The following is a 144,179-nucleotide window of genomic DNA, read 5'->3' as shown; positions in this document are numbered from 1 at the left end:
TTTAAAGAAAAAATGGCCTTTTTCATGAAAACGTCGGCCGATTTTTTCAATAGCTTCCAGGTCTTTGGACCGATTGACTCGAAATTTCTCCCAGACGTGGTCCTATACTGGCTGAACGAGACACAGCAGTCCCCATTGGATTCGGGTGAAATTTGTATTTTTGGCGAATATTTTAGTGAGAGGGACAATGTTTCATGAGGCTGGCTTAAGGCTGAGGCTAGGGTTAGGGTTAGGGTTAGGGTTATGGGGCTAGGGTTAGGGTTACGGTCGTCTTTTGACCGATTGACTCGAAATTGCACACGCATGTCCTCCTCACTGGTGGAATGAGGCTTGCCTGTTTTGGTTGGATTCCGGTGGAATTTGTATTTTTGGTGAATATTTTAAAGAAAAAAATGGCCTTTTTCATGAAAACGTCGGCCGATTTTTTCAATAGCTTCCAGGTCTTTGGACCGATTGACTCGAAATTTCTCCCAGACGTGGTCCTATACTGGCTGAACGAGACACAGCAGTCCCCATTGGATTCGGGTGAAATTTGTATTTTTGGCGAATATTTTAAAGAAAAAATGGCCTTTTTCATGAAAACGTCGGCCGATTTTTTCAATAGCTTCCAGGTCTTTGGACCGATTGACTCGAAATTTCTCCCAGACGTGGTCCTATACTGGCTGAACGAGACACAGCAGTCCCCATTGGATTCGGGTGAAATTTGTATTTTTGGCGAATATTTTAGTGAGAGGGACAATGTTTCATGAGGCTGGCTTAAGGCTGAGGCTAGGGTTAGGGTTAGGGTTAGGGTTATGGGGCTAGGGTTAGGGTTACGGTCGTCTTTTGACCGATTGACTCGAAATTGCACACGCATGTCCTCCTCACTGGTGGAATGAGGCTTGCCGGTTTTGGTTGGATTCCGGTGGAATTTGTATTTTTGGTGAATATTTTAAAGAAAAAAATGACCTTTTTCATGAAAACGTCGGCCGATTTTTTCAATAGCTTCCAGGTCTTTGGACCGATTGACTCGAAATTTCTCCCAGACGTGGTCCTATACTGGCTGAACGAGACACAGCAGTCCCCATTGGATTCGGGTGAAATTTGTATTTTTGGCGAATATTTTAAAGAAAAAATGGCCTTTTTCATGAAAACGTCGGCCGATTTTTTCAATAGCTTCCAGGTCTTTGGACCGATTGACTCGAAATTTCTCCCAGACGTGGTCCTATACTGGCTGAACGAGACACAGCAGTCCCCATTGGATTCGGGTGAAATTTGTATTTTTGGGGAATATTTTAGTGAGAGGGACAATGTTTCATGAGGCTGGCTTAAGGCTGAGGCTAGGGTTAGGGTTAGGGTTAGGGTTATGGGGCTAGGGTTAGGGTTACGGTCGTCTTTTGACCGATTGACTCGAAGTTGCACACGCATGTCCTCCTCACTGGTGGAATGAGGCTTGCCGGTTTTGGTTGGATTCCGGTGGAATTTGTATTTTTGGTGAATATTTTAAAGAAAAAAATGGCCTTTTTCATGAAAACGTCGGCCGATTTTTTCAATAGCTTCCAGGTCTTTGGACCGATTGACTCGAAATTTCTCCCAGACGTGGTCCTATACTGGCTGAACGAGACACAGCAGTCCCCATTGGATTCGGGTGAAATTTGTATTTTTGGCGAATATTTTAAAGAAAAAATGGCCTTTTTCATGAAAACGTCGGCCGATTTTTTCAATAGCTTCCAGGTCTTTGGACCGATTGACTCGAAATTTCTCCCAGACGTGGTCCTATACTGGCTGAACGAGACACAGCAGTCCCCATTGGATTCGGGTGAAATTTGTATTTTTGGCGAATATTTTAGTGAGAGGGACAATGTTTCATGAGGCTGGCTTAAGGCTGAGGCTAGGGTTAGGGTTAGGGTTAGGGTTATGGGGCTAGGGTTAGGGTTATGGGGCTAGGGTTAGGGTTACGGTCGTCTTTTGACCGATTGACTCGAAATTGCACACGCATGTCCTCCTCACTGGTGGAATGAGGCTCGCCGGTTTTGGTTGGATTCCGGTGGAATTTGTATTTTTGGTGAATATTTTAAAGAAAAAAATGGCCTTTTTCATGAAAACGTCGGCCGATTTTTTCAATAGCTTCCAGGTCTTTGGACCGATTGACTCGAAATTTCTCCCAGACGTGGTCCTATACTGGCTGAACGAGACACAGCAGTCCCCATTGGATTCGGGTGAAATTTGTATTTTTGGCGAATATTTTAAAGAAAAAATGGCCTTTTTCATGAAAACGTCGGCCGATTTTTTCAATAGCTTCCAGGTCTTTGGACCGATTGACTCGAAATTTCTCCCAGACGTGGTCCTATACTGGCTGAACGAGACACAGCAGTCCCCATTGGATTCGGGTGAAATTTGTATTTTTGGCGAATATTTTAGTGAGAGGGACAATGTTTCATGAGGCTGGCTTAAGGCTGAGGCTAGGGTTAGGGTTAGGGTTAGGGTTATGGGGCTAGGGTTAGGGTTACGGTCGTCTTTTGACCGATTGACTCGAAATTGCACACGCATGTCCTCCTCACTGGTGGAATGAGGCTTGCCGGTTTTGGTTGGATTCCGGTGGAATTTGTATTTTTGGTGAATATTTTAAAGAAAAAAATGGCCTTTTTCATGAAAACGTCGGCCGATTTTTTCAATAGCTTCCAGGTCTTTGGACCGATTGACTCGAAATTTCTCCCAGACGTGGTCCTATACTGGCTGAACGAGACACAGCAGTCCCCATTGGATTCGGGTGAAATTTGTATTTTTGGCGAATATTTTAAAGAAAAAATGGCCTTTTTCATGAAAACGTCGGCCGATTTTTTCAATAGCTTCCAGGTCTTTGGACCGATTGACTCGAAATTTCTCCCAGACGTGGTCCTATACTGGCTGAACGAGACACAGCAGTCCCCATTGGATTCGGGTGAAATTTGTATTTTTGGCGAATATTTTAGTGAGAGGGACAATGTTTCATGAGGCTGGCTTAAGGCTGAGGCTAGGGTTAGGGTTAGGGTTAGGGTTATGGGGCTAGGGTTAGGGTTACGGTCGTCTTTTGACCGATTGACTCGAAATTGCACACGCATGTCCTCCTCACTGGTGGAATGAGGCTTGCCTGTTTTGGTTGGATTCCGGTGGAATTTGTATTTTTGGTGAATATTTTAAAGAAAAAAATGGCCTTTTTCATGAAAACGTCGGCCGATTTTTTCAATAGCTTCCAGGTCTTTGGACCGATTGACTCGAAATTTCTCCCAGACGTGGTCCTATACTGGCTGAACGAGACACAGCAGTCCCCATTGGATTCGGGTGAAATTTGTATTTTTGGCGAATATTTTAAAGAAAAAATGGCCTTTTTCATGAAAACGTCGGCCGATTTTTTCAATAGCTTCCAGGTCTTTGGACCGATTGACTCGAAATTTCTCCCAGACGTGGTCCTATACTGGCTGAACGAGACACAGCAGTCCCCATTGGATTCGGGTGAAATTTGTATTTTTGGCGAATATTTTAGTGAGAGGGACAATGTTTCATGAGGCTGGCTTAAGGCTGAGGCTAGGGTTAGGGTTAGGGTTAGGGTTATGGGGCTAGGGTTAGGGTTACGGTCGTCTTTTGACCGATTGACTCGAAATTGCACACGCATGTCCTCCTCACTGGTGGAATGAGGCTTGCCGGTTTTGGTTGGATTCCGGTGGAATTTGTATTTTTGGTGAATATTTTAAAGAAAAAAATGGCCTTTTTCATGAAAACGTCGGCCGATTTTTTCAATAGCTTCCAGGTCTTTGGACCGATTGACTCGAAATTTCTCCCAGACGTGGTCCTATACTGGCTGAACGAGACACAGCAGTCCCCATTGGATTCGGGTGAAATTTGTATTTTTGGCGAATATTTTAAAGAAAAAATGGCCTTTTTCATGAAAACGTCGGCCGATTTTTTCAATAGCTTCCAGGTCTTTGGACCGATTGACTCGAAATTTCTCCCAGACGTGGTCCTATACTGGCTGAACGAGACACAGCAGTCCCCATTGGATTCGGGTGAAATTTGTATTTTTGGGGAATATTTTAGTGAGAGGGACAATGTTTCATGAGGCTGGCTTAAGGCTGAGGCTAGGGTTAGGGTTAGGGTTAGGGTTATGGGGCTAGGGTTAGGGTTACGGTCGTCTTTTGACCGATTGACTCGAAGTTGCACACGCATGTCCTCCTCACTGGTGGAATGAGGCTTGCCGGTTTTGGTTGGATTCCGGTGGAATTTGTATTTTTGGTGAATATTTTAAAGAAAAAAATGGCCTTTTTCATGAAAACGTCGGCCGATTTTTTCAATAGCTTCCAGGTCTTTGGACCGATTGACTCGAAATTTCTCCCAGACGTGGTCCTATACTGGCTGAACGAGACACAGCAGTCCCCATTGGATTCGGGTGAAATTTGTATTTTTGGCGAATATTTTAAAGAAAAAATGGCCTTTTTCATGAAAACGTCGGCCGATTTTTTCAATAGCTTCCAGGTCTTTGGACCGATTGACTCGAAATTTCTCCCAGACGTGGTCCTATACTGGCTGAACGAGACACAGCAGTCCCCATTGGATTCGGGTGAAATTTGTATTTTTGGCGAATATTTTAGTGAGAGGGACAATGTTTCATGAGGCTGGCTTAAGGCTGAGGCTAGGGTTAGGGTTAGGGTTAGGGTTATGGGGCTAGGGTTAGGGTTATGGGGCTAGGGTTAGGGTTACGGTCGTCTTTTGACCGATTGACTCGAAATTGCACACGCATGTCCTCCTCACTGGTGGAATGAGGCTCGCCGGTTTTGGTTGGATTCCGGTGGAATTTGTATTTTTGGTGAATATTTTAAAGAAAAAAATGGCCTTTTTCATGAAAACGTCGGCCGATTTTTTCAATAGCTTCCAGGTCTTTGGACCGATTGACTCGAAATTTCTCCCAGACGTGGTCCTATACTGGCTGAACGAGACACAGCAGTCCCCATTGGATTCGGGTGAAATTTGTATTTTTGGCGAATATTTTAAAGAAAAAATGGCCTTTTTCATGAAAACGTCGGCCGATTTTTTCAATAGCTTCCAGGTCTTTGGACCGATTGACTCGAAATTTCTCCCAGACGTGGTCCTATACTGGCTGAACGAGACACAGCAGTCCCCATTGGATTCGGGTGAAATTTGTATTTTTGGCGAATATTTTAGTGAGAGGGACAATGTTTCATGAGGCTGGCTTAAGGCTGAGGCTAGGGTTAGGGTTAGGGTTAGGGTTATGGGGCTAGGGTTAGGGTTACGGTCGTCTTTTGACCGATTGACTCGAAATTGCACACGCATGTCCTCCTCACTGGTGGAATGAGGCTTGCCGGTTTTGGTTGGATTCCGGTGGAATTTGTATTTTTGGTGAATATTTTAAAGAAAAAAATGGCCTTTTTCATGAAAACGTCGGCCGATTTTTTCAATAGCTTCCAGGTCTTTGGACCGATTGACTCGAAATTTCTCCCAGACGTGGTCCTATACTGGCTGAACGAGACACAGCAGTCCCCATTGGATTCGGGTGAAATTTGTATTTTTGGCGAATATTTTAGTGAGAGGGACAATGTTTCATGAGGCTGGCTTAAGGCTGAGGCTAGGGTTAGGGTTAGGGTTAGGGTTATGGGGCTAGGGTTAGGGTTACGGTCGTCTTTTGACCGATTGAATCGAAATTGCACACGCATGTCCTCCTCACTGGTGGAATGAGGCTCGCCGGTTTTGGTTGGATTCCGGTGGAATTTGTATTTTTGGTGAATATTTTAAAGAAAAAAATTGCCTTTTTCATGAAAACGTCGGCCGATTTTTTCAATAGCTTCCAGGTCTTGGGACCGATTGACTCGAAATTTCTCCCAGACGTGGTCCTATACTGGCTGAACGAGACACAGCAGTCCCCATTGGATTCGGGTGAAATTTGTATTTTTGGCGAATATTTTAAAGAAAAAATGGCCTTTTTCATGAAAACGTCGGCCGATTTTTTCAATAGCTTCCAGGTCTTTGGACCGATTGACTCGAAATTTCTCCCAGACGTGGTCCTATACTGGCTGAACGAGACACAGCAGTCCCCATTGGATTCGGGTGAAATTTGTATTTTTGGCGAATATTTTAGTGAGAGGGACAATGTTTCATGAGGCTGGCTTAAGGCTGAGGCTAGGGTTAGGGTTAGGGTTAGGGTTATGGGGCTAGGGTTAGGGTTACGGTCGTCTTTTGACCGATTGACTCGAAATTGCACACGCATGTCCTCCTCACTGGTGGAATGAGGCTTGCCGGTTTTGGTTGGATTCCGGTGGAATTTGTATTTTTGGTGAATATTTTAAAGAAAAAAATGGCCTTTTTCATGAAAACGTCGGCCGATTTTTTCAATAGCTTCCAGGTCTTTGGACCGATTGACTCGAAATTTCTCCCAGACGTGGTCCTATACTGGCTGAACGAGACACAGCAGTCCCCATTGGATTCGGGTGAAATTTGTATTTTTGGCGAATATTTTAAAGAAAAAATGGCCTTTTTCATGAAAACGTCGGCCGATTTTTTCAATAGCTTCCAGGTCTTTGGACCGATTGACTCGAAATTTCTCCCAGACGTGGTCCTATACTGGCTGAACGAGACACAGCAGTCCCCATTGGATTCGGGTGAAATTTGTATTTTTGGGGAATATTTTAGTGAGAGGGACAATGTTTCATGAGGCTGGCTTAAGGCTGAGGCTAGGGTTAGGGTTAGGGTTAGGGTTATGGGGCTAGGGTTAGGGTTACGGTCGTCTTTTGACCGATTGACTCGAAGTTGCACACGCATGTCCTCCTCACTGGTGGAATGAGGCTTGCCGGTTTTGGTTGGATTCCGGTGGAATTTGTATTTTTGGTGAATATTTTAAAGAAAAAAATGGCCTTTTTCATGAAAACGTCGGCCGATTTTTTCAATAGCTTCCAGGTCTTTGGACCGATTGACTCGAAATTTCTCCCAGACGTGGTCCTATACTGGCTGAACGAGACACAGCAGTCCCCATTGGATTCGGGTGAAATTTGTATTTTTGGCGAATATTTTAAAGAAAAAATGGCCTTTTTCATGAAAACGTCGGCCGATTTTTTCGATAGCTTCCAGGTCTTTGGACCGATTGACTCGAAATTTCTCCCAGACGTGGTCCTATACTGGCTGAACGAGACACAGCAGTCCCCATTGGATTCGGGTGAAATTTGTATTTTTGGCGAATATTTTAGTGAGAGGGACAATGTTTCATGAGGCTGGCTTAAGGCTGAGGCTAGGGTTAGGGTTAGGGTTAGGGTTATGGGGCTAGGGTTAGGGTTATGGGGCTAGGGTTAGGGTTACGGTCGTCTTTTGACCGATTGACTCGAAATTGCACACGCATGTCCTCCTCACTGGTGGAATGAGGCTCGCCGGTTTTGGTTGGATTCCGGTGGAATTTGTATTTTTGGTGAATATTTTAAAGAAAAAAATGGCCTTTTTCATGAAAACGTCGGCCGATTTTTTCAATAGCTTCCAGGTCTTTGGACCGATTGACTCGAAATTTCTCCCAGACGTGGTCCTATACTGGCTGAACGAGACACAGCAGTCCCCATTGGATTCGGGTGAAATTTGTATTTTTGGCGAATATTTTAAAGAAAAAATGGCCTTTTTCATGAAAACGTCGGCCGATTTTTTCAATAGCTTCCAGGTCTTTGGACCGATTGACTCGAAATTTCTCCCAGACGTGGTCCTATACTGGCTGAACGAGACACAGCAGTCCCCATTGGATTCGGGTGAAATTTGTATTTTTGGCGAATATTTTAGTGAGAGGGACAATGTTTCATGAGGCTGGCTTAAGGCTGAGGCTAGGGTTAGGGTTAGGGTTAGGGTTATGGGGCTAGGGTTAGGGTTACGGTCGTCTTTTGACCGATTGACTCGAAATTGCACACGCATGTCCTCCTCACTGGTGGAATGAGGCTTGCCGGTTTTGGTTGGATTCCGGTGGAATTTGTATTTTTGGTGAATATTTTAAAGAAAAAAATGGCCTTTTTCATGAAAACGTCGGCCGATTTTTTCAATAGCTTCCAGGTCTTTGGACCGATTGACTCGAAATTTCTCCCAGACGTGGTCCTATACTGGCTGAACGAGACACAGCAGTCCCCATTGGATTCGGGTGAAATTTGTATTTTTGGCGAATATTTTAGTGAGAGGGACAATGTTTCATGAGGCTGGCTTAAGGCTGAGGCTAGGGTTAGGGTTAGGGTTAGGGTTATGGGGCTAGGGTTAGGGTTACGGTCGTCTTTTGACCGATTGAATCGAAATTGCACACGCATGTCCTCCTCACTGGTGGAATGAGGCTCGCCGGTTTTGGTTGGATTCCGGTGGAATTTGTATTTTTGGTGAATATTTTAAAGAAAAAAATTGCCTTTTTCATGAAAACGTCGGCCGATTTTTTCAATAGCTTCCAGGTCTTGGGACCGATTGACTCGAAATTTCTCCCAGACGTGGTCCTATACTGGCTGAACGAGACACAGCAGTCCCCATTGGATTCGGGTGAAATTTGTATTTTTGGCGAATATTTTAAAGAAAAAATGGCCTTTTTCATGAAAACGTCGGCCGATTTTTTCAATAGCTTCCAGGTCTTTGGACCGATTGACTCGAAATTTCTCCCAGACGTGGTCCTATACTGGCTGAACGAGACACAGCAGTCCCCATTGGATTCGGGTGAAATTTGTATTTTTGGCGAATATTTTAGTGAGAGGGACAATGTTTCATGAGGCTGGCTTAAGGCTGAGGCTAGGGTTAGGGTTAGGGTTAGGGTTATGGGGCTAGGGTTAGGGTTACGGTCGTCTTTTGACCGATTGACTCGAAATTGCACACGCATGTCCTCCTCACTGGTGGAATGAGGCTCGCCGGTTTTGGTTGGATTCCGGTGGAATTTGTATTTTTGGTGAATATTTTAAAGAAAAAAAATGGCCTTTTTCATGAAAACGTCGGCCGATTTTTTCAATAGCTTCCAGGTCTTTGGACCGATTGACTCGAAATTTCTCCCAGACGTGGTCCTATACTGGCTGAACGAGACACAGCAGTCCCCATTGGATTCGGGTGAAATTTGTATTTTTGGCGAATATTTTAGTGAGAGGGACAATGTTTCATGAGGCTGGCTTAAGGCTGAGGCTAGGGTTAGGGTTAGGGTTAGGGTTATGGGGCTAGGGTTAGGGTTACGGTCGTCTTTTGACCGATTGACTCGAAATTGCACACGCATGTCCTCCTCACTGGTGGAATGAGGCTTGCCGGTTTTGGTTGGATTCCGGTGGAATTTGTATTTTTGGTGAATATTTTAAAGAAAAAAATGGCCTTTTTCATGAAAACGTCGGCCGATTTTTTCAATAGCTTCCAGGTCTTTGGACCGATTGACTCGAAATTTCTCCCAGACGTGGTCCTATACTGGCTGAACGAGACACAGCAGTCCCCATTGGATTCGGGTGAAATTTGTATTTTTGGCGAATATTTTAGTGAGAGGGACAATGTTTCATGAGGCTGGCTTAAGGCTGAGGCTAGGGTTAGGGTTAGGGTTATGGGGCTAGGGTTAGGGTTACGGTCGTCTTTTGACCGATTGACTCGAAATTGCACACGCATGTCCTCCTCACTGGTGGAATGAGGCTCGCCGGTTTTGGTTGGATTCCGGTGGAATTTGTATTTTTGGTGAATATTTTAAAGAAAAAAATGGCCTTTTTCATGAAAACGTCGGCCGATTTTTTCAATAGCTTCCAGGTCTTTGGACCGATTGACTTGAAATTTCTCCCAGACGTGGTCCTATACTGGCTGAACGAGACACAGCAGTCCCCATTGGATTCGGGTGAAATTTGTATTTTTGGCGAATATTTTAAAGAAAAAATGGCCTTTTTCATGAAAACGTCGGCCGATTTTTTCAATAGCTTCCAGGTCTTTGGACCGATTGACTCGAAATTTCTCCCAGACGTGGTCCTATACTGGCTGAACGAGACACAGCAGTCCCCATTGGATTCGGGTGAAATTTGTATTTTTGGCGAATATTTTAGTGAGAGGGACAATGTTTCATGAGGCTGGCTTAAGGCTGAGGCTAGGGTTAGGGTTAGGGTTATGGGGCTAGGGTTAGGGTTATGGGGCTAGGGTTAGGGTTACGGTCGTCTTTTGACCGATTGACTCGAAATTGCACACGCATGTCCTCCTCACTGGTGGAATGAGGCTCGCCGGTTTTGGTTGGATTCCGGTGGAATTTGTATTTTTGGTGAATATTTTAAAGAAAAAAATGGCCTTTTTCATGAAAACGTCGGCCGATCTTTTCAATAGCTTCCAGGTCTTTGGACCGATTGACTCGAAATTTCTCCCAGACGTGGTCCTATACTGGCTGAACGAGACACAGCAGTCCCCATTGGATTCAGGTGAAATTTGTATTTTTGGCGAATATTTTAAAGAAAAAATGGCCTTTTTCATGAAAACGTCGGCCGATTTTTTCAATAGCTTCCAGGTCTTTGGACCGATTGACTCGAAATTTCTCCCAGACGTGGTCCTATACTGGCTGAACGAGACACAGCAGTCCCCATTGGATTCGGGTGAAATTTGTATTTTTGGCGAATATTTTAGTGAGAGGGACAATGTTTCATGAGGCTGGCTTAAGGCTGAGGCTAGGGTTAGGGTTAGGGTTAGGGTTATGGGGCTAGGGTTAGGGTTACGGTCGTCTTTTGACCGATTGACTCGAAATTGCACACGCATGTCCTCCTCACTGGTGGAATGAGGCTTGCCGGTTTTGGTTGGATTCCGGTGGAATTTGTATTTTTGGTGAATATTTTAAAGAAAAAAATGGCCTTTTTCATGAAAACGTCGGCCGATTTTTTCAATAGCTTCCAGGTCTTTGGACCGATTGACTTGAAATTTCTCCCAGACGTGGTCCTATACTGGCTGAACGAGACACAGCAGTCCCCATTGGATTCGGGTGAAATTTGTATTTTTGGCGAATATTTTAAAGAAAAAATGGCCTTTTTCATGAAAACGTCGGCCGATTTTTTCAATAGCTTCCAGGTCTTTGGACCGATTGACTCGAAATTTCTCCCAGACGTGGTCCTATACTGGCTGAACGAGACACAGCAGTCCCCATTGGATTCGGGTGAAATTTGTATTTTTGGCGAATATTTTAGTGAGAGGGACAATGTTTCATGAGGCTGGCTTAAGGCTGAGGCTAGGGTTAGGGTTAGGGTTAGGGTTATGGGGCTAGGGTTAGGGTTACGGTCGTCTTTTGACCGATTGACTCGAAATTGCACACGCATGTCCTCCTCACTGGTGGAATGAGGCTTGCCGGTTTTGGTTGGATTCCGGTGGAATTTGTATTTTTGGTGAATATTTTAAAGAAAAAAATGGCCTTTTTCATGAAAACGTCGGCCGATTTTTTCAATAGCTTCCAGGTCTTTGGACCGATTGACTCGAAATTTCTCCCAGACGTGGTCCTATACTGGCTGAACGAGACACAGCAGTCCCCATTGGATTCGGGTGAAATTTGTATTTTTGGTGAATATTTTAAAGAAAAAATGGCCTTTTTCATGAAAACGTCGGCCGATTTTTTCAATAGCTTCCAGGTCTTTGGACCGATTGACTCGAAATTTCTCCCAGACGTGGTCCTATACTGGCTGAACGAGACACAGCAGTCCCCATTGGATTCGGGTGAAATTTGTATTTTTGGCGAATATTTTAGTGAGAGGGACAATGTTTCATGAGGCTGGCTTAAGGCTGAGGCTAGGGTTAGGGTTAGGGTTAGGGTTATGGGGCTAGGGTTAGGGTTACGGTCGTCTTTTGACCGATTGACTCGAAATTGCACACGCATGTCCTCCTCACTGGTGGAATGAGGCTTGCCGGTTTTGGTTGGATTCCGGTGGAATTTGTATTTTTGGTGAATATTTTAAAGAAAAAAATGGCCTTTTTCATGAAAACGTCGGCCGATTTTTTCAATAGCTTCCAGGTCTTTGGACCGATTGACTCGAAATTTCTCCCAGACGTGGTCCTATACTGGCTGAACGAGACACAGCAGTCCCCATTGGATTCGGGTGAAATTTGTATTTTTGGTGAATATTTTAAAGAAAAAATGGCCTTTTTCATGAAAACGTCGGCCGATTTTTTCAATAGCTTCCAGGTCTTTGGACCGATTGACTCGAAATTTCTCCCAGACGTGGTCCTATACTGGCTGAACGAGACACAGCAGTCCCCATTGGATTCGGGTGAAATTTGTATTTTTGGCGAATATTTTAAAGAAAAAATGGCCTTTTTCATTAAAACGTCGGCCGATTTTTTCAATAGCTTCCAGGTCTTTGGACCGATTGACTCGAAATTTCTCCCAGACGTGGTCCTATACTGGCTGAACGAGACACAGCAGTCCCCATTGGATTCGGGTGAAATTTGTATTTTTGGCGAATATTTTAGTGAGAGGGACAATGTTTCATGAGGCTGGCTTAAGGCTGAGGCTAGGGTTAGGGTTAGGGTTAGGGTTATGGGGCTAGGGTTAGGGTTACGGTCGTCTTTTGACCGATTGACTCGAAATTGCACACGCATGTCCTCCTCACTGGTGGAATGAGGCTTGCCGGTTTTGGTTGGATTCCGGTGGAATTTGTATTTTTGGTGAATATTTTAAAGAAAAAAATGGCCTTTTTCATGAAAACGTCGGCCGATTTTTTCAATAGCTTCCAGGTCTTTGGACCGATTGACTCGAAATTTCTCCCAGACGTGGTCCTATACTGGCTGAACGAGACACAGCAGTCCCCATTGGATTCGGGTGAAATTTGTATTTTTGGCGAATATTTTAGTGAGAGGGACAATGTTTCATGAGGCTGGCTTAAGGCTGAGGCTAGGGTTAGGGTTAGGGTTAGGGTTATGGGGCTAGGGTTAGGGTTACGGTCGTCTTTTGACCGATTGAATCGAAATTGCACACGCATGTCCTCCTCACTGGTGGAATGAGGCTCGCCGGTTTTGGTTGGATTCCGGTGGAATTTGTATTTTTGGTGAATATTTTAAAGAAAAAAATTGCCTTTTTCATGAAAACGTCGGCCGATTTTTTCAATAGCTTCCAGGTCTTGGGACCGATTGACTCGAAATTTCTCCCAGACGTGGTCCTATACTGGCTGAACGAGACACAGCAGTCCCCATTGGATTCGGGTGAAATTTGTATTTTTGGCGAATATTTTAAAGAAAAAATGGCCTTTTTCATGAAAACGTCGGCCGATTTTTTCAATAGCTTCCAGGTCTTTGGACCGATTGACTCGAAATTTCTCCCAGACGTGGTCCTATACTGGCTGAACGAGACACAGCAGTCCCCATTGGATTCGGGTGAAATTTGTATTTTTGGCGAATATTTTAGTGAGAGGGACAATGTTTCATGAGGCTGGCTTAAGGCTGAGGCTAGGGTTAGGGTTAGGGTTAGGGTTATGGGGCTAGGGTTAGGGTTACGGTCGTCTTTTGACCGATTGACTCGAAATTGCACACGCATGTCCTCCTCACTGGTGGAATGAGGCTTGCCGGTTTTGGTTGGATTCCGGTGGAATTTGTATTTTTGGTGAATATTTTAAAGAAAAAAATGGCCTTTTTCATGAAAACGTCGGCCGATTTTTTCAATAGCTTCCAGGTCTTTGGACCGATTGACTCGAAATTTCTCCCAGACGTGGTCCTATACTGGCTGAACGAGACACAGCAGTCCCCATTGGATTCGGGTGAAATTTGTATTTTTGGCGAATATTTTAGTGAGAGGGACAATGTTTCATGAGGCTGGCTTAAGGCTGAGGCTAGGGTTAGGGTTAGGGTTATGGGGCTAGGGTTAGGGTTACGGTCGTCTTTTGACCGATTGACTCGAAATTGCACACGCATGTCCTCCTCACTGGTGGAATGAGGCTCGCCGGTTTTGGTTGGATTCCGGTGGAATTTGTATTTTTGGTGAATATTTTAAAGAAAAAAATGGCCTTTTTCATGAAAACGTCGGCCGATTTTTTCAATAGCTTCCAGGTCTTTGGACCGATTGACTTGAAATTTCTCCCAGACGTGGTCCTATACTGGCTGAACGAGACACAGCAGTCCCCATTGGATTCGGGTGAAATTTGTATTTTTGGCGAATATTTTAAAGAAAAAATGGCCTTTTTCATGAAAACGTCGGCCGATTTTTTCAATAGCTTCCAGGTCTTTGGACCGATTGACTCGAAATTTCTCCCAGACGTGGTCCTATACTGGCTGAACGAGACACAGCAGTCCCCATTGGATTCGGGTGAAATTTGTATTTTTGGCGAATATTTTAGTGAGAGGGACAATGTTTCATGAGGCTGGCTTAAGGCTGAGGCTAGGGTTAGGGTTAGGGTTATGGGGCTAGGGTTAGGGTTATGGGGCTAGGGTTAGGGTTACGGTCGTCTTTTGACCGATTGACTCGAAATTGCACACGCATGTCCTCCTCACTGGTGGAATGAGGCTCGCCGGTTTTGGTTGGATTCCGGTGGAATTTGTATTTTTGGTGAATATTTTAAAGAAAAAAATGGCCTTTTTCATGAAAACGTCGGCCGATCTTTTCAATAGCTTCCAGGTCTTTGGACCGATTGACTCGAAATTTCTCCCAGACGTGGTCCTATACTGGCTGAACGAGACACAGCAGTCCCCATTGGATTCAGGTGAAATTTGTATTTTTGGCGAATATTTTAAAGAAAAAATGGCCTTTTTCATGAAAACGTCGGCCGATTTTTTCAATAGCTTCCAGGTCTTTGGACCGATTGACTCGAAATTTCTCCCAGACGTGGTCCTATACTGGCTGAACGAGACACAGCAGTCCCCATTGGATTCGGGTGAAATTTGTATTTTTGGCGAATATTTTAGTGAGAGGGACAATGTTTCATGAGGCTGGCTTAAGGCTGAGGCTAGGGTTAGGGTTAGGGTTAGGGTTATGGGGCTAGGGTTAGGGTTACGGTCGTCTTTTGACCGATTGACTCGAAATTGCACACGCATGTCCTCCTCACTGGTGGAATGAGGCTTGCCGGTTTTGGTTGGATTCCGGTGGAATTTGTATTTTTGGTGAATATTTTAAAGAAAAAAATGGCCTTTTTCATGAAAACGTCGGCCGATTTTTTCAATAGCTTCCAGGTCTTTGGACCGATTGACTTGAAATTTCTCCCAGACGTGGTCCTATACTGGCTGAACGAGACACAGCAGTCCCCATTGGATTCGGGTGAAATTTGTATTTTTGGCGAATATTTTAAAGAAAAAATGGCCTTTTTCATGAAAACGTCGGCCGATTTTTTCAATAGCTTCCAGGTCTTTGGACCGATTGACTCGAAATTTCTCCCAGACGTGGTCCTATACTGGCTGAACGAGACACAGCAGTCCCCATTGGATTCGGGTGAAATTTGTATTTTTGGCGAATATTTTAGTGAGAGGGACAATGTTTCATGAGGCTGGCTTAAGGCTGAGGCTAGGGTTAGGGTTAGGGTTAGGGTTATGGGGCTAGGGTTAGGGTTACGGTCGTCTTTTGACCGATTGACTCGAAATTGCACACGCATGTCCTCCTCACTGGTGGAATGAGGCTTGCCGGTTTTGGTTGGATTCCGGTGGAATTTGTATTTTTGGTGAATATTTTAAAGAAAAAAATGGCCTTTTTCATGAAAACGTCGGCCGATTTTTTCAATAGCTTCCAGGTCTTTGGACCGATTGACTCGAAATTTCTCCCAGACGTGGTCCTATACTGGCTGAACGAGACACAGCAGTCCCCATTGGATTCGGGTGAAATTTGTATTTTTGGTGAATATTTTAAAGAAAAAATGGCCTTTTTCATGAAAACGTCGGCCGATTTTTTCAATAGCTTCCAGGTCTTTGGACCGATTGACTCGAAATTTCTCCCAGACGTGGTCCTATACTGGCTGAACGAGACACAGCAGTCCCCATTGGATTCGGGTGAAATTTGTATTTTTGGCGAATATTTTAAAGAAAAAATGGCCTTTTTCATTAAAACGTCGGCCGATTTTTTCAATAGCTTCCAGGTCTTTGGACCGATTGACTCGAAATTTCTCCCAGACGTGGTCCTATACTGGCTGAACGAGACACAGCAGTCCCCATTGGATTCGGGTGAAATTTGTATTTTTGGCGAATATTTTAGTGAGAGGGACAATGTTTCATGAGGCTGGCTTAAGGCTGAGGCTAGGGTTAGGGTTAGGGTTAGGGTTATGGGGCTAGGGTTAGGGTTACGGTCGTCTTTTGACCGATTGAATCGAAATTGCACACGCATGTCCTCCTCACTGGTGGAATGAGGCTCGCCGGTTTTGGTTGGATTCCGGTGGAATTTGTATTTTTGGTGAATATTTTAAAGAAAAAAATTGCCTTTTTCATGAAAACGTCGGCCGATTTTTTCAATAGCTTCCAGGTCTTGGGACCGATTGACTCGAAATTTCTCCCAGACGTGGTCCTATACTGGCTGAACGAGACACAGCAGTCCCCATTGGATTCGGGTGAAATTTGTATTTTTGGCGAATATTTTAAAGAAAAAATGGCCTTTTTCATGAAAACGTCGGCCGATTTTTTCAATAGCTTCCAGGTCTTTGGACCGATTGACTCGAAATTTCTCCCAGACGTGGTCCTATACTGGCTGAACGAGACACAGCAGTCCCCATTGGATTCGGGTGAAATTTGTATTTTTGGCGAATATTTTAGTGAGAGGGACAATGTTTCATGAGGCTGGCTTAAGGCTGAGGCTAGGGTTAGGGTTAGGGTTATGGGGCTAGGGTTAGGGTTACGGTCGTCTTTTGACCGATTGACTCGAAATTGCACACGCATGTCCTCCTCACTGGTGGAATGAGGCTCGCCGGTTTTGGTTGGATTCCGGTGGAATTTGTATTTTTGGTGAATATTTTAAAGAAAAAAATGGCCTTTTTCATGAAAACGTCGGCCGATTTTTTCAATAGCTTCCAGGTCTTTGGACCGATTGACTTGAAATTTCTCCCAGACGTGGTCCTATACTGGCTGAACGAGACACAGCAGTCCCCATTGGATTCGGGTGAAATTTGTATTTTTGGCGAATATTTTAAAGAAAAAATGGCCTTTTTCATGAAAACGTCGGCCGATTTTTTCAATAGCTTCCAGGTCTTTGGACCGATTGACTCGAAATTTCTCCCAGACGTGGTCCTATACTGGCTGAACGAGACACAGCAGTCCCCATTGGATTCGGGTGAAATTTGTATTTTTGGCGAATATTTTAGTGAGAGGGACAATGTTTCATGAGGCTGGCTTAAGGCTGAGGCTAGGGTTAGGGTTAGGGTTATGGGGCTAGGGTTAGGGTTATGGGGCTAGGGTTAGGGTTACGGTCGTCTTTTGACCGATTGACTCGAAATTGCACACGCATGTCCTCCTCACTGGTGGAATGAGGCTCGCCGGTTTTGGTTGGATTCCGGTGGAATTTGTATTTTTGGTGAATATTTTAAAGAAAAAAATGGCCTTTTTCATGAAAACGTCGGCCGATCTTTTCAATAGCTTCCAGGTCTTTGGACCGATTGACTCGAAATTTCTCCCAGACGTGGTCCGCTGAACGAGACACAGCAGTCCCCATTGGATTCGGGTGAAATTTGTATTTTTGGCGAATATTTTAGTGAGAGGGACAATGTTTCATGAGGCTGGCTTAAGGCTGAGGCTAGGGTTAGGGTTAGGGTTATGGGGCTAGGGTTAGGGTTACGGTCGTCTTTTGACCGATTGACTCGAAATTGCACACGCATGTCCTCCTCACTGGTGGAATGAGGCTCGCCGGTTTTGGTTGGATTCCGGTGGAATTTGTATTTTTGGTGAATATTTTAAAGAAAAAAATGGCCTTTTTCATGAAAACGTCGGCCGATCTTTTCAATAGCTTCCAGGTCTTTGGACCGATTGACTTGAAATTTCTCCCAGACGTGGTCCTATACTGGCTGAACGAGACACAGCAGTCCCCATTGGATTCGGGTGAAATTTGTATTTTTGGCGAATATTTTAAAGAAAAAATGGCCTTTTTCATGAAAACGTCGGCCGATTTTTTCAATAGCTTCCAGGTCTTTGGACCGATTGACTCGAAATTTCTCCCAGACGTGGTCCTATACTGGCTGAACGAGACACAGCAGTCCCCATTGGATTCGGGTGAAATTTGTATTTTTGGCGAATATTTTAGTGAGAGGGACAATGTTTCATGAGGCTGGCTTAAGGCTGAGGCTAGGGTTAGGGTTAGGGTTATGGGGCTAGGGTTAGGGTTACGGTCGTCTTTTGACCGATTGACTCGAAATTGCACATGCATGTCCTCCTCACTGGTGGAATGAGGCTCGCCGGTTTTGGTTGGATTCCGGTGGAATTTGTATTTTTGGTGAATATTTTAAAGAAAAAAATGGCCTTTTTCATGAAAACGTCGGCCGATCTTTTCAATAGCTTCCAGGTCTTTGGACCGATTGACTCGAAATTTCTCCCAGACGTGGTCCTATACTGGCTGAACGAGACACAGCAGTCCCCATTGGATTCAGGTGAAATTTGTATTTTTGGCGAATATTTTAAAGAAAAAATGGCCTTTTTCATGAAAACGTCGGCCGATTTTTTCAATAGCTTCCAGGTCTTTGGACCGATTGACTCGAAATTTCTCCCAGACGTGGTCCTATACTGGCTGAACGAGACACAGCAGTCCCCATTGGATTCGGGTGAAATTTGTATTTTTGGCGAATATTTTAGTGAGAGGGACAATGTTTCATGAGGCTGGCTTAAGGCTGAGGCTAGGGTTAGGGTTAGGGTTATGGGGCTAGGGTTAGGGTTACGGTCGTCTTTTGACCGATTGACTCGAAATTGCACACGCATGTCCTCCTCACTGGTGGAATGAGGCTCGCCGGTTTTGGTTGGATTCCGGTGGAATTTGTATTTTTGGTGAATATTTTAAAGAAAAAAATGGCCTTTTTCATGAAAACGTCGGCCGATCTTTTCAATAGCTTCCAGGTCTTTGGACCGATTGACTTGAAATTTCTCCCAGACGTGGTCCTATACTGGCTGAACGAGACACAGCAGTCCCCATTGGATTCGGGTGAAATTTGTATTTTTGGCGAATATTTTAAAGAAAAAATGGCCTTTTTCATGAAAACGTCGGCCGATTTTTTCAATAGCTTCCAGGTCTTTGGACCGATTGACTCGAAATTTCTCCCAGACGTGGTCCTATACTGGCTGAACGAGACACAGCAGTCCCCATTGGATTCGGGTGAAATTTGTATTTTTGGCGAATATTTTAGTGAGAGGGACAATGTTTCATGAGGCTGGCTTAAGGCTGAGGCTAGGGTTAGGGTTAGGGTTATGGGGCTAGGGTTAGGGTTACGGTCGTCTTTTGACCGATTGACTCGAAATTGCACATGCATGTCCTCCTCACTGGTGGAATGAGGCTCGCCGGTTTTGGTTGGATTCCGGTGGAATTTGTATTTTTGGTGAATATTTTAAAGAAAAAAATGGCCTTTTTCATGAAAACGTCGGCCGATCTTTTCAATAGCTTCCAGGTCTTTGGACCGATTGACTCGAAATTTCTCCCAGACGTGGTCCTATACTGGCTGAACGAGACACAGCAGTCCCCATTGGATTCAGGTGAAATTTGTATTTTTGGCGAATATTTTAAAGAAAAAATGGCCTTTTTCATGAAAACGTCGGCCGATTTTTTCAATAGCTTCCAGGTCTTTGGACCGATTGACTCGAAATTTCTCCCAGACGTGGTCCTATACTGGCTGAACGAGACACAGCAGTCCCCATTGGATTCGGGTGAAATTTGTATTTTTGGCGAATATTTTAGTGAGAGGGACAATGTTTCATGAGGCTGGCTTAAGGCTGAGGCTAGGGTTAGGGTTAGGGTTAGGGTTATGGGGCTAGGGTTAGGGTTACGGTCGTCTTTTGACCGATTGACTCGAAATTGCACACGCATGTCCTCCTCACTGGTGGAATGAGGCTTGCCGGTTTTGGTTGGATTCCGGTGGAATTTGTATTTTTGGTGAATATTTTAAAGAAAAAAATGGCCTTTTTCATGAAAACGTCGGCCGATTTTTTCAATAGCTTCCAGGTCTTTGGACCGATTGACTTGAAATTTCTCCCAGACGTGGTCCTATACTGGCTGAACGAGACACAGCAGTCCCCATTGGATTCGGGTGAAATTTGTATTTTTGGCGAATATTTTAAAGAAAAAATGGCCTTTTTCATGAAAACGTCGGCCGATTTTTTCAATAGCTTCCAGGTCTTTGGACCGATTGACTCGAAATTTCTCCCAGACGTGGTCCTATACTGGCTGAACGAGACACAGCAGTCCCCATTGGATTCGGGTGAAATTTGTATTTTTGGCGAATATTTTAGTGAGAGGTACAATGTTTCATGAGGCTGGCTTAAGGCTGAGGCTAGGGTTAGGGTTAGGGTTATGGGGCTAGGGTTAGGGTTACGGTCGTCTTTTGACCGATTGACTCGAAATTGCACACGCATGTCCTCCTCACTGGTGGAATGAGGCTCGCCGGTTTTGGTTGGATTCCGGTGGAATTTGTATTTTTGGTGAATATTTTAAAGAAAAAAATGGCCTTTTTCATGAAAACGTCGGCCGATTTTTTCAATAGCTTCCAGGTCTTTGGACCGATTGACTCGAAATTTCTCCCAGACGTGGTCCTATACTGGCTGAACGAGACACAGCAGTCCCCATTGGATTCGGGTGAAATTTGTATTTTTGGCGAATATTTTAGTGAGAGGGACAATGTTTCATGAGGCTGGCTTAAGGCTGAGGCTAGGGTTAGGGTTAGGGTTAGGGTTATGGGGCTAGGGTTAGGGTTACGGTCGTCTTTTGACCGATTGACTCGAAATTGCACACGCATGTCCTCCTCACTGGTGGAATGAGGCTTGCCGGTTTTGGTTGGATTCCGGTGGAATTTGTATTTTTGGTGAATATTTTAAAGAAAAAAATGGCCTTTTTCATGAAAACGTCGGCCGATTTTTTCAATAGCTTCCAGGTCTTTGGACCGATTGACTCGAAATTTCTCCCAGACGTGGTCCTATACTGGCTGAACGAGACACAGCAGTCCCCATTGGATTCGGGTGAAATTTGTATTTTTGGCGAATATTTTAGTGAGAGGGACAATGTTTCATGAGGCTGGCTTAAGGCTGAGGCTAGGGTTAGGGTTAGGGTTATGGGGCTAGGGTTAGGGTTACGGTCGTCTTTTGACCGATTGACTCGAAATTGCACACGCATGTCCTCCTCACTGGTGGAATGAGGCTCGCCGGTTTTGGTTGGATTCCGGTGGAATTTGTATTTTTGGTGAATATTTTAAAGAAAAAAATGGCCTTTTTCATGAAAACGTCGGCCGATTTTTTCAATAGCTTCCAGGTCTTTGGACCGATTGACTTGAAATTTCTCCCAGACGTGGTCCTATACTGGCTGAACGAGACACAGCAGTCCCCATTGGATTCGGGTGAAATTTGTATTTTTGGCGAATATTTTAAAGAAAAAATGGCCTTTTTCATGAAAACGTCGGCCGATTTTTTCAATAGCTTCCAGGTCTTTGGACCGATTGACTCGAAATTTCTCCCAGACGTGGTCCTATACTGGCTGAACGAGACACAGCAGTCCCCATTGGATTCGGGTGAAATTTGTATTTTTGGCGAATATTTTAGTGAGAGGGACAATGTTTCATGAGGCTGGCTTAAGGCTGAGGCTAGGGTTAGGGTTAGGGTTATGGGGCTAGGGTTAGGGTTACGGTCGTCTTTTGACCGATTGACTCGAAATTGCACACGCATGTCCTCCTCACTGGTGGAATGAGGCTCGCCGGTTTTGGTTGGATTCCGGTGGAATTTGTATTTTTGGTGAATATTTTAAAGAAAAAAATGGCCTTTTTCATGAAAACGTCGGCCGATTTTTTCAATAGCTTCCAGGTCTTTGGACCGATTGACTTGAAATTTCTCCCAGACGTGGTCCTATACTGGCTGAACGAGACACAGCAGTCCCCATTGGATTCGGGTGAAATTTGTATTTTTGGCGAATATTTTAAAGAAAAAATGGCCTTTTTCATGAAAACGTCGGCCGATTTTTTCAATAGCTTCCAGGTCTTTGGACCGATTGACTCGAAATTTCTCCCAGACGTGGTCCTATACTGGCTGAACGAGACACAGCAGTCCCCATTGGATTCGGGTGAAATTTGTATTTTTGGCGAATATTTTAGTGAGAGGGACAATGTTTCATGAGGCTGGCTTAAGGCTGAGGCTAGGGTTAGGGTTAGGGTTATGGGGCTAGGGTTAGGGTTACGGTCGTCTTTTGACCGATTGACTCGAAATTGCACATGCATGTCCTCCTCACTGGTGGAATGAGGCTCGCCGGTTTTGGTTGGATTCCGGTGGAATTTGTATTTTTGGTGAATATTTTAAAGAAAAAAATGGCCTTTTTCATGAAAACGTCGGCCGATCTTTTCAATAGCTTCCAGGTCTTTGGACCGATTGACTCGAAATTTCTCCCAGACGTGGTCCTATACTGGCTGAACGAGACACAGCAGTCCCCATTGGATTCAGGTGAAATTTGTATTTTTGGCGAATATTTTAAAGAAAAAATGGCCTTTTTCATGAAAACGTCGGCCGATTTTTTCAATAGCTTCCAGGTCTTTGGACCGATTGACTCGAAATTTCTCCCAGACGTGGTCCTATACTGGCTGAACGAGACACAGCAGTCCCCATTGGATTCGGGTGAAATTTGTATTTTTGGCGAATATTTTAGTGAGAGGGACAATGTTTCATGAGGCTGGCTTAAGGCTGAGGCTAGGGTTAGGGTTAGGGTTAGGGTTATGGGGCTAGGGTTAGGGTTACGGTCGTCTTTTGACCGATTGACTCGAAATTGCACACGCATGTCCTCCTCACTGGTGGAATGAGGCTTGCCGGTTTTGGTTGGATCCCGGTGGAATTTGTATTTTTGGTGAATATTTTAAAGAAAAAAATGGCCTTTTTCATGAAAACGTCGGCCGATTTTTTCAATAGCTTCCAGGTCTTTGGACCGATTGACTTGAAATTTCTCCCAGACGTGGTCCTATACTGGCTGAACGAGACACAGCAGTCCCCATTGGATTCGGGTGAAATTTGTATTTTTGGCGAATATTTTAAAGAAAAAATGGCCTTTTTCATGAAAACGTCGGCCGATTTTTTCAATAGCTTCCAGGTCTTTGGACCGATTGACTCGAAATTTCTCCCAGACGTGGTCCTATACTGGCTGAACGAGACACAGCAGTCCCCATTGGATTCGGGTGAAATTTGTATTTTTGGCGAATATTTTAGTGAGAGGTACAATGTTTCATGAGGCTGGCTTAAGGCTGAGGCTAGGGTTAGGGTTAGGGTTATGGGGCTAGGGTTAGGGTTACGGTCGTCTTTTGACCGATTGACTCGAAATTGCACACGCATGTCCTCCTCACTGGTGGAATGAGGCTCGCCGGTTTTGGTTGGATTCCGGTGGAATTTGTATTTTTGGTGAATATTTTAAAGAAAAAAAATGGCCTTTTTCATGAAAACGTCGGCCGATTTTTTCAATAGCTTCCAGGTCTTTGGACCGATTGACTCGAAATTTCTCCCAGACGTGGTCCTATACTGGCTGAACGAGACACAGCAGTCCCCATTGGATTCGGGTGAAATTTGTATTTTTGGCGAATATTTTAGTGAGAGGGACAATGTTTCATGAGGCTGGCTTAAGGCTGAGGCTAGGGTTAGGGTTAGGGTTAGGGTTATGGGGCTAGGGTTAGGGTTACGGTCGTCTTTTGACCGATTGACTCGAAATTGCACACGCATGTCCTCCTCACTGGTGGAATGAGGCTTGCCGGTTTTGGTTGGATTCCGGTGGAATTTGTATTTTTGGTGAATATTTTAAAGAAAAAAATGGCCTTTTTCATGAAAACGTCGGCCGATTTTTTCAATAGCTTCCAGGTCTTTGGACCGATTGACTCGAAATTTCTCCCAGACGTGGTCCTATACTGGCTGAACGAGACACAGCAGTCCCCATTGGATTCGGGTGAAATTTGTATTTTTGGCGAATATTTTAGTGAGAGGGACAATGTTTCATGAGGCTGGCTTAAGGCTGAGGCTAGGGTTAGGGTTAGGGTTATGGGGCTAGGGTTAGGGTTACGGTCGTCTTTTGACCGATTGACTCGAAATTGCACACGCATGTCCTCCTCACTGGTGGAATGAGGCTCGCCGGTTTTGGTTGGATTCCGGTGGAATTTGTATTTTTGGTGAATATTTTAAAGAAAAAAATGGCCTTTTTCATGAAAACGTCGGCCGATTTTTTCAATAGCTTCCAGGTCTTTGGACCGATTGACTTGAAATTTCTCCCAGACGTGGTCCTATACTGGCTGAACGAGACACAGCAGTCCCCATTGGATTCGGGTGAAATTTGTATTTTTGGCGAATATTTTAAAGAAAAAATGGCCTTTTTCATGAAAACGTCGGCCGATTTTTTCAATAGCTTCCAGGTCTTTGGACCGATTGACTCGAAATTTCTCCCAGACGTGGTCCTATACTGGCTGAACGAGACACAGCAGTCCCCATTGGATTCGGGTGAAATTTGTATTTTTGGCGAATATTTTAGTGAGAGGGACAATGTTTCATGAGGCTGGCTTAAGGCTGAGGCTAGGGTTAGGGTTAGGGTTATGGGGCTAGGGTTAGGGTTACGGTCGTCTTTTGACCGATTGACTCGAAATTGCACATGCATGTCCTCCTCACTGGTGGAATGAGGCTCGCCGGTTTTGGTTGGATTCCGGTGGAATTTGTATTTTTGGTGAATATTTTAAAGAAAAAAATGGCCTTTTTCATGAAAACGTCGGCCGATCTTTTCAATAGCTTCCAGGTCTTTGGACCGATTGACTCGAAATTTCTCCCAGACGTGGTCCTATACTGGCTGAACGAGACACAGCAGTCCCCATTGGATTCAGGTGAAATTTGTATTTTTGGCGAATATTTTAAAGAAAAAATGGCCTTTTTCATGAAAACGTCGGCCGATTTTTTCAATAGCTTCCAGGTCTTTGGACCGATTGACTCGAAATTTCTCCCAGACGTGGTCCTATACTGGCTGAACGAGACACAGCAGTCCCCATTGGATTCGGGTGAAATTTGTATTTTTGGCGAATATTTTAGTGAGAGGGACAATGTTTCATGAGGCTGGCTTAAGGCTGAGGCTAGGGTTAGGGTTAGGGTTAGGGTTATGGGGCTAGGGTTAGGGTTACGGTCGTCTTTTGACCGATTGACTCGAAATTGCACACGCATGTCCTCCTCACTGGTGGAATGAGGCTTGCCGGTTTTGGTTGGATCCCGGTGGAATTTGTATTTTTGGTGAATATTTTAAAGAAAAAAATGGCCTTTTTCATGAAAACGTCGGCCGATTTTTTCAATAGCTTCCAGGTCTTTGGACCGATTGACTTGAAATTTCTCCCAGACGTGGTCCTATACTGGCTGAACGAGACACAGCAGTCCCCATTGGATTCGGGTGAAATTTGTATTTTTGGCGAATATTTTAAAGAAAAAATGGCCTTTTTCATGAAAACGTCGGCCGATTTTTTCAATAGCTTCCAGGTCTTTGGACCGATTGACTCGAAATTTCTCCCAGACGTGGTCCTATACTGGCTGAACGAGACACAGCAGTCCCCATTGGATTCGGGTGAAATTTGTATTTTTGGCGAATATTTTAGTGAGAGGTACAATGTTTCATGAGGCTGGCTTAAGGCTGAGGCTAGGGTTAGGGTTAGGGTTATGGGGCTAGGGTTAGGGTTACGGTCGTCTTTTGACCGATTGACTCGAAATTGCACACGCATGTCCTCCTCACTGGTGGAATGAGGCTCGCCGGTTTTGGTTGGATTCCGGTGGAATTTGTATTTTTGGTGAATATTTTAAAGAAAAAAAATGGCCTTTTTCATGAAAACGTCGGCCGATTTTTTCAATAGCTTCCAGGTCTTTGGACCGATTGACTCGAAATTTCTCCCAGACGTGGTCCTATACTGGCTGAACGAGACACAGCAGTCCCCATTGGATTCGGGTGAAATTTGTATTTTTGGCGAATATTTTAGTGAGAGGGACAATGTTTCATGAGGCTGGCTTAAGGCTGAGGCTAGGGTTAGGGTTAGGGTTAGGGTTATGGGGCTAGGGTTAGGGTTACGGTCGTCTTTTGACCGATTGACTCGAAATTGCACACGCATGTCCTCCTCACTGGTGGAATGAGGCTTGCCGGTTTTGGTTGGATTCCGGTGGAATTTGTATTTTTGGTGAATATTTTAAAGAAAAAAATGGCCTTTTTCATGAAAACGTCGGCCGATTTTTTCAATAGCTTCCAGGTCTTTGGACCGATTGACTCGAAATTTCTCCCAGACGTGGTCCTATACTGGCTGAACGAGACACAGCAGTCCCCATTGGATTCGGGTGAAATTTGTATTTTTGGCGAATATTTTAGTGAGAGGGACAATGTTTCATGAGGCTGGCTTAAGGCTGAGGCTAGGGTTAGGGTTAGGGTTAGGGTTATGGGGCTAGGGTTAGGGTTACGGTCGTCTTTTGACCGATTGACTCGAAATTGCACACGCATGTCCTCCTCACTGGTGGAATGAGGCTCGCCGGTTTTGGTTGGATTCCGGTGGAATTTGTATTTTTGGTGAATATTTTAAAGAAAAAAATGGCCTTTTTCATGAAAACGTCGGCCGATTTTTTCAATAGCTTCCAGGTCTTTGGACCGATTGACTTGAAATTTCTCCCAGACGTGGTCCTATACTGGCTGAACGAGACACAGCAGTCCCCATTGGATTCGGGTGAAATTTGTATTTTTGGCGAATATTTTAGTGAGAGGGACAATGTTTCATGAGGCTGGCTTAAGGCTGAGGCTAGGGTTAGGGTTAGGGTTATGGGGCTAGGGTTAGGGTTACGGTCGTCTTTTGACCGATTGACTCGAAATTGCACATGCATGTCCTCCTCACTGGTGGAATGAGGCTCGCCGGTTTTGGTTGGATTCCGGTGGAATTTGTATTTTTGGTGAATATTTTAAAGAAAAAAATGGCCTTTTTCATGAAAACGTCGGCCGATCTTTTCAATAGCTTCCAGGTCTTTGGACCGATTGACTCGAAATTTCTCCCAGACGTGGTCCTATACTGGCTGAACGAGACACAGCAGTCCCCATTGGATTCAGGTGAAATTTGTATTTTTGGCGAATATTTTAAAGAAAAAATGGCCTTTTTCATGAAAACGTCGGCCGATTTTTTCAATAGCTTCCAGGTCTTTGGACCGATTGACTCGAAATTTCTCCCAGACGTGGTCCTATACTGGCTGAACGAGACACAGCAGTCCCCATTGGATTCGGGTGAAATTTGTATTTTTGGCGAATATTTTAGTGAGAGGGACAATGTTTCATGAGGCTGGCTTAAGGCTGAGGCTAGGGTTAGGGTTAGGGTTAGGGTTATGGGGCTAGGGTTAGGGTTACGGTCGTCTTTTGACCGATTGACTCGAAATTGCACACGCATGTCCTCCTCACTGGTGGAATGAGGCTCGCCGGTTTTGGTTGGATTCCGGTGGAATTTGTATTTTTGGTGAATATTTTAAAGAAAAAAAATGGCCTTTTTCATGAAAACGTCGGCCGATTTTTTCAATAGCTTCCAGGTCTTTGGACCGATTGACTCGAAATTTCTCCCAGACGTGGTCCTATACTGGCTGAACGAGACACAGCAGTTCCCATTGGATTCGGGTGAAATTTGTATTTTTGGCGAATATTTTAGTGAGAGGTACAATGTTTCATGAGGCTGGCTTAAGGCTGAGGCTAGGGTTAGGGTTAGGGTTAGGGTTATGGGGCTAGGGTTAGGGTTACGGTCGTCTTTTGACCGATTGACTCGAAATTGCACACGCATGTCCTCCTCACTGGTGGAATGAGGCTCGCCGGTTTTGGTTGGATTCCGGTGGAATTTGTATTTTTGGTGAATATTTTAAAGAAAAAAAATTGCCTTTTTCATGAAAACGTCGGCCGATTTTTTCAATAGCTTCCAGGTCTTTGGACCGATTGACTCGAAATTTCTCCCAGACGTGGTCCTATACTGGCTGAACGAGACACAGCAGTCCCCATTGGATTCGGGTGAAATTTGTATTTTTGGCGAATATTTTAGTGAGAGGGACAATGTTTCATGAGGCTGGCTTAAGGCTGAGGCTAGGGTTAGGGTTAGGGTTAGGGTTATGGGGCTAGGGTTAGGGTTACGGTCGTCTTTTGACCGATTGACTCGAAATTGCACACGCATGTCCTCCTCACTGGTGGAATGAGGCTTGCCGGTTTTGGTTGGATTCCGGTGGAATTTGTATTTTTGGTGAATATTTTAAAGAAAAAAATGGCCTTTTTCATGAAAACGTCGGCCGATTTTTTCAATAGCTTCCAGGTCTTTGGACCGATTGACTTGAAATTTCTCCCAGACGTGGTCCTACACTGGCTGAACGAGACACAGCAGTCCCCATTGGATTCGGGTGAAATTTGTATTTTTGGCGAATATTTTAAAGAAAAAATGGCCTTTTTCATGAAAACGTCGGCCGATTTTTTCAATAGCTTCCAGGTCTTTGGACCGATTGACTTGAAATTTCTCCCAGACGTGGTCCTATACTGGCTGAACGAGACACAGCAGTCCCCATTGGATTCGGGTGAAATTTGTATTTTTGGCGAATATTTTAGTGAGAGGTACAAGGTTTCATGAGGCTGGCTTAAGGCTGAGGCTAGGGTTAGGGTTAGGGTTAGGGTTATGGGGCTAGGGTTAGGGTTACGGTCGTCTTTTGACCGATTGACTCGAAATTGCACACGCATGTCCTCCTCACTGGTGGAATGAGGCTCGCCGGTTTTGGTTGGATTCCGGTGGAATTTGTATTTTTGGTGAATATTTTAAAGAAAAAAAATGGCCTTTTTCATGAAAACGTCGGCCGATTTTTTCAATAGCTTCCAGGTCTTTGGACCGATTGACTCGAAATTTCTCCCAGACGTGGTCCTATACTGGCTGAACGAGACACAGCAGTCCCCATTGGATTCGGGTGAAATTTGTATTTTTGGCGAATATTTTAAAGAAAAAATGGCCTTTTTCATGAAAACGTCGGCCGATTTTTTCAATAGCTTCCAGGTCTTTGGACCGATTGACTCGAAATTTCTCCCAGACGTGGTCCTATACTGGCTGAACGAGACACAGCAGTCCCCATTGGATTCGGGTGAAATTTGTATTTTTGGCGAATATTTTAGTGAGAGGGACAATGTTTCATGAGGCTGGCTTAAGGCTGAGGCTAGGGTTAGGGTTAGGGTTAGGGTTATGGGGCTAGGGTTAGGGTTACGGTCGTCTTTTGACCGATTGACTCGAAATTGCACACGCATGTCCTCCTCACTGGTGGAATGAGGCTCGCCTGTTTTGGTTGGATTCCGGTGGAATTTGTATTTTTGGTGAATATTTTAAAGAAAAAAAATGGCCTTTTTCATGAAAACGTCGGCCGATTTTTTCAATAGCTTCCAGGTCTTTGGACCGATTGACTCGAAATTTCTCCCAGACGTGGTCCTATACTGGCTGAACGAGACACAGCAGTCCCCATTGGATTCGGGTGAAATTTGTATTTTTGGCGAATATTTTAAAGAAAAAATGGCCTTTTTCATGAAAACGTCGGCCGATTTTTTCAATAGCTTCCAGGTCTTTGGACCGATTGACTCGAAATTTCTCCCAGACGTGGTCCTATACTGGCTGAACGAGACACAGCAGTCCCCATTGGATTCGGGTGAAATTTGTATTTTTGGCGAATATTTTAGTGAGAGGGACAATGTTTCATGAGGCTGGCTTAAGGCTGAGGTTAGGGTTAGGGTTAGGGTTAGGGTTATGGGGCTAGGGTTAGGGTTACGGTCGTCTTTTGACCGATTGACTCGAAATTGCACACGCATGTCCTCCTCACTGGTGGAATGAGGCTTGCCGGTTTTGGTTGGATTCCGGTGGAATTTGTATTTTTGGTGAATATTTTAAAGAAAAAAATGGCCTTTTTCATGAAAACGTCGGCCGATTTTTTCAATAGCTTCCAGGTCTTTGGACCGATTGACTCGAAATTTCTCCCAGACGTGGTCCTATACTGGCTGAACGAGACACAGCAGTCCCCATTGGATTCGGGTGAAATTTGTATTTTTGGCGAATATTTTAAAGAAAAAATGGCCTTTTTCATGAAAACGTCGGCCGATTTTTTCAATAGCTTCCAGGTCTTTGGACCGATTGACTCGAAATTTCTCCCAGACGTGGTCCTATACTGGCTGAACGAGACACAGCAGTCCCCATTGGATTCGGGTGAAATTTGTGTTTTTGGCGAATATTTTAGTGAGAGGGACAATGTTTCATGAGGCTGGCTTAAGGCTGAGGCTAGGGTTAGGGTTAGGGTTAGGGTTATGGGGCTAGGGTTAGGGTTACGGTCGTCTTTTGACCGATTGACTCGAAATTGCACACGCATGTCCTCCTCACTGGTGGAATGAGGCTCGCCGGTTTTGGTTGGATTCCGGTGGAATTTGTATTTTTGGTGAATATTTTAAAGAAAAAAAATGGCCTTTTTCATGAAAACGTCGGCCGATTTTTTCAATAGCTTCCAGGTCTTTGGACCGATTGACTCGAAATTTCTCCCAGACGTGGTCCTATACTGGCTGAACGAGACACAGCAGTCCCCATTGGATTCGGGTGAAATTTGTATTTTTGGCGAATATTTTAGTGAGAGGTACAAGGTTTCATGAGGCTGGCTTAAGGCTGAGGCTAGGGTTAGGGTTAGGGTTAGGGTTATGGGGCTAGGGTTAGGGTTACGGTCGTCTTTTGACCGATTGACTCGAAATTGCACACGCATGTCCTCCTCACTGGTGGAATGAGGCTCGCCGGTTTTGGTTGGATTCCGGTGGAATTTGTATTTTTGGTGAATATTTTAAAGAAAAAAAATGGCCTTTTTCATGAAAACGTCGGCCGATTTTTTCAATAGCTTCCAGGTCTTTGGACCGATTGACTCGAAATTTCTCCCAGACGTGGTCCTATACTGGCTGAACGAGACACAGCAGTCCCCATTGGATTCGGGTGAAATTTGTATTTTTGGCGAATATTTTAAAGAAAAAATGGCCTTTTTCATGAAAACGTCGGCCGATTTTTTCAATAGCTTCCAGGTCTTTGGACCGATTGACTCGAAATTTCTCCCAGACGTGGTCCTATACTGGCTGAACGAGACACAGCAGTCCCCATTGGATTCGGGTGAAATTTGTATTTTTGGCGAATATTTTAGTGAGAGGGACAATGTTTCATGAGGCTGGCTTAAGGCTGAGGCTAGGGTTAGGGTTAGGGTTAGGGTTATGGGGCTAGGGTTAGGGTTACGGTCGTCTTTTGACCGATTGACTCGAAATTGCACACGCATGTCCTCCTCACTGGTGGAATGAGGCTTGCCGGTTTTGGTTGGATTCCGGTGGAATTTGTATTTTTGGTGAATATTTTAAAGAAAAAAATGGCCTTTTTCATGAAAACGTCGGCCGATTTTTTCAATAGCTTCCAGGTCTTTGGACCGATTGACTTGAAATTTCTCCCAGACGTGGTCCTATACTGGCTGAACGAGACACAGCAGTCCCCATTGGATTCGGGTGAAATTTGTATTTTTGGCGAATATTTTAAAGAAAAAATGGCCTTTTTCATGAAAACGTCGGCCGATTTTTTCAATAGCTTCCAGGTCTTTGGACCGATTGACTCGAAATTTCTCCCAGACGTGGTCCTATACTGGCTGAACGAGACACAGCAGTCCCCATTGGATTCGGGTGAAATTTGTATTTTTGGCGAATATTTTAGTGAGAGGTACAATGTTTCATGAGGCTGGCTTAAGGCTGAGGCTAGGGTTAGGGTTAGGGTTAGGGTTATGGGGCTAGGGTTAGGGTTACGGTCGTCTTTTGACCGATTGACTCGAAATTGCACACGCATGTCCTCCTCACTGGTGGAATGAGGCTCGCCGGTTTTGGTTGGATTCCGGTGGAATTTGTATTTTTGGTGAATATTTTAAAGAAAAAAAATGGCCTTTTTCATGAAAACGTCGGCCGATTTTTTCAATAGCTTCCAGGTCTTTGGACCGATTGACTCGAAATTTCTCCCAGACGTGGTCCTATACTGGTTGAACGAGACACAGCAGTCCCCATTGGATTCGGGTGAAATTTGTATTTTTGGCGAATATTTTAGTGAGAGGGACAATGTTTCATGAGGCTGGCTTAAGGCTGAGGATAGGGTTAGGGTTAGGGTTAGCGTTATGGGGCTAGGGTTAGGGTTATGGGGCTAGGGTTAGGGTTACGGTCGTCTTTTGACCGATTGACTCGAAATTGCACACGCATGTCCTCCTCACTGGTGGAATGAGGCTTGCCGGTTTTGGTTGGATTCCGGTGGAATTTGTATTTTTGGTGAATATTTTAAAGAAAACAATGGCCTTTTTCATGAAAACGTCGGCCGATTTTTTCAATAGCTTCCAGGTCTTTGGACCGATTGACTCGAAATTTCTCCCAGACGTGGTCCTATACTGGCTGAACGAGACACAGCAGTCCCCATTGGATTCGGGTGAAATTTGTATTTTTGGCGAATATTTTAAAGAAAAAATGGCCTTTTTCATGAAAACGTCGGCCGATTTTTTCAATAGCTTCCAGGTCTTTGGACCGATTGACTCGAAATTTCTCCCAGACGTGGTCCTATACTGGCTGAACGAGACACAGCAGTCCCCATTGGATTCGGGTGAAATTTGTGTTTTTGGCGAATATTTTAGTGAGAGGGACAATGTTTCATGAGGCTGGCTTAAGGCTGAGGCTAGGGTTAGGGTTAGGGTTAGGGTTATGGGGCTAGGGTTAGGGTTACGGTCGTCTTTTGACCGATTGACTCGAAATTGCACACGCATGTCCTCCTCACTGGTGGAATGAGGCTCGCCGGTTTTGGTTGGATTCCGGTGGAATTTGTATTTTTGGTGAATATTTTAAAGAAAAAAAATGGCCTTTTTCATGAAAACGTCGGCCGATTTTTTCAATAGCTTCCAGGTCTTTGGACCGATTGACTCGAAATTTCTCCCAGACGTGGTCCTATACTGGCTGAACGAGACACAGCAGTCCCCATTGGATTCGGGTGAAATTTGTATTTTTGGCGAATATTTTAGTGAGAGGTACAAGGTTTCATGAGGCTGGCTTAAGGCTGAGGCTAGGGTTAGGGTTAGGGTTAGGGTTATGGGGCTAGGGTTAGGGTTACGGTCGTCTTTTGACCGATTGACTCGAAATTGCACACGCATGTCCTCCTCACTGGTGGAATGAGGCTCGCCGGTTTTGGTTGGATTCCGGTGGAATTTGTATTTTTGGTGAATATTTTAAAGAAAAAAAATGGCCTTTTTCATGAAAACGTCGGCCGATTTTTTCAATAGCTTCCAGGTCTTTGGACCGATTGACTCGAAATTTCTCCCAGACGTGGTCCTATACTGGCTGAACGAGACACAGCAGTCCCCATTGGATTCGGGTGAAATTTGTATTTTTGGCGAATATTTTAAAGAAAAAATGGCCTTTTTCATGAAAACGTCGGCCGATTTTTTCAATAGCTTCCAGGTCTTTGGACCGATTGACTCGAAATTTCTCCCAGACGTGGTCCTATACTGGCTGAACGAGACACAGCAGTCCCCATTGGATTCGGGTGAAATTTGTATTTTTGGCGAATATTTTAGTGAGAGGGACAATGTTTCATGAGGCTGGCTTAAGGCTGAGGCTAGGGTTAGGGTTAGGGTTAGGGTTATGGGGCTAGGGTTAGGGTTACGGTCGTCTTTTGACCGATTGACTCGAAATTGCACACGCATGTCCTCCTCACTGGTGGAATGAGGCTTGCCGGTTTTGGTTGGATTCCGGTGGAATTTGTATTTTTGGTGAATATTTTAAAGAAAAAAATGGCCTTTTTCATGAAAACGTCGGCCGATTTTTTCAATAGCTTCCAGGTCTTTGGACCGATTGACTTGAAATTTCTCCCAGACGTGGTCCTATACTGGCTGAACGAGACACAGCAGTCCCCATTGGATTCGGGTGAAATTTGTATTTTTGGCGAATATTTTAAAGAAAAAATGGCCTTTTTCATGAAAACGTCGGCCGATTTTTTCAATAGCTTCCAGGTCTTTGGACCGATTGACTCGAAATTTCTCCCAGACGTGGTCCTATACTGGCTGAACGAGACACAGCAGTCCCCATTGGATTCGGGTGAAATTTGTATTTTTGGCGAATATTTTAGTGAGAGGTACAAGGTTTCATGAGGCTGGCTTAAGGCTGAGGCTAGGGTTAGGGTTAGGGTTAGGGTTATGGGGCTAGGGTTAGGGTTACGGTCGTCTTTTGACCGATTGACTCGAAATTGCACACGCATGTCCTCCTCACTGGTGGAATGAGGCTCGCCGGTTTTGGTTGGATTCCGGTGGAATTTGTATTTTTGGTGAATATTTTAAAGAAAAAAAATGGCCTTTTTCATGAAAACGTCGGCCGATTTTTTCAATAGCTTCCAGGTCTTTGGACCGATTGACTCGAAATTTCTCCCAGACGTGGTCCTATACTGGCTGAACGAGACACAGCAGTTCCCATTGGATTCGGGTGAAATTTGTATTTTTGGCGAATATTTTAGTGAGAGGTACAATGTTTCATGAGGCTGGCTTAAGGCTGAGGCTAGGGTTAGGGTTAGGGTTAGGGTTATGGGGCTAGGGTTAGGGTTACGGTCGTCTTTTGACCGATTGACTCGAAATTGCACACGCATGTCCTCCTCACTGGTGGAATGAGGCTCGCCGGTTTTGGTTGGATTCCGGTGGAATTTGTATTTTTGGTGAATATTTTAAAGAAAAAAAATGGCCTTTTTCATGAAAACGTCGGCCGATTTTTTCAATAGCTTCCAGGTCTTTGGACCGATTGACTCGAAATTTCTCCCAGACGTGGTCCTATACTGGCTGAACGAGACACAGCAGTCCCCATTGGATTCGGGTGAAATTTGTATTTTTGGCGAATATTTTAAAGAAAAAATGGCCTTTTTCATGAAAACGTCGGCCGATTTTTTCAATAGCTTCCAGGTCTTTGGACCGATTGACTCGAAATTTCTCCCAGACGTGGTCCTATACTGGCTGAACGAGACACAGCAGTCCCCATTGGATTCGGGTGAAATTTGTATTTTTGGCGAATATTTTAAAGAAAAAATGGCCTTTTTCATGAAAACGTCGGCCGATTTTTTCAATAGCTTCCAGGTCTTTGGACCGATTGACTCGAAATTTCTCCCAGACGTGGTCCTATACTGGCTGAACGAGACACAGCAGTCCCCATTGGATTCGGGTGAAATTTGTATTTTTGGCGAATATTTTAGTGAGAGGGACAATGTTTCATGAGGCTGGCTTAAGGCTGAGGTTAGGGTTAGGGTTAGGGTTAGGGTTATGGGGCTAGGGTTAGGGTTACGGTCGTCTTTTGACCGATTGACTCGAAATTGCACACGCATGTCCTCCTCACTGGTGGAATGAGGCTTGCCGGTTTTGGTTGGATTCCGGTGGAATTTGTATTTTTGGTGAATATTTTAAAGAAAAAAATGGCCTTTTTCATGAAAACGTCGGCCGATTTTTTCAATAGCTTCCAGGTCTTTGGACCGATTGACTCGAAATTTCTCCCAGACGTGGTCCTATACTGGCTGAACGAGACACAGCAGTCCCCATTGGATTCGGGTGAAATTTGTATTTTTGGCGAATATTTTAAAGAAAAAATGGCCTTTTTCATGAAAACGTCGGCCGATTTTTTCAATAGCTTCCAGGTCTTTGGACCGATTGACTCGAAATTTCTCCCAGACGTGGTCCTATACTGGCTGAACGAGACACAGCAGTCCCCATTGGATTCGGGTGAAATTTGTGTTTTTGGCGAATATTTTAGTGAGAGGGACAATGTTTCATGAGGCTGGCTTAAGGCTGAGGCTAGGGTTAGGGTTAGGGTTAGGGTTATGGGGCTAGGGTTAGGGTTACGGTCGTCTTTTGACCGATTGACTCGAAATTGCACACGCATGTCCTCCTCACTGGTGGAATGAGGCTCGCCGGTTTTGGTTGGATTCCGGTGGAATTTGTATTTTTGGTGAATATTTTAAAGAAAAAAAATGGCCTTTTTCATGAAAACGTCGGCCGATTTTTTCAATAGCTTCCAGGTCTTTGGACCGATTGACTCGAAATTTCTCCCAGACGTGGTCCTATACTGGCTGAACGAGACACAGCAGTCCCCATTGGATTCGGGTGAAATTTGTATTTTTGGCGAATATTTTAGTGAGAGGGACAATGTTTCATGAGGCTGGCTTAAGGCTGAGGCTAGGGTTAGGGTTAGGGTTAGGGTTATGGGGCTAGGGTTAGGGTTACGGTCGTCTTTTGACCGATTGACTCGAAATTGCACACGCATGTCCTCCTCACTGGTGGAATGAGGCTTGCCGGTTTTGGTTGGATTCCGGTGGAATTTGTATTTTTGGTGAATATTTTAAAGAAAAAAAATGGCCTTTTTCATGAAAACGTCGGCCGATTTTTTCAATAGCTTCCAGGTCTTTGGACGGATTGACTCGAAATTTCTCCCAGACGTGGTCCTATACTGGCTGAACGAGACACAGCAGTCCCCATTGGATTCGGGTGAAATTTGTATTTTTGGCGAATATTTTAGTGAGAGGGACAATGTTTCATGAGGCTGGCTTAAGGCTGAGGCTAGGGTTAGGGTTAGGGTTAGGGTTATGGGGCTAGGGTTAGGGTTACGGTCGTCTTTTGACCGATTGACTCGAAATTGCACACGCATGTCCTCCTCACTGGTGGAATGAGGCTTGCCGGTTTTGGTTGGATTCCGGTGGAATTTGTATTTTTGGTGAATATTTTAAAGAAAAAAATGGCCTTTTTCATGAAAACGTCGGCCGATTTTTTCAATAGCTTCCAGGTCTTTGGACCGATTGACTTGAAATTTCTCCCAGACGTGGTCCTACACTGGCTGAACGAGACACAGCAGTCCCCATTGGATTCGGGTGAAATTTGTATTTTTGGCGAATATTTTAAAGAAAAAATGGCCTTTTTCATGAAAACGTCGGCCGATTTTTTCAATAGCTTCCAGGTCTTTGGACCGATTGACTCGAAATTTCTCCCAGACGTGGTCCTATACTGGCTGAACGAGACACAGCAGTCCCCATTGGATTCGGGTGAAATTTGTATTTTTGGCGAATATTTTAGTGAGAGGTACAAGGTTTCATGAGGCTGGCTTAAGGCTGAGGCTAGGGTTAGGGTTAGGGTTAGGGTTATGGGGCTAGGGTTAGGGTTACGGTCGTCTTTTGACCGATTGACTCGAAATTGCACACGCATGTCCTCCTCACTGGTGGAATGAGGCTCGCCGGTTTTGGTTGGATTCCGGTGGAATTTGTATTTTTGGTGAATATTTTAAAGAAAAAAAATGGCCTTTTTCATGAAAACGTCGGCCGATTTTTTCAATAGCTTCCAGGTCTTTGGACCGATTGACTCGAAATTTCTCCCAGACGTGGTCCTATACTGGCTGAACGAGACACAGCAGTCCCCATTGGATTCGGGTGAAATTTGTATTTTTGGCGAATATTTTAAAGAAAAAATGGCCTTTTTCATGAAAACGTCGGCCGATTTTTTCAATAGCTTCCAGGTCTTTGGACCGATTGACTCGAAATTTCTCCCAGACGTGGTCCTATACTGGCTGAACGAGACACAGCAGTCCCCATTGGATTCGGGTGAAATTTGTATTTTTGGCGAATATTTTAAAGAAAAAATGGCCTTTTTCATGAAAACGTCGGCCGATTTTTTCAATAGCTTCCAGGTCTTTGGACCGATTGACTCGAAATTTCTCCCAGACGTGGTCCTATACTGGCTGAACGAGACACAGCAGTCCCCATTGGATTCGGGTGAAATTTGTATTTTTGGCGAATATTTTAGTGAGAGGGACAATGTTTCATGAGGCTGGCTTAAGGCTGAGGCTAGGGTTAGGGTTAGGGTTAGGGTTATGGGGCTAGGGTTAGGGTTACGGTCGTCTTTTGACCGATTGACTCGAAATTGCACACGCATGTCCTCCTCACTGGTGGAATGAGGCTCGCCGGTTTTGGTTGGATTCCGGTGGAATTTGTATTTTTGGTGAATATTTTAAAGAAAAAAAATGGCCTTTTTCATGAAAACGTCGGCCGATTTTTTCAATAGCTTCCAGGTCTTTGGACCGATTGACTCGAAATTTCTCCCAGACGTGGTCCTATACTGGCTGAACGAGACACAGCAGTCCCCATTGGATTCGGGTGAAATTTGTATTTTTGGCGAATATTTTAGTGAGAGGGACAATGTTTCATGAGGCTGGCTTAAGGCTGAGGCTAGGGTTAGGGTTAGGGTTAGGGTTATGGGGCTAGGGTTAGGGTTACGGTCGTCTTTTGACCGATTGACTCGAAATTGCACACGCATGTCCTCCTCACTGGTGGAATGAGGCTTGCCGGTTTTGGTTGGATTCCGGTGGAATTTGTATTTTTGGTGAATATTTTAAAGAAAAAAAATGGCCTTTTTCATGAAAACGTCGGCCGATTTTTTCAATAGCTTCCAGGTCTTTGGACCGATTGACTCGAAATTTCTCCCAGACGTGGTCCTATACTGGCTGAACGAGACACAGCAGTCCCCATTGGATTCGGGTGAAATTTGTATTTTTGGCGAATATTTTAGTGAGAGGGACAATGTTTCATGAGGCTGGCTTAAGGCTGAGGCTAGGGTTAGGGTTAGGGTTAGGGTTATGGGGCTAGGGTTAGGGTTACGGTCGTCTTTTGACCGATTGACTCGAAATTGCACACGCATGTCCTCCTCACTGGTGGAATGAGGCTTGCCGGTTTTGGTTGGATTCCGGTGGAATTTGTATTTTTGGTGAATATTTTAAAGAAAAAAATGGCCTTTTTCATGAAAACGTCGGCCGATTTTTTCAATAGCTTCCAGGTCTTTGGACCGATTGACTCGAAATTTCTCCCAGACGTGGTCCTATACTGGCTGAACGAGACACAGCAGTCCCCATTGGATTCGGGTGAAATTTGTATTTTTGGCGAATATTTTAAAGAAAAAATGGCCTTTTTCATGAAAACGTCGGCCGATTTTTTCAATAGCTTCCAGGTCTTTGGACCGATTGACTCGAAATTTCTCCCAGACGTGGTCCTATACTGGCTGAACGAGACACAGCAGTCCCCATTGGATTCGGGTGAAATTTGTATTTTTGGCGAATATTTTAAAGAAAAAATGGCCTTTTTCATGAAAACGTCGGCCGATTTTTTCAATAGCTTCCAGGTCTTTGGACCGATTGACTCGAAATTTCTCCCAGACGTGGTCCTATACTGGCTGAACGAGACACAGCAGTCCCCATTGGATTCGGGTGAAATTTGTATTTTTGGCGAATATTTTAGTGAGAGGGACAATGTTTCATGAGGCTGGCTTAAGGCTGAGGTTAGGGTTAGGGCTAGGGTTAGGGTTATGGGGCTAGGGTTAGGGTTACGGTCGTCTTTTGACCGATTGACTCGAAATTGCACACGCATGTCCTCCTCACTGGTGGAATGAGGCTTGCCGGTTTTGGTTGGATTCCGGTGGAATTTGTATTTTTGGTGAATATTTTAAAGAAAAAAATGGCCTTTTTCATGAAAACGTCGGCCGATTTTTTCAATAGCTTCCAGGTCTTTGGACCGATTGACTCGAAATTTCTCCCAGACGTGGTCCTATACTGGCTGAACGAGACACAGCAGTCCCCATTGGATTCGGGTGAAATTTGTATTTTTGGCGAATATTTTAAAGAAAAAATGGCCTTTTTCATGAAAACGTCGGCCGATTTTTTCAATAGCTTCCAGGTCTTTGGACCGATTGACTCGAAATTTCTCCCAGACGTGGTCCTATACTGGCTGAACGAGACACAGCAGTCCCCATTGGATTCGGGTGAAATTTGTATTTTTGGCGAATATTTTAAAGAAAAAATGGCCTTTTTCATGAAAACGTCGGCCGATTTTTTCAATAGCTTCCAGGTCTTTGGACCGATTGACTCGAAATTTCTCCCAGACGTGGTCCTATACTGGCTGAACGAGACACAGCAGTCCCCATTGGATTCGGGTGAAATTTGTATTTTTGGCGAATATTTTAGTGAGAGGGACAATGTTTCATGAGGCTGGCTTAAGGCTGAGGTTAGGGTTAGGGTTAGGGTTAGGGTTATGGGGCTAGGGTTAGGGTTACGGTCGTCTTTTGACCGATTGACTCGAAATTGGACACGCATGTCCTCCTAACTGGTGGAATGAGGCTCGCCGGTTTTGGTTGGATTCCGGTGGAATTTGTATTTTTGGTGAATATTTTAAAGAAAAAATGGCCTTTTTCACGAAAACGTCGGCCGATTTTTTCAATAGCTTCCAGGTCTTTGGACCGATTGACTCGAAATTTCTCCCAGACGTGGTCCTATACTGGCTGAACGAGACACAGCAGTCCCCATTGGATTCGGGTGAAATTTGTATTTTTGGCGAATATTTTAAAGAAAAAATGGCCTTTTTCATGAAAACGTCGGCCGATTTTTTCAATAGCTTCCAGGTCTTTGGACCGATTGACTCGAAATTTCTCCCAGACGTGGTCCTATACTGGCTGAACGAGACACAGCAGTCCCCATTGGATTCGGGTGAAATTTGTATTTTTGGCGAATATTTTAGTGAGAGGGACAATGTTTCATGAGGCTGGCTTAAGGCTGAGGTTAGGGTTAGGGTTAGGGTTAGGGTTATGGGGCTAGGGTTAGGGTTACGGTCGTCTTTTGACCGATTGACTCGAAATTGCACACGCATGTCCTCCTCACTGGTGGAATGAGGCTTGCCGGTTTTGGTTGGATTCCGGTGGAATTTGTATTTTTGGTGAATATTTTAAAGAAAAAAATGGCCTTTTTCATGAAAACGTCGGCCGATTTTTTCAATAGCTTCCAGGTCTTTGGACCGATTGACTCGAAATTTCTCCCAGACGTGGTCCTATACTGGCTGAACGAGACACAGCAGTCCCCATTGGATTCGGGTGAAATTTGTATTTTTGGCGAATATTTTAAAGAAAAAATGGCCTTTTTCATGAAAACGTCGGCCGATTTTTTCAATAGCTTCCAGGTCTTTGGACCGATTGACTCGAAATTTCTCCCAGACGTGGTCCTATACTGGCTGAACGAGACACAGCAGTCCCCATTGGATTCGGGTGAAATTTGTATTTTTGGCGAATATTTTAGTGAGAGGGACAATGTTTCATGAGGCTGGCTTAAGGCTGAGGTTAGGGTTAGGGTTATGGGGCTAGGGTTAGGGTTACGGTCGTCTTTTGACCGATTGACTCGAAATTGCACACGCATGTCCTCCTCACTGGTGGAATGAGGCTTGCCGGTTTTGGTTGGATTCCGGTGGAATTTGTATTTTTGGTGAATATTTTAAAGAAAAAAATGGCCTTTTTCATGAAAACGTCGGCCGATTTTTTCAATAGCTTCCAGGTCTTTGGACCGATTGACTCGAAATTTCTCCCAGACGTGGTCCTATACTGGCTGAACGAGACACAGCAGTCCCCATTGGATTCGGGTGAAATTTGTATTTTTGGCGAATATTTTAAAGAAAAAATGGCCTTTTTCATGAAAACGTCGGCCGATTTTTTCAATAGCTTCCAGGTCTTTGGACCGATTGACTCGAAATTTCTCCCAGACGTGGTCCTATACTGGCTGAACGAGACACAGCAGTCCCCATTGGATTCGGGTGAAATTTGTATTTTTGGCGAATATTTTAGTGAGAGGGACAATGTTTCATGAGGCTGGCTTAAGGCTGAGGCTAGGGTTAGGGTTAGGGTTAGGGTTATGGGGCTAGGGTTAGGGTTACGGTCGTCTTTTGACCGATTGACTCGAAATTGCACACGCATGTCCTCCTCACTGGTGGAATGAGGCTTGCCGGTTTTGGTTGGATTCCGGTGGAATTTGTATTTTTGGTGAATATTTTAAAGAAAAAATGGCCTTTTTCATGAAAACGTCGGCCGATTTTTTCAATAGCTTCCAGGTCTTTGGACCGATTGACTCGAAATTTCTCCCAGACGTGGTCCTATACTGGCTGAACGAGACACAGCAGTCCCCATTGGATTCGGGTGAAATTTGTATTTTTGGCGAATATTTTAAAGAAAAAATGGCCTTTTTCATGAAAACGTCGGCCAATTTTTTCAATAGCTTCCAGGTCTTTGGACGGATTGACTCGAAATTTCTCCCAGACGTGGTCCTATACTGGCTGAACGAGACACAGCAGTCCCCATTGGATTCGGGTGAAATTTGTATTTTTGGCGAATATTTTAGTGAGAGGGACAATGTTTCATGAGGCTGGCTTAAGGCTGAGGCTAGGGTTAGGGTTAGGGTTAGGGTTATGGGGCTAGGGTTAGGGTTACGGTCGTCTTTTGACCGATTGACTCGAAATTGCACACGCATGTCCTCCTCACTGGTGGAATGAGGCTCGCCGGTTTTGGTTGGATTCCGGTGGAATTTGTATTTTTGGTGAATATTTTAAAGAAAAAAATGGCCTTTTTCATGAAAACGTCGGCCGATTTTTTCAATAGCTTCCAGGTCTTTGGACCGATTGACTTGAAATTTCTCCCAGACGTGGTCCTATACTGGCTGAACGAGACACAGCAGTCCCCATTGGATTCGGGTGAAATTTGTATTTTTGGCGAATATTTTAAAGAAAAAATGGCCTTTTTCATGAAAACGTCGGCCGATTTTTTCAATAGCTTCCAGGTCTTTGGACCGATTGACTCGAAATTTCTCCCAGACGTGGTCCTATACTGGCTGAACGAGACACAGCAGTCCCCATTGGATTCGGGTGAAATTTGTATTTTTGGCGAATATTTTAGTGAGAGGGACAATGTTTCATGAGGCTGGCTTAAGGCTGAGGCTAGGGTTAGGGTTAGGGTTATGGGGCTAGGGTTAGGGTTACGGTCGTCTTTTGACCGATTGACTCGAAATTGCACATGCATGTCCTCCTCACTGGTGGAATGAGGCTCGCCGGTTTTGGTTGGATTCCGGTGGAATTTGTATTTTTGGTGAATATTTTAAAGAAAAAAATGGCCTTTTTCATGAAAACGTCGGCCGATCTTTTCAATAGCTTCCAGGTCTTTGGACCGATTGACTCGAAATTTCTCCCAGACGTGGTCCTATACTGGCTGAACGAGACACAGCAGTCCCCATTGGATTCAGGTGAAATTTGTATTTTTGGCGAATATTTTAAAGAAAAAATGGCCTTTTTCATGAAAACGTCGGCCGATTTTTTCAATAGCTTCCAGGTCTTTGGACCGATTGACTCGAAATTTCTCCCAGACGTGGTCCTATACTGGCTGAACGAGACACAGCAGTCCCCATTGGATTCGGGTGAAATTTGTATTTTTGGCGAATATTTTAGTGAGAGGGACAATGTTTCATGAGGCTGGCTTAAGGCTGAGGCTAGGGTTAGGGTTAGGGTTAGGGTTATGGGGCTAGGGTTAGGGTTACGGTCGTCTTTTGACCGATTGACTCGAAATTGCACACGCATGTCCTCCTCACTGGTGGAATGAGGCTTGCCGGTTTTGGTTGGATCCCGGTGGAATTTGTATTTTTGGTGAATATTTTAAAGAAAAAAATGGCCTTTTTCATGAAAACGTCGGCCGATTTTTTCAATAGCTTCCAGGTCTTTGGACCGATTGACTTGAAATTTCTCCCAGACGTGGTCCTATACTGGCTGAACGAGACACAGCAGTCCCCATTGGATTCGGGTGAAATTTGTATTTTTGGCGAATATTTTAAAGAAAAAATGGCCTTTTTCATGAAAACGTCGGCCGATTTTTTCAATAGCTTCCAGGTCTTTGGACCGATTGACTCGAAATTTCTCCCAGACGTGGTCCTATACTGGCTGAACGAGACACAGCAGTCCCCATTGGATTCGGGTGAAATTTGTATTTTTGGCGAATATTTTAGTGAGAGGTACAATGTTTCATGAGGCTGGCTTAAGGCTGAGGCTAGGGTTAGGGTTAGGGTTATGGGGCTAGGGTTAGGGTTACGGTCGTCTTTTGACCGATTGACTCGAAATTGCACACGCATGTCCTCCTCACTGGTGGAATGAGGCTCGCCGGTTTTGGTTGGATTCCGGTGGAATTTGTATTTTTGGTGAATATTTTAAAGAAAAAAAATGGCCTTTTTCATGAAAACGTCGGCCGATTTTTTCAATAGCTTCCAGGTCTTTGGACCGATTGACTCGAAATTTCTCCCAGACGTGGTCCTATACTGGCTGAACGAGACACAGCAGTCCCCATTGGATTCGGGTGAAATTTGTATTTTTGGCGAATATTTTAGTGAGAGGGACAATGTTTCATGAGGCTGGCTTAAGGCTGAGGCTAGGGTTAGGGTTAGGGTTAGGGTTATGGGGCTAGGGTTAGGGTTACGGTCGTCTTTTGACCGATTGACTCGAAATTGCACACGCATGTCCTCCTCACTGGTGGAATGAGGCTTGCCGGTTTTGGTTGGATTCCGGTGGAATTTGTATTTTTGGTGAATATTTTAAAGAAAAAAATGGCCTTTTTCATGAAAACGTCGGCCGATTTTTTCAATAGCTTCCAGGTCTTTGGACCGATTGACTCGAAATTTCTCCCAGACGTGGTCCTATACTGGCTGAACGAGACACAGCAGTCCCCATTGGATTCGGGTGAAATTTGTATTTTTGGCGAATATTTTAGTGAGAGGGACAATGTTTCATGAGGCTGGCTTAAGGCTGAGGCTAGGGTTAGGGTTAGGGTTAGGGTTATGGGGCTAGGGTTAGGGTTACGGTCGTCTTTTGACCGATTGACTCGAAATTGCACACGCATGTCCTCCTCACTGGTGGAATGAGGCTCGCCGGTTTTGGTTGGATTCCGGTGGAATTTGTATTTTTGGTGAATATTTTAAAGAAAAAAATGGCCTTTTTCATGAAAACGTCGGCCGATTTTTTCAATAGCTTCCAGGTCTTTGGACCGATTGACTTGAAATTTCTCCCAGACGTGGTCCTATACTGGCTGAACGAGACACAGCAGTCCCCATTGGATTCGGGTGAAATTTGTATTTTTGGCGAATATTTTAGTGAGAGGGACAATGTTTCATGAGGCTGGCTTAAGGCTGAGGCTAGGGTTAGGGTTAGGGTTATGGGGCTAGGGTTAGGGTTACGGTCGTCTTTTGACCGATTGACTCGAAATTGCACATGCATGTCCTCCTCACTGGTGGAATGAGGCTCGCCGGTTTTGGTTGGATTCCGGTGGAATTTGTATTTTTGGTGAATATTTTAAAGAAAAAAATGGCCTTTTTCATGAAAACGTCGGCCGATCTTTTCAATAGCTTCCAGGTCTTTGGACCGATTGACTCGAAATTTCTCCCAGACGTGGTCCTATACTGGCTGAACGAGACACAGCAGTCCCCATTGGATTCAGGTGAAATTTGTATTTTTGGCGAATATTTTAAAGAAAAAATGGCCTTTTTCATGAAAACGTCGGCCGATTTTTTCAATAGCTTCCAGGTCTTTGGACCGATTGACTCGAAATTTCTCCCAGACGTGGTCCTATACTGGCTGAACGAGACACAGCAGTCCCCATTGGATTCGGGTGAAATTTGTATTTTTGGCGAATATTTTAGTGAGAGGGACAATGTTTCATGAGGCTGGCTTAAGGCTGAGGCTAGGGTTAGGGTTAGGGTTATGGGGCTAGGGTTAGGGTTACGGTCGTCTTTTGACCGATTGACTCGAAATTGCACACGCATGTCCTCCTCACTGGTGGAATGAGGCTTGCCGGTTTTGGTTGGATTCCGGTGGAATTTGTATTTTTGGTGAATATTTTAAAGAAAAAAATGGCCTTTTTCATGAAAACGTCGGCCGATTTTTTCAATAGCTTCCAGGTCTTTGGACCGATTGACTTGAAATTTCTCCCAGACGTGGTCCTATACTGGCTGAACGAGACACAGCAGTCCCCATTGGATTCGGGTGAAATTTGTATTTTTGGCGAATATTTTAAAGAAAAAATGGCCTTTTTCATGAAAACGTCGGCCGATTTTTTCAATAGCTTCCAGGTCTTTGGACCGATTGACTCGAAATTTCTCCCAGACGTGGTCCTATACTGGCTGAACGAGACACAGCAGTCCCCATTGGATTCGGGTGAAATTTGTATTTTTGGCGAATATTTTAGTGAGAGGTACAATGTTTCATGAGGCTGGCTTAAGGCTGAGGCTAGGGTTAGGGTTAGGGTTAGGGTTATGGGGCTAGGGTTAGGGTTACGGTCGTCTTTTGACCGATTGACTCGAAATTGCACACGCATGTCCTCCTCACTGGTGGAATGAGGCTCGCCGGTTTTGGTTGGATTCCGGTGGAATTTGTATTTTTGGTGAATATTTTAAAGAAAAAAAATGGCCTTTTTCATGAAAACGTCGGCCGATTTTTTCAATAGCTTCCAGGTCTTTGGACCGATTGACTCGAAATTTCTCCCAGACGTGGTCCTATACTGGCTGAACGAGACACAGCAGTTCCCATTGGATTCGGGTGAAATTTGTATTTTTGGCGAATATTTTAGTGAGAGGTACAATGTTTCATGAGGCTGGCTTAAGGCTGAGGCTAGGGTTAGGGTTAGGGTTAGGGTTATGGGGCTAGGGTTAGGGTTACGGTCGTCTTTTGACCGATTGACTCGAAATTGCACACGCATGTCCTCCTCACTGGTGGAATGAGGCTCGCCGGTTTTGGTTGGATTCCGGTGGAATTTGTATTTTTGGTGAATATTTTAAAGAAAAAAAATTGCCTTTTTCATGAAAACGTCGGCCGATTTTTTCAATAGCTTCCAGGTCTTTGGACCGATTGACTCGAAATTTCTCCCAGACGTGGTCCTATACTGGCTGAACGAGACACAGCAGTCCCCATTGGATTCGGGTGAAATTTGTATTTTTGGCGAATATTTTAGTGAGAGGGACAATGTTTCATGAGGCTGGCTTAAGGCTGAGGCTAGGGTTAGGGTTAGGGTTAGGGTTATGGGGCTAGGGTTAGGGTTACGGTCGTCTTTTGACCGATTGACTCGAAATTGCACACGCATGTCCTCCTCACTGGTGGAATGAGGCTTGCCGGTTTTGGTTGGATTCCGGTGGAATTTGTATTTTTGGTGAATATTTTAAAGAAAAAAATGGCCTTTTTCATGAAAACGTCGGCCGATTTTTTCAATAGCTTCCAGGTCTTTGGACCGATTGACTTGAAATTTCTCCCAGACGTGGTCCTACACTGGCTGAACGAGACACAGCAGTCCCCATTGGATTCGGGTGAAATTTGTATTTTTGGCGAATATTTTAAAGAAAAAATGGCCTTTTTCATGAAAACGTCGGCCGATTTTTTCAATAGCTTCCAGGTCTTTGGACCGATTGACTCGAAATTTCTCCCAGACGTGGTCCTATACTGGCTGAACGAGACACAGCAGTCCCCATTGGATTCGGGTGAAATTTGTATTTTTGGCGAATATTTTAGTGAGAGGTACAAGGTTTCATGAGGCTGGCTTAAGGCTGAGGCTAGGGTTAGGGTTAGGGTTAGGGTTATGGGGCTAGGGTTAGGGTTACGGTCGTCTTTTGACCGATTGACTCGAAATTGCACACGCATGTCCTCCTCACTGGTGGAATGAGGCTCGCCGGTTTTGGTTGGATTCCGGTGGAATTTGTATTTTTGGTGAATATTTTAAAGAAAAAAAATGGCCTTTTTCATGAAAACGTCGGCCGATTTTTTCAATAGCTTCCAGGTCTTTGGACCGATTGACTCGAAATTTCTCCCAGACGTGGTCCTATACTGGCTGAACGAGACACAGCAGTCCCCATTGGATTCGGGTGAAATTTGTATTTTTGGCGAATATTTTAAAGAAAAAATGGCCTTTTTCATGAAAACGTCGGCCGATTTTTTCAATAGCTTCCAGGTCTTTGGACCGATTGACTCGAAATTTCTCCCAGACGTGGTCCTATACTGGCTGAACGAGACACAGCAGTCCCCATTGGATTCGGGTGAAATTTGTATTTTTGGCGAATATTTTAGTGAGAGGGACAATGTTTCATGAGGCTGGCTTAAGGCTGAGGCTAGGGTTAGGGTTAGGGTTAGGGTTATGGGGCTAGGGTTAGGGTTACGGTCGTCTTTTGACCGATTGACTCGAAATTGCACACGCATGTCCTCCTCACTGGTGGAATGAGGCTCGCCTGTTTTGGTTGGATTCCGGTGGAATTTGTATTTTTGGTGAATATTTTAAAGAAAAAAAATGGCCTTTTTCATGAAAACGTCGGCCGATTTTTTCAATAGCTTCCAGGTCTTTGGACCGATTGACTCGAAATTTCTCCCAGACGTGGTCCTATACTGGCTGAACGAGACACAGCAGTCCCCATTGGATTCGGGTGAAATTTGTATTTTTGGCGAATATTTTAAAGAAAAAATGGCCTTTTTCATGAAAACGTCGGCCGATTTTTTCAATAGCTTCCAGGTCTTTGGACCGATTGACTCGAAATTTCTCCCAGACGTGGTCCTATACTGGCTGAACGAGACACAGCAGTCCCCATTGGATTCGGGTGAAATTTGTATTTTTGGCGAATATTTTAGTGAGAGGGACAATGTTTCATGAGGCTGGCTTAAGGCTGAGGTTAGGGTTAGGGTTAGGGTTAGGGTTATGGGGCTAGGGTTAGGGTTACGGTCGTCTTTTGACCGATTGACTCGAAATTGCACACGCATGTCCTCCTCACTGGTGGAATGAGGCTTGCCGGTTTTGGTTGGATTCCGGTGGAATTTGTATTTTTGGTGAATATTTTAAAGAAAAAAATGGCCTTTTTCATGAAAACGTCGGCCGATTTTTTCAATAGCTTCCAGGTCTTTGGACCGATTGACTCGAAATTTCTCCCAGACGTGGTCCTATACTGGCTGAACGAGACACAGCAGTCCCCATTGGATTCGGGTGAAATTTGTATTTTTGGCGAATATTTTAAAGAAAAAATGGCCTTTTTCATGAAAACGTCGGCCGATTTTTTCAATAGCTTCCAGGTCTTTGGACCGATTGACTCGAAATTTCTCCCAGACGTGGTCCTATACTGGCTGAACGAGACACAGCAGTCCCCATTGGATTCGGGTGAAATTTGTGTTTTTGGCGAATATTTTAGTGAGAGGGACAATGTTTCATGAGGCTGGCTTAAGGCTGAGGCTAGGGTTAGGGTTAGGGTTAGGGTTATGGGGCTAGGGTTAGGGTTACGGTCGTCTTTTGACCGATTGACTCGAAATTGCACACGCATGTCCTCCTCACTGGTGGAATGAGGCTCGCCGGTTTTGGTTGGATTCCGGTGGAATTTGTATTTTTGGTGAATATTTTAAAGAAAAAAAATGGCCTTTTTCATGAAAACGTCGGCCGATTTTTTCAATAGCTTCCAGGTCTTTGGACCGATTGACTCGAAATTTCTCCCAGACGTGGTCCTATACTGGCTGAACGAGACACAGCAGTCCCCATTGGATTCGGGTGAAATTTGTATTTTTGGCGAATATTTTAGTGAGAGGTACAAGGTTTCATGAGGCTGGCTTAAGGCTGAGGCTAGGGTTAGGGTTAGGGTTAGGGTTATGGGGCTAGGGTTAGGGTTACGGTCGTCTTTTGACCGATTGACTCGAAATTGCACACGCATGTCCTCCTCACTGGTGGAATGAGGCTCGCCGGTTTTGGTTGGATTCCGGTGGAATTTGTATTTTTGGTGAATATTTTAAAGAAAAAAAATGGCCTTTTTCATGAAAACGTCGGCCGATTTTTTCAATAGCTTCCAGGTCTTTGGACCGATTGACTCGAAATTTCTCCCAGACGTGGTCCTATACTGGCTGAACGAGACACAGCAGTCCCCATTGGATTCGGGTGAAATTTGTATTTTTGGCGAATATTTTAAAGAAAAAATGGCCTTTTTCATGAAAACGTCGGCCGATTTTTTCAATAGCTTCCAGGTCTTTGGACCGATTGACTCGAAATTTCTCCCAGACGTGGTCCTATACTGGCTGAACGAGACACAGCAGTCCCCATTGGATTCGGGTGAAATTTGTATTTTTGGCGAATATTTTAGTGAGAGGGACAATGTTTCATGAGGCTGGCTTAAGGCTGAGGCTAGGGTTAGGGTTAGGGTTAGGGTTATGGGGCTAGGGTTAGGGTTACGGTCGTCTTTTGACCGATTGACTCGAAATTGCACACGCATGTCCTCCTCACTGGTGGAATGAGGCTTGCCGGTTTTGGTTGGATTCCGGTGGAATTTGTATTTTTGGTGAATATTTTAAAGAAAAAAATGGCCTTTTTCATGAAAACGTCGGCCGATTTTTTCAATAGCTTCCAGGTCTTTGGACCGATTGACTTGAAATTTCTCCCAGACGTGGTCCTATACTGGCTGAACGAGACACAGCAGTCCCCATTGGATTCGGGTGAAATTTGTATTTTTGGCGAATATTTTAAAGAAAAAATGGCCTTTTTCATGAAAACGTCGGCCGATTTTTTCAATAGCTTCCAGGTCTTTGGACCGATTGACTCGAAATTTCTCCCAGACGTGGTCCTATACTGGCTGAACGAGACACAGCAGTCCCCATTGGATTCGGGTGAAATTTGTATTTTTGGCGAATATTTTAGTGAGAGGTACAATGTTTCATGAGGCTGGCTTAAGGCTGAGGCTAGGGTTAGGGTTAGGGTTAGGGTTATGGGGCTAGGGTTAGGGTTACGGTCGTCTTTTGACCGATTGACTCGAAATTGCACACGCATGTCCTCCTCACTGGTGGAATGAGGCTCGCCGGTTTTGGTTGGATTCCGGTGGAATTTGTATTTTTGGTGAATATTTTAAAGAAAAAAAATGGCCTTTTTCATGAAAACGTCGGCCGATTTTTTCAATAGCTTCCAGGTCTTTGGACCGATTGACTCGAAATTTCTCCCAGACGTGGTCCTATACTGGTTGAACGAGACACAGCAGTCCCCATTGGATTCGGGTGAAATTTGTATTTTTGGCGAATATTTTAGTGAGAGGGACAATGTTTCATGAGGCTGGCTTAAGGCTGAGGATAGGGTTAGGGTTAGGGTTAGCGTTATGGGGCTAGGGTTAGGGTTATGGGGCTAGGGTTAGGGTTACGGTCGTCTTTTGACCGATTGACTCGAAATTGCACACGCATGTCCTCCTCACTGGTGGAATGAGGCTTGCCGGTTTTGGTTGGATTCCGGTGGAATTTGTATTTTTGGTGAATATTTTAAAGAAAAAAATGGCCTTTTTCATGAAAACGTCGGCCGATTTTTTCAATAGCTTCCAGGTCTTTGGACCGATTGACTCGAAATTTCTCCCAGACGTGGTCCTATACTGGCTGAACGAGACACAGCAGTCCCCATTGGATTCGGGTGAAATTTGTATTTTTGGCGAATATTTTAAAGAAAAAATGGCCTTTTTCATGAAAACGTCGGCCGATTTTTTCAATAGCTTCCAGGTCTTTGGACCGATTGACTCGAAATTTCTCCCAGACGTGGTCCTATACTGGCTGAACGAGACACAGCAGTCCCCATTGGATTCGGGTGAAATTTGTGTTTTTGGCGAATATTTTAGTGAGAGGGACAATGTTTCATGAGGCTGGCTTAAGGCTGAGGCTAGGGTTAGGGTTAGGGTTAGGGTTATGGGGCTAGGGTTAGGGTTACGGTCGTCTTTTGACCGATTGACTCGAAATTGCACACGCATGTCCTCCTCACTGGTGGAATGAGGCTCGCCGGTTTTGGTTGGATTCCGGTGGAATTTGTATTTTTGGTGAATATTTTAAAGAAAAAAAATGGCCTTTTTCATGAAAACGTCGGCCGATTTTTTCAATAGCTTCCAGGTCTTTGGACCGATTGACTCGAAATTTCTCCCAGACGTGGTCCTATACTGGCTGAACGAGACACAGCAGTCCCCATTGGATTCGGGTGAAATTTGTATTTTTGGCGAATATTTTAGTGAGAGGTACAAGGTTTCATGAGGCTGGCTTAAGGCTGAGGCTAGGGTTAGGGTTAGGGTTAGGGTTATGGGGCTAGGGTTAGGGTTACGGTCGTCTTTTGACCGATTGACTCGAAATTGCACACGCATGTCCTCCTCACTGGTGGAATGAGGCTCGCCGGTTTTGGTTGGATTCCGGTGGAATTTGTATTTTTGGTGAATATTTTAAAGAAAAAAAATGGCCTTTTTCATGAAAACGTCGGCCGATTTTTTCAATAGCTTCCAGGTCTTTGGACCGATTGACTCGAAATTTCTCCCAGACGTGGTCCTATACTGGCTGAACGAGACACAGCAGTCCCCATTGGATTCGGGTGAAATTTGTATTTTTGGCGAATATTTTAAAGAAAAAATGGCCTTTTTCATGAAAACGTCGGCCGATTTTTTCAATAGCTTCCAGGTCTTTGGACCGATTGACTCGAAATTTCTCCCAGACGTGGTCCTATACTGGCTGAACGAGACACAGCAGTCCCCATTGGATTCGGGTGAAATTTGTATTTTTGGCGAATATTTTAGTGAGAGGGACAATGTTTCATGAGGCTGGCTTAAGGCTGAGGCTAGGGTTAGGGTTAGGGTTAGGGTTATGGGGCTAGGGTTAGGGTTACGGTCGTCTTTTGACCGATTGACTCGAAATTGCACACGCATGTCCTCCTCACTGGTGGAATGAGGCTTGCCGGTTTTGGTTGGATTCCGGTGGAATTTGTATTTTTGGTGAATATTTTAAAGAAAAAAATGGCCTTTTTCATGAAAACGTCGGCCGATTTTTTCAATAGCTTCCAGGTCTTTGGACCGATTGACTTGAAATTTCTCCCAGACGTGGTCCTATACTGGCTGAACGAGACACAGCAGTCCCCATTGGATTCGGGTGAAATTTGTATTTTTGGCGAATATTTTAAAGAAAAAATGGCCTTTTTCATGAAAACGTCGGCCGATTTTTTCAATAGCTTCCAGGTCTTTGGACCGATTGACTCGAAATTTCTCCCAGACGTGGTCCTATACTGGCTGAACGAGACACAGCAGTCCCCATTGGATTCGGGTGAAATTTGTATTTTTGGCGAATATTTTAGTGAGAGGTACAATGTTTCATGAGGCTGGCTTAAGGCTGAGGCTAGGGTTAGGGTTAGGGTTAGGGTTATGGGGCTAGGGTTAGGGTTACGGTCGTCTTTTGACCGATTGACTCGAAATTGCACACGCATGTCCTCCTCACTGGTGGAATGAGGCTCGCCGGTTTTGGTTGGATTCCGGTGGAATTTGTATTTTTGGTGAATATTTTAAAGAAAAAAAATGGCCTTTTTCATGAAAACGTTGGCCGATTTTTTCAATAGCTTCCAGGTCTTTGGACCGATTGACTCGAAATTTCTCCCAGACGTGGTCCTATACTGGCTGAACGAGACACAGCAGTCCCCATTGGATTCGGGTGAAATTTGTATTTTTGGCGAATATTTTAGTGAGAGGTACAAGGTTTCATGAGGCTGGCTTAAGGCTGAGGCTAGGGTTAGGGTTAGGGTTAGGGTTATGGGGCTAGGGTTAGGGTTACGGTCGTCTTTTGACCGATTGACTCGAAATTGCACACGCATGTCCTCCTCACTGGTGGAATGAGGCTCGCCGGTTTTGGTTGGATTCCGGTGGAATTTGTATTTTTGGTGAATATTTTAAAGAAAAAAAATGGCCTTTTTCATGAAAACGTCGGCCGATTTTTTCAATAGCTTCCAGGTCTTTGGACCGATTGACTCGAAATTTCTCCCAGACGTGGTCCTATACTGGCTGAACGAGACACAGCAGTCCCCATTGGATTCGGGTGAAATTTGTATTTTTGGCGAATATTTTAAAGAAAAAATGGCCTTTTTCATGAAAACGTCGGCCGATTTTTTCAATAGCTTCCAGGTCTTTGGACCGATTGACTCGAAATTTCTCCCAGACGTGGTCCTATACTGGCTGAACGAGACACAGCAGTCCCATTGGATTCGGGTGAAATTTGTATTTTTGGCGAATATTTTAGTGAGAGGGACAATGTTTCATGAGGCTGGCTTAAGGCTGAGGCTAGGGTTAGGGTTAGGGTTAGGGTTATGGGGCTAGGGTTAGGGTTACGGTCGTCTTTTGACCGATTGACTCGAAATTGCACACGCATGTCCTCCTCACTGGTGGAATGAGGCTTGCCGGTTTTGGTTGGATTCCGGTGGAATTTGTATTTTTGGTGAATATTTTAAAGAAAAAAATGGCCTTTTTCATGAAAACGTCGGCCGATTTTTTCAATAGCTTCCAGGTCTTTGGACCGATTGACTTGAAATTTCTCCCAGACGTGGTCCTATACTGGCTGAACGAGACACAGCAGTCCCCATTGGATTCGGGTGAAATTTGTATTTTTGGCGAATATTTTAAAGAAAAAATGGCCTTTTTCATGAAAACGTCGGCCGATTTTTTCAATAGCTTCCAGGTCTTTGGACCGATTGACTCGAAATTTCTCCCAGACGTGGTCCTATACTGGCTGAACGAGACACAGCAGTCCCCATTGGATTCGGGTGAAATTTGTATTTTTGGCGAATATTTTAGTGAGAGGTACAAGGTTTCATGAGGCTGGCTTAAGGCTGAGGCTAGGGTTAGGGTTAGGGTTAGGGTTATGGGGCTAGGGTTAGGGTTACGGTCGTCTTTTGACCGATTGACTCGAAATTGCACACGCATGTCCTCCTCACTGGTGGAATGAGGCTCGCCGGTTTTGGTTGGATTCCGGTGGAATTTGTATTTTTGGTGAATATTTTAAAGAAAAAAAATGGCCTTTTTCATGAAAACGTCGGCCGATTTTTTCAATAGCTTCCAGGTCTTTGGACCGATTGACTCGAAATTTCTCCCAGACGTGGTCCTATACTGGCTGAACGAGACACAGCAGTTCCCATTGGATTCGGGTGAAATTTGTATTTTTGGCGAATATTTTAGTGAGAGGTACAATGTTTCATGAGGCTGGCTTAAGGCTGAGGCTAGGGTTAGGGTTAGGGTTAGGGTTATGGGGCTAGGGTTAGGGTTACGGTCGTCTTTTGACCGATTGACTCGAAATTGCACACGCATGTCCTCCTCACTGGTGGAATGAGGCTCGCCGGTTTTGGTTGGATTCCGGTGGAATTTGTATTTTTGGTGAATATTTTAAAGAAAAAAAATGGCCTTTTTCATGAAAACGTCGGCCGATTTTTTCAATAGCTTCCAGGTCTTTGGACCGATTGACTCGAAATTTCTCCCAGACGTGGTCCTATACTGGCTGAACGAGACACAGCAGTCCCCATTGGATTCGGGTGAAATTTGTATTTTTGGCGAATATTTTAAAGAAAAAATGGCCTTTTTCATGAAAACGTCGGCCGATTTTTTCAATAGCTTCCAGGTCTTTGGACCGATTGACTCGAAATTTCTCCCAGACGTGGTCCTATACTGGCTGAACGAGACACAGCAGTCCCCATTGGATTCGGGTGAAATTTGTATTTTTGGCGAATATTTTAAAGAAAAAATGGCCTTTTTCATGAAAACGTCGGCCGATTTTTTCAATAGCTTCCAGGTCTTTGGACCGATTGACTCGAAATTTCTCCCAGACGTGGTCCTATACTGGCTGAACGAGACACAGCAGTCCCCATTGGATTCGGGTGAAATTTGTATTTTTGGCGAATATTTTAGTGAGAGGGACAATGTTTCATGAGGCTGGCTTAAGGCTGAGGTTAGGGTTAGGGTTAGGGTTAGGGTTATGGGGCTAGGGTTAGGGTTACGGTCGTCTTTTGACCGATTGACTCGAAATTGCACACGCATGTCCTCCTCACTGGTGGAATGAGGCTTGCCGGTTTTGGTTGGATTCCGGTGGAATTTGTATTTTTGGTGAATATTTTAAAGAAAAAAATGGCCTTTTTCATGAAAACGTCGGCCGATTTTTTCAATAGCTTCCAGGTCTTTGGACCGATTGACTCGAAATTTCTCCCAGACGTGGTCCTATACTGGCTGAACGAGACACAGCAGTCCCCATTGGATTCGGGTGAAATTTGTATTTTTGGCGAATATTTTAAAGAAAAAATGGCCTTTTTCATGAAAACGTCGGCCGATTTTTTCAATAGCTTCCAGGTCTTTGGACCGATTGACTCGAAATTTCTCCCAGACGTGGTCCTATACTGGCTGAACGAGACACAGCAGTCCCCATTGGATTCGGGTGAAATTTGTGTTTTTGGCGAATATTTTAGTGAGAGGGACAATGTTTCATGAGGCTGGCTTAAGGCTGAGGCTAGGGTTAGGGTTAGGGTTAGGGTTATGGGGCTAGGGTTAGGGTTACGGTCGTCTTTTGACCGATTGACTCGAAATTGCACACGCATGTCCTCCTCACTGGTGGAATGAGGCTCGCCGGTTTTGGTTGGATTCCGGTGGAATTTGTATTTTTGGTGAATATTTTAAAGAAAAAAAATGGCCTTTTTCATGAAAACGTCGGCCGATTTTTTCAATAGCTTCCAGGTCTTTGGACCGATTGACTCGAAATTTCTCCCAGACGTGGTCCTATACTGGCTGAACGAGACACAGCAGTCCCCATTGGATTCGGGTGAAATTTGTATTTTTGGCGAATATTTTAGTGAGAGGGACAATGTTTCATGAGGCTGGCTTAAGGCTGAGGCTAGGGTTAGGGTTAGGGTTAGGGTTATGGGGCTAGGGTTAGGGTTACGGTCGTCTTTTGACCGATTGACTCGAAATTGCACACGCATGTCCTCCTCACTGGTGGAATGAGGCTTGCCGGTTTTGGTTGGATTCCGGTGGAATTTGTATTTTTGGTGAATATTTTAAAGAAAAAAAATGGCCTTTTTCATGAAAACGTCGGCCGATTTTTTCAATAGCTTCCAGGTCTTTGGACGGATTGACTCGAAATTTCTCCCAGACGTGGTCCTATACTGGCTGAACGAGACACAGCAGTCCCCATTGGATTCGGGTGAAATTTGTATTTTTGGCGAATATTTTAGTGAGAGGGACAATGTTTCATGAGGCTGGCTTAAGGCTGAGGCTAGGGTTAGGGTTAGGGTTAGGGTTATGGGGCTAGGGTTAGGGTTACGGTCGTCTTTTGACCGATTGACTCGAAATTGCACACGCATGTCCTCCTCACTGGTGGAATGAGGCTTGCCGGTTTTGGTTGGATTCCGGTGGAATTTGTATTTTTGGTGAATATTTTAAAGAAAAAAATGGCCTTTTTCATGAAAACGTCGGCCGATTTTTTCAATAGCTTCCAGGTCTTTGGACCGATTGACTTGAAATTTCTCCCAGACGTGGTCCTACACTGGCTGAACGAGACACAGCAGTCCCCATTGGATTCGGGTGAAATTTGTATTTTTGGCGAATATTTTAAAGAAAAAATGGCCTTTTTCATGAAAACGTCGGCCGATTTTTTCAATAGCTTCCAGGTCTTTGGACCGATTGACTCGAAATTTCTCCCAGACGTGGTCCTATACTGGCTGAACGAGACACAGCAGTCCCCATTGGATTCGGGTGAAATTTGTATTTTTGGCGAATATTTTAGTGAGAGGTACAAGGTTTCATGAGGCTGGCTTAAGGCTGAGGCTAGGGTTAGGGTTAGGGTTAGGGTTATGGGGCTAGGGTTAGGGTTACGGTCGTCTTTTGACCGATTGACTCGAAATTGCACACGCATGTCCTCCTCACTGGTGGAATGAGGCTCGCCGGTTTTGGTTGGATTCCGGTGGAATTTGTATTTTTGGTGAATATTTTAAAGAAAAAAAATGGCCTTTTTCATGAAAACGTCGGCCGATTTTTTCAATAGCTTCCAGGTCTTTGGACCGATTGACTCGAAATTTCTCCCAGACGTGGTCCTATACTGGCTGAACGAGACACAGCAGTCCCCATTGGATTCGGGTGAAATTTGTATTTTTGGCGAATATTTTAAAGAAAAAATGGCCTTTTTCATGAAAACGTCGGCCGATTTTTTCAATAGCTTCCAGGTCTTTGGACCGATTGACTCGAAATTTCTCCCAGACGTGGTCCTATACTGGCTGAACGAGACATTGGCGAATATTTTAAAGAAAAAATGGCCTTTTTCATGAAAACGTCGGCCGATTTTTTCAATAGCTTCCAGGTCTTTGGACCGATTGACTCGAAATTTCTCCCAGACGTGGTCCTATACTGGCTGAACGAGACACAGCAGTCCCCATTGGATTCGGGTGAAATTTGTATTTTTGGCGAATATTTTAGTGAGAGGGACAATGTTTCATGAGGCTGGCTTAAGGCTGAGGCTAGGGTTAGGGTTAGGGTTAGGGTTATGGGGCTAGGGTTAGGGTTACGGTCGTCTTTTGACCGATTGACTCGAAATTGCACACGCATGTCCTCCTCACTGGTGGAATGAGGCTCGCCGGTTTTGGTTGGATTCCGGTGGAATTTGTATTTTTGGTGAATATTTTAAAGAAAAAAAATGGCCTTTTTCATGAAAACGTCGGCCGATTTTTTCAATAGCTTCCAGGTCTTTGGACCGATTGACTCGAAATTTCTCCCAGACGTGGTCCTATACTGGCTGAACGAGACACAGCAGTCCCCATTGGATTCGGGTGAAATTTGTATTTTTGGCGAATATTTTAGTGAGAGGGACAATGTTTCATGAGGCTGGCTTAAGGCTGAGGCTAGGGTTAGGGTTAGGGTTAGGGTTATGGGGCTAGGGTTAGGGTTACGGTCGTCTTTTGACCGATTGACTCGAAATTGCACACGCATGTCCTCCTCACTGGTGGAATGAGGCTTGCCGGTTTTGGTTGGATTCCGGTGGAATTTGTATTTTTGGTGAATATTTTAAAGAAAAAAAATGGCCTTTTTCATGAAAACGTCGGCCGATTTTTTCAATAGCTTCCAGGTCTTTGGACCGATTGACTCGAAATTTCTCCCAGACGTGGTCCTATACTGGCTGAACGAGACACAGCAGTCCCCATTGGATTCGGGTGAAATTTGTATTTTTGGCGAATATTTTAGTGAGAGGGACAATGTTTCATGAGGCTGGCTTAAGGCTGAGGCTAGGGTTAGGGTTAGGGTTAGGGTTATGGGGCTAGGGTTAGGGTTACGGTCGTCTTTTGACCGATTGACTCGAAATTGCACACGCATGTCCTCCTCACTGGTGGAATGAGGCTTGCCGGTTTTGGTTGGATTCCGGTGGAATTTGTATTTTTGGTGAATATTTTAAAGAAAAAAATGGCCTTTTTCATGAAAACGTCGGCCGATTTTTTCAATAGCTTCCAGGTCTTTGGACCGATTGACTCGAAATTTCTCCCAGACGTGGTCCTATACTGGCTGAACGAGACACAGCAGTCCCCATTGGATTCGGGTGAAATTTGTATTTTTGGCGAATATTTTAAAGAAAAAATGGCCTTTTTCATGAAAACGTCGGCCGATTTTTTCAATAGCTTCCAGGTCTTTGGACCGATTGACTCGAAATTTCTCCCAGACGTGGTCCTATACTGGCTGAACGAGACACAGCAGTCCCCATTGGATTCGGGTGAAATTTGTATTTTTGGCGAATATTTTAAAGAAAAAATGGCCTTTTTCATGAAAACGTCGGCCGATTTTTTCAATAGCTTCCAGGTCTTTGGACCGATTGACTCGAAATTTCTCCCAGACGTGGTCCTATACTGGCTGAACGAGACACAGCAGTCCCCATTGGATTCGGGTGAAATTTGTATTTTTGGCGAATATTTTAGTGAGAGGGACAATGTTTCATGAGGCTGGCTTAAGGCTGAGGTTAGGGTTAGGGCTAGGGTTAGGGTTATGGGGCTAGGGTTAGGGTTACGGTCGTCTTTTGACCGATTGACTCGAAATTGCACACGCATGTCCTCCTCACTGGTGGAATGAGGCTTGCCGGTTTTGGTTGGATTCCGGTGGAATTTGTATTTTTGGTGAATATTTTAAAGAAAAAAATGGCCTTTTTCATGAAAACGTCGGCCGATTTTTTCAATAGCTTCCAGGTCTTTGGACCGATTGACTCGAAATTTCTCCCAGACGTGGTCCTATACTGGCTGAACGAGACACAGCAGTCCCCATTGGATTCGGGTGAAATTTGTATTTTTGGCGAATATTTTAAAGAAAAAATGGCCTTTTTCATGAAAACGTCGGCCGATTTTTTCAATAGCTTCCAGGTCTTTGGACCGATTGACTCGAAATTTCTCCCAGACGTGGTCCTATACTGGCTGAACGAGACACAGCAGTCCCCATTGGATTCGGGTGAAATTTGTATTTTTGGCGAATATTTTAAAGAAAAAATGGCCTTTTTCATGAAAACGTCGGCCGATTTTTTCAATAGCTTCCAGGTCTTTGGACCGATTGACTCGAAATTTCTCCCAGACGTGGTCCTATACTGGCTGAACGAGACACAGCAGTCCCCATTGGATTCGGGTGAAATTTGTATTTTTGGCGAATATTTTAGTGAGAGGGACAATGTTTCATGAGGCTGGCTTAAGGCTGAGGTTAGGGTTAGGGTTAGGGTTAGGGTTATGGGGCTAGGGTTAGGGTTACGGTCGTCTTTTGACCGATTGACTCGAAATTGGACACGCATGTCCTCCTAACTGGTGGAATGAGGCTCGCCGGTTTTGGTTGGATTCCGGTGGAATTTGTATTTTTGGTGAATATTTTAAAGAAAAAATGGCCTTTTTCACGAAAACGTCGGCCGATTTTTTCAATAGCTTCCAGGTCTTTGGACCGATTGACTCGAAATTTCTCCCAGACGTGGTCCTATACTGGCTGAACGAGACACAGCAGTCCCCATTGGATTCGGGTGAAATTTGTATTTTTGGCGAATATTTTAAAGAAAAAATGGCCTTTTTCATGAAAACGTCGGCCGATTTTTTCAATAGCTTCCAGGTCTTTGGACCGATTGACTCGAAATTTCTCCCAGACGTGGTCCTATACTGGCTGAACGAGACACAGCAGTCCCCATTGGATTCGGGTGAAATTTGTATTTTTGGCGAATATTTTAGTGAGAGGGACAATGTTTCATGAGGCTGGCTTAAGGCTGAGGTTAGGGTTAGGGTTAGGGTTAGGGTTATGGGGCTAGGGTTAGGGTTACGGTCGTCTTTTGACCGATTGACTCGAAATTGCACACGCATGTCCTCCTCACTGGTGGAATGAGGCTTGCCGGTTTTGGTTGGATTCCGGTGGAATTTGTATTTTTGGTGAATATTTTAAAGAAAAAAATGGCCTTTTTCATGAAAACGTCGGCCGATTTTTTCAATAGCTTCCAGGTCTTTGGACCGATTGACTCGAAATTTCTCCCAGACGTGGTCCTATACTGGCTGAACGAGACACAGCAGTCCCCATTGGATTCGGGTGAAATTTGTATTTTTGGCGAATATTTTAAAGAAAAAATGGCCTTTTTCATGAAAACGTCGGCCGATTTTTTCAATAGCTTCCAGGTCTTTGGACCGATTGACTCGAAATTTCTCCCAGACGTGGTCCTATACTGGCTGAACGAGACACAGCAGTCCCCATTGGATTCGGGTGAAATTTGTATTTTTGGCGAATATTTTAGTGAGAGGGACAATGTTTCATGAGGCTGGCTTAAGGCTGAGGTTAGGGTTAGGGTTATGGGGCTAGGGTTAGGGTTACGGTCGTCTTTTGACCGATTGACTCGAAATTGCACACGCATGTCCTCCTCACTGGTGGAATGAGGCTTGCCGGTTTTGGTTGGATTCCGGTGGAATTTGTATTTTTGGTGAATATTTTAAAGAAAAAAATGGCCTTTTTCATGAAAACGTCGGCCGATTTTTTCAATAGCTTCCAGGTCTTTGGACCGATTGACTCGAAATTTCTCCCAGACGTGGTCCTATACTGGCTGAACGAGACACAGCAGTCCCCATTGGATTCGGGTGAAATTTGTATTTTTGGCGAATATTTTAAAGAAAAAATGGCCTTTTTCATGAAAACGTCGGCCGATTTTTTCAATAGCTTCCAGGTCTTTGGACCGATTGACTCGAAATTTCTCCCAGACGTGGTCCTATACTGGCTGAACGAGACACAGCAGTCCCCATTGGATTCGGGTGAAATTTGTATTTTTGGCGAATATTTTAGTGAGAGGGACAATGTTTCATGAGGCTGGCTTAAGGCTGAGGCTAGGGTTAGGGTTAGGGTTAGGGTTATGGGGCTAGGGTTAGGGTTACGGTCGTCTTTTGACCGATTGACTCGAAATTGCACACGCATGTCCTCCTCACTGGTGGAATGAGGCTTGCCGGTTTTGGTTGGATTCCGGTGGAATTTGTATTTTTGGTGAATATTTTAAAGAAAAAATGGCCTTTTTCATGAAAACGTCGGCCGATTTTTTCAATAGCTTCCAGGTCTTTGGACCGATTGACTCGAAATTTCTCCCAGACGTGGTCCTATACTGGCTGAACGAGACACAGCAGTCCCCATTGGATTCGGGTGAAATTTGTATTTTTGGCGAATATTTTAAAGAAAAAATGGCCTTTTTCATGAAAACGTCGGCCGATTTTTTCAATAGCTTCCAGGTCTTTGGACCGATTGACTCGAAATTTCTCCCAGACGTGGTCCTATACTGGCTGAACGAGACACAGCAGTCCCCATTGGATTCGGGTGAAATTTGTATTTTTGGCGAATATTTTAGTGAGAGGGACAATGTTTCATGAGGCTGGCTTAAGGCTGAGGTTAGGGTTAGGGTTAGGGTTAGGGTTATGGGGCTAGGGTTAGGGTTACGGTCGTCTTTTGACCGATTGACTCGAAATTGCACACGCATGTCCTCCTCACTGGTGGAATGAGGCTTGCCGGTTTTGGTTGGATTCCGGTGGAATTTGTATTTTTGGTGAATATTTTAAAGAAAAAAATGGCCTTTTTCATGAAAACGTCGGCCGATTTTTTCAATAGCTTCCAGGTCTTTGGACCGATTGACTCGAAATTTCTCCCAGACGTGGTCCTATACTGGCTGAACGAGACACAGCAGTCCCCATTGGATTCGGGTGAAATTTGTATTTTTGGCGAATATTTTAAAGAAAAAATGGCCTTTTTCATGAAAACGTCGGCCGATTTTTTCAATAGCTTCCAGGTCTTTGGACCGATTGACTCGAAATTTCTCCCAGACGTGGTCCTATACTGGCTGAACGAGACACAGCAGTCCCCATTGGATTCGGGTGAAATTTGTATTTTTGGCGAATATTTTAGTGAGAGGGACAATGTTTCATGAGGCTGGCTTAAGGCTGAGGTTAGGGTTAGGGTTATGGGGCTAGGGTTAGGGTTACGGTCGTCTTTTGACCGATTGACTCGAAATTGCACACGCATGTCCTCCTCACTGGTGGAATGAGGCTTGCCGGTTTTGGTTGGATTCCGGTGGAATTTGTATTTTTGGTGAATATTTTAAAGAAAAAAATGGCCTTTTTCATGAAAACGTCGGCCGATTTTTTCAATAGCTTCCAGGTCTTTGGACCGATTGACTCGAAATTTCTCCCAGACGTGGTCCTATACTGGCTGAACGAGACACAGCAGTCCCCATTGGATTCGGGTGAAATTTGTATTTTTGGCGAATATTTTAAAGAAAAAATGGCCTTTTTCATGAAAACGTCGGCCGATTTTTTCAATAGCTTCCAGGTCTTTGGACCGATTGACTCGAAATTTCTCCCAGACGTGGTCCTATACTGGCTGAACGAGACACAGCAGTCCCCATTGGATTCGGGTGAAATTTGTATTTTTGGCGAATATTTTAGTGAGAGGGACAATGTTTCATGAGGCTGGCTTAAGGCTGAGGCTAGGGTTAGGGTTAGGGTTAGGGTTATGGGGCTAGGGTTAGGGTTACGGTCGTCTTTTGACCGATTGACTCGAAATTGCACACGCATGTCCTCCTCACTGGTGGAATGAGGCTTGCCGGTTTTGGTTGGATTCCGGTGGAATTTGTATTTTTGGTGAATATTTTAAAGAAAAAATGGCCTTTTTCATGAAAACGTCGGCCGATTTTTTCAATAGCTTCCAGGTCTTTGGACCGATTGACTCGAAATTTCTCCCAGACGTGGTCCTATACTGGCTGAACGAGACACAGCAGTCCCCATTGGATTCGGGTGAAATTTGTATTTTTGGCGAATATTTTAAAGAAAAAATGGCCTTTTTCATGAAAACGTCGGCCAATTTTTTCAATAGCTTCCAGGTCTTTGGACGGATTGACTCGAAATTTCTCCCAGACGTGGTCCTATACTGGCTGAACGAGACACAGCAGTCCCCATTGGATTCGGGTGAAATTTGTATTTTTGGCGAATATTTTAGTGAGAGGGACAATGTTTCATGAGGCTGGCTTAAGGCTGAGGCTAGGGTTAGGGTTAGGGTTAGGGTTATGGGGCTAGGGTTAGGGTTACGGTCGTCTTTTGACCGATTGACTCGAAATTGCACACGCATGTCCTCCTCACTGGTGGAATGAGGCTCGCCGGTTTTGGTTGGATTCCGGTGGAATTTGTATTTTTGGTGAATATTTTAAAGAAAAAAAATGGCCTTTTTCATGAAAACGTCGGCCGATTTTTTCAATAGCTTCCAGGTCTTTGGACCGATTGACTCGAAATTTCTCCCAGACGTGGTCCTATACTGGCTGAACGAGACACAGCAGTCCCCATTGGATTCGGGTGAAATTTGTATTTTTGGCGAATATTTTAAAGAAAAAATGGCCTTTTTCATGAAAACGTCGGCCGATTTTTTCAATAGCTTCCAGGTCTTTCGACCGATTGACTCGAAATTTCTCCCAGACGTGGTCCTATACTGGCTGAACGAGACACAGCAGTCCCCATTGGATTCGGGTGAAATTTGTATTTTTGGCGAATATTTTAAAGAAAAAATGGCCTTTTTCATGAAAACGTCGGCCGATTTTTTCAATAGCTTCCAGGTCTTTGGACCGATTGACTCGAAATTTCTCCCAGACGTGGTCCTATACTGGCTGAACGAGACACAGCAGTCCCCATTGGATTCGGGTGAAATTTGTATTTTTGGCGAATATTTTAGTGAGAGGGACAATGTTTCATGAGGCTGGCTTAAGGCTGAGGTTAGGGTTAGGGTTAGGGTTATGGGGCTAGGGTTAGGGTTACGGTCGTCTTTTGACCGATTGACTCGAAATTGCACACGCATGTCCTCCTCACTGGTGGAATGAGGCTTGCCGGTTTTGGTTGGATTCCGGTGGAATTTGTATTTTTGGTGAATATTTTAAAGAAAAAAATGGCCTTTTTCATGAAAACGTCGGCCGATTTTTTCAATAGCTTCCAGGTCTTTGGACCGATTGACTCGAAATTTCTCCCAGACGTGGTCCTATACTGGCTGAAGGAGACACAGCAGTCCCCATTGGATTCGGGTGAAATTTGTATTTTTGGCGAATATTTTAAAGAAAAAATGGCCTTTTTCATGAAAACGTCGGCCGATTTTTTCAATAGCTTCCAGGTCTTTGGACCGATTGACTCGAAATTTCTCCCAGACGTGGTCCTATACTGGCTGAACGAGACACAGCAGTCCCCATTGGATTCGGGTGAAATTTGTATTTTTGGCGAATATTTTAAAGAAAAAATGGCCTTTTTCATGAAAACGTCGGCCGATTTTTTCAATAGCTTCCAGGTCTTTGGACCGATTGACTCGAAATTTCTCCCAGACGTGGTCCTATACTGGCTGAACGAGACACAGCAGTCCCCATTGGATTCGGGTGAAATTTGTATTTTTGGCGAATATTTTAGTGAGAGGGACAATGTTTCATGAGGCTGGCTTAAGGCTGAGGTTAGGGTTAGGGTTAGGGTTATGGGGCTAGGGTTAGGGTTACGGTCGTCTTTTGACCGATTGACTCGAAATTGCACACGCATGTCCTCCTCACTGGTGGAATGAGGCTTGCCGGTTTTGGTTGGATTCCGGTGGAATTTGTATTTTTGGTGAATATTTTAAAGAAAAAAATGGCCTTTTTCATGAAAACGTCGGCCGATTTTTTCAATAGCTTCCAGGTCTTTGGACCGATTGACTCGAAATTTCTCCCAGACGTGGTCCTATACTGGCTGAAGGAGACACAGCAGTCCCCATTGGATTCGGGTGAAATTTGTATTTTTGGCGAATATTTTAAAGAAAAAATGGCCTTTTTCATGAAAACGTCGGCCGATTTTTTCAATAGCTTCCAGGTCTTTGGACCGATTGACTCGAAATTTCTCCCAGACGTGGTCCTATACTGGCTGAACGAGACACAGCAGTCCCCATTGGATTCGGGTGAAATTTGTATTTTTGGCGAATATTTTAGTGAGAGGGACAATGTTTCATGAGGCTGGCTTAAGGCTGAGGTTAGGGTTAGGGTTATGGGGCTAGGGTTAGGGTTACGGTCGTCTTTTGACCGATTGACTCGAAATTGCACACGCATGTCCTCCTCACTGGTGGAATGAGGCTTGCCGGTTTTGGTTGGATTCCGGTGGAATTTGTATTTTTGGTGAATATTTTAAAGAAAAAAATGGCCTTTTTCATGAAAACGTCGGCCGATTTTTTCAATAGCTTCCAGGTCTTTGGACCGATTGACTCGAAATTTCTCCCAGACGTGGTCCTATACTGGCTGAACGAGACACAGCAGTCCCCATTGGATTCGGGTGAAATTTGTATTTTTGGCGAATATTTTAAAGAAAAAATGGCCTTTTTCATGAAAACGTCGGCCGATTTTTTCAATAGCTTCCAGGTCTTTGGACCGATTGACTCGAAATTTCTCCCAGACGTGGTCCTATACTGGCTGAACGAGACACAGCAGTCCCCATTGGATTCGGGTGAAATTTGTATTTTTGGCGAATATTTTAGTGAGAGGGACAATGTTTCATGAGGCTGGCTTAAGGCTGAGGCTAGGGTTAGGGTTAGGGTTAGGGTTATGGGGCTAGGGTTAGGGTTACGGTCGTCTTTTGACCGATTGACTCGAAATTGCACACGCATGTCCTCCTCACTGGTGGAATGAGGCTTGCCGGTTTTGGTTGGATTCCGGTGGAATTTGTATTTTTGGTGAATATTTTAAAGAAAAAATGGCCTTTTTCATGAAAACGTCGGCCGATTTTTTCAATAGCTTCCAGGTCTTTGGACCGATTGACTCGAAATTTCTCCCAGACGTGGTCCTATACTGGCTGAACGAGACACAGCAGTCCCCATTGGATTCGGGTGAAATTTGTATTTTTGGCGAATATTTTAAAGAAAAAATGGCCTTTTTCATGAAAACGTCGGCCAATTTTTTCAATAGCTTCCAGGTCTTTGGACGGATTGACTCGAAATTTCTCCCAGACGTGGTCCTATACTGGCTGAACGAGACACAGCAGTCCCCATTGGATTCGGGTGAAATTTGTATTTTTGGCGAATATTTTAGTGAGAGGGACAATGTTTCATGAGGCTGGCTTAAGGCTGAGGCTAGGGTTAGGGTTAGGGTTAGGGTTATGGGGCTAGGGTTAGGGTTACGGTCGTCTTTTGACCGATTGACTCGAAATTGCACACGCATGTCCTCCTCACTGGTGGAATGAGGCTCGCCGGTTTTGGTTGGATTCCGGTGGAATTTGTATTTTTGGTGAATATTTTAAAGAAAAAAAATGGCCTTTTTCATGAAAACGTCGGCCGATTTTTTCAATAGCTTCCAGGTCTTTGGACCGATTGACTCGAAATTTCTCCCAGACGTGGTCCTATACTGGCTGAAGGAGACACAGCAGTCCCCATTGGATTCGGGTGAAATTTGTATTTTTGGCGAATATTTTAAAGAAAAAATGGCCTTTTTCATGAAAACGTCGGCCGATTTTTTCAATAGCTTCCAGGTCTTTGGACCGATTGACTCGAAATTTCTCCCAGACGTGGTCCTATACTGGCTGAACGAGACACAGCAGTCCCCATTGGATTCGGGTGAAATTTGTATTTTTGGCGAATATTTTAAAGAAAAAATGGCCTTTTTCATGAAAACGTCGGCCGATTTTTTCAATAGCTTCCAGGTCTTTGGACCGATTGACTCGAAATTTCTCCCAGACGTGGTCCTATACTGGCTGAACGAGACACAGCAGTCCCCATTGGATTCGGGTGAAATTTGTATTTTTGGCGAATATTTTAGTGAGAGGGACAATGTTTCATGAGGCTGGCTTAAGGCTGAGGCTAGGGTTAGGGTTAGGGTTAGGGTTATGGGGCTAGGGTTAGGGTTATGGGGCTAGGGTTAGGGTTACGGTCGTCTTTTGACCGATTGACTCGAAATTGCACACGCATGTCCTCCTAACTGGTGGAATGAGGCTCGCCGGTTTTGGTTGGATTCCGGTGGAATTTGTATTTTTGGTGAATATTTTAAAGAAAAAATGGCCTTTTTCACGAAAACGTCGGCCGATTTTTTCAATAGCTTCCAGGTCTTTGGACCGATTGACTCGAAATTTCTCCCAGACGTGGTCCTATACTGGCTGAACGAGACACAGCAGTCCCCATTGGATTCGGGTGAAATTTGTATTTTTGGCGAATATTTTAAAGAAAAAATGGCCTTTTTCATGAAAACGTCGGCCGATTTTTTCAATAGCTTCCAGGTCTTTGGACCGATTGACTCGAAATTTCTCCCAGACGTGGTCCTATACTGGCTGAACGAGACACAGCAGTCCCCATTGGATTCGGGTGAAATTTGTATTTTTGGCGAATATTTTAGTGAGAGGGACAATGTTTCATGAGGCTGGCTTAAGGCTGAGGTTAGGGTTAGGGTTAGGGTTAGGGTTATGGGGCTAGGGTTAGGGTTACGGTCGTCTTTTGACCGATTGACTCGAAATTGCACACGCATGTCCTCCTCACTGGTGGAATGAGGCTTGCCGGTTTTGGTTGGATTCCGGTGGAATTTGTATTTTTGGTGAATATTTTAAAGAAAAAAATGGCCTTTTTCATGAAAACGTCGGCCGATTTTTTCAATAGCTTCCAGGTCTTTGGACCGATTGACTCGAAATTTCTCCCAGACGTGGTCCTATACTGGCTGAACGAGACACAGCAGTCCCCATTGGATTCGGGTGAAATTTGTATTTTTGGCGAATATTTTAAAGAAAAAATGGCCTTTTTCATGAAAACGTCGGCCGATTTTTTCAATAGCTTCCAGGTCTTTGGACCGATTGACTCGAAATTTCTCCCAGACGTGGTCCTATACTGGCTGAACGAGACACAGCAGTCCCCATTGGATTCGGGTGAAATTTGTATTTTTGGCGAATATTTTAGTGAGAGGGACAATGTTTCATGAGGCTGGCTTAAGGCTGAGGTTAGGGTTAGGGTTATGGGGCTAGGGTTAGGGTTACGGTCGTCTTTTGACCGATTGACTCGAAATTGCACACGCATGTCCTCCTCACTGGTGGAATGAGGCTTGCCGGTTTTGGTTGGATTCCGGTGGAATTTGTATTTTTGGTGAATATTTTAAAGAAAAAAATGGCCTTTTTCATGAAAACGTCGGCCGATTTTTTCAATAGCTTCCAGGTCTTTGGACCGATTGACTCGAAATTTCTCCCAGACGTGGTCCTATACTGGCTGAACGAGACACAGCAGTCCCCATTGGATTCGGGTGAAATTTGTATTTTTGGCGAATATTTTAAAGAAAAAATGGCCTTTTTCATGAAAACGTCGGCCGATTTTTTCAATAGCTTCCAGGTCTTTGGACCGATTGACTCGAAATTTCTCCCAGACGTGGTCCTATACTGGCTGAACGAGACACAGCAGTCCCCATTGGATTCGGGTGAAATTTGTATTTTTGGCGAATATTTTAAAGAAAAAATGGCCTTTTTCATGAAAACGTCGGCCGATTTTTTCAATAGCTTCCAGGTCTTTGGACCGATTGACTCGAAATTTCTCCCAGACGTGGTCCTATACTGGCTGAACGAGACACAGCAGTCCCCATTGGATTCGGGTGAAATTTGTATTTTTGGCGAATATTTTAGTGAGAGGGACAATGTTTCATGAGGCTGGCTTAAGGCTGAGGTTAGGGTTAGGGTTAGGGTTAGGGTTATGGGGCTAGGGTTAGGGTTACGGTCGTCTTTTGACCGATTGACTCGAAATTGCACACGCATGTCCTCCTCACTGGTGGAATGAGGCTTGCCGGTTTTGGTTGGATTCCGGTGGAATTTGTATTTTTGGTGAATATTTTAAAGAAAAAAATGGCCTTTTTCATGAAAACGTCGGCCGATTTTTTCAATAGCTTCCAGGTCTTTGGACCGATTGACTCGAAATTTCTCCCAGACGTGGTCCTATACTGGCTGAACGAGACACAGCAGTCCCCATTGGATTCGGGTGAAATTTGTATTTTTGGCGAATATTTTAAAGAAAAAATGGCCTTTTTCATGAAAACGTCGGCCGATTTTTTCAATAGCTTCCAGGTCTTTGGACCGATTGACTCGAAATTTCTCCCAGACGTGGTCCTATACTGGCTGAACGAGACACAGCAGTCCCCATTGGATTCGGGTGAAATTTGTATTTTTGGCGAATATTTTAAAGAAAAAATGGCCTTTTTCATGAAAACGTCGGCCGATTTTTTCAATAGCTTCCAGGTCTTTGGACCGATTGACTCGAAATTTCTCCCAGACGTGGTCCTATACTGGCTGAACGAGACACAGCAGTCCCCATTGGATTCGGGTGAAATTTGTATTTTTGGCGAATATTTTAGTGAGAGGGACAATGTTTCATGAGGCTGGCTTAAGGCTGAGGTTAGGGTTAGGGTTAGGGTTATGGGGCTAGGGTTAGGGTTACGGTCGTCTTTTGACCGATTGACTCGAAATTGCACACGCATGTCCTCCTCACTGGTGGAATGAGGCTTGCCGGTTTTGGTTGGATTCCGGTGGAATTTGTATTTTTGGTGAATATTTTAAAGAAAAAAATGGCCTTTTTCATGAAAACGTCGGCCGATTTTTTCAATAGCTTCCAGGTCTTTGGACCGATTGACTCGAAATTTCTCCCAGACGTGGTCCTATACTGGCTGAAGGAGACACAGCAGTCCCCATTGGATTCGGGTGAAATTTGTATTTTTGGCGAATATTTTAAAGAAAAAATGGCCTTTTTCATGAAAACGTCGGCCGATTTTTTCAATAGCTTCCAGGTCTTTGGACCGATTGACTCGAAATTTCTCCCAGACGTGGTCCTATACTGGCTGAACGAGACACAGCAGTCCCCATTGGATTCGGGTGAAATTTGTATTTTTGGCGAATATTTTAGTGAGAGGGACAATGTTTCATGAGGCTGGCTTAAGGCTGAGGTTAGGGTTAGGGTTATGGGGCTAGGGTTAGGGTTACGGTCGTCTTTTGACCGATTGACTCGAAATTGCACACGCATGTCCTCCTCACTGGTGGAATGAGGCTTGCCGGTTTTGGTTGGATTCCGGTGGAATTTGTATTTTTGGTGAATATTTTAAAGAAAAAAATGGCCTTTTTCATGAAAACGTCGGCCGATTTTTTCAATAGCTTCCAGGTCTTTGGACCGATTGACTCGAAATTTCTCCCAGACGTGGTCCTATACTGGCTGAACGAGACACAGCAGTCCCCATTGGATTCGGGTGAAATTTGTATTTTTGGCGAATATTTTAAAGAAAAAATGGCCTTTTTCATGAAAACGTCGGCCGATTTTTTCAATAGCTTCCAGGTCTTTGGACCGATTGACTCGAAATTTCTCCCAGACGTGGTCCTATACTGGCTGAACGAGACACAGCAGTCCCCATTGGATTCGGGTGAAATTTGTATTTTTGGCGAATATTTTAGTGAGAGGGACAATGTTTCATGAGGCTGGCTTAAGGCTGAGGCTAGGGTTAGGGTTAGGGTTAGGGTTATGGGGCTAGGGTTAGGGTTACGGTCGTCTTTTGACCGATTGACTCGAAATTGCACACGCATGTCCTCCTCACTGGTGGAATGAGGCTTGCCGGTTTTGGTTGGATTCCGGTGGAATTTGTATTTTTGGTGAATATTTTAAAGAAAAAATGGCCTTTTTCATGAAAACGTCGGCCGATTTTTTCAATAGCTTCCAGGTCTTTGGACCGATTGACTCGAAATTTCTCCCAGACGTGGTCCTATACTGGCTGAACGAGACACAGCAGTCCCCATTGGATTCGGGTGAAATTTGTATTTTTGGCGAATATTTTAAAGAAAAAATGGCCTTTTTCATGAAAACGTCGGCCAATTTTTTCAATAGCTTCCAGGTCTTTGGACGGATTGACTCGAAATTTCTCCCAGACGTGGTCCTATACTGGCTGAACGAGACACAGCAGTCCCCATTGGATTCGGGTGAAATTTGTATTTTTGGCGAATATTTTAGTGAGAGGGACAATGTTTCATGAGGCTGGCTTAAGGCTGAGGCTAGGGTTAGGGTTAGGGTTAGGGTTATGGGGCTAGGGTTAGGGTTACGGTCGTCTTTTGACCGATTGACTCGAAATTGCACACGCATGTCCTCCTCACTGGTGGAATGAGGCTCGCCGGTTTTGGTTGGATTCCGGTGGAATTTGTATTTTTGGTGAATATTTTAAAGAAAAAAAATGGCCTTTTTCATGAAAACGTCGGCCGATTTTTTCAATAGCTTCCAGGTCTTTGGACCGATTGACTCGAAATTTCTCCCAGACGTGGTCCTATACTGGCTGAAGGAGACACAGCAGTCCCCATTGGATTCGGGTGAAATTTGTATTTTTGGCGAATATTTTAAAGAAAAAATGGCCTTTTTCATGAAAACGTCGGCCGATTTTTTCAATAGCTTCCAGGTCTTTGGACCGATTGACTCGAAATTTCTCCCAGACGTGGTCCTATACTGGCTGAACGAGACACAGCAGTCCCCATTGGATTCGGGTGAAATTTGTATTTTTGGCGAATATTTTAAAGAAAAAATGGCCTTTTTCATGAAAACGTCGGCCGATTTTTTCAATAGCTTCCAGGTCTTTGGACCGATTGACTCGAAATTTCTCCCAGACGTGGTCCTATACTGGCTGAACGAGACACAGCAGTCCCCATTGGATTCGGGTGAAATTTGTATTTTTGGCGAATATTTTAGTGAGAGGGACAATGTTTCATGAGGCTGGCTTAAGGCTGAGGCTAGGGTTAGGGTTAGGGTTAGGGTTATGGGGCTAGGGTTAGGGTTATGGGGCTAGGGTTAGGGTTACGGTCGTCTTTTGACCGATTGACTCGAAATTGCACACGCATGTCCTCCTAACTGGTGGAATGAGGCTCGCCGGTTTTGGTTGGATTCCGGTGGAATTTGTATTTTTGGTGAATATTTTAAAGAAAAAATGGCCTTTTTCACGAAAACGTCGGCCGATTTTTTCAATAGCTTCCAGGTCTTTGGACCGATTGACTCGAAATTTCTCCCAGACGTGGTCCTATACTGGCTGAACGAGACACAGCAGTCCCCATTGGATTCGGGTGAAATTTGTATTTTTGGCGAATATTTTAAAGAAAAAATGGCCTTTTTCATGAAAACGTCGGCCGATTTTTTCAATAGCTTCCAGGTCTTTGGACCGATTGACTCGAAATTTCTCCCAGACGTGGTCCTATACTGGCTGAACGAGACACAGCAGTCCCCATTGGATTCGGGTGAAATTTGTATTTTTGGCGAATATTTTAGTGAGAGGGACAATGTTTCATGAGGCTGGCTTAAGGCTGAGGTTAGGGTTAGGGTTAGGGTTAGGGTTATGGGGCTAGGGTTAGGGTTACGGTCGTCTTTTGACCGATTGACTCGAAATTGCACACGCATGTCCTCCTCACTGGTGGAATGAGGCTTGCCGGTTTTGGTTGGATTCCGGTGGAATTTGTATTTTTGGTGAATATTTTAAAGAAAAAAATGGCCTTTTTCATGAAAACGTCGGCCGATTTTTTCAATAGCTTCCAGGTCTTTGGACCGATTGACTCGAAATTTCTCCCAGACGTGGTCCTATACTGGCTGAACGAGACACAGCAGTCCCCATTGGATTCGGGTGAAATTTGTATTTTTGGCGAATATTTTAAAGAAAAAATGGCCTTTTTCATGAAAACGTCGGCCGATTTTTTCAATAGCTTCCAGGTCTTTGGACCGATTGACTCGAAATTTCTCCCAGACGTGGTCCTATACTGGCTGAACGAGACACAGCAGTCCCCATTGGATTCGGGTGAAATTTGTATTTTTGGCGAATATTTTAGTGAGAGGGACAATGTTTCATGAGGCTGGCTTAAGGCTGAGGTTAGGGTTAGGGTTATGGGGCTAGGGTTAGGGTTACGGTCGTCTTTTGACCGATTGACTCGAAATTGCACACGCATGTCCTCCTCACTGGTGGAATGAGGCTTGCCGGTTTTGGTTGGATTCCGGTGGAATTTGTATTTTTGGTGAATATTTTAAAGAAAAAAATGGCCTTTTTCATGAAAACGTCGGCCGATTTTTTCAATAGCTTCCAGGTCTTTGGACCGATTGACTCGAAATTTCTCCCAGACGTGGTCCTATACTGGCTGAACGAGACACAGCAGTCCCCATTGGATTCGGGTGAAATTTGTATTTTTGGCGAATATTTTAAAGAAAAAATGGCCTTTTTCATGAAAACGTCGGCCGATTTTTTCAATAGCTTCCAGGTCTTTCGACCGATTGACTCGAAATTTCTCCCAGACGTGGTCCTATACTGGCTGAACGAGACACAGCAGTCCCCATTGGATTCGGGTGAAATTTGTATTTTTGGCGAATATTTTAAAGAAAAAATGGCCTTTTTCATGAAAACGTCGGCCGATTTTTTCAATAGCTTCCAGGTCTTTGGACCGATTGACTCGAAATTTCTCCCAGACGTGGTCCTATACTGGCTGAACGAGACACAGCAGTCCCCATTGGATTCGGGTGAAATTTGTATTTTTGGCGAATATTTTAGTGAGAGGGACAATGTTTCATGAGGCTGGCTTAAGGCTGAGGTTAGGGTTAGGGTTATGGGGCTAGGGTTAGGGTTACGGTCGTCTTTTGACCGATTGACTCGAAATTGCACACGCATGTCCTCCTCACTGGTGGAATGAGGCTTGCCGGTTTTGGTTGGATTCCGGTGGAATTTGTATTTTTGGTGAATATTTTAAAGAAAAAAATGGCCTTTTTCATGAAAACGTCGGCCGATTTTTTCAATAGCTTCCAGGTCTTTGGACCGATTGACTCGAAATTTCTCCCAGACGTGGTCCTATACTGGCTGAACGAGACACAGCAGTCCCCATTGGATTCGGGTGAAATTTGTATTTTTGGCGAATATTTTAAAGAAAAAATGGCCTTTTTCATGAAAACGTCGGCCGATTTTTTCAATAGCTTCCAGGTCTTTGGACCGATTGACTCGAAATTTCTCCCAGATGTGGTCCTATACTGGCTGAACGAGACACAGCAGTCCCCATTGGATTCGGGTGAAATTTGTATTTTTGGCGAATATTTTAGTGAGAGGGACAATGTTTCATGAGGCTGGCTTAAGGCTGAGGCTAGGGTTAGGGTTAGGGTTAGGGTTATGGGGCTAGGGTTAGGGTTACGGTCGTCTTTTGACCGATTGACTCGAAATTGCACACGCATGTCCTCCTCACTGGTGGAATGAGGCTTGCCGGTTTTGGTTGGATTCCGGTGGAATTTGTATTTTTGGTGAATATTTTAAAGAAAAAAATGGCCTTTTTCATGAAAACGTCGGCCGATTTTTTCAATAGCTTCCAGGTCTTTGGACCGATTGACTCGAAATTTCTCCCAGACGTGGTCCTATACTGGCTGAACGAGACACAGCAGTCCCCATTGGATTCGGGTGAAATTTGTATTTTTGGCGAATATTTTAAAGAAAAAATGGCCTTTTTCATGAAAACGTCGGCCGATTTTTTCAATAGCTTCCAGGTCTTTGGACCGATTGACTCGAAATTTCTCCCAGACGTGGTCCTATACTGGCTGAACGAGACACAGCAGTCCCCATTGGATTCGGGTGAAATTTGTATTTTTGGCGAATATTTTAGTGAGAGGGACAATGTTTCATGAGGCTGGCTTAAGGCTGAGGTTAGGGTTAGGGTTATGGGGCTAGGGTTAGGGTTACGGTCGTCTTTTGACCGATTGACTCGAAATTGCACACGCATGTCCTCCTCACTGGTGGAATGAGGCTTGCCGGTTTTGGTTGGATTCCGGTGGAATTTGTATTTTTGGTGAATATTTTAAAGAAAAAAATGGCCTTTTTCATGAAAACGTCGGCCGATTTTTTCAATAGCTTCCAGGTCTTTGGACCGATTGACTCGAAATTTCTCCCAGACGTGGTCCTATACTGGCTGAACGAGACACAGCAGTCCCCATTGGATTCGGGTGAAATTTGTATTTTTGGCGAATATTTTAAAGAAAAAATGGCCTTTTTCATGAAAACGTCGGCCGATTTTTTCAATAGCTTCCAGGTCTTTCGACCGATTGACTCGAAATTTCTCCCAGACGTGGTCCTATACTGGCTGAACGAGACACAGCAGTCCCCATTGGATTCGGGTGAAATTTGTATTTTTGGCGAATATTTTAAAGAAAAAATGGCCTTTTTCATGAAAACGTCGGCCGATTTTTTCAATAGCTTCCAGGTCTTTGGACCGATTGACTCGAAATTTCTCCCAGACGTGGTCCTATACTGGCTGAACGAGACACAGCAGTCCCCATTGGATTCGGGTGAAATTTGTATTTTTGGCGAATATTTTAGTGAGAGGGACAATGTTTCATGAGGCTGGCTTAAGGCTGAGGTTAGGGTTAGGGTTATGGGGCTAGGGTTAGGGTTACGGTCGTCTTTTGACCGATTGACTCGAAATTGCACACGCATGTCCTCCTCACTGGTGGAATGAGGCTTGCCGGTTTTGGTTGGATTCCGGTGGAATTTGTATTTTTGGTGAATATTTTAAAGAAAAAAATGGCCTTTTTCATGAAAACGTCGGCCGATTTTTTCAATAGCTTCCAGGTCTTTGGACCGATTGACTCGAAATTTCTCCCAGACGTGGTCCTATACTGGCTGAACGAGACACAGCAGTCCCCATTGGATTCGGGTGAAATTTGTATTTTTGGCGAATATTTTAAAGAAAAAATGGCCTTTTTCATGAAAACGTCGGCCGATTTTTTCAATAGCTTCCAGGTCTTTCGACCGATTGACTCGAAATTTCTCCCAGACGTGGTCCTATACTGGCTGAACGAGACACAGCAGTCCCCATTGGATTCGGGTGAAATTTGTATTTTTGGCGAATATTTTAAAGAAAAAATGGCCTTTTTCATGAAAACGTCGGCCGATTTTTTCAATAGCTTCCAGGTCTTTGGACCGATTGACTCGAAATTTCTCCCAGACGTGGTCCTATACTGGCTGAACGAGACACAGCAGTCCCCATTGGATTCGGGTGAAATTTGTATTTTTGGCGAATATTTTAGTGAGAGGGACAATGTTTCATGAGGCTGGCTTAAGGCTCAGGTTAGGGTTAGGGTTATGGGGCTAGGGTTAGGGTTACGGTCGTCTTTTGACCGATTGACTCGAAATTGCACACGCATGTCCTCCTCACTGGTGGAATGAGGCTTGCCGGTTTTGGTTGGATTCCGGTGGAATTTGTATTTTTGGTGAATATTTTAAAGAAAAAAATGGCCTTTTTCATGAAAACGTCGGCCGATTTTTTCAATAGCTTCCAGGTCTTTGGACCGATTGACTCGAAATTTCTCCCAGACGTGGTCCTATACTGGCTGAACGAGACACAGCAGTCCCCATTGGATTCGGGTGAAATTTGTATTTTTGGCGAATATTTTAAAGAAAAAATTGCCTTTTTCATGAAAACGTCGGCCGATTTTTTCAATAGCTTCCAGGTCTTTCGACCGATTGACTCGAAATTTCTCCCAGACGTGGTCCTATACTGGCTGAACGAGACACAGCAGTCCCCATTGGATTCGGGTGAAATTTGTATTTTTGGCGAATATTTTAAAGAAAAAATGGCCTTTTTCATGAAAACGTCGGCCGATTTTTTCAATAGCTTCCAGGTCTTTCGACCGATTGACTCGAAATTTCTCCCAGACGTGGTCCTATACTGGCTGAACGAGACACAGCAGTCCCCATTGGATTCGGGTGAAATTTGTATTTTTGGCGAATATTTTAGTGAGAGGGACAATGTTTCATGAGGCTGGCTTAAGGCTGAGGTTAGGGTTAGGGTTAGGGTTATGGGGCTAGGGTTAGGGTTACGGTCGTCTTTTGACCGATTGACTCGAAATTGCACACGCATGTCCTCCTCACTGGTGGAATGAGGCTTGCCGGTTTTGGTTGGATTCCGGTGGAATTTGTATTTTTGGTGAATATTTTAAAGAAAAAAATGGCCTTTTTCATGAAAACGTCGGCCGATTTTTTCAATAGCTTCCAGGTCTTTGGACCGATTGACTCGAAATTTCTCCCAGACGTGGTCCTATACTGGCTGAAGGAGACACAGCAGTCCCCATTGGATTCGGGTGAAATTTGTATTTTTGGCGAATATTTTAAAGAAAAAATGGCCTTTTTCATGAAAACGTCGGCCGATTTTTTCAATAGCTTCCAGGTCTTTGGACCGATTGACTCGAAATTTCTCCCAGACGTGGTCCTATACTGGCTGAACGAGACACAGCAGTCCCCATTGGATTCGGGTGAAATTTGTATTTTTGGCGAATATTTTAAAGAAAAAATGGCCTTTTTCATGAAAACGTCGGCCGATTTTTTCAATAGCTTCCAGGTCTTTGGACCGATTGACTCGAAATTTCTCCCAGACGTGGTCCTATACTGGCTGAACGAGACACAGCAGTCCCCATTGGATTCGGGTGAAATTTGTATTTTTGGCGAATATTTTAGTGAGAGGGACAATGTTTCATGAGGCTGGCTTAAGGCTGAGGCTAGGGTTAGGGTTAGGGTTAGGGTTATGGGGCTAGGGTTAGGGTTATGGGGCTAGGGTTAGGGTTACGGTCGTCTTTTGACCGATTGACTCGAAATTGCACACGCATGTCCTCCTAACTGGTGGAATGAGGCTCGCCGGTTTTGGTTGGATTCCGGTGGAATTTGTATTTTTGGTGAATATTTTAAAGAAAAAATGGCCTTTTTCACGAAAACGTCGGCCGATTTTTTCAATAGCTTCCAGGTCTTTGGACCGATTGACTCGAAATTTCTCCCAGACGTGGTCCTATACTGGCTGAACGAGACACAGCAGTCCCCATTGGATTCGGGTGAAATTTGTATTTTTGGCGAATATTTTAAAGAAAAAATGGCCTTTTTCATGAAAACGTCGGCCGATTTTTTCAATAGCTTCCAGGTCTTTGGACCGATTGACTCGAAATTTCTCCCAGACGTGGTCCTATACTGGCTGAACGAGACACAGCAGTCCCCATTGGATTCGGGTGAAATTTGTATTTTTGGCGAATATTTTAGTGAGAGGGACAATGTTTCATGAGGCTGGCTTAAGGCTGAGGTTAGGGTTAGGGTTAGGGTTAGGGTTATGGGGCTAGGGTTAGGGTTACGGTCGTCTTTTGACCGATTGACTCGAAATTGCACACGCATGTCCTCCTCACTGGTGGAATGAGGCTTGCCGGTTTTGGTTGGATTCCGGTGGAATTTGTATTTTTGGTGAATATTTTAAAGAAAAAAATGGCCTTTTTCATGAAAACGTCGGCCGATTTTTTCAATAGCTTCCAGGTCTTTGGACCGATTGACTCGAAATTTCTCCCAGACGTGGTCCTATACTGGCTGAACGAGACACAGCAGTCCCCATTGGATTCGGGTGAAATTTGTATTTTTGGCGAATATTTTAAAGAAAAAATGGCCTTTTTCATGAAAACGTCGGCCGATTTTTTCAATAGCTTCCAGGTCTTTGGACCGATTGACTCGAAATTTCTCCCAGACGTGGTCCTATACTGGCTGAACGAGACACAGCAGTCCCCATTGGATTCGGGTGAAATTTGTATTTTTGGCGAATATTTTAGTGAGAGGGACAATGTTTCATGAGGCTGGCTTAAGGCTGAGGCTAGGGTTAGGGTTAGGGTTAGGGTTATGGGGCTAGGGTTAGGGTTATGGGGCTAGGGTTAGGGTTACGGTCGTCTTTTGACCGATTGACTCGAAATTGCACACGCATGTCCTCCTAACTGGTGGAATGAGGCTCGCCGGTTTTGGTTGGATTCCGGTGGAATTTGTATTTTTGGTGAATATTTTAAAGAAAAAATGGCCTTTTTCACGAAAACGTCGGCCGATTTTTTCAATAGCTTCCAGGTCTTTGGACCGATTGACTCGAAATTTCTCCCAGACGTGGTCCTATACTGGCTGAACGAGACACAGCAGTCCCCATTGGATTCGGGTGAAATTTGTATTTTTGGCGAATATTTTAAAGAAAAAATGGCCTTTTTCATGAAAACGTCGGCCGATTTTTTCAATAGCTTCCAGGTCTTTGGACCGATTGACTCGAAATTTCTCCCAGACGTGGTCCTATACTGGCTGAACGAGACACAGCAGTCCCCATTGGATTCGGGTGAAATTTGTATTTTTGGCGAATATTTTAGTGAGAGGGACAATGTTTCATGAGGCTGGCTTAAGGCTGAGGCTAGGGTTAGGGTTAGGGTTAGGGTTATGGGGCTAGGGTTAGGGTTATGGGGCTAGGGTTAGGGTTACGGTCGTCTTTTGACCGATTGACTCGAAATTGCACACGCATGTCCTCCTAACTGGTGGAATGAGGCTCGCCGGTTTTGGTTGGATTCCGGTGGAATTTGTATTTTTGGTGAATATTTTAAAGAAAAAATGGCCTTTTTCACGAAAACGTCGGCCGATTTTTTCAATAGCTTCCAGGTCTTTGGACCGATTGACTCGAAATTTCTCCCAGACGTGGTCCTATACTGGCTGAACGAGACACAGCAGTCCCCATTGGATTCGGGTGAAATTTGTATTTTTGGCGAATATTTTAAAGAAAAAATGGCCTTTTTCATGAAAACGTCGGCCGATTTTTTCAATAGCTTCCAGGTCTTTGGACCGATTGACTCGAAATTTCTCCCAGACGTGGTCCTATACTGGCTGAACGAGACACAGCAGTCCCCATTGGATTCGGGTGAAATTTGTATTTTTGGCGAATATTTTAGTGAGAGGGACAATGTTTCATGAGGCTGGCTTAAGGCTGAGGTTAGGGTTAGGGTTAGGGTTATGGGGCTAGGGTTAGGGTTACGGTCGTCTTTTGACCGATTGACTCGAAATTGCACATGCATGTCCTCCTCACTGGTGGAATGAGGCTTGCCGGTTTTGGTTGGATTCCGGTGGAATTTGTATTTTTGGTGAATATTTTAAAGAAAAAAATGGCCTTTTTCATGAAAACGTCGGCCGATTTTTTCAATAGCTTCCAGGTCTTTGGACCGATTGACTCGAAATTTCTCCCAGACGTGGTCCTATACTGGCTGAACGAGACACAGCAGTCCCCATTGGATTCGGGTGAAATTTGTATTTTTGGCGAATATTTTAAAGAAAAAATGGCCTTTTTCATGAAAACGTCGGCCGATTTTTTCAATAGCTTCCAGGTCTTTGGACCGATTGACTCGAAATTTCTCCCAGACGTGGTCCTATACTGGCTGAACGAGACACAGCAGTCCCCATTGGATTCGGGTGAAATTTGTATTTTTGGCGAATATTTTAAAGAAAAAATGGCCTTTTTCATGAAAACGTCGGCCGATTTTTTCAATAGCTTCCAGGTCTTTCGACCGATTGACTCGAAATTTCTCCCAGACGTGGTCCTATACTGGCTGAACGAGACACAGCAGTCCCCATTGGATTCGGGTGAAATTTGTATTTTTGGCGAATATTTTAGTGAGAGGGACAATGTTTCATGAGGCTGGCTTAAGGCTGAGGTTAGGGTTAGGGTTAGGGTTATGGGGCTAGGGTTAGGGTTACGGTCGTCTTTTGACCGATTGACTCGAAATTGCACACGCATGTCCTCCTCACTGGTGGAATGAGGCTTGCCGGTTTTGGTTGGATTCCGGTGGAATTTGTATTTTTGGTGAATATTTTAAAGAAAAAAATGGCCTTTTTCATGAAAACGTCGGCCGATTTTTTCAATAGCTTCCAGGTCTTTGGACCGATTGACTCGAAATTTCTCCCAGACGTGGTCCTATACTGGCTGAAGGAGACACAGCAGTCCCCATTGGATTCGGGTGAAATTTGTATTTTTGGCGAATATTTTAAAGAAAAAATGGCCTTTTTCATGAAAACGTCGGCCGATTTTTTCAATAGCTTCCAGGTCTTTGGACCGATTGACTCGAAATTTCTCCCAGACGTGGTCCTATACTGGCTGAACGAGACACAGCAGTCCCCATTGGATTCGGGTGAAATTTGTATTTTTGGCGAATATTTTAGTGAGAGGGACAATGTTTCATGAGGCTGGCTTAAGGCTGAGGCTAGGGTTAGGGTTAGGGTTAGGGTTATGGGGCTAGGGTTAGGGTTATGGGGCTAGGGTTAGGGTTACGGTCGTCTTTTGACCGATTGACTCGAAATTGCACACGCATGTCCTCCTAACTGGTGGAATGAGGCTCGCCGGTTTTGGTTGGATTCCGGTGGAATTTGTATTTTTGGTGAATATTTTAAAGAAAAAATGGCCTTTTTCACGAAAACGTCGGCCGATTTTTTCAATAGCTTCCAGGTCTTTGGACCGATTGACTCGAAATTTCTCCCAGACGTGGTCCTATACTGGCTGAACGAGACACAGCAGTCCCCATTGGATTCGGGTGAAATTTGTATTTTTGGCGAATATTTTAAAGAAAAAATGGCCTTTTTCATGAAAACGTCGGCCGATTTTTTCAATAGCTTCCAGGTCTTTGGACGGATTGACTCGAAATTTCTCCCAGACGTGGTCCTATACTGGCTGAACGAGACACAGCAGTCCCCATTGGATTCGGGTGAAATTTGTATTTTTGGCGAATATTTTAGTGAGAGGGACAATGTTTCATGAGGCTGGCTTAAGGCTGAGGCTAGGGTTAGGGTTAGGGTTAGGGTTATGGGGCTAGGGTTAGGGTTACGGTCGTCTTTTGACCGATTGACTCGAAATTGCACACGCATGTCCTCCTCACTGGTGGAATGAGGCTTGCCGGTTTTGGTTGGATTCCGGTGGAATTTGTATTTTTGGTGAATATTTTAAAGAAAAAAATGGCCTTTTTCATGAAAACGTCGGCCGATTTTTTCAATAGCTTCCAGGTCTTTGGACGGATTGACTCGAAATTTCTCCCAGACGTGGTCCTATACTGGCTGAACGAGACACAGCAGTCCCCATTGGATTCGGGTGAAATTTGTATTTTTGGCGAATATTTTAAAGAAAAAATGGCCTTTTTCATGAAAACGTCGGCCAATTTTTTCAATAGCTTCCAGGTCTTTGGACGGATTGACTCGAAATTTCTCCCAGACGTGGTCCTATACTGGCTGAACGAGACACAGCAGTCCCCATTGGATTCGGGTGAAATTTGTATTTTTGGCGAATATTTTAGTGAGAGGGACAATGTTTCATGAGGCTGGCTTAAGGCTGAGGCTAGGGTTAGGGTTAGGGTTAGGGTTATGGGGCTAGGGTTAGGGTTACGGTCGTCTTTTGACCGATTGACTCGAAATTGCACACGCATGTCCTCCTAACTGGTGGAATGAGGCTCGCCGGTTTTGGTTGGATTCCGGTGGAATTTGTATTTTTGGTGAATATTTTAAAGAAAAAATGGCCTTTTTCATGAAAACGTCGGCCGATTTTTTCAATAGCTTCCAGGTCTTTCGACCGATTGACTCGAAATTTCTCCCAGACGTGGTCCTATACTGGCTGAACGAGACACAGCAGTCCCCATTGGATTCGGGTGAAATTTGTATTTTTGGCGAATATTTTAGTGAGAGGGACAATGTTTCATGAGGCTGGCTTAAGGCTGAGGCTAGGGTTAGGGTTAGGGTTAGGGTTATGGGGCTAGGGTTAGGGTTACGGTCGTCTTTTGACCGATTGACTCGAAATTGCACACGCATGTCCTCCTAACTGGTGGAATGAGGCTCGCCGGTTTTGGTTGGATTCCGGTGGAATTTGTATTTTTGGTGAATATTTTAAAGAAAAAATGGCCTTTTTCACGAAAACGTCGGCCGATTTTTTCAATAGCTTCCAGGTCTTTGGACCGATTGACTCGAAATTTCTCCCAGACGTGGTCCTATACTGGCTGAACGAGACACAGCAGTCCCCATTGGATTCGGGTGAAATTTGTATTTTTGGCGAATATTTTAAAGAAAAAATGGCCTTTTTCATGAAAACGTCGGCCGATTTTTTCAATAGCTTCCAGGTCTTTGGACCGATTGACTCGAAATTTCTCCCAGACGTGGTCCTATACTGGCTGAACGAGACACAGCAGTCCCCATTGGATTCGGGTGAAATTTGTATTTTTGGCGAATATTTTAAAGAAAAAATGGCCTTTTTCATGAAAACGTCGGCCGATTTTTTCAATAGCTTCCAGGTCTTTCGACCGATTGACTCGAAATTTCTCCCAGACGTGGTCCTATACTGGCTGAACGAGACACAGCAGTCCCCATTGGATTCGGGTGAAATTTGTATTTTTGGCGAATATTTTAAAGAAAAAATGGCCTTTTTCATGAAAACGTCGGCCGATTTTTTCAATAGCTTCCAGGTCTTTCGACCGATTGACTCGAAATTTCTCCCAGACGTGGTCCTATACTGGCTGAACGAGACACAGCAGTCCCCATTGGATTCGGGTGAAATTTGTATTTTTGGCGAATATTTTAGTGAGAGGGACAATGTTTCATGAGGCTGGCTTAAGGCTGAGGTTAGGGTTAGGGTTAGGGTTATGGGGCTAGGGTTAGGGTTACGGTCGTCTTTTGACCGATTGACTCGAAATTGCACACGCATGTCCTCCTCACTGGTGGAATGAGGCTTGCCGGTTTTGGTTGGATTCCGGTGGAATTTGTATTTTTGGTGAATATTTTAAAGAAAAAAATGGCCTTTTTCATGAAAACGTCGGCCGATTTTTTCAATAGCTTCCAGGTCTTTGGACCGATTGACTCGAAATTTCTCCCAGACGTGGTCCTATACTGGCTGAAGGAGACACAGCAGTCCCCATTGGATTCGGGTGAAATTTGTATTTTTGGCGAATATTTTAAAGAAAAAATGGCCTTTTTCATGAAAACGTCGGCCGATTTTTTCAATAGCTTCCAGGTCTTTGGACCGATTGACTCGAAATTTCTCCCAGACGTGGTCCTATACTGGCTGAACGAGACACAGCAGTCCCCATTGGATTCGGGTGAAATTTGTATTTTTGGCGAATATTTTAGTGAGAGGGACAATGTTTCATGAGGCTGGCTTAAGGCTGAGGCTAGGGTTAGGGTTAGGGTTAGGGTTATGGGGCTAGGGTTAGGGTTATGGGGCTAGGGTTAGGGTTACGGTCGTCTTTTGACCGATTGACTCGAAATTGCACACGCATGTCCTCCTAACTGGTGGAATGAGGCTCGCCGGTTTTGGTTGGATTCCGGTGGAATTTGTATTTTTGGTGAATATTTTAAAGAAAAAATGGCCTTTTTCACGAAAACGTCGGCCGATTTTTTCAATAGCTTCCAGGTCTTTGGACCGATTGACTCGAAATTTCTCCCAGACGTGGTCCTATACTGGCTGAACGAGACACAGCAGTCCCCATTGGATTCGGGTGAAATTTGTATTTTTGGCGAATATTTTAAAGAAAAAATGGCCTTTTTCATGAAAACGTCGGCCGATTTTTTCAATAGCTTCCAGGTCTTTGGACGGATTGACTCGAAATTTCTCCCAGACGTGGTCCTATACTGGCTGAACGAGACACAGCAGTCCCCATTGGATTCGGGTGAAATTTGTATTTTTGGCGAATATTTTAAAGAAAAAATGGCCTTTTTCATGAAAACGTCGGCCGATTTTTTCAATAGCTTCCAGGTCTTTGGACCGATTGACTCGAAATTTCTCCCAGACGTGGTCCTATACTGGCTGAACGAGACACAGCAGTCCCCATTGGATTCGGGTGAAATTTGTATTTTTGGCGAATATTTTAAAGAAAAAATGGCCTTTTTCATGAAAACGTCGGCCGATTTTTTCAATAGCTTCCAGGTCTTTCGACCGATTGACTCGAAATTTCTCCCAGACGTGGTCCTATACTGGCTGAACGAGACACAGCAGTCCCCATTGGATTCGGGTGAAATTTGTATTTTTGGCGAATATTTTAAAGAAAAAATGGCCTTTTTCATGAAAACGTCGGCCGATTTTTTCAATAGCTTCCAGGTCTTTCGACCGATTGACTCGAAATTTCTCCCAGACGTGGTCCTATACTGGCTGAACGAGACACAGCAGTCCCCATTGGATTCGGGTGAAATTTGTATTTTTGGCGAATATTTTAGTGAGAGGGACAATGTTTCATGAGGCTGGCTTAAGGCTGAGGTTAGGGTTAGGGTTAGGGTTATGGGGCTAGGGTTAGGGTTACGGTCGTCTTTTGACCGATTGACTCGAAATTGCACACGCATGTCCTCCTCACTGGTGGAATGAGGCTTGCCGGTTTTGGTTGGATTCCGGTGGAATTTGTATTTTTGGTGAATATTTTAAAGAAAAAAATGGCCTTTTTCATGAAAACGTCGGCCGATTTTTTCAATAGCTTCCAGGTCTTTGGACCGATTGACTCGAAATTTCTCCCAGACGTGGTCCTATACTGGCTGAAGGAGACACAGCAGTCCCCATTGGATTCGGGTGAAATTTGTATTTTTGGCGAATATTTTAAAGAAAAAATGGCCTTTTTCATGAAAACGTCGGCCGATTTTTTCAATAGCTTCCAGGTCTTTGGACCGATTGACTCGAAATTTCTCCCAGACGTGGTCCTATACTGGCTGAACGAGACACAGCAGTCCCCATTGGATTCGGGTGAAATTTGTATTTTTGGCGAATATTTTAGTGAGAGGGACAATGTTTCATGAGGCTGGCTTAAGGCTGAGGCTAGGGTTAGGGTTAGGGTTAGGGTTATGGGGCTAGGGTTAGGGTTATGGGGCTAGGGTTAGGGTTACGGTCGTCTTTTGACCGATTGACTCGAAATTGCACACGCATGTCCTCCTAACTGGTGGAATGAGGCTCGCCGGTTTTGGTTGGATTCCGGTGGAATTTGTATTTTTGGTGAATATTTTAAAGAAAAAATGGCCTTTTTCACGAAAACGTCGGCCGATTTTTTCAATAGCTTCCAGGTCTTTGGACCGATTGACTCGAAATTTCTCCCAGACGTGGTCCTATACTGGCTGAACGAGACACAGCAGTCCCCATTGGATTCGGGTGAAATTTGTATTTTTGGCGAATATTTTAAAGAAAAAATGGCCTTTTTCATGAAAACGTCGGCCGATTTTTTCAATAGCTTCCAGGTCTTTGGACGGATTGACTCGAAATTTCTCCCAGACGTGGTCCTATACTGGCTGAACGAGACACAGCAGTCCCCATTGGATTCGGGTGAAATTTGTATTTTTGGCGAATATTTTAGTGAGAGGGACAATGTTTCATGAGGCTGGCTTAAGGCTGAGGCTAGGGTTAGGGTTAGGGTTAGGGTTATGGGGCTAGGGTTAGGGTTACGGTCGTCTTTTGACCGATTGACTCGAAATTGCACACGCATGTCCTCCTCACTGGTGGAATGAGGCTTGCCGGTTTTGGTTGGATTCCGGTGGAATTTGTATTTTTGGTGAATATTTTAAAGAAAAAAATGGCCTTTTTCATGAAAACGTCGGCCGATTTTTTCAATAGCTTCCAGGTCTTTGGACGGATTGACTCGAAATTTCTCCCAGACGTGGTCCTATACTGGCTGAACGAGACACAGCAGTCCCCATTGGATTCGGGTGAAATTTGTATTTTTGGCGAATATTTTAAAGAAAAAATGGCCTTTTTCATGAAAACGTCGGCCAATTTTTTCAATAGCTTCCAGGTCTTTGGACGGATTGACTCGAAATTTCTCCCAGACGTGGTCCTATACTGGCTGAACGAGACACAGCAGTCCCCATTGGATTCGGGTGAAATTTGTATTTTTGGCGAATATTTTAGTGAGAGGGACAATGTTTCATGAGGCTGGCTTAAGGCTGAGGCTAGGGTTAGGGTTAGGGTTAGGGTTATGGGGCTAGGGTTAGGGTTACGGTCGTCTTTTGACCGATTGACTCGAAATTGCACACGCATGTCCTCCTAACTGGTGGAATGAGGCTCGCCGGTTTTGGTTGGATTCCGGTGGAATTTGTATTTTTGGTGAATATTTTAAAGAAAAAATGGCCTTTTTCACGAAAACGTCGGCCGATTTTTTCAATAGCTTCCAGGTCTTTGGACCGATTGACTCGAAATTTCTCCCAGACGTGGTCCTATACTGGCTGAACGAGACACAGCAGTCCCCATTGGATTCGGGTGAAATTTGTATTTTTGGCGAATATTTTAAAGAAAAAATGGCCTTTTTCATGAAAACGTCGGCCGATTTTTTCAATAGCTTCCAGGTCTTTGGACCGATTGACTCGAAATTTCTCCCAGACGTGGTCCTATACTGGCTGAACGAGACACAGCAGTCCCCATTGGATTCGGGTGAAATTTGTATTTTTGGCGAATATTTTAAAGAAAAAATGGCCTTTTTCATGAAAACGTCGGCCGATTTTTTCAATAGCTTCCAGGTCTTTCGACCGATTGACTCGAAATTTCTCCCAGACGTGGTCCTATACTGGCTGAACGAGACACAGCAGTCCCCATTGGATTCGGGTGAAATTTGTATTTTTGGCGAATATTTTAAAGAAAAAATGGCCTTTTTCATGAAAACGTCGGCCGATTTTTTCAATAGCTTCCAGGTCTTTCGACCGATTGACTCGAAATTTCTCCCAGACGTGGTCCTATACTGGCTGAACGAGACACAGCAGTCCCCATTGGATTCGGGTGAAATTTGTATTTTTGGCGAATATTTTAGTGAGAGGGACAATGTTTCATGAGGCTGGCTTAAGGCTGAGGTTAGGGTTAGGGTTAGGGTTATGGGGCTAGGGTTAGGGTTACGGTCGTCTTTTGACCGATTGACTCGAAATTGCACACGCATGTCCTCCTCACTGGTGGAATGAGGCTTGCCGGTTTTGGTTGGATTCCGGTGGAATTTGTATTTTTGGTGAATATTTTAAAGAAAAAAATGGCCTTTTTCATGAAAACGTCGGCCGATTTTTTCAATAGCTTCCAGGTCTTTGGACCGATTGACTCGAAATTTCTCCCAGACGTGGTCCTATACTGGCTGAAGGAGACACAGCAGTCCCCATTGGATTCGGGTGAAATTTGTATTTTTGGCGAATATTTTAAAGAAAAAATGGCCTTTTTCATGAAAACGTCGGCCGATTTTTTCAATAGCTTCCAGGTCTTTGGACCGATTGACTCGAAATTTCTCCCAGACGTGGTCCTATACTGGCTGAACGAGACACAGCAGTCCCCATTGGATTCGGGTGAAATTTGTATTTTTGGCGAATATTTTAGTGAGAGGGACAATGTTTCATGAGGCTGGCTTAAGGCTGAGGCTAGGGTTAGGGTTAGGGTTAGGGTTATGGGGCTAGGGTTAGGGTTATGGGGCTAGGGTTAGGGTTACGGTCGTCTTTTGACCGATTGACTCGAAATTGCACACGCATGTCCTCCTAACTGGTGGAATGAGGCTCGCCGGTTTTGGTTGGATTCCGGTGGAATTTGTATTTTTGGTGAATATTTTAAAGAAAAAATGGCCTTTTTCACGAAAACGTCGGCCGATTTTTTCAATAGCTTCCAGGTCTTTGGACCGATTGACTCGAAATTTCTCCCAGACGTGGTCCTATACTGGCTGAACGAGACACAGCAGTCCCCATTGGATTCGGGTGAAATTTGTATTTTTGGCGAATATTTTAAAGAAAAAATGGCCTTTTTCATGAAAACGTCGGCCGATTTTTTCAATAGCTTCCAGGTCTTTGGACGGATTGACTCGAAATTTCTCCCAGACGTGGTCCTATACTGGCTGAACGAGACACAGCAGTCCCCATTGGATTCGGGTGAAATTTGTATTTTTGGCGAATATTTTAAAGAAAAAATGGCCTTTTTCATGAAAACGTCGGCCGATTTTTTCAATAGCTTCCAGGTCTTTGGACCGATTGACTCGAAATTTCTCCCAGACGTGGTCCTATACTGGCTGAACGAGACACAGCAGTCCCCATTGGATTCGGGTGAAATTTGTATTTTTGGCGAATATTTTAAAGAAAAAATGGCCTTTTTCATGAAAACGTCGGCCGATTTTTTCAATAGCTTCCAGGTCTTTCGACCGATTGACTCGAAATTTCTCCCAGACGTGGTCCTATACTGGCTGAACGAGACACAGCAGTCCCCATTGGATTCGGGTGAAATTTGTATTTTTGGCGAATATTTTAAAGAAAAAATGGCCTTTTTCATGAAAACGTCGGCCGATTTTTTCAATAGCTTCCAGGTCTTTCGACCGATTGACTCGAAATTTCTCCCAGACGTGGTCCTATACTGGCTGAACGAGACACAGCAGTCCCCATTGGATTCGGGTGAAATTTGTATTTTTGGCGAATATTTTAGTGAGAGGGACAATGTTTCATGAGGCTGGCTTAAGGCTGAGGTTAGGGTTAGGGTTAGGGTTATGGGGCTAGGGTTAGGGTTACGGTCGTCTTTTGACCGATTGACTCGAAATTGCACACGCATGTCCTCCTCACTGGTGGAATGAGGCTTGCCGGTTTTGGTTGGATTCCGGTGGAATTTGTATTTTTGGTGAATATTTTAAAGAAAAAAATGGCCTTTTTCATGAAAACGTCGGCCGATTTTTTCAATAGCTTCCAGGTCTTTGGACCGATTGACTCGAAATTTCTCCCAGACGTGGTCCTATACTGGCTGAAGGAGACACAGCAGTCCCCATTGGATTCGGGTGAAATTTGTATTTTTGGCGAATATTTTAAAGAAAAAATGGCCTTTTTCATGAAAACGTCGGCCGATTTTTTCAATAGCTTCCAGGTCTTTGGACCGATTGACTCGAAATTTCTCCCAGACGTGGTCCTATACTGGCTGAACGAGACACAGCAGTCCCCATTGGATTCGGGTGAAATTTGTATTTTTGGCGAATATTTTAGTGAGAGGGACAATGTTTCATGAGGCTGGCTTAAGGCTGAGGCTAGGGTTAGGGTTAGGGTTAGGGTTATGGGGCTAGGGTTAGGGTTATGGGGCTAGGGTTAGGGTTACGGTCGTCTTTTGACCGATTGACTCGAAATTGCACACGCATGTCCTCCTAACTGGTGGAATGAGGCTCGCCGGTTTTGGTTGGATTCCGGTGGAATTTGTATTTTTGGTGAATATTTTAAAGAAAAAATGGCCTTTTTCACGAAAACGTCGGCCGATTTTTTCAATAGCTTCCAGGTCTTTGGACCGATTGACTCGAAATTTCTCCCAGACGTGGTCCTATACTGGCTGAACGAGACACAGCAGTCCCCATTGGATTCGGGTGAAATTTGTATTTTTGGCGAATATTTTAAAGAAAAAATGGCCTTTTTCATGAAAACGTCGGCCGATTTTTTCAATAGCTTCCAGGTCTTTGGACGGATTGACTCGAAATTTCTCCCAGACGTGGTCCTATACTGGCTGAACGAGACACAGCAGTCCCCATTGGATTCGGGTGAAATTTGTATTTTTGGCGAATATTTTAGTGAGAGGGACAATGTTTCATGAGGCTGGCTTAAGGCTGAGGCTAGGGTTAGGGTTAGGGTTAGGGTTATGGGGCTAGGGTTAGGGTTACGGTCGTCTTTTGACCGATTGACTCGAAATTGCACACGCATGTCCTCCTCACTGGTGGAATGAGGCTTGCCGGTTTTGGTTGGATTCCGGTGGAATTTGTATTTTTGGTGAATATTTTAAAGAAAAAAATGGCCTTTTTCATGAAAACGTCGGCCGATTTTTTCAATAGCTTCCAGGTCTTTGGACGGATTGACTCGAAATTTCTCCCAGACGTGGTCCTATACTGGCTGAACGAGACACAGCAGTCCCCATTGGATTCGGGTGAAATTTGTATTTTTGGCGAATATTTTAAAGAAAAAATGGCCTTTTTCATGAAAACGTCGGCCAATTTTTTCAATAGCTTCCAGGTCTTTGGACGGATTGACTCGAAATTTCTCCCAGACGTGGTCCTATACTGGCTGAACGAGACACAGCAGTCCCCATTGGATTCGGGTGAAATTTGTATTTTTGGCGAATATTTTAGTGAGAGGGACAATGTTTCATGAGGCTGGCTTAAGGCTGAGGCTAGGGTTAGGGTTAGGGTTAGGGTTATGGGGCTAGGGTTAGGGTTACGGTCGTCTTTTGACCGATTGACTCGAAATTGCACACGCATGTCCTCCTAACTGGTGGAATGAGGCTCGCCGGTTTTGGTTGGATTCCGGTGGAATTTGTATTTTTGGTGAATATTTTAAAGAAAAAATGGCCTTTTTCACGAAAACGTCGGCCGATTTTTTCAATAGCTTCCAGGTCTTTGGACCGATTGACTCGAAATTTCTCCCAGACGTGGTCCTATACTGGCTGAACGAGACACAGCAGTCCCCATTGGATTCGGGTGAAATTTGTATTTTTGGCGAATATTTTAAAGAAAAAATGGCCTTTTTCATGAAAACGTCGGCCGATTTTTTCAATAGCTTCCAGGTCTTTGGACCGATTGACTCGAAATTTCTCCCAGACGTGGTCCTATACTGGCTGAACGAGACACAGCAGTCCCCATTGGATTCGGGTGAAATTTGTATTTTTGGCGAATATTTTAAAGAAAAAATGGCCTTTTTCATGAAAACGTCGGCCGATTTTTTCAATAGCTTCCAGGTCTTTGGACCGATTGACTCGAAATTTCTCCCAGACGTGGTCCTATACTGGCTGAACGAGACACAGCAGTCCCCATTGGATTCGGGTGAAATTTGTATTTTTGGCGAATATTTTAAAGAAAAAATGGCCTTTTTCATGAAAACGTCGGCCGATTTTTTCAATAGCTTCCAGGTCTTTCGACCGATTGACTCGAAATTTCTCCCAGACGTGGTCCTATACTGGCTGAACGAGACACAGCAGTCCCCATTGGATTCGGGTGAAATTTGTATTTTTGGCGAATATTTTAGTGAGAGGGACAATGTTTCATGAGGCTGGCTTAAGGCTGAGGTTAGGGTTATGGGGCTAGGGTTAGGGTTACGGTCGTCTTTTGACCGATTGACTCGAAATTGCACACGCATGTCCTCCTCACTGGTGGAATGAGGCTTGCCGGTTTTGGTTGGATTCCGGTGGAATTTGTATTTTTGGTGAATATTTTAAAGAAAAAAATGGCCTTTTTCATGAAAACGTCGGCCGATTTTTTCAATAGCTTCCAGGTCTTTGGACCGATTGACTCGAAATTTCTCCCAGACGTGGTCCTATACTGGCTGAAGGAGACACAGCAGTCCCCATTGGATTCGGGTGAAATTTGTATTTTTGGCGAATATTTTAAAGAAAAAATGGCCTTTTTCATGAAAACGTCGGCCGATTTTTTCAATAGCTTCCAGGTCTTTGGACCGATTGACTCGAAATTTCTCCCAGACGTGGTCCTATACTGGCTGAACGAGACACAGCAGTCCCCATTGGATTCGGGTGAAATTTGTATTTTTGGCGAATATTTTAGTGAGAGGGACAATGTTTCATGAGGCTGGCTTAAGGCTGAGGCTAGGGTTAGGGTTAGGGTTAGGGTTATGGGGCTAGGGTTAGGGTTATGGGGCTAGGGTTAGGGTTACGGTCGTCTTTTGACCGATTGACTCGAAATTGCACACGCATGTCCTCCTAACTGGTGGAATGAGGCTCGCCGGTTTTGGTTGGATTCCGGTGGAATTTGTATTTTTGGTGAATATTTTAAAGAAAAAATGGCCTTTTTCACGAAAACGTCGGCCGATTTTTTCAATAGCTTCCAGGTCTTTGGACCGATTGACTCGAAATTTCTCCCAGACGTGGTCCTATACTGGCTGAACGAGACACAGCAGTCCCCATTGGATTCGGGTGAAATTTGTATTTTTGGCGAATATTTTAAAGAAAAAATGGCCTTTTTCATGAAAACGTCGGCCGATTTTTTCAATAGCTTCCAGGTCTTTGGACGGATTGACTCGAAATTTCTCCCAGACGTGGTCCTATACTGGCTGAACGAGACACAGCAGTCCCCATTGGATTCGGGTGAAATTTGTATTTTTGGCGAATATTTTAGTGAGAGGGACAATGTTTCATGAGGCTGGCTTAAGGCTGAGGCTAGGGTTAGGGTTAGGGTTAGGGTTATGGGGCTAGGGTTAGGGTTACGGTCGTCTTTTGACCGATTGACTCGAAATTGCACACGCATGTCCTCCTCACTGGTGGAATGAGGCTTGCCGGTTTTGGTTGGATTCCGGTGGAATTTGTATTTTTGGTGAATATTTTAAAGAAAAAAATGGCCTTTTTCATGAAAACGTCGGCCGATTTTTTCAATAGCTTCCAGGTCTTTGGACGGATTGACTCGAAATTTCTCCCAGACGTGGTCCTATACTGGCTAAACGAGACACAGCAGTCCCCATTGGATTCGGGTGAAATTTGTATTTTTGGCGAATATTTTAAAGAAAAAATGGCCTTTTTCATGAAAACGTCGGCCAATTTTTTCAATAGCTTCCAGGTCTTTGGACGGATTGACTCGAAATTTCTCCCAGACGTGGTCCTATACTGGCTGAACGAGACACAGCAGTCCCCATTGGATTCGGGTGAAATTTGTATTTTTGGCGAATATTTTAGTGAGAGGGACAATGTTTCATGAGGCTGGCTTAAGGCTGAGGCTAGGGTTAGGGTTAGGGTTAGGGTTATGGGGCTAGGGTTAGGGTTACGGTCGTCTTTTGACCGATTGACTCGAAATTGCACACGCATGTCCTCCTAACTGGTGGAATGAGGCTCGCCGGTTTTGGTTGGATTCCGGTGGAATTTGTATTTTTGGTGAATATTTTAAAGAAAAAATGGCCTTTTTCACGAAAACGTCGGCCGATTTTTTCAATAGCTTCCAGGTCTTTGGACCGATTGACTCGAAATTTCTCCCAGACGTGGTCCTATACTGGCTGAACGAGACACAGCAGTCCCCATTGGATTCGGGTGAAATTTGTATTTTTGGCGAATATTTTAAAGAAAAAATGGCCTTTTTCATGAAAACGTCGGCCGATTTTTTCAATAGCTTCCAGGTCTTTGGACCGATTGACTCGAAATTTCTCCCAGACGTGGTCCTATACTGGCTGAACGAGACACAGCAGTCCCCATTGGATTCGGGTGAAATTTGTATTTTTGGCGAATATTTTAGTGAGAGGGACAATGTTTCATGAGGCTGGCTTAAGGCTGAGGTTAGGGTTAGGGTTAGGGTTAGGGTTATGGGGCTAGGGTTAGGGTTACGGTCGTCTTTTGACCGATTGACTCGAAATTGCACACGCATGTCCTCCTCACTGGTGGAATGAGGCTTGCCGGTTTTGGTTGGATTCCGGTGGAATTTGTATTTTTGGTGAATATTTTAAAGAAAAAAATGGCCTTTTTCATGAAAACGTCGGCCGATTTTTTCAATAGCTTCCAGGTCTTTGGACCGATTGACTCGAAATTTCTCCCAGCCGTGGTCCTATACTGGCTGAACGAGACACAGCAGTCCCCATTGGATTCGGGTGAAATTTGTATTTTTGGCGAATATTTTAAAGAAAAAATGGCCTTTTTCATGAAAACGTCGGCCGATTTTTTCAATAGCTTCCAGGTCTTTGGACCGATTGACTCGAAATTTCTCCCAGACGTGGTCCTATACTGGCTGAACGAGACACAGCAGTCCCCATTGGATTCGGGTGAAATTTGTATTTTTGGCGAATATTTTAAAGAAAAAATGGCCTTTTTCATGAAAACGTCGGCCGATTTTTTCAATAGCTTCCAGGTCTTTCGACCGATTGACTCGAAATTTCTCCCAGACGTGGTCCTATACTGGCTGAACGAGACACAGCAGTCCCCATTGGATTCGGGTGAAATTTGTATTTTTGGCGAATATTTTAGTGAGAGGGACAATGTTTCATGAGGCTGGCTTAAGGCTGAGGTTAGGGTTAGGGTTAGGGTTATGGGGCTAGGGTTAGGGTTACGGTCGTCTTTTGACCGATTGACTCGAAATTGCACACGCATGTCCTCCTCACTGGTGGAATGAGGCTTGCCGGTTTTGGTTGGATTCCGGTGGAATTTGTATTTTTGGTGAATATTTTAAAGAAAAAAATGGCCTTTTTCATGAAAACGTCGGCCGATTTTTTCAATAGCTTCCAGGTCTTTGGACCGATTGACTCGAAATTTCTCCCAGACGTGGTCCTATACTGGCTGAAGGAGACACAGCAGTCCCCATTGGATTCGGGTGAAATTTGTATTTTTGGCGAATATTTTAAAGAAAAAATGGCCTTTTTCATGAAAACGTCGGCCGATTTTTTCAATAGCTTCCAGGTCTTTGGACCGATTGACTCGAAATTTCTCCCAGACGTGGTCCTATACTGGCTGAACGAGACACAGCAGTCCCCATTGGATTCGGGTGAAATTTGTATTTTTGGCGAATATTTTAGTGAGAGGGACAATGTTTCATGAGGCTGGCTTAAGGCTGAGGCTAGGGTTAGGGTTAGGGTTAGGGTTATGGGGCTAGGGTTAGGGTTACGGTCGTCTTTTGACCGATTGACTCGAAATTGCACACGCATGTCCTCCTCACTGGTGGAATGAGGCTCGCCGGTTTTGGTTGGATTCCGGTGGAATTTGTATTTTTGGTGAATATTTTAAAGAAAAAAAATGGCCTTTTTCATGAAAACGTCGGCCGATTTTTTCAATAGCTTCCAGGTCTTTGGACCGATTGACTCGAAATTTCTCCCAGACGTGGTCCTATACTGGCTGAACGAGACACAGCAGTCCCCATTGGATTCGGGTGAAATTTGTATTTTTGGCGAATATTTTAGTGAGAGGGACAATGTTTCATGAGGCTGGCTTAAGGCTGAGGTTAGGGTTAGGGTTAGGGTTATGGGGCTAGGGTTAGGGTTATGGGGCTAGGGTTAGGGTTACGGTCGTCTTTTGACCGATTGACTCGAAATTGCACACGCATGTCCTCCTCACTGGTGGAATGAGGCTCGCCGGTTTTGGTTGGATTCCGGTGGAATTTGTATTTTTGGTGAATATTTTAAAGAAAAAATGGCCTTTTTCATGAAAACGTCGGCCGATTTTTTCAATAGCTTCCAGGTCTTTGGACCGATTGACTCGAAATTTCTCCCAGACGTGGTCCTATACTGGCTGAACGAGACACAGCAGTCCCCATTGGATTCGGGTGAAATTTGTATTTTTGGCGAATATTTTAGTGAGAGGGACAATGTTTCATGAGGCTGGCTTAAGGCTGAGGCTAGGGTTAGGGTTAGGGTTAGGGTTATGGGGCTAGGGTTAGGGTTATGGGGCTAGGGTTAGGGTTACGGTCGTCTTTTGACCGATTGACTCGAAATTGCACACGCATGTCCTCCTCACTGGTGGAATGAGGCTCGCCGGTTTTGGTTGGATTCCGGTGGAATTTGTATTTTTGGTGAATATTTTAAAGAAAAAATGGCCTTTTTCATGAAAACGTCGGCCGATTTTTTCAATAGCTTCCAGGTCTTTGGACCAATTGACTCGAAATTTCTCCCAGACGTGGTCCTATACTGGCTGAACGAGACACAGCAGTCCCCATTGGATTCGGGTGAAATTTGTATTTTTGGCGAATATTTTAGTGAGAGGGACAATGTTTCATGAGGCTGGCTTAAGGCTGAGGCTAGGGTTAGGGTTAGGGTTAGGGTTATGGGGCTAGGGTTAGGGTTACGGTCGTCTTTTGACCAATTGACTCGAAATTGCACACGCATGTCCTCCTCACTGGTGGAATGAGGCTTGCCGGTTTTGGTTGGATTCCGGTGGAATTTGTATTTTTGGTGAATATTTTAAAGAAAAAAAATGGCCTTTTTCATGAAAACGTCGGCCGATTTTTTCAATAGCTTCCAGGTCTTTGGACCGATTGACTCGAAATTTCTCCCAGACGTGGTCCTATACTGGCTGAACGAGACACAGCAGTCCCCATTGGATTCGGGTGAAATTTGTATTTTTGGCGAATATTTTAAAGAAAAAATGGCCTTTTTCATGAAAACGTCGGCCGATTTTTTCAATAGCTTCCAGGTCTTTCGACCGATTGACTCGAAATTTCTCCCAGACGTGGTCCTATACTGGCTGAACGAGACACAGCAGTCCCCATTGGATTCGGGTGAAATTTGTATTTTTGGCGAATATTTTAGTGAGAGGGACAATGTTTCATGAGGCTGGCTTAAGGCTGAGGCTAGGGTTAGGGTTAGGGTTAGGGTTATGGGGCTAGGGTTAGGGTTACGGTCGTCTTTTGACCGATTGACTCGAAATTGCACACGCATGTCCTCCTCACTGGTGGAATGAGGCTTGCCGGTTTTGGTTGGATTCCGGTGGAATTTGTATTTTTGGTGAATATTTTAAAGAAAAAAATGGCCTTTTTCATGAAAACGTCGGCCGATTTTTTCAATAGCTTCCAGGTCTTTGGACCGATTGACTCGAAATTTCACCCAGACGTGGTCCTATACTGGCTGAACGAGACACAGCAGTCCCCATTGGATTCGGGTGAAATTTGTATTTTTGGCGAATATTTTAAAGAAAAAATGGCCTTTTTCATGAAAACGTCGGCCGATTTTTTCAATAGCTTCCAGGTCTTTGGACGGATTGACTCGAAATTTCTCCCAGACGTGGTCCTATACTGGCTGAACGAGACACAGCAGTCCCCATTGGATTCGGGTGAAATTTGTATTTTTGGCGAATATTTTAGTGAGAGGGACAATGTTTCATGAGGCTGGCTTAAGGCTGAGGCTAGGGTTAGGGTTAGGGTTAGGGTTATGGGGCTAGGGTTAGGGTTATGGGGCTAGGGTTAGGGTTACGGTCGTCTTTTGACCGATTGACTCGAAATTGCACACGCATGTCCTCCTAACTGGTGGAATGAGGCTCGCCGGTTTTGGTTGGATTCCGGTGGAATTTGTATTTTTGGTGAATATTTTAAAGAAAAAATGGCCTTTTTCACGAAAACGTCGGCCGATTTTTTCAATAGCTTCCAGGTCTTTGGACCGATTGACTCGAAATTTCTCCCAGACGTGGTCCTATACTGGCTGAACGAGACACAGCAGTCCCCATTGGATTCGGGTGAAATTTGTATTTTTGGCGAATATTTTAAAGAAAAAATTGCCTTTTTCATGAAAACGTCGGCCGATTTTTTCAATAGCTTCCAGGTCTTTGGACCGATTGACTCGAAATTTCTCCCAGACGTGGTCCTATACTGGCTGAACGAGACACAGCAGTCCCCATTGGATTCGGGTGAAATTTGTATTTTTGGCGAATATTTTAGTGAGAGGGACAATGTTTCATGAGGCTGGCTTAAGGCTGAGGCTAGGGTTAGGGTTAGGGTTATGGGGCTAGGGTTAGGGTTACGGTCGTCTTTTGACCGATTGACTCGAAATTGCACACGCATGTCCTCCTCACTGGTGGAATGAGGCTTGCCGGTTTTGGTTGGATTCCGGTGGAATTTGTATTTTTGGTGAATATTTTAAAGAAAAAAATGGCCTTTTTCATGAAAACGTCGGCCGATTTTTTCAATAGCTTCCAGGTCTTTGGACCGATTGACTCGAAATTTCTCCCAGACGTGGTCCTATACTGGCTGAACGAGACACAGCAGTCCCCATTGGATTCGGGTGAAATTTGTATTTTTGGCGAATATTTTAAAGAAAAAATGGCCTTTTTCATGAAAACGTCGGCCAATTTTTTCAATAGCTTCCAGGTCTTTGGACGGATTGACTCGAAATTTCTCCCAGACGTGGTCCTATACTGGCTGAACGAGACACAGCAGTCCCCATTGGATTCGGGTGAAATTTGTATTTTTGGCGAATATTTTAGTGAGAGGGACAATGTTTCATGAGGCTGGCTTAAGGCTGAGGCTAGGGTTAGGGTTAGGGTTATGGGGCTAGGGTTAGGGTTACGGTCGTCTTTTGACCGATTGACTCGAAATTGCACACGCATGTCCTCCTCACTGGTGGAATGAGGCTTGCCGGTTTTGGTTGGATTCCGGTGGAATTTGTATTTTTGGTGAATATTTTAAAGAAAAAAATGGCCTTTTTCATGAAAACGTCGGCCGATTTTTTCAATAGCTTCCAGGTCTTTGGACCGATTGACTCGAAATTTCTCCCAGACGTGGTCCTATACTGGCTGAACGAGACACAGCAGTCCCCATTGGATTCGGGTGAAATTTGTATTTTTGGCGAATATTTTAAAGAAAAAATGGCCTTTTTCATGAAAACGTCGGCCAATTTTTTCAATAGCTTCCAGGTCTTTGGACGGATTGACTCGAAATTTCTCCCAGACGTGGTCCTATACTGGCTGAACGAGACACAGCAGTCCCCATTGGATTCGGGTGAAATTTGTATTTTTGGCGAATATTTTAGTGAGAGGGACAATGTTTCATGAGGCTGGCTTAAGGCTGAGGCTAGGGTTAGGGTTAGGGTTAGGGTTATGGGGCTAGGGTTAGGGTTACGGTCGTCTTTTGACCGATTGACTCGAAATTGCACACGCATGTCCTCCTCACTGGTGGAATGAGGCTTGCCGGTTTTGGTTGGATTCCGGTGGAATTTGTATTTTTGGTGAATATTTTAAAGAAAAAATGGCCTTTTTCATGAAAACGTCGGCCGATTTTTTCAATAGCTTCCAGGTCTTTGGACCGATTGACTCGAAATTTCTCCCAGACGTGGTCCTATACTGGCTGAACGAGACACAGCAGTCCCCATTGGATTCGGGTGAAATTTGTATTTTTGGCGAATATTTTAAAGAAAAAATGGCCTTTTTCATGAAAACGTCGGCCAATTTTTTCAATAGCTTCCAGGTCTTTGGACGGATTGACTCGAAATTTCTCCCAGACGTGGTCCTATACTGGCTGAACGAGACACAGCAGTCCCCATTGGATTCGGGTGAAATTTGTATTTTTGGCGAATATTTTAGTGAGAGGGACAATGTTTCATGAGGCTGGCTTAAGGCTGAGGCTAGGGTTAGGGTTAGGGTTAGGGTTATGGGGCTAGGGTTAGGGTTACGGTCGTCTTTTGACCGATTGACTCGAAATTGCACACGCATGTCCTCCTCACTGGTGGAATGAGGCTCGCCGGTTTTGGTTGGATTCCGGTGGAATTTGTATTTTTGGTGAATATTTTAAAGAAAAAAAATGGCCTTTTTCATGAAAACGTCGGCCGATTTTTTCAATAGCTTCCAGGTCTTTGGACCGATTGACTCGAAATTTCTCCCAGACGTGGTCCTATACTGGCTGAACGAGACACAGCAGTCCCCATTGGATTCGGGTGAAATTTGTATTTTTGGCGAATATTTTAGTGAGAGGGACAATGTTTCATGAGGCTGGCTTAAGGCTGAGGCTAGGGTTAGGGTTAGGGTTAGGGTTATGGGGCTAGGGTTAGGGTTACGGTCGTCTTTTGACCGATTGACTCGAAATTGCACACGCATGTCCTCCTCACTGGTGGAATGAGGCTTGCCGGTTTTGGTTGGATTCCGGTGGAATTTGTATTTTTGGTGAATATTTTAAAGAAAAAAATGGCCTTTTTCATGAAAACGTCGGCCGATTTTTTCAATAGCTTCCAGGTCTTTGGACCGATTGACTCGAAATTTCTCCCAGACGTGGTCCTATACTGGCTGAACGAGACACAGCAGTCCCCATTGGATTCGGGTGAAATTTGTATTTTTGGCGAATATTTTAAAGAAAAAATGGCCTTTTTCATGAAAACGTCGGCCGATTTTTTCAATAGCTTCCAGGTCTTTGGACCGATTGACTCGAAATTTCTCCCAGATGTGGTCCTATACTGGCTGAACGAGACACAGCAGTCCCCATTGGATTCGGGTGAAATTTGTATTTTTGGCGAATATTTTAGTGAGAGGGACAATGTTTCATGAGGCTGGCTTAAGGCTGAGGCTAGGGTTAGGGTTAGGGTTAGGGTTATGGGGCTAGGGTTAGGGTTATGGGGCTAGGGTTAGGGTTACGGTCGTCTTTTGACCGATTGACTCGAAATTGCACACGCATGTCCTCCTAACTGGTGGAATGAGGCTCGCCGGTTTTGGTTGGATTCCGGTGGAATTTGTATTTTTGGTGAATATTTTAAAGAAAAAATGGCCTTTTTCACGAAAACGTCGGCCGATTTTTTCAATAGCTTCCAGGTCTTTGGACCGATTGACTCGAAATTTCTCCCAGACGTGGTCCTATACTGGCTGAACGAGACACAGCAGTCCCCATTGGATTCGGGTGAAATTTGTATTTTTGGCGAATATTTTAAAGAAAAAATTGCCTTTTTCATGAAAACGTCGGCCGATTTTTTCAATAGCTTCCAGGTCTTTGGACCGATTGACTCGAAATTTCTCCCAGACGTGGTCCTATACTGGCTGAACGAGACACAGCAGTCCCCATTGGATTCGGGTGAAATTTGTATTTTTGGCGAATATTTTAGTGAGAGGGACAATGTTTCATGAGGCTGGCTTAAGGCTGAGGCTAGGGTTAGGGTTAGGGTTATGGGGCTAGGGTTAGGGTTACGGTCGTCTTTTGACCGATTGACTCGAAATTGCACACGCATGTCCTCCTCACTGGTGGAATGAGGCTTGCCGGTTTTGGTTGGATTCCGGTGGAATTTGTATTTTTGGTGAATATTTTAAAGAAAAAAATGGCCTTTTTCATGAAAACGTCGGCCGATTTTTTCAATAGCTTCCAGGTCTTTGGACCGATTGACTCGAAATTTCTCCCAGACGTGGTCCTATACTGGCTGAACGAGACACAGCAGTCCCCATTGGATTCGGGTGAAATTTGTATTTTTGGCGAATATTTTAAAGAAAAAATGGCCTTTTTCATGAAAACGTCGGCCAATTTTTTCAATAGCTTCCAGGTCTTTGGACGGATTGACTCGAAATTTCTCCCAGACGTGGTCCTATACTGGCTGAACGAGACACAGCAGTCCCCATTGGATTCGGGTGAAATTTGTATTTTTGGCGAATATTTTAGTGAGAGGGACAATGTTTCATGAGGCTGGCTTAAGGCTGAGGCTAGGGTTAGGGTTAGGGTTATGGGGCTAGGGTTAGGGTTACGGTCGTCTTTTGACCGATTGACTCGAAATTGCACACGCATGTCCTCCTCACTGGTGGAATGAGGCTTGCCGGTTTTGGTTGGATTCCGGTGGAATTTGTATTTTTGGTGAATATTTTAAAGAAAAAAATGGCCTTTTTCATGAAAACGTCGGCCGATTTTTTCAATAGCTTCCAGGTCTTTGGACCGATTGACTCGAAATTTCTCCCAGACGTGGTCCTATACTGGCTGAACGAGACACAGCAGTCCCCATTGGATTCGGGTGAAATTTGTATTTTTGGCGAATATTTTAAAGAAAAAATGGCCTTTTTCATGAAAACGTCGGCCAATTTTTTCAATAGCTTCCAGGTCTTTGGACGGATTGACTCGAAATTTCTCCCAGACGTGGTCCTATACTGGCTGAACGAGACACAGCAGTCCCCATTGGATTCGGGTGAAATTTGTATTTTTGGCGAATATTTTAGTGAGAGGGACAATGTTTCATGAGGCTGGCTTAAGGCTGAGGCTAGGGTTAGGGTTAGGGTTAGGGTTATGGGGCTAGGGTTAGGGTTACGGTCGTCTTTTGACCGATTGACTCGAAATTGCACACGCATGTCCTCCTCACTGGTGGAATGAGGCTTGCCGGTTTTGGTTGGATTCCGGTGGAATTTGTATTTTTGGTGAATATTTTAAAGAAAAAATGGCCTTTTTCATGAAAACGTCGGCCGATTTTTTCAATAGCTTCCAGGTCTTTGGACCGATTGACTCGAAATTTCTCCCAGACGTGGTCCTATACTGGCTGAACGAGACACAGCAGTCCCCATTGGATTCGGGTGAAATTTGTATTTTTGGCGAATATTTTAAAGAAAAAATGGCCTTTTTCATGAAAACGTCGGCCAATTTTTTCAATAGCTTCCAGGTCTTTGGACGGATTGACTCGAAATTTCTCCCAGACGTGGTCCTATACTGGCTGAACGAGACACAGCAGTCCCCATTGGATTCGGGTGAAATTTGTATTTTTGGCGAATATTTTAGTGAGAGGGACAATGTTTCATGAGGCTGGCTTAAGGCTGAGGCTAGGGTTAGGGTTAGGGTTAGGGTTATGGGGCTAGGGTTAGGGTTACGGTCGTCTTTTGACCGATTGACTCGAAATTGCACACGCATGTCCTCCTCACTGGTGGAATGAGGCTCGCCGGTTTTGGTTGGATTCCGGTGGAATTTGTATTTTTGGTGAATATTTTAAAGAAAAAAAATGGCCTTTTTCATGAAAACGTCGGCCGATTTTTTCAATAGCTTCCAGGTCTTTGGACCGATTGACTCGAAATTTCTCCCAGACGTGGTCCTATACTGGCTGAACGAGACACAGCAGTCCCCATTGGATTCGGGTGAAATTTGTATTTTTGGCGAATATTTTAAAGAAAAAATGGCCTTTTTCATGAAAACGTCGGCCGATTTTTTCAATAGCTTCCAGGTCTTTGGACGGATTGACTCGAAATTTCTCCCAGACGTGGTCCTATACTGGCTGAACGAGACACAGCAGTCCCCATTGGATTCGGGTGAAATTTGTATTTTTGGCGAATATTTTAGTGAGAGGGACAATGTTTCATGAGGCTGGCTTAAGGCTGAGGCTAGGGTTAGGGTTAGGGTTAGGGTTATGGGGCTAGGGTTAGGGTTACGGTCGTCTTTTGACCGATTGACTCGAAATTGCACACGCATGTCCTCCTCACTGGTGGAATGAGGCTTGCCGGTTTTGGTTGGATTCCGGTGGAATTTGTATTTTTGGTGAATATTTTAAAGAAAAAAATGGCCTTTTTCATGAAAACGTCGGCCGATTTTTTCAATAGCTTCCAGGTCTTTGGACCGATTGACTCGAAATTTCTCCCAGACGTGGTCCTATACTGGCTGAACGAGACACAGCAGTCCCCATTGGATTCGGGTGAAATTTGTATTTTTGGCGAATATTTTAAAGAAAAAATGGCCTTTTTCATGAAAACGTCGGCCGATTTTTTCAATAGCTTCCAGGTCTTTGGACCGATTGACTCGAAATTTCTCCCAGATGTGGTCCTATACTGGCTGAACGAGACACAGCAGTCCCCATTGGATTCGGGTGAAATTTGTATTTTTGGCGAATATTTTAGTGAGAGGGACAATGTTTCATGAGGCTGGCTTAAGGCTGAGGCTAGGGTTAGGGTTAGGGTTAGGGTTATGGGGCTAGGGTTAGGGTTATGGGGCTAGGGTTAGGGTTACGGTCGTCTTTTGACCGATTGACTCGAAATTGCACACGCATGTCCTCCTAACTGGTGGAATGAGGCTCGCCGGTTTTGGTTGGATTCCGGTGGAATTTGTATTTTTGGTGAATATTTTAAAGAAAAAATGGCCTTTTTCACGAAAACGTCGGCCGATTTTTTCAATAGCTTCCAGGTCTTTGGACCGATTGACTCGAAATTTCTCCCAGACGTGGTCCTATACTGGCTGAACGAGACACAGCAGTCCCCATTGGATTCGGGTGAAATTTGTATTTTTGGCGAATATTTTAAAGAAAAAATTGCCTTTTTCATGAAAACGTCGGCCGATTTTTTCAATAGCTTCCAGGTCTTTGGACCGATTGACTCGAAATTTCTCCCAGACGTGGTCCTATACTGGCTGAACGAGACACAGCAGTCCCCATTGGATTCGGGTGAAATTTGTATTTTTGGCGAATATTTTAGTGAGAGGGACAATGTTTCATGAGGCTGGCTTAAGGCTGAGGCTAGGGTTAGGGTTAGGGTTATGGGGCTAGGGTTAGGGTTACGGTCGTCTTTTGACCGATTGACTCGAAATTGCACACGCATGTCCTCCTCACTGGTGGAATGAGGCTTGCCGGTTTTGGTTGGATTCCGGTGGAATTTGTATTTTTGGTGAATATTTTAAAGAAAAAAATGGCCTTTTTCATGAAAACGTCGGCCGATTTTTTCAATAGCTTCCAGGTCTTTGGACCGATTGACTCGAAATTTCTCCCAGACGTGGTCCTATACTGGCTGAACGAGACACAGCAGTCCCCATTGGATTCGGGTGAAATTTGTATTTTTGGCGAATATTTTAAAGAAAAAATGGCCTTTTTCATGAAAACGTCGGCCAATTTTTTCAATAGCTTCCAGGTCTTTGGACCGATTGACTCGAAATTTCTCCCAGACGTGGTCCTATACTGGCTGAACGAGACACAGCAGTCCCCATTGGATTCGGGTGAAATTTGTATTTTTGGCGAATATTTTAGTGAGAGGGACAATGTTTCATGAGGCTGGCTTAAGGCTGAGGCTAGGGTTAGGGTTAGGGTTAGGGTTATGGGGCTAGGGTTAGGGTTACGGTCGTCTTTTGACCGATTGACTCGAAATTGCACACGCATGTCCTCCTCACTGGTGGAATGAGGCTTGCCGGTTTTGGTTGGATTCCGGTGGAATTTGTATTTTTGGTGAATATTTTAAAGAAAAAAATGGCCTTTTTCATGAAAACGTCGGCCGATTTTTTCAATAGCTTCCAGGTCTTTGGACCGATTGACTCGAAATTTCTCCCAGACGTGGTCCTATACTGGCTGAACGAGACACAGCAGTCCCCATTGGATTCGGGTGAAATTTGTATTTTTGGCGAATATTTTAAAGAAAAAATGGCCTTTTTCATGAAAACGTCGGCCGATTTTTTCAATAGCTTCCAGGTCTTTGGACCGATTGACTCGAAATTTCTCCCAGATGTGGTCCTATACTGGCTGAACGAGACACAGCAGTCCCCATTGGATTCGGGTGAAATTTGTATTTTTGGCGAATATTTTAGTGAGAGGGACAATGTTTCATGAGGCTGGCTTAAGGCTGAGGCTAGGGTTAGGGTTAGGGTTAGGGTTATGGGGCTAGGGTTAGGGTTATGGGGCTAGGGTTAGGGTTACGGTCGTCTTTTGACCGATTGACTCGAAATTGCACACGCATGTCCTCCTAACTGGTGGAATGAGGCTCGCCGGTTTTGGTTGGATTCCGGTGGAATTTGTATTTTTGGTGAATATTTTAAAGAAAAAATGGCCTTTTTCACGAAAACGTCGGCCGATTTTTTCAATAGCTTCCAGGTCTTTGGACCGATTGACTCGAAATTTCTCCCAGACGTGGTCCTATACTGGCTGAACGAGACACAGCAGTCCCCATTGGATTCGGGTGAAATTTGTATTTTTGGCGAATATTTTAAAGAAAAAATTGCCTTTTTCATGAAAACGTCGGCCGATTTTTTCAATAGCTTCCAGGTCTTTGGACCGATTGACTCGAAATTTCTCCCAGACGTGGTCCTATACTGGCTGAACGAGACACAGCAGTCCCCATTGGATTCGGGTGAAATTTGTATTTTTGGCGAATATTTTAGTGAGAGGGACAATGTTTCATGAGGCTGGCTTAAGGCTGAGGCTAGGGTTAGGGTTAGGGTTATGGGGCTAGGGTTAGGGTTACGGTCGTCTTTTGACCGATTGACTCGAAATTGCACACGCATGTCCTCCTCACTGGTGGAATGAGGCTTGCCGGTTTTGGTTGGATTCCGGTGGAATTTGTATTTTTGGTGAATATTTTAAAGAAAAAAATGGCCTTTTTCATGAAAACGTCGGCCGATTTTTTCAATAGCTTCCAGGTCTTTGGACCGATTGACTCGAAATTTCTCCCAGACGTGGTCCTATACTGGCTGAACGAGACACAGCAGTCCCCATTGGATTCGGGTGAAATTTGTATTTTTGGCGAATATTTTAAAGAAAAAATGGCCTTTTTCATGAAAACGTCGGCCAATTTTTTCAATAGCTTCCAGGTCTTTGGACGGATTGACTCGAAATTTCTCCCAGACGTGGTCCTATACTGGCTGAACGAGACACAGCAGTCCCCATTGGATTCGGGTGAAATTTGTATTTTTGGCGAATATTTTAGTGAGAGGGACAATGTTTCATGAGGCTGGCTTAAGGCTGAGGCTAGGGTTAGGGTTAGGGTTATGGGGCTAGGGTTAGGGTTACGGTCGTCTTTTGACCGATTGACTCGAAATTGCACACGCATGTCCTCCTCACTGGTGGAATGAGGCTTGCCGGTTTTGGTTGGATTCCGGTGGAATTTGTATTTTTGGTGAATATTTTAAAGAAAAAAATGGCCTTTTTCATGAAAACGTCGGCCGATTTTTTCAATAGCTTCCAGGTCTTTGGACCGATTGACTCGAAATTTCTCCCAGACGTGGTCCTATACTGGCTGAACGAGACACAGCAGTCCCCATTGGATTCGGGTGAAATTTGTATTTTTGGCGAATATTTTAAAGAAAAAATGGCCTTTTTCATGAAAACGTCGGCCAATTTTTTCAATAGCTTCCAGGTCTTTGGACGGATTGACTCGAAATTTCTCCCAGACGTGGTCCTATACTGGCTGAACGAGACACAGCAGTCCCCATTGGATTCGGGTGAAATTTGTATTTTTGGCGAATATTTTAGTGAGAGGGACAATGTTTCATGAGGCTGGCTTAAGGCTGAGGCTAGGGTTAGGGTTAGGGTTAGGGTTATGGGGCTAGGGTTAGGGTTACGGTCGTCTTTTGACCGATTGACTCGAAATTGCACACGCATGTCCTCCTCACTGGTGGAATGAGGCTTGCCGGTTTTGGTTGGATTCCGGTGGAATTTGTATTTTTGGTGAATATTTTAAAGAAAAAATGGCCTTTTTCATGAAAACGTCGGCCGATTTTTTCAATAGCTTCCAGGTCTTTGGACCGATTGACTCGAAATTTCTCCCAGACGTGGTCCTATACTGGCTGAACGAGACACAGCAGTCCCCATTGGATTCGGGTGAAATTTGTATTTTTGGCGAATATTTTAAAGAAAAAATGGCCTTTTTCATGAAAACGTCGGCCAATTTTTTCAATAGCTTCCAGGTCTTTGGACGGATTGACTCGAAATTTCTCCCAGACGTGGTCCTATACTGGCTGAACGAGACACAGCAGTCCCCATTGGATTCGGGTGAAATTTGTATTTTTGGCGAATATTTTAGTGAGAGGGACAATGTTTCATGAGGCTGGCTTAAGGCTGAGGCTAGGGTTAGGGTTAGGGTTAGGGTTATGGGGCTAGGGTTAGGGTTACGGTCGTCTTTTGACCGATTGACTCGAAATTGCACACGCATGTCCTCCTCACTGGTGGAATGAGGCTCGCCGGTTTTGGTTGGATTCCGGTGGAATTTGTATTTTTGGTGAATATTTTAAAGAAAAAAAATGGCCTTTTTCATGAAAACGTCGGCCGATTTTTTCAATAGCTTCCAGGTCTTTGGACCGATTGACTCGAAATTTCTCCCAGACGTGGTCCTATACTGGCTGAACGAGACACAGCAGTCCCCATTGGATTCGGGTGAAATTTGTATTTTTGGCGAATATTTTAAAGAAAAAATGGCCTTTTTCATGAAAACGTCGGCCGATTTTTTCAATAGCTTCCAGGTCTTTGGACGGATTGACTCGAAATTTCTCCCAGACGTGGTCCTATACTGGCTGAACGAGACACAGCAGTCCCCATTGGATTCGGGTGAAATTTGTATTTTTGGCGAATATTTTAGTGAGAGGGACAATGTTTCATGAGGCTGGCTTAAGGCTGAGGCTAGGGTTAGGGTTAGGGTTAGGGTTATGGGGCTAGGGTTAGGGTTACGGTCGTCTTTTGACCGATTGACTCGAAATTGCACACGCATGTCCTCCTCACTGGTGGAATGAGGCTTGCCGGTTTTGGTTGGATTCCGGTGGAATTTGTATTTTTGGTGAATATTTTAAAGAAAAAAATGGCCTTTTTCATGAAAACGTCGGCCGATTTTTTCAATAGCTTCCAGGTCTTTGGACCGATTGACTCGAAATTTCTCCCAGACGTGGTCCTATACTGGCTGAACGAGACACAGCAGTCCCCATTGGATTCGGGTGAAATTTGTATTTTTGGCGAATATTTTAAAGAAAAAATGGCCTTTTTCATGAAAACGTCGGCCGATTTTTTCAATAGCTTCCAGGTCTTTGGACCGATTGACTCGAAATTTCTCCCAGATGTGGTCCTATACTGGCTGAACGAGACACAGCAGTCCCCATTGGATTCGGGTGAAATTTGTATTTTTGGCGAATATTTTAGTGAGAGGGACAATGTTTCATGAGGCTGGCTTAAGGCTGAGGCTAGGGTTAGGGTTAGGGTTAGGGTTATGGGGCTAGGGTTAGGGTTATGGGGCTAGGGTTAGGGTTACGGTCGTCTTTTGACCGATTGACTCGAAATTGCACACGCATGTCCTCCTAACTGGTGGAATGAGGCTCGCCGGTTTTGGTTGGATTCCGGTGGAATTTGTATTTTTGGTGAATATTTTAAAGAAAAAATGGCCTTTTTCACGAAAACGTCGGCCGATTTTTTCAATAGCTTCCAGGTCTTTGGACCGATTGACTCGAAATTTCTCCCAGACGTGGTCCTATACTGGCTGAACGAGACACAGCAGTCCCCATTGGATTCGGGTGAAATTTGTATTTTTGGCGAATATTTTAAAGAAAAAATTGCCTTTTTCATGAAAACGTCGGCCGATTTTTTCAATAGCTTCCAGGTCTTTGGACCGATTGACTCGAAATTTCTCCCAGACGTGGTCCTATACTGGCTGAACGAGACACAGCAGTCCCCATTGGATTCGGGTGAAATTTGTATTTTTGGCGAATATTTTAGTGAGAGGGACAATGTTTCATGAGGCTGGCTTAAGGCTGAGGCTAGGGTTAGGGTTAGGGTTATGGGGCTAGGGTTAGGGTTACGGTCGTCTTTTGACCGATTGACTCGAAATTGCACACGCATGTCCTCCTCACTGGTGGAATGAGGCTTGCCGGTTTTGGTTGGATTCCGGTGGAATTTGTATTTTTGGTGAATATTTTAAAGAAAAAAATGGCCTTTTTCATGAAAACGTCGGCCGATTTTTTCAATAGCTTCCAGGTCTTTGGACCGATTGACTCGAAATTTCTCCCAGACGTGGTCCTATACTGGCTGAACGAGACACAGCAGTCCCCATTGGATTCGGGTGAAATTTGTATTTTTGGCGAATATTTTAAAGAAAAAATGGCCTTTTTCATGAAAACGTCGGCCAATTTTTTCAATAGCTTCCAGGTCTTTGGACGGATTGACTCGAAATTTCTCCCAGACGTGGTCCTATACTGGCTGAACGAGACACAGCAGTCCCCATTGGATTCGGGTGAAATTTGTATTTTTGGCGAATATTTTAGTGAGAGGGACAATGTTTCATGAGGCTGGCTTAAGGCTGAGGCTAGGGTTAGGGTTAGGGTTAGGGTTATGGGGCTAGGGTTAGGGTTACGGTCGTCTTTTGACCGATTGACTCGAAATTGCACACGCATGTCCTCCTCACTGGTGGAATGAGGCTTGCCGGTTTTGGTTGGATTCCGGTGGAATTTGTATTTTTGGTGAATATTTTAAAAAAAAAAAATGGCCTTTTTCATGAAAACGTCGGCCGATTTTTTCAATAGCTTCCAGGTCTTTGGACGGATTGACTCGAAATTTCTCCCAGACGTGGTCCTATACTGGCTGAACGAGACACAGCAGTCCCCATTGGATTCGGGTGAAATTTGTATTTTTGGCGAATATTTTAGTGAGAGGGACAATGTTTCATGAGGCTGGCTTAAGGCTGAGGCTAGGGTTAGGGTTAGGGTTAGGGTTATGGGGCTAGGGTTAGGGTTACGGTCGTCTTTTGACCGATTGACTCGAAATTGCACACGCATGTCCTCCTCACTGGTGGAATGAGGCTTGCCGGTTTTGGTTGGATTCCGGTGGAATTTGTATTTTTGGTGAATATTTTAAAGAAAAAATGGCCTTTTTCATGAAAACGTCGGCCGATTTTTTCAATAGCTTCCAGGTCTTTGGACCGATTGACTCGAAATTTCTCCCAGACGTGGTCCTATACTGGCTGAACGAGACACAGCAGTCCCCATTGGATTCGGGTGAAATTTGTATTTTTGGCGAATATTTTAAAGAAAAAATGGCCTTTTTCATGAAAACGTCGGCCAATTTTTTCAATAGCTTCCAGGTCTTTGGACGGATTGACTCGAAATTTCTCCCAGACGTGGTCCTATACTGGCTGAACGAGACACAGCAGTCCCCATTGGATTCGGGTGAAATTTGTATTTTTGGCGAATATTTTAGTGAGAGGGACAATGTTTCATGAGGCTGGCTTAAGGCTGAGGCTAGGGTTAGGGTTAGGGTTAGGGTTATGGGGCTAGGGTTAGGGTTACGGTCGTCTTTTGACCGATTGACTCGAAATTGCACACGCATGTCCTCCTCACTGGTGGAATGAGGCTCGCCGGTTTTGGTTGGATTCCGGTGGAATTTGTATTTTTGGTGAATATTTTAAAGAAAAAAAATGGCCTTTTTCATGAAAACGTCGGCCGATTTTTTCAATAGCTTCCAGGTCTTTGGACCGATTGACTCGAAATTTCTCCCAGACGTGGTCCTATACTGGCTGAACGAGACACAGCAGTCCCCATTGGATTCGGGTGAAATTTGTATTTTTGGCGAATATTTTAGTGAGAGGGACAATGTTTCATGAGGCTGGCTTAAGGCTGAGGTTAGGGTTAGGGTTAGGGTTATGGGGCTAGGGTTAGGGTTATGGGGCTAGGGTTAGGGTTACGGTCGTCTTTTGACCGATTGACTCGAAATTGCACACGCATGTCCTCCTCACTGGTGGAATGAGGCTCGCCGGTTTTGGTTGGATTCCGGTGGAATTTGTATTTTTGGTGAATATTTTAAAGAAAAAATGGCCTTTTTCATGAAAACGTCGGCCGATTTTTTCAATAGCTTCCAGGTCTTTGGACCGATTGACTCGAAATTTCTCCCAGACGTGGTCCTATACTGGCTGAACGAGACACAGCAGTCCCCATTGGATTCGGGTGAAATTTGTATTTTTGGCGAATATTTTAGTGAGAGGGACAATGTTTCATGAGGCTGGCTTAAGGCTGAGGCTAGGGTTAGGGTTAGGGTTAGGGTTATGGGGCTAGGGTTAGGGTTATGGGGCTAGGGTTAGGGTTACGGTCGTCTTTTGACCGATTGACTCGAAATTGCACACGCATGTCCTCCTCACTGGTGGAATGAGGCTCGCCGGTTTTGGTTGGATTCCGGTGGAATTTGTATTTTTGGTGAATATTTTAAAGAAAAAATGGCCTTTTTCATGAAAACGTCGGCCGATTTTTTCAATAGCTTCCAGGTCTTTGGACCAATTGACTCGAAATTTCTCCCAGACGTGGTCCTATACTGGCTGAACGAGACACAGCAGTCCCCATTGGATTCGGGTGAAATTTGTATTTTTGGCGAATATTTTAGTGAGAGGGACAATGTTTCATGAGGCTGGCTTAAGGCTGAGGCTAGGGTTAGGGTTAGGGTTAGGGTTATGGGGCTAGGGTTAGGGTTACGGTCGTCTTTTGACCAATTGACTCGAAATTGCACACGCATGTCCTCCTCACTGGTGGAATGAGGCTTGCCGGTTTTGGTTGGATTCCGGTGGAATTTGTATTTTTGGTGAATATTTTAAAGAAAAAAAATGGCCTTTTTCATGAAAACGTCGGCCGATTTTTTCAATAGCTTCCAGGTCTTTGGACCGATTGACTCGAAATTTCTCCCAGACGTGGTCCTATACTGGCTGAACGAGACACAGCAGTCCCCATTGGATTCGGGTGAAATTTGTATTTTTGGCGAATATTTTAGTGAGAGGGACAATGTTTCATGAGGCTGGCTTAAGGCTGAGGCTAGGGTTAGGGTTAGGGTTAGGGTTATGGGGCTAGGGTTAGGGTTATGGGGCTAGGGTTAGGGTTACGGTCGTCTTTTGACCGATTGACTCGAAATTGCACACGCATGTCCTCCTCACTGGTGGAATGAGGCTCGCCGGTTTTGGTTGGATTCCGGTGGAATTTGTATTTTTGGTGAATATTTTAAAGAAAAAATGGCCTTTTTCATGAAAACGTCGGCCGATTTTTTCAATAGCTTCCAGGTCTTTGGACCGATTGACTCGAAATTTCTCCCAGACGTGGTCCTATACTGGCTGAACGAGACACAGCAGTCCCCATTGGATTCGGGTGAAATTTGTATTTTTGGCGAATATTTTAGTGAGAGGGACAATGTTTCATGAGGCTGGCTTAAGGCTGAGGCTAGGGTTAGGGTTATGGGGCTAGGGTTAGGGTTACGGTCGTCTTTTGACCGATTGACTCGAAATTGCACACGCATGTCCTCCTCACTGGTGGAATGAGGCTCGCCGGTTTTGGTTGGATTCCGGTGGAATTTGTATTTTTGGTGAATATTTTAAAGAAAAAAATGGCCTTTTTCATGAAAACGTCGGCCGATTTTTTCAATAGCTTCCAGGTCTTTGGACCGATTGACTCGAAATTTCTCCCAGACGTGGTCCTATACTGGCTGAACGAGACACAGCAGTCCCCATTGGATTCGGGTGAAATTTGTATTTTTGGCGAATATTTTAAAGAAAAAATGGCCTTTTTCATGAAAACGTCGGCCGATTTTTTCAATAGCTTCCAGGTCTTTGGACCGATTGACTCGAAATTTCTCCCAGACGTGGTCCTATACTGGCTGAACGAGACACAGCAGTCCCCATTGGATTCGGGTGAAATTTGTATTTTTGGCGAATATTTTAAAGAAAAAATGGCCTTTTTCATGAAAACGTCGGCCGATTTTTTCAATAGCTTCCAGGTCTTTTGACCGATTGACTCGAAATTTCTCCCAGACGTGGTCCTATACTGGCTGAACGAGACACAGCAGTCCCCATTGGATTCGGGTGAAATTTGTATTTTTAGCGAATATTTTAAAGAAAAAATGGCCTTTTTCATGAAAACGTCGGCCGATTTTTTCAATAGCTTCCAGGTCTTTGGACCGATTGACTCGAAATTTCTCCCAGACGTGGTCCTATACTGGCTGAACGAGACACAGCAGTCCCCATTGGATTCGGGTGAAATTTGTATTTTTGGCGAATATTTTAGTGAGAGGGACAATGTTTCATGAGGCTGGCTTAAGGCTGAGGTTAGGGTTAGGGTTAGGGTTATGGGGCTAGGGTTAGGGTTACGGTCGTCTTTTGACCGATTGACTCGAAATTGCACACGCATGTCCTCCTCACTGGTGGAATGAGGTTTGCCGGTTTTGGTTGGATTCCGGTGGAATTTGTATTTTTGGTGAATATTTTAAAGAAAAAAATGGCCTTTTTCATGAAAACGTCGGCCGATTTTTTCAATAGCTTCCAGGTCTTTGGACCGATTGACTCGAAATTTCTCCCAGACGTGGTCCTATACTGGCTGAAGGAGACACAGCAGTCCCCATTGGATTCGGGTGAAATTTGTATTTTTGGCGAATATTTTAAAGAAAAAATGGCCTTTTTCATGAAAACGTCGGCCGATTTTTTCAATAGCTTCCAGGTCTTTGGACCGATTGACTCGAAATTTCTCCCAGACGTGGTCCTATACTGGCTGAACGAGACACAGCAGTCCCCATTGGATTCGGGTGAAATTTGTATTTTTGGCGAATATTTTAGTGAGAGGGACAATGTTTCATGAGGCTGGCTTAAGGCTGAGGCTAGGGTTAGGGTTAGGGTTAGGGTTATGGGGCTAGGGTTAGGGTTATGGGGCTAGGGTTAGGGTTACGGTCGTCTTTTGACCGATTGACTCGAAATTGCACACGCATGTCCTCCTAACTGGTGGAATGAGGCTCGCCGGTTTTGGTTGGATTCCGGTGGAATTTGTATTTTTGGTGAATATTTTAAAGAAAAAATGGCCTTTTTCACGAAAACGTCGGCCGATTTTTTCAATAGCTTCCAGGTCTTTGGACCGATTGACTCGAAATTTCTCCCAGACGTGGTCCTATACTGGCTGAACGAGACACAGCAGTCCCCATTGGATTCGGGTGAAATTTGTATTTTTGGCGAATATTTTAAAGAAAAAATGGCCTTTTTCATGAAAACGTCGGCCGATTTTTTCAATAGCTTCCAGGTCTTTGGACGGATTGACTCGAAATTTCTCCCAGACGTGGTCCTATACTGGCTGAACGAGACACAGCAGTCCCCATTGGATTCGGGTGAAATTTGTATTTTTGGCGAATATTTTAGTGAGAGGGACAATGTTTCATGAGGCTGGCTTAAGGCTGAGGCTAGGGTTAGGGTTAGGGTTAGGGTTATGGGGCTAGGGTTAGGGTTACGGTCGTCTTTTGACCGATTGACTCGAAATTGCACACGCATGTCCTCCTCACTGGTGGAATGAGGCTTGCCGGTTTTGGTTGGATTCCGGTGGAATTTGTATTTTTGGTGAATATTTTAAAGAAAAAAATGGCCTTTTTCATGAAAACGTCGGCCGATTTTTTCAATAGCTTCCAGGTCTTTGGACCGATTGACTCGAAATTTCTCCCAGACGTGGTCCTATACTGGCTGAACGAGACACAGCAGTCCCCATTGGATTCGGGTGAAATTTGTATTTTTGGCGAATATTTTAAAGAAAAAATGGCCTTTTTCATGAAAACGTCGGCCGATTTTTTCAATAGCTTCCAGGTCTTTGGACGGATTGACTCGAAATTTCTCCCAGACGTGGTCCTATACTGGCTGAACGAGACACAGCAGTCCCCATTGGATTCGGGTGAAATTTGTATTTTTGGCGAATATTTTAGTGAGAGGGACAATGTTTCATGAGGCTGGCTTAAGGCTGAGGCTAGGGTTAGGGTTAGGGTTAGGGTTATGGGGCTAGGGTTAGGGTTACGGTCGTCTTTTGACCGATTGACTCGAAATTGCACACGCATGTCCTCCTCACTGGTGGAATGAGGCTTGCCGGTTTTGGTTGGATTCCGGTGGAATTTGTATTTTTGGTGAATATTTTAAAGAAAAAAATGGCCTTTTTCATGAAAACGTCGGCCGATTTTTTCAATAGCTTCCAGGTCTTTGGACCGATTGACTCGAAATTTCTCCCAGACGTGGTCCTATACTGGCTGAACGAGACACAGCAGTCCCCATTGGATTCGGGTGAAATTTGTATTTTTGGCGAATATTTTAAAGAAAAAATGGCCTTTTTCATGAAAACGTCGGCCGATTTTTTCAATAGCTTCCAGGTCTTTGGACCGATTGACTCGAAATTTCTCCCAGATGTGGTCCTATACTGGCTGAACGAGACACAGCAGTCCCCATTGGATTCGGGTGAAATTTGTATTTTTGGCGAATATTTTAGTGAGAGGGACAATGTTTCATGAGGCTGGCTTAAGGCTGAGGCTAGGGTTAGGGTTAGGGTTAGGGTTATGGGGCTAGGGTTAGGGTTATGGGGCTAGGGTTAGGGTTACGGTCGTCTTTTGACCGATTGACTCGAAATTGCACACGCATGTCCTCCTAACTGGTGGAATGAGGCTCGCCGGTTTTGGTTGGATTCCGGTGGAATTTGTATTTTTGGTGAATATTTTAAAGAAAAAATGGCCTTTTTCACGAAAACGTCGGCCGATTTTTTCAATAGCTTCCAGGTCTTTGGACCGATTGACTCGAAATTTCTCCCAGACGTGGTCCTATACTGGCTGAACGAGACACAGCAGTCCCCATTGGATTCGGGTGAAATTTGTATTTTTGGCGAATATTTTAGTGAGAGGGACAATGTTTCATGAGGCTGGCTTAAGGCTGAGGCTAGGGTTAGGGTTAGGGTTATGGGGCTAGGGTTAGGGTTACGGTCGTCTTTTGACCGATTGACTCGAAATTGCACACGCATGTCCTCCTCACTGGTGGAATGAGGCTTGCCGGTTTTGGTTGGATTCCGGTGGAATTTGTATTTTTGGTGAATATTTTAAAGAAAAAAATGGCCTTTTTCATGAAAACGTCGGCCGATTTTTTCAATAGCTTCCAGGTCTTTGGACCGATTGACTCGAAATTTCTCCCAGACGTGGTCCTATACTGGCTGAACGAGACACAGCAGTCCCCATTGGATTCGGGTGAAATTTGTATTTTTGGCGAATATTTTAAAGAAAAAATGGCCTTTTTCATGAAAACGTCGGCCAATTTTTTCAATAGCTTCCAGGTCTTTGGACGGATTGACTCGAAATTTCTCCCAGACGTGGTCCTATACTGGCTGAACGAGACACAGCAGTCCCCATTGGATTCGGGTGAAATTTGTATTTTTGGCGAATATTTTAGTGAGAGGGACAATGTTTCATGAGGCTGGCTTAAGGCTGAGGCTAGGGTTAGGGTTAGGGTTAGGGTTATGGGGCTAGGGTTAGGGTTACGGTCGTCTTTTGACCGATTGACTCGAAATTGCACACGCATGTCCTCCTCACTGGTGGAATGAGGCTTGCCGGTTTTGGTTGGATTCCGGTGGAATTTGTATTTTTGGTGAATATTTTAAAGAAAAAATGGCCTTTTTCATGAAAACGTCGGCCGATTTTTTCAATAGCTTCCAGGTCTTTGGACCGATTGACTCGAAATTTCTCCCAGACGTGGTCCTATACTGGCTGAACGAGACACAGCAGTCCCCATTGGATTCGGGTGAAATTTGTATTTTTGGCGAATATTTTAAAGAAAAAATGGCCTTTTTCATGAAAACGTCGGCCAATTTTTTCAATAGCTTCCAGGTCTTTGGACGGATTGACTCAAAATTTCTCCCAGACGTGGTCCTATACTGGCTGAACGAGACACAGCAGTCCCCATTGGATTCGGGTGAAATTTGTATTTTTGGCGAATATTTTAGTGAGAGGGACAATGTTTCATGAGGCTGGCTTAAGGCTGAGGCTAGGGTTAGGGTTAGGGTTAGGGTTATGGGGCTAGGGTTAGGGTTACGGTCGTCTTTTGACCGATTGACTCGAAATTGCACACGCATGTCCTCCTCACTGGTGGAATGAGGCTCGCCGGTTTTGGTTGGATTCCGGTGGAATTTGTATTTTTGGTGAATATTTTAAAGAAAAAAATGGCCTTTTTCATGAAAACGTCGGCCGATTTTTTCAATAGCTTCCAGGTCTTTGGACCGATTGACTCGAAATTTCTCCCAGACGTGGTCCTATACTGGCTGAACGAGACACAGCAGTCCCCATTGGATTCGGGTGAAATTTGTATTTTTGGCGAATATTTTAAAGAAAAAATGGCCTTTTTCATGAAAACGTCGGCCGATTTTTTCAATAGCTTCCAGGTCTTTGGACCGATTGACTCGAAATTTCTCCCAGACGTGGTCCTATACTGGCTGAACGAGACACAGCAGTCCCCATTGGATTCGGGTGAAATTTGTATTTTTGGCGAATATTTTAGTGAGAGGGACAATGTTTCATGAGGCTGGCTTAAGGCTGAGGCTAGGGTTAGGGTTAGGGTTAGGGTTATGGGGCTAGGGTTAGGGTTATGGGGCTAGGGTTAGGGTTACGGTCGTCTTTTGACCGATTGACTCGAAATTGCACACGCATGTCCTCCTAACTGGTGGAATGAGGCTCGCCGGTTTTGGTTGGATTCCGGTGGAATTTGTATTTTTGGTGAATATTTTAAAGAAAAAATGGCCTTTTTCACGAAAACGTCGGCCGATTTTTTCAATAGCTTCCAGGTCTTTGGACCGATTGACTCGAAATTTCTCCCAGACGTGGTCCTATACTGGCTGAACGAGACACAGCAGTCCCCATTGGATTCGGGTGAAATTTGTATTTTTGGCGAATATTTTAAAGAAAAAATGGCCTTTTTCATGAAAACGTCGGCCGATTTTTTCAATAGCTTCCAGGTCTTTGGACGGATTGACTCGAAATTTCTCCCAGACGTGGTCCTATACTGGCTGAACGAGACACAGCAGTCCCCATTGGATTCGGGTGAAATTTGTATTTTTGGCGAATATTTTAGTGAGAGGGACAATGTTTCATGAGGCTGGCTTAAGGCTGAGGCTAGGGTTAGGGTTAGGGTTAGGGTTATGGGGCTAGGGTTAGGGTTACGGTCGTCTTTTGACCGATTGACTCGAAATTGCACACGCATGTCCTCCTCACTGGTGGAATGAGGCTTGCCGGTTTTGGTTGGATTCCGGTGGAATTTGTATTTTTGGTGAATATTTTAAAGAAAAAATGGCCTTTTTCATGAAAACGTCGGCCGATTTTTTCAATAGCTTCCAGGTCTTTGGACCGATTGACTCGAAATTTCTCCCAGACGTGGTCCTATACTGGCTGAACGAGACACAGCAGTCCCCATTGGATTCGGGTGAAATTTGTATTTTTGGCGAATATTTTAAAGAAAAAATGGCCTTTTTCATGAAAACGTCGGCCAATTTTTTCAATAGCTTCCAGGTCTTTGGACGGATTGACTCGAAATTTCTCCCAGACGTGGTCCTATACTGGCTGAACGAGACACAGCAGTCCCCATTGGATTCGGGTGAAATTTGTATTTTTGGCGAATATTTTAGTGAGAGGGACAATGTTTCATGAGGCTGGCTTAAGGCTGAGGCTAGGGTTAGGGTTAGGGTTAGGGTTATGGGGCTAGGGTTAGGGTTACGGTCGTCTTTTGACCGATTGACTCGAAATTGCACACGCATGTCCTCCTCACTGGTGGAATGAGGCTCGCCGGTTTTGGTTGGATTCCGGTGGAATTTGTATTTTTGGTGAATATTTTAAAGAAAAAAAATGGCCTTTTTCATGAAAACGTCGGCCGATTTTTTCAATAGCTTCCAGGTCTTTGGACCGATTGACTCGAAATTTCTCCCAGACGTGGTCCTATACTGGCTGAACGAGACACAGCAGTCCCCATTGGATTCGGGTGAAATTTGTATTTTTGGCGAATATTTTAAAGAAAAAATGGCCTTTTTCATGAAAACGTCGGCCGATTTTTTCAATAGCTTCCAGGTCTTTGGACCGATTGACTCGAAATTTCTCCCAGACGTGGTCCTATACTGGCTGAACGAGACACAGCAGTCCCCATTGGATTCGGGTGAAATTTGTATTTTTGGCGAATATTTTAGTGAGAGGGACAATGTTTCATGAGGCTGGCTTAAGGCTGAGGCTAGGGTTAGGGTTAGGGTTAGGGTTATGGGGCTAGGGTTAGGGTTACGGTCGTCTTTTGACCGATTGACTCGAAATTGCACACGCATGTCCTCCTCACTGGTGGAATGAGGCTTGCCGGTTTTGGTTGGATTCCGGTGGAATTTGTATTTTTGGTGAATATTTTAAAGAAAAAAATGGCCTTTTTCATGAAAACGTCGGCCGATTTTTTCAATAGCTTCCAGGTCTTTGGACCGATTGACTCGAAATTTCTCCCAGACGTGGTCCTATACTGGCTGAACGAGACACAGCAGTCCCCATTGGATTCGGGTGAAATTTGTATTTTTGGCGAATATTTTAAAGAAAAAATGTCCTTTTTCATGAAAACGTCGGCCAATTTTTTCAATAGCTTCCAGGTCTTTGGACGGATTGACTCGAAATTTCTCCCAGACGTGGTCCTATACTGGCTGAACGAGACACAGCAGTCCCCATTGGATTCGGGTGAAATTTGTATTTTTGGCGAATATTTTAGTGAGAGGGACAATGTTTCATGAGGCTGGCTTAAGGCTGAGGCTAGGGTTAGGGTTAGGGTTAGGGTTATGGGGCTAGGGTTAGGGTTACGGTCGTCTTTTGACCGATTGACTCGAAATTGCACACGCATGTCCTCCTCACTGGTGGAATGAGGCTTGCCGGTTTTGGTTGGATTCCGGTGGAATTTGTATTTTTGGTGAATATTTTAAAGAAAAAATGGCCTTTTTCATGAAAACGTCGGCCGATTTTTTCAATAGCTTCCAGGTCTTTGGACCGATTGACTCGAAATTTCTCCCAGACGTGGTCCTATACTGGCTGAACGAGACACAGCAGTCCCCATTGGATTCGGGTGAAATTTGTATTTTTGGCGAATATTTTAAAGAAAAAATGGCCTTTTTCATGAAAACGTCGGCCAATTTTTTCAATAGCTTCCAGGTCTTTGGACGGATTGACTCGAAATTTCTCCCAGACGTGGTCCTATACTGGCTGAACGAGACACAGCAGTCCCCATTGGATTCGGGTGAAATTTGTATTTTTGGCGAATATTTTAGTGAGAGGGACAATGTTTCATGAGGCTGGCTTAAGGCTGAGGCTAGGGTTAGGGTTAGGGTTAGGGTTATGGGGCTAGGGTTAGGGTTACGGTCGTCTTTTGACCGATTGACTCGAAATTGCACACGCATGTCCTCCTCACTGGTGGAATGAGGCTCGCCGGTTTTGGTTGGATTCCGGTGGAATTTGTATTTTTGGTGAATATTTTAAAGAAAAAAAATGGCCTTTTTCATGAAAACGTCGGCCGATTTTTTCAATAGCTTCCAGGTCTTTGGACCGATTGACTCGAAATTTCTCCCAGACGTGGTCCTATACTGGCTGAACGAGACACAGCAGTCCCCATTGGATTCGGGTGAAATTTGTATTTTTGGCGAATATTTTAGTGAGAGGGACAATGTTTCATGAGGCTGGCTTAAGGCTGAGGCTAGGGTTAGGGTTAGGGTTAGGGTTATGGGGCTAGGGTTAGGGTTACGGTCGTCTTTTGACCGATTGACTCGAAATTGCACACGCATGTCCTCCTCACTGGTGGAATGAGGCTTGCCGGTTTTGGTTGGATTCCGGTGGAATTTGTATTTTTGGTGAATATTTTAAAGAAAAAATGGCCTTTTTCATGAAAACGTCGGCCGATTTTTTCAATAGCTTCCAGGTCTTTGGACCGATTGACTCGAAATTTCTCCCAGACGTGGTCCTATACTGGCTGAACGAGACACAGCAGTCCCCATTGGATTCGGGTGAAATTTGTATTTTTGGCGAATATTTTAAAGAAAAAATGGCCTTTTTCATGAAAACGTCGGCCAATTTTTTCAATAGCTTCCAGGTCTTTGGACGGATTGACTCGAAATTTCTCCCAGACGTGGTCCTATACTGGCTGAACGAGACACAGCAGTCCCCATTGGATTCGGGTGAAATTTGTATTTTTGGCGAATATTTTAGTGAGAGGGACAATGTTTCATGAGGCTGGCTTAAGGCTGAGGCTAGGGTTAGGGTTAGGGTTAGGGTTATGGGGCTAGGGTTAGGGTTACGGTCGTCTTTTGACCGATTGACTCGAAATTGCACACGCATGTCCTCCTCACTGGTGGAATGAGGCTCGCCGGTTTTGGTTGGATTCCGGTGGAATTTGTATTTTTGGTGAATATTTTAAAGAAAAAAAATGGCCTTTTTCATGAAAACGTCGGCCGATTTTTTCAATAGCTTCCAGGTCTTTGGACCGATTGACTCGAAATTTCTCCCAGACGTGGTCCTATACTGGCTGAACGAGACACAGCAGTCCCCATTGGATTCGGGTGAAATTTGTATTTTTGGCGAATATTTTAGTGAGAGGGACAATGTTTCATGAGGCTGGCTTAAGGCTGAGGCTAGGGTTAGGGTTAGGGTTAGGGTTATGGGGCTAGGGTTAGGGTTACGGTCGTCTTTTGACCGATTGACTCGAAATTGCACACGCATGTCCTCCTCACTAGTGGAATGAGGCTTGCCGGTTTTGGTTGGATTCCGGTGGAATTTGTATTTTTGGTGAATATTTTAAAGAAAAAATGGCCTTTTTCATGAAAACGTCGGCCGATTTTTTCAATAGCTTCCAGGTCTTTGGACCGATTGACTCGAAATTTCTCCCAGACGTGGTCCTATACTGGCTGAACGAGACACAGCAGTCCCCATTGGATTCGGGTGAAATTTGTATTTTTGGCGAATATTTTAAAGAAAAAATGGCCTTTTTCATGAAAACGTCGGCCGATTTTTTCAATAGCTTCCAGGTCTTTGGACGGATTGACTCGAAATTTCTCCCAGACGTGGTCCTATACTGGCTGAACGAGACACAGCAGTCCCCATTGGATTCGGGTGAAATTTGTATTTTTGGCGAATATTTTAGTGAGAGGGACAATGTTTCATGAGGCTGGCTTAAGGCTGAGGCTAGGGTTAGGGTTAGGGTTAGGGTTATGGGGCTAGGGTTAGGGTTACGGTCGTCTTTTGACCGATTGACTCGAAATTGCACACGCATGTCCTCCTCACTGGTGGAATGAGGCTCGCCGGTTTTGGTTGGATTCCGGTGGAATTTGTATTTTTGGTGAATATTTTAAAGAAAAAAAATGGCCTTTTTCATGAAAACGTCGGCCGATTTTTTCAATAGCTTCCAGGTCTTTGGACCGATTGACTCGAAATTTCTCCCAGACGTGGTCCTATACTGGCTGAACGAGACACAGCAGTCCCCATTGGATTCGGGTGAAATTTGTATTTTTGGCGAATATTTTAGTGAGAGGGACAATGTTTCATGAGGCTGGCTTAAGGCTGAGGTTAGGGTTAGGGTTAGGGTTAGGGTTATGGGGCTAGGGTTAGGGTTACGGTCGTCTTTTGACCGATTGACTCGAAATTGCACACGCATGTCCTCCTCACTGGTGGAATGAGGCTTGCCGGTTTTGGTTGGATTCCGGTGGAATTTGTATTTTTGGTGAATATTTTAAAGAAAAAAATGGCCTTTTTCATGAAAACGTCGGCCGATTTTTTCAATAGCTTCCAGGTCTTTGGACCGATTGACTCGAAATTTCTCCCAGACGTGGTCCTATACTGGCTGAACGAGACACAGCAGTCCCCATTGGATTCGGGTGAAATTTGTATTTTTGGCGAATATTTTAAAGAAAAAATGGCCTTTTTCATGAAAACGTCGGCCGATTTTTTCAATAGCTTCCAGGTCTTTGGACCGATTGACTCGAAATTTCTCCCAGACGTGGTCCTATACTGGCTGAACGAGACACAGCAGTCCCCATTGGATTCGGGTGAAATTTGTATTTTTGGCGAATATTTTAGTGAGAGGGACAATGTTTCATGAGGCTGGCTTAAGGCTGAGGCTAGGGTTAGGGTTAGGGTTAGGGTTATGGGGCTAGGGTTAGGGTTACGGTCGTCTTTTGACCGATTGACTCGAAATTGCACACGCATGTCCTCCTCACTGGTGGAATGAGGCTTGCCGGTTTTGGTTGGATTCCGGTGGAATTTGTATTTTTGGTGAATATTTTAAAGAAAAAATGGCCTTTTTCATGAAAACGTCGGCCGATTTTTTCAATAGCTTCCAGGTCTTTGGACCGATTGACTCGAAATTTCTCCCAGACGTGGTCCTATACTGGCTGAACGAGACACAGCAGTCCCCATTGGATTCGGGTGAAATTTGTATTTTTGGCGAATATTTTAAAGAAAAAATGGCCTTTTTCATGAAAACGTCGGCCAATTTTTTCAATAGCTTCCAGGTCTTTGGACGGATTGACTCGAAATTTCTCCCAGACGTGGTCCTATACTGGCTGAACGAGACACAGCAGTCCCCATTGGATTCGGGTGAAATTTGTATTTTTGGCGAATATTTTAGTGAGAGGGACAATGTTTCATGAGGCTGGCTTAAGGCTGAGGCTAGGGTTAGGGTTAGGGTTAGGGTTATGGGGCTAGGGTTAGGGTTACGGTCGTCTTTTGACCGATTGACTCGAAATTGCACACGCATGTCCTCCTCACTGGTGGAATGAGGCTCGCCGGTTTTGGTTGGATTCCGGTGGAATTTGTATTTTTGGTGAATATTTTAAAGAAAAAAAATGGCCTTTTTCATGAAAACGTCGGCCGATTTTTTCAATAGCTTCCAGGTCTTTGGACCGATTGACTCGAAATTTCTCCCAGACGTGGTCCTATACTGGCTGAACGAGACACAGCAGTCCCCATTGGATTCGGGTGAAATTTGTATTTTTGGCGAATATTTTAAAGAAAAAATGGCCTTTTTCATGAAAACGTCGGCCGATTTTTTCAATAGCTTCCAGGTCTTTGGACGGATTGACTCGAAATTTCTCCCAGACGTGGTCCTATACTGGCTGAACGAGACACAGCAGTCCCCATTGGATTCGGGTGAAATTTGTATTTTTGGCGAATATTTTAGTGAGAGGGACAATGTTTCATGAGGCTGGCTTAAGGCTGAGGCTAGGGTTAGGGTTAGGGTTAGGGTTATGGGGCTAGGGTTAGGGTTACGGTCGTCTTTTGACCGATTGACTCGAAATTGCACACGCATGTCCTCCTCACTAGTGGAATGAGGCTTGCCGGTTTTGGTTGGATTCCGGTGGAATTTGTATTTTTGGTGAATATTTTAAAGAAAAAATGGCCTTTTTCATGAAAACGTCGGCCGATTTTTTCAATAGCTTCCAGGTCTTTGGACCGATTGACTCGAAATTTCTCCCAGACGTGGTCCTATACTGGCTGAACGAGACACAGCAGTCCCCATTGGATTCGGGTGAAATTTGTATTTTTGGCGAATATTTTAAAGAAAAAATGGCCTTTTTCATGAAAACGTCGGCCGATTTTTTCAATAGCTTCCAGGTCTTTGGACGGATTGACTCGAAATTTCTCCCAGACGTGGTCCTATACTGGCTGAACGAGACACAGCAGTCCCCATTGGATTCGGGTGAAATTTGTATTTTTGGCGAATATTTTAGTGAGAGGGACAATGTTTCATGAGGCTGGCTTAAGGCTGAGGCTAGGGTTAGGGTTAGGGTTAGGGTTATGGGGCTAGGGTTAGGGTTACGGTCGTCTTTTGACCGATTGACTCGAAATTGCACACGCATGTCCTCCTCACTGGTGGAATGAGGCTCGCCGGTTTTGGTTGGATTCCGGTGGAATTTGTATTTTTGGTGAATATTTTAAAGAAAAAAAATGGCCTTTTTCATGAAAACGTCGGCCGATTTTTTCAATAGCTTCCAGGTCTTTGGACCGATTGACTCGAAATTTCTCCCAGACGTGGTCCTATACTGGCTGAACGAGACACAGCAGTCCCCATTGGATTCGGGTGAAATTTGTATTTTTGGCGAATATTTTAAAGAAAAAATGGCCTTTTTCATGAAAACGTCGGCCGATTTTTTCAATAGCTTCCAGGTCTTTGGACGGATTGACTCGAAATTTCTCCCAGACGTGGTCCTATACTGGCTGAACGAGACACAGCAGTCCCCATTGGATTCGGGTGAAATTTGTATTTTTGGCGAATATTTTAGTGAGAGGGACAATGTTTCATGAGGCTGGCTTAAGGCTGAGGCTAGGGTTAGGGTTAGGGTTAGGGTTATGGGGCTAGGGTTAGGGTTACGGTCGTCTTTTGACCGATTGACTCGAAATTGCACACGCATGTCCTCCTCACTAGTGGAATGAGGCTTGCCGGTTTTGGTTGGATTCCGGTGGAATTTGTATTTTTGGTGAATATTTTAAAGAAAAAATGGCCTTTTTCATGAAAACGTCGGCCGATTTTTTCAATAGCTTCCAGGTCTTTGGACCGATTGACTCGAAATTTCTCCCAGACGTGGTCCTATACTGGCTGAACGAGACACAGCAGTCCCCATTGGATTCGGGTGAAATTTGTATTTTTGGCGAATATTTTAAAGAAAAAATGGCCTTTTTCATGAAAACGTCGGCCGATTTTTTCAATAGCTTCCAGGTCTTTGGACCGATTGACTCGAAATTTCTCCCAGACGTGGTCCTATACTGGCTGAACGAGACACAGCAGTCCCCATTGGATTCGGGTGAAATTTGTATTTTTGGCGAATATTTTAGTGAGAGGGACAATGTTTCATGAGGCTGGCTTAAGGCTGAGGCTAGGGTTAGGGTTAGGGTTAGGGTTATGGGGCTAGGGTTAGGGTTACGGTCGTCTTTTGACCGATTGACTCGAAATTGCACACGCATGTCCTCCTCACTGGTGGAATGAGGCTTGCCGGTTTTGGTTGGATTCCGGTGGAATTTGTATTTTTGGTGAATATTTTAAAGAAAAAAATGGCCTTTTTCATGAAAACGTCGGCCGATTTTTTCAATAGCTTCCAGGTCTTTGGACCGATTGACTCGAAATTTCTCCCAGACGTGGTCCTATACTGGCTGAACGAGACACAGCAGTCCCCATTGGATTCGGGTGAAATTTGTATTTTTGGCGAATATTTTAAAGAAAAAATGGCCTTTTTCATGAAAACGTCGGCCGATTTTTTCAATAGCTTCCAGGTCTTTGGACCGATTGACTCGAAATTTCTCCCAGACGTGGTCCTATACTGGCTGAACGAGACACAGCAGTCCCCATTGGATTCGGGTGAAATTTGTATTTTTGGCGAATATTTTAGTGAGAGGGACAATGTTTCATGAGGCTGGCTTAAGGCTGAGGCTAGGGTTAGGGTTAGGGTTAGGGTTATGGGGCTAGTGTTAGGGTTATGGGGCTAGGGTTAGGGTTACGGTCGTCTTTTGACCGATTGACTCGAAATTGCACACGCATGTCCTCCTAACTGGTGGAATGAGGCTCGCCGGTTTTGGTTGGATTCCGGTGGAATTTGTATTTTTGGTGAATATTTTAAAGAAAAAATGGCCTTTTTCACGAAAACGTCGGCCGATTTTTTCAATAGCTTCCAGGTCTTTGGACCGATTGACTCGAAATTTCTCCCAGACGTGGTCCTATACTGGCTGAACGAGACACAGCAGTCCCCATTGGATTCGGGTGAAATTTGTATTTTTGGCGAATATTTTAAAGAAAAAATGGCCTTTTTCATGAAAACGTCGGCCGATTTTTTCAATAGCTTCCAGGTCTTTGGACCGATTGACTCGAAATTTCTCCCAGACGTGGTCCTATACTGGCTGAACGAGACACAGCAGTCCCCATTGGATTCGGGTGAAATTTGTATTTTTGGCGAATATTTTAGTGAGAGGGACAATGTTTCATGAGGCTGGCTTAAGGCTGAGGCTAGGGTTAGGGTTAGGGTTAGGGTTATGGGGCTAGGGTTAGGGTTACGGTCGTCTTTTGACCGATTGACTCGAAATTGCACACGCATGTCCTCCTAACTGGTGGAATGAGGCTCGCCGGTTTTGGTTGGATTCCGGTGGAATTTGTATTTTTGGTGAATATTTTAAAGAAAAAATGGCCTTTTTCACGAAAACGTCGGCCGATTTTTTCAATAGCTTCCAGGTCTTTGGACCGATTGACTCGAAATTTCTCCCAGACGTGGTCCTATACTGGCTGAACGAGACACAGCAGTCCCCATTGGATTCGGGTGAAATTTGTATTTTTGGCGAATATTTTAAAGAAAAAATGGCCTTTTTCATGAAAACGTCGGCCGATTTTTTCAATAGCTTCCAGGTCTTTGGACGGATTGACTCGAAATTTCTCCCAGACGTGGTCCTATACTGGCTGAACGAGACACAGCAGTCCCCATTGGATTCGGGTGAAATTTGTATTTTTGGCGAATATTTTAGTGAGAGGGACAATGTTTCATGAGGCTGGCTTAAGGCTGAGGCTAGGGTTAGGGTTAGGGTTAGGGTTATGGGGCTAGGGTTAGGGTTACGGTCGTCTTTTGACCGATTGACTCGAAATTGCACACGCATGTCCTCCTCACTGGTGGAATGAGGCTTGCCGGTTTTGGTTGGATTCCGGTGGAATTTGTATTTTTGGTGAATATTTTAAAGAAAAAATGGCCTTTTTCATGAAAACGTCGGCCGATTTTTTCAATAGCTTCCAGGTCTTTGGACCGATTGACTCGAAATTTCTCCCAGACGTGGTCCTATACTGGCTGAACGAGACACAGCAGTCCCCATTGGATTCGGGTGAAATTTGTATTTTTGGCGAATATTTTAAAGAAAAAATGGCCTTTTTCATGAAAACGTCGGCCAATTTTTTCAATAGCTTCCAGGTCTTTGGACGGATTGACTCGAAATTTCTCCCAGACGTGGTCCTATACTGGCTGAACGAGACACAGCAGTCCCCATTGGATTCGGGTGAAATTTGTATTTTTGGCGAATATTTTAGTGAGAGGGACAATGTTTCATGAGGCTGGCTTAAGGCTGAGGCTAGGGTTAGGGTTAGGGTTAGGGTTATGGGGCTAGGGTTAGGGTTACGGTCGTCTTTTGACCGATTGACTCGAAATTGCACACGCATGTCCTCCTCACTGGTGGAATGAGGCTCGCCGGTTTTGGTTGGATTCCGGTGGAATTTGTATTTTTGGTGAATATTTTAAAGAAAAAAAATGGCCTTTTTCATGAAAACGTCGGCCGATTTTTTCAATAGCTTCCAGGTCTTTGGACCGATTGACTCGAAATTTCTCCCAGACGTGGTCCTATACTGGCTGAACGAGACACAGCAGTCCCCATTGGATTCGGGTGAAATTTGTATTTTTGGCGAATATTTTAAAGAAAAAATGGCCTTTTTCATGAAAACGTCGGCCGATTTTTTCAATAGCTTCCAGGTCTTTGGACCGATTGACTCGAAATTTCTCCCAGACGTGGTCCTATACTGGCTGAACGAGACACAGCAGTCCCCATTGGATTCGGGTGAAATTTGTATTTTTGGCGAATATTTTAGTGAGAGGGACAATGTTTCATGAGGCTGGCTTAAGGCTGAGGCTAGGGTTAGGGTTAGGGTTAGGGTTATGGGGCTAGGGTTAGGGTTACGGTCGTCTTTTGACCGATTGACTCGAAATTGCACACGCATGTCCTCCTCACTGGTGGAATGAGGCTTGCCGGTTTTGGTTGGATTCCGGTGGAATTTGTATTTTTGGTGAATATTTTAAAGAAAAAAATGGCCTTTTTCATGAAAACGTCGGCCGATTTTTTCAATAGCTTCCAGGTCTTTGGACCGATTGACTCGAAATTTCTCCCAGACGTGGTCCTATACTGGCTGAACGAGACACAGCAGTCCCCATTGGATTCGGGTGAAATTTGTATTTTTGGCGAATATTTTAAAGAAAAAATGTCCTTTTTCATGAAAACGTCGGCCAATTTTTTCAATAGCTTCCAGGTCTTTGGACGGATTGACTCGAAATTTCTCCCAGACGTGGTCCTATACTGGCTGAACGAGACACAGCAGTCCCCATTGGATTCGGGTGAAATTTGTATTTTTGGCGAATATTTTAGTGAGAGGGACAATGTTTCATGAGGCTGGCTTAAGGCTGAGGCTAGGGTTAGGGTTAGGGTTAGGGTTATGGGGCTAGGGTTAGGGTTACGGTCGTCTTTTGACCGATTGACTCGAAATTGCACACGCATGTCCTCCTCACTGGTGGAATGAGGCTTGCCGGTTTTGGTTGGATTCCGGTGGAATTTGTATTTTTGGTGAATATTTTAAAGAAAAAATGGCCTTTTTCATGAAAACGTCGGCCGATTTTTTCAATAGCTTCCAGGTCTTTGGACCGATTGACTCGAAATTTCTCCCAGACGTGGTCCTATACTGGCTGAACGAGACACAGCAGTCCCCATTGGATTCGGGTGAAATTTGTATTTTTGGCGAATATTTTAAAGAAAAAATGGCCTTTTTCATGAAAACGTCGGCCAATTTTTTCAATAGCTTCCAGGTCTTTGGACGGATTGACTCGAAATTTCTCCCAGACGTGGTCCTATACTGGCTGAACGAGACACAGCAGTCCCCATTGGATTCGGGTGAAATTTGTATTTTTGGCGAATATTTTAGTGAGAGGGACAATGTTTCATGAGGCTGGCTTAAGGCTGAGGCTAGGGTTAGGGTTAGGGTTAGGGTTATGGGGCTAGGGTTAGGGTTACGGTCGTCTTTTGACCGATTGACTCGAAATTGCACACGCATGTCCTCCTCACTGGTGGAATGAGGCTCGCCGGTTTTGGTTGGATTCCGGTGGAATTTGTATTTTTGGTGAATATTTTAAAGAAAAAAAATGGCCTTTTTCATGAAAACGTCGGCCGATTTTTTCAATAGCTTCCAGGTCTTTGGACCGATTGACTCGAAATTTCTCCCAGACGTGGTCCTATACTGGCTGAACGAGACACAGCAGTCCCCATTGGATTCGGGTGAAATTTGTATTTTTGGCGAATATTTTAGTGAGAGGGACAATGTTTCATGAGGCTGGCTTAAGGCTGAGGCTAGGGTTAGGGTTAGGGTTAGGGTTATGGGGCTAGGGTTAGGGTTACGGTCGTCTTTTGACCGATTGACTCGAAATTGCACACGCATGTCCTCCTCACTGGTGGAATGAGGCTTGCCGGTTTTGGTTGGATTCCGGTGGAATTTGTATTTTTGGTGAATATTTTAAAGAAAAAATGGCCTTTTTCATGAAAACGTCGGCCGATTTTTTCAATAGCTTCCAGGTCTTTGGACCGATTGACTCGAAATTTCTCCCAGACGTGGTCCTATACTGGCTGAACGAGACACAGCAGTCCCCATTGGATTCGGGTGAAATTTGTATTTTTGGCGAATATTTTAAAGAAAAAATGGCCTTTTTCATGAAAACGTCGGCCAATTTTTTCAATAGCTTCCAGGTCTTTGGACGGATTGACTCGAAATTTCTCCCAGACGTGGTCCTATACTGGCTGAACGAGACACAGCAGTCCCCATTGGATTCGGGTGAAATTTGTATTTTTGGCGAATATTTTAGTGAGAGGGACAATGTTTCATGAGGCTGGCTTAAGGCTGAGGCTAGGGTTAGGGTTAGGGTTAGGGTTATGGGGCTAGGGTTAGGGTTACGGTCGTCTTTTGACCGATTGACTCGAAATTGCACACGCATGTCCTCCTCACTGGTGGAATGAGGCTCGCCGGTTTTGGTTGGATTCCGGTGGAATTTGTATTTTTGGTGAATATTTTAAAGAAAAAAAATGGCCTTTTTCATGAAAACGTCGGCCGATTTTTTCAATAGCTTCCAGGTCTTTGGACCGATTGACTCGAAATTTCTCCCAGACGTGGTCCTATACTGGCTGAACGAGACACAGCAGTCCCCATTGGATTCGGGTGAAATTTGTATTTTTGGCGAATATTTTAGTGAGAGGGACAATGTTTCATGAGGCTGGCTTAAGGCTGAGGCTAGGGTTAGGGTTAGGGTTAGGGTTATGGGGCTAGGGTTAGGGTTACGGTCGTCTTTTGACCGATTGACTCGAAATTGCACACGCATGTCCTCCTCACTAGTGGAATGAGGCTTGCCGGTTTTGGTTGGATTCCGGTGGAATTTGTATTTTTGGTGAATATTTTAAAGAAAAAATGGCCTTTTTCATGAAAACGTCGGCCGATTTTTTCAATAGCTTCCAGGTCTTTGGACCGATTGACTCGAAATTTCTCCCAGACGTGGTCCTATACTGGCTGAACGAGACACAGCAGTCCCCATTGGATTCGGGTGAAATTTGTATTTTTGGCGAATATTTTAAAGAAAAAATGGCCTTTTTCATGAAAACGTCGGCCGATTTTTTCAATAGCTTCCAGGTCTTTGGACGGATTGACTCGAAATTTCTCCCAGACGTGGTCCTATACTGGCTGAACGAGACACAGCAGTCCCCATTGGATTCGGGTGAAATTTGTATTTTTGGCGAATATTTTAGTGAGAGGGACAATGTTTCATGAGGCTGGCTTAAGGCTGAGGCTAGGGTTAGGGTTAGGGTTAGGGTTATGGGGCTAGGGTTAGGGTTACGGTCGTCTTTTGACCGATTGACTCGAAATTGCACACGCATGTCCTCCTCACTGGTGGAATGAGGCTCGCCGGTTTTGGTTGGATTCCGGTGGAATTTGTATTTTTGGTGAATATTTTAAAGAAAAAAAATGGCCTTTTTCATGAAAACGTCGGCCGATTTTTTCAATAGCTTCCAGGTCTTTGGACCGATTGACTCGAAATTTCTCCCAGACGTGGTCCTATACTGGCTGAACGAGACACAGCAGTCCCCATTGGATTCGGGTGAAATTTGTATTTTTGGCGAATATTTTAGTGAGAGGGACAATGTTTCATGAGGCTGGCTTAAGGCTGAGGTTAGGGTTAGGGTTAGGGTTAGGGTTATGGGGCTAGGGTTAGGGTTACGGTCGTCTTTTGACCGATTGACTCGAAATTGCACACGCATGTCCTCCTCACTGGTGGAATGAGGCTTGCCGGTTTTGGTTGGATTCCGGTGGAATTTGTATTTTTGGTGAATATTTTAAAGAAAAAAATGGCCTTTTTCATGAAAACGTCGGCCGATTTTTTCAATAGCTTCCAGGTCTTTGGACCGATTGACTCGAAATTTCTCCCAGACGTGGTCCTATACTGGCTGAACGAGACACAGCAGTCCCCATTGGATTCGGGTGAAATTTGTATTTTTGGCGAATATTTTAAAGAAAAAATGGCCTTTTTCATGAAAACGTCGGCCGATTTTTTCAATAGCTTCCAGGTCTTTGGACCGATTGACTCGAAATTTCTCCCAGACGTGGTCCTATACTGGCTGAACGAGACACAGCAGTCCCCATTGGATTCGGGTGAAATTTGTATTTTTGGCGAATATTTTAGTGAGAGGGACAATGTTTCATGAGGCTGGCTTAAGGCTGAGGCTAGGGTTAGGGTTAGGGTTAGGGTTATGGGGCTAGGGTTAGGGTTACGGTCGTCTTTTGACCGATTGACTCGAAATTGCACACGCATGTCCTCCTCACTGGTGGAATGAGGCTCGCCGGTTTTGGTTGGATTCCGGTGGAATTTGTATTTTTGGTGAATATTTTAAAGAAAAAAAATGGCCTTTTTCATGAAAACGTCGGCCGATTTTTTCAATAGCTTCCAGGTCTTTGGACCGATTGACTCGAAATTTCTCCCAGACGTGGTCCTATACTGGCTGAACGAGACACAGCAGTCCCCATTGGATTCGGGTGAAATTTGTATTTTTGGCGAATATTTTAAAGAAAAAATGGCCTTTTTCATGAAAACGTCGGCCGATTTTTTCAATAGCTTCCAGGTCTTTGGACGGATTGACTCGAAATTTCTCCCAGACGTGGTCCTATACTGGCTGAACGAGACACAGCAGTCCCCATTGGATTCGGGTGAAATTTGTATTTTTGGCGAATATTTTAGTGAGAGGGACAATGTTTCATGAGGCTGGCTTAAGGCTGAGGCTAGGGTTAGGGTTAGGGTTAGGGTTATGGGGCTAGGGTTAGGGTTACGGTCGTCTTTTGACCGATTGACTCGAAATTGCACACGCATGTCCTCCTCACTAGTGGAATGAGGCTTGCCGGTTTTGGTTGGATTCCGGTGGAATTTGTATTTTTGGTGAATATTTTAAAGAAAAAATGGCCTTTTTCATGAAAACGTCGGCCGATTTTTTCAATAGCTTCCAGGTCTTTGGACCGATTGACTCGAAATTTCTCCCAGACGTGGTCCTATACTGGCTGAACGAGACACAGCAGTCCCCATTGGATTCGGGTGAAATTTGTATTTTTGGCGAATATTTTAAAGAAAAAATGGCCTTTTTCATGAAAACGTCGGCCGATTTTTTCAATAGCTTCCAGGTCTTTGGACGGATTGACTCGAAATTTCTCCCAGACGTGGTCCTATACTGGCTGAACGAGACACAGCAGTCCCCATTGGATTCGGGTGAAATTTGTATTTTTGGCGAATATTTTAGTGAGAGGGACAATGTTTCATGAGGCTGGCTTAAGGCTGAGGCTAGGGTTAGGGTTAGGGTTAGGGTTATGGGGCTAGGGTTAGGGTTACGGTCGTCTTTTGACCGATTGACTCGAAATTGCACACGCATGTCCTCCTCACTGGTGGAATGAGGCTCGCCGGTTTTGGTTGGATTCCGGTGGAATTTGTATTTTTGGTGAATATTTTAAAGAAAAAAAATGGCCTTTTTCATGAAAACGTCGGCCGATTTTTTCAATAGCTTCCAGGTCTTTGGACCGATTGACTCGAAATTTCTCCCAGACGTGGTCCTATACTGGCTGAACGAGACACAGCAGTCCCCATTGGATTCGGGTGAAATTTGTATTTTTGGCGAATATTTTAAAGAAAAAATGGCCTTTTTCATGAAAACGTCGGCCGATTTTTTCAATAGCTTCCAGGTCTTTGGACGGATTGACTCGAAATTTCTCCCAGACGTGGTCCTATACTGGCTGAACGAGACACAGCAGTCCCCATTGGATTCGGGTGAAATTTGTATTTTTGGCGAATATTTTAGTGAGAGGGACAATGTTTCATGAGGCTGGCTTAAGGCTGAGGCTAGGGTTAGGGTTAGGGTTAGGGTTATGGGGCTAGGGTTAGGGTTACGGTCGTCTTTTGACCGATTGACTCGAAATTGCACACGCATGTCCTCCTCACTAGTGGAATGAGGCTTGCCGGTTTTGGTTGGATTCCGGTGGAATTTGTATTTTTGGTGAATATTTTAAAGAAAAAATGGCCTTTTTCATGAAAACGTCGGCCGATTTTTTCAATAGCTTCCAGGTCTTTGGACCGATTGACTCGAAATTTCTCCCAGACGTGGTCCTATACTGGCTGAACGAGACACAGCAGTCCCCATTGGATTCGGGTGAAATTTGTATTTTTGGCGAATATTTTAGTGAGAGGGACAATGTTTCATGAGGCTGGCTTAAGGCTGAGGTTAGGGTTAGGGTTAGGGTTAGGGTTATGGGGCTAGGGTTAGGGTTACGGTCGTCTTTTGACCGATTGACTCGAAATTGCACACGCATGTCCTCCTCACTGGTGGAATGAGGCTTGCCGGTTTTGGTTGGATTCCGGTGGAATTTGTATTTTTGGTGAATATTTTAAAGAAAAAAATGGCCTTTTTCATGAAAACGTCGGCCGATTTTTTCAATAGCTTCCAGGTCTTTGGACCGATTGACTCGAAATTTCTCCCAGACGTGGTCCTATACTGGCTGAACGAGACACAGCAGTCCCCATTGGATTCGGGTGAAATTTGTATTTTTGGCGAATATTTTAGTGAGAGGGACAATGTTTCATGAGGCTGGCTTAAGGCTGAGGTTAGGGTTAGGGTTAGGGTTAGGGTTATGGGGCTAGGGTTAGGGTTACGGTCGTCTTTTGACCGATTGACTCGAAATTGCACACGCATGTCCTCCTCACTGGTGGAATGAGGCTTGCCGGTTTTGGTTGGATTCCGGTGGAATTTGTATTTTTGGTGAATATTTTAAAGAAAAAAATGGCCTTTTTCATGAAAACGTCGGCCGATTTTTTCAATAGCTTCCAGGTCTTTGGACCGATTGACTCGAAATTTCTCCCAGACGTGGTCCTATACTGGCTGAACGAGACACAGCAGTCCCCATTGGATTCGGGTGAAATTTGTATTTTTGGCGAATATTTTAAAGAAAAAATGGCCTTTTTCATGAAAACGTCGGCCGATTTTTTCAATAGCTTCCAGGTCTTTGGACCGATTGACTCGAAATTTCTCCCAGACGTGGTCCTATACTGGCTGAACGAGACACAGCAGTCCCCATTGGATTCGGGTGAAATTTGTATTTTTGGCGAATATTTTAGTGAGAGGGACAATGTTTCATGAGGCTGGCTTAAGGCTGAGGCTAGGGTTAGGGTTAGGGTTAGGGTTATGGGGCTAGGGTTAGGGTTACGGTCGTCTTTTGACCGATTGACTCGAAATTGCACACGCATGTCCTCCTCACTGGTGGAATGAGGCTTGCCGGTTTTGGTTGGATTCCGGTGGAATTTGTATTTTTGGTGAATATTTTAAAGAAAAAATGGCCTTTTTCATGAAAACGTCGGCCGATTTTTTCAATAGCTTCCAGGTCTTTGGACCGATTGACTCGAAATTTCTCCCAGACGTGGTCCTATACTGGCTGAACGAGACACAGCAGTCCCCATTGGATTCGGGTGAAATTTGTATTTTTGGCGAATATTTTAAAGAAAAAATGGCCTTTTTCATGAAAACGTCGGCCAATTTTTTCAATAGCTTCCAGGTCTTTGGACGGATTGACTCGAAATTTCTCCCAGACGTGGTCCTATACTGGCTGAACGAGACACAGCAGTCCCCATTGGATTCGGGTGAAATTTGTATTTTTGGCGAATATTTTAGTGAGAGGGACAATGTTTCATGAGGCTGGCTTAAGGCTGAGGCTAGGGTTAGGGTTAGGGTTAGGGTTATGGGGCTAGGGTTAGGGTTACGGTCGTCTTTTGACCGATTGACTCGAAATTGCACACGCATGTCCTCCTCACTGGTGGAATGAGGCTCGCCGGTTTTGGTTGGATTCCGGTGGAATTTGTATTTTTGGTGAATATTTTAAAGAAAAAAAATGGCCTTTTTCATGAAAACGTCGGCCGATTTTTTCAATAGCTTCCAGGTCTTTGGACCGATTGACTCGAAATTTCTCCCAGACGTGGTCCTATACTGGCTGAACGAGACACAGCAGTCCCCATTGGATTCGGGTGAAATTTGTATTTTTGGCGAATATTTTAAAGAAAAAATGGCCTTTTTCATGAAAACGTCGGCCGATTTTTTCAATAGCTTCCAGGTCTTTGGACGGATTGACTCGAAATTTCTCCCAGACGTGGTCCTATACTGGCTGAACGAGACACAGCAGTCCCCATTGGATTCGGGTGAAATTTGTATTTTTGGCGAATATTTTAGTGAGAGGGACAATGTTTCATGAGGCTGGCTTAAGGCTGAGGCTAGGGTTAGGGTTAGGGTTAGGGTTATGGGGCTAGGGTTAGGGTTACGGTCGTCTTTTGACCGATTGACTCGAAATTGCACACGCATGTCCTCCTCACTAGTGGAATGAGGCTTGCCGGTTTTGGTTGGATTCCGGTGGAATTTGTATTTTTGGTGAATATTTTAAAGAAAAAATGGCCTTTTTCATGAAAACGTCGGCCGATTTTTTCAATAGCTTCCAGGTCTTTGGACCGATTGACTCGAAATTTCTCCCAGACGTGGTCCTATACTGGCTGAACGAGACACAGCAGTCCCCATTGGATTCGGGTGAAATTTGTATTTTTGGCGAATATTTTAAAGAAAAAATGGCCTTTTTCATGAAAACGTCGGCCGATTTTTTCAATAGCTTCCAGGTCTTTGGACGGATTGACTCGAAATTTCTCCCAGACGTGGTCCTATACTGGCTGAACGAGACACAGCAGTCCCCATTGGATTCGGGTGAAATTTGTATTTTTGGCGAATATTTTAGTGAGAGGGACAATGTTTCATGAGGCTGGCTTAAGGCTGAGGCTAGGGTTAGGGTTAGGGTTAGGGTTATGGGGCTAGGGTTAGGGTTACGGTCGTCTTTTGACCGATTGACTCGAAATTGCACACGCATGTCCTCCTCACTGGTGGAATGAGGCTCGCCGGTTTTGGTTGGATTCCGGTGGAATTTGTATTTTTGGTGAATATTTTAAAGAAAAAAAATGGCCTTTTTCATGAAAACGTCGGCCGATTTTTTCAATAGCTTCCAGGTCTTTGGACCGATTGACTCGAAATTTCTCCCAGACGTGGTCCTATACTGGCTGAACGAGACACAGCAGTCCCCATTGGATTCGGGTGAAATTTGTATTTTTGGCGAATATTTTAAAGAAAAAATGGCCTTTTTCATGAAAACGTCGGCCGATTTTTTCAATAGCTTCCAGGTCTTTGGACGGATTGACTCGAAATTTCTCCCAGACGTGGTCCTATACTGGCTGAACGAGACACAGCAGTCCCCATTGGATTCGGGTGAAATTTGTATTTTTGGCGAATATTTTAGTGAGAGGGACAATGTTTCATGAGGCTGGCTTAAGGCTGAGGCTAGGGTTAGGGTTAGGGTTAGGGTTATGGGGCTAGGGTTAGGGTTACGGTCGTCTTTTGACCGATTGACTCGAAATTGCACACGCATGTCCTCCTCACTAGTGGAATGAGGCTTGCCGGTTTTGGTTGGATTCCGGTGGAATTTGTATTTTTGGTGAATATTTTAAAGAAAAAATGGCCTTTTTCATGAAAACGTCGGCCGATTTTTTCAATAGCTTCCAGGTCTTTGGACCGATTGACTCGAAATTTCTCCCAGACGTGGTCCTATACTGGCTGAACGAGACACAGCAGTCCCCATTGGATTCGGGTGAAATTTGTATTTTTGGCGAATATTTTAAAGAAAAAATGGCCTTTTTCATGAAAACGTCGGCCGATTTTTTCAATAGCTTCCAGGTCTTTGGACCGATTGACTCGAAATTTCTCCCAGACGTGGTCCTATACTGGCTGAACGAGACACAGCAGTCCCCATTGGATTCGGGTGAAATTTGTATTTTTGGCGAATATTTTAGTGAGAGGGACAATGTTTCATGAGGCTGGCTTAAGGCTGAGGCTAGGGTTAGGGTTAGGGTTAGGGTTATGGGGCTAGGGTTAGGGTTACGGTCGTCTTTTGACCGATTGACTCGAAATTGCACACGCATGTCCTCCTCACTGGTGGAATGAGGCTTGCCGGTTTTGGTTGGATTCCGGTGGAATTTGTATTTTTGGTGAATATTTTAAAGAAAAAAATGGCCTTTTTCATGAAAACGTCGGCCGATTTTTTCAATAGCTTCCAGGTCTTTGGACCGATTGACTCGAAATTTCTCCCAGACGTGGTCCTATACTGGCTGAACGAGACACAGCAGTCCCCATTGGATTCGGGTGAAATTTGTATTTTTGGCGAATATTTTAAAGAAAAAATGGCCTTTTTCATGAAAACGTCGGCCGATTTTTTCAATAGCTTCCAGGTCTTTGGACCGATTGACTCGAAATTTCTCCCAGACGTGGTCCTATACTGGCTGAACGAGACACAGCAGTCCCCATTGGATTCGGGTGAAATTTGTATTTTTGGCGAATATTTTAGTGAGAGGGACAATGTTTCATGAGGCTGGCTTAAGGCTGAGGCTAGGGTTAGGGTTAGGGTTAGGGTTATGGGGCTAGGGTTAGGGTTATGGGGCTAGGGTTAGGGTTACGGTCGTCTTTTGACCGATTGACTCGAAATTGCACACGCATGTCCTCCTAACTGGTGGAATGAGGCTCGCCGGTTTTGGTTGGATTCCGGTGGAATTTGTATTTTTGGTGAATATTTTAAAGAAAAAATGGCCTTTTTCACGAAAACGTCGGCCGATTTTTTCAATAGCTTCCAGGTCTTTGGACCGATTGACTCGAAATTTCTCCCAGACGTGGTCCTATACTGGCTGAACGAGACACAGCAGTCCCCATTGGATTCGGGTGAAATTTGTATTTTTGGCGAATATTTTAAAGAAAAAATGGCCTTTTTCATGAAAACGTCGGCCGATTTTTTCAATAGCTTCCAGGTCTTTGGACCGATTGACTCGAAATTTCTCCCAGACGTGGTCCTATACTGGCTGAACGAGACACAGCAGTCCCCATTGGATTCGGGTGAAATTTGTATTTTTGGCGAATATTTTAGTGAGAGGGACAATGTTTCATGAGGCTGGCTTAAGGCTGAGGCTAGGGTTAGGGTAAGGGTTAGGGTTATGGGGCTAGGGTTAGGGTTATGGGGCTAGGGTTAGGGTTACGGTCGTCTTTTGACCGATTGACTCGAAATTGCACACGCATGTCCTCCTAACTGGTGGAATGAGGCTCGCCGGTTTTGGTTGGATTCCGGTGGAATTTGTATTTTTGGTGAATATTTTAAAGAAAAAATGGCCTTTTTCACGAAAACGTCGGCCGATTTTTTCAATAGCTTCCAGGTCTTTGGACCGATTGACTCGAAATTTCTCCCAGACGTGGTCCTATACTGGCTGAACGAGACACAGCAGTCCCCATTGGATTCGGGTGAAATTTGTATTTTTGGCGAATATTTTAAAGAAAAAATGGCCTTTTTCATGAAAACGTCGGCCGATTTTTTCAATAGCTTCCAGGTCTTTGGACGGATTGACTCGAAATTTCTCCCAGACGTGGTCCTATACTGGCTGAACGAGACACAGCAGTCCCCATTGGATTCGGGTGAAATTTGTATTTTTGGCGAATATTTTAGTGAGAGGGACAATGTTTCATGAGGCTGGCTTAAGGCTGAGGCTAGGGTTAGGGTTAGGGTTAGGGTTATGGGGCTAGGGTTAGGGTTATGGGGCTAGGGTTAGGGTTACGGTCGTCTTTTGACCGATTGACTCGAAATTGCACACGCATGTCCTCCTAACTGGTGGAATGAGGCTCGCCGGTTTTGGTTGGATTCCGGTGGAATTTGTATTTTTGGTGAATATTTTAAAGAAAAAATGGCCTTTTTCACGAAAACGTCGGCCGATTTTTTCAATAGCTTCCAGGTCTTTGGACCGATTGACTCGAAATTTCTCCCAGACGTGGTCCTATACTGGCTGAACGAGACACAGCAGTCCCCATTGGATTCGGGTGAAATTTGTATTTTTGGCGAATATTTTAAAGAAAAAATGGCCTTTTTCATGAAAACGTCGGCCGATTTTTTCAATAGCTTCCAGGTCTTTGGACGGATTGACTCGAAATATCTCCCAGACGTGGTCCTATACTGGCTGAACGAGACACAGCAGTCCCCATTGGATTCGGGTGAAATTTGTATTTTTGGCGAATATTTTAGTGAGAGGGACAATGTTTCATGAGGCTGGCTTAAGGCTGAGGCTAGGGTTAGGGTTAGGGTTAGGGTTATGGGGCTAGGGTTAGGGTTACGGTCGTCTTTTGACCGATTGACTCGAAATTGCACACGCATGTCCTCCTCACTGGTGGAATGAGGCTTGCCGGTTTTGGTTGGATTCCGGTGGAATTTGTATTTTTGGTGAATATTTTAAAGAAAAAAATGGCCTTTTTCATGAAAACGTCGGCCAATTTTTTCAATAGCTTCCAGGTCTTTGGACGGATTGACTCGAAATTTCTCCCAGACGTGGTCCTATACTGGCTGAACGAGACACAGCAGTCCCCATTGGATTCGGGTGAAATTTGTATTTTTGGCGAATATTTTAGTGAGAGGGACAATGTTTCATGAGGCTGGCTTAAGGCTGAGGCTAGGGTTAGGGTTAGGGTTAGGGTTATGGGGCTAGGGTTAGGGTTACGGTCGTCTTTTGACCGATTGACTCGAAATTGCACACGCATGTCCTCCTCACTGGTGGAATGAGGCTTGCCGGTTTTGGTTGGATTCCGGTGGAATTTGTATTTTTGGTGAATATTTTAAAGAAAAAATGGCCTTTTTCATGAAAACGTCGGCCGATTTTTTCAATAGCTTCCAGGTCTTTGGACCGATTGACTCGAAATTTCTCCCAGACGTGGTCCTATACTGGCTGAACGAGACACAGCAGTCCCCATTGGATTCGGGTGAAATTTGTATTTTTGGCGAATATTTTAAAGAAAAAATGGCCTTTTTCATGAAAACGTCGGCCAATTTTTTCAATAGCTTCCAGGTCTTTGGACGGATTCACTCGAAATTTCTCCCAGACGTGGTCCTATACTGGCTGAACGAGACACAGCAGTCCCCATTGGATTCGGGTGAAATTTGTATTTTTGGCGAATATTTTAGTGAGAGGGACAATGTTTCATGAGGCTGGCTTAAGGCTGAGGCTAGGGTTAGGGTTAGGGTTAGGGTTATGGGGCTAGGGTTAGGGTTACGGTCGTCTTTTGACCGATTGACTCGAAATTGCACACGCATGTCCTCCTCACTGGTGGAATGAGGCTCGCCGGTTTTGGTTGGATTCCGGTGGAATTTGTATTTTTGGTGAATATTTTAAAGAAAAAAAATGGCCTTTTTCATGAAAACGTCGGCCGATTTTTTCAATAGCTTCCAGGTCTTTGGACCGATTGACTCGAAATTTCTCCCAGACGTGGTCCTATACTGGCTGAACGAGACACAGCAGTCCCCATTGGATTCGGGTGAAATTTGTATTTTTGGCGAATATTTTAGTGAGAGGGACAATGTTTCATGAGGCTGGCTTAAGGCTGAGGTTAGGGTTAGCGTTAGGGTTAGGGTTATGGGGCTAGGGTTAGGGTTACGGTCGTCTTTTGACCGATTGACTCGAAATTGCACACGCATGTCCTCCTCACTGGTGGAATGAGGCTTGCCGGTTTTGGTTGGATTCCGGTGGAATTTGTATTTTTGGTGAATATTTTAAAGAAAAAAATGGCCTTTTTCATGAAAACGTCGGCCGATTTTTTCAATAGCTTCCAGGTCTTTGGACCGATTGACTCGAAATTTCTCCCAGACGTGGTCCTATACTGGCTGAACGAGACACAGCAGTCCCCATTGGATTCGGGTGAAATTTGTATTTTTGGCGAATATTTTAAAGAAAAAATGGCCTTTTTCATGAAAACGTCGGCCGATTTTTTCAATAGCTTCCAGGTCTTTCGACCGATTGACTCGAAATTTCTCCCAGACGTGGTCCTATACTGGCTGAACGAGACACAGCAGTCCCCATTGGATTCGGGTGAAATTTGTATTTTTGGCGAATATTTTAGTGAGAGGGACAATGTTTCATGAGGCTGGCT

The sequence above is a fragment of the Pagrus pagrus genome (assembly GCF_965226575.1).
Source record: "Pagrus pagrus genome assembly, contig: HAP1_SCAFFOLD_37, whole genome shotgun sequence".
NCBI classification, from domain to species: domain Eukaryota; kingdom Metazoa; phylum Chordata; class Actinopteri; order Spariformes; family Sparidae; genus Pagrus; species Pagrus pagrus.
Note: the sequence above shows the minus strand (reverse complement) of the source record.